Source organism: Phoenix dactylifera, chromosome 8 (genome assembly GCF_051530095.1).
Source record: "Phoenix dactylifera cultivar Ajwa chromosome 8, Ajwa_hap1_PhDact_Kaust_v1.1, whole genome shotgun sequence".
Classification (NCBI taxonomy): domain Eukaryota; kingdom Viridiplantae; phylum Streptophyta; class Magnoliopsida; order Arecales; family Arecaceae; genus Phoenix; species Phoenix dactylifera.
In genome coordinates, this window is record NC_143197.1 from 967893 (window position 1) to 1104938 (window position 137046).

Sequence of the window (137046 nt, forward strand, 5' to 3'; positions counted from 1 at the left end):
TTTGTATGGTTCTCAAGTTAGGGCTATGGGTGGCCTCGAGACCATGTAGCCCTCGGTTGTTTATACATCTCGCCATTAGGCTTCTTTTGGGAAGCCGAAAACTTTTAGGCATTTAGGTTTTTTTTTTTTTTTTTTTTTTTTTTTTTTTTTTTTTGCTAAAAGCGGGTTTTCATACAAGACGTGTACGAATACACCCAATAAAGTCAAAAAATACTAACTCACGGAGAGCCAGAGGCAACTCCCCCTCCCCCACCCACAGGGTGTATCCTGAGTGATGAGCCGCGAAGGCAGCCACCCAGTCGGCTGCCCCATTGGCTTCTCGAAATACATGCTTGGCCTGAATGGCCACCCCAACCCCACACATCATCCCAATGTCCCGAACCAAGGGGTGGTCTGAGCCCTCACCCCTCAGCCCCTTCTGAATCCAACTGATGACTGTGGCTGAGTCGCCCTCCAACACAATCGAGCCAGCCTGCAAAGCCTGCCTCGCATATCGAAGGCCGGCCCAGGCAGCTCGTAACTCTGCCCCGGGGACCGACATGCCGAACAGCTGACAGCCCCCTGCAGCCACGACTCTGGAGTGCGGGTCCCGTATCACAAAGCCCGCACCACCTCGCGCGCCTCCATCCAAAACCGATCCATCGAAGTTGACCTTGAGGAAACTCGGGGGTGGGGGTTCCCAGGTGAAGAACACCATCTGAGAAGCTGCCGAAGCAGAAAGAGAACCCCAGGTGTCCCGAGCTATCAGAGGTCCATCTGAAGAGGATCTGATCTCCAATGCCTGTACGCGCGCTAGCTCCACCACGAACCTCGGTGACACCCTGCGCTCACCGAGGGTACGAGCGTTCCTTGCCAGCCAGATCTGATGTGCTGTGCAAGTCGCTCGAATAGCCTCCACACATGTCCGAGGGCGGACCAACCACTGCTGCATCATCTGTAAAAACTGAGGCCTCCCATACCAGACCTCCTGCGGGAACCCTGCCCACTGCCATGCCGACCTCGCCCACGTACACTGGAAAAGCACGTGGTCGACCGACTCCTCCACACTGCATGTCCCGCACTCCGCAGGGATCCCACATCCTCGCCTACTCAGCGCTGCTCTCGTCGGGAGGCGGTCCCACGCCACCTTCCATAGGAAGAGTGCAGCCCTCGGGTGGAGCCCTGACCTCCAGATCCAAGTATAGTCCGGCCCTGGCTCATGCTCCTGCTGGATAACACCGGCGAGATCTCCCAATCGGACCCTGGATCGGCAAGAAGTGCCCCAAACCCTAACATTAGGCCCCCCATAGCCTGGCACCGGAAGAGACTGGATCCTCTCAGCTAGATGTCCCCCAAACAGCTGACGTAACCTGGCATCATCCCATGCTGACTCTCCTGGGGCCAGAAGATCAGAAACCCGCAGTCCCTCCGCCGCCGCAGCATCAATCATGGTCGGCCAGCACCTCAGTGGGACAGTGTCCACCCATGGGTCCGCAGTCACATCAATACTCCGTCCATCGCCTACTATCCACCTGGTATTGGCCGACACCGTCGGCACATACCTCCCAATCTCACGCCACATGAAGGAGACTCGCCGCCCACTCCATGCCACCTCAGAGCCGTCACGTCCATATCTGGCAGCCATCACCTGACTCCACAGCCCGTGTGGCTCTAGCAGAAACCGAGCTGCATGCCGAGCAATGAAGGCCTCGCGACGCTCCAGCAGGGACTGCACCCCGAGACCGCCCTCGCTGGTAGGCCGGCATACGTGCTCCCAGGCTACCAGATGCACCCCACGGCCTCCGCCATGTGACCCCCACAGGAAGCACCGCAACAGTCGCTCAATCCTCAGTAAGGTCGTCTTCGGAACCACAGTGTTGGCCATGAGATAAACTGGCATGGACCCCAACACTGATCTGATCAAGGTCAGTCTCCCCATCATAGATAGGGAGACTGCTCTCCATCCCTCCAACCTGCTCTCCACCCGCTGCACCAGGCTGGAACACTCTGCCACTCGTAATCTGCGGCCTGTGATGGGGACTCCCAGGTAGGTCAATGTCTCCTCCTGCTCAGGAATCTGCAAAATCCCACAAATCTCCTGTCTGACCCTGCTCTCCGTACTCGGGCTGAAGCGGACAACTGACTTCTGGAAATTGACTCTCTGGCCCGACGCCATACAGTAATCTGCTACCACCCTGCGAAGGACCCGTGCATCAGAAACCCGCGCCCTGGCCAAAAGAAGACAATCGTCAGCGAAGAGTAAGTGGGAAAGAGGACTAGCCCCTGGGGCGGGAACATAGGCCTCCAGCTCCCTACGGGCACACACCCTCTGCAAATCACGAGACAAAATATCAGCACAAAGAATAAACTGGTAAGGAGATAAAGGGCATCCCTGACGCAGCCCCATAGTAGACTCAAAGAAAGGAGAAGGTGTGCCGTTGACCAAAATCGAAAACTTTGGCCCCCTGACACACCCCAGCACCCAGTCGATCCACTGCCTATGGAATCCGTACGCCTCCAGTGTCTGCTGAAGAAATCCCCATCTGATCCTGTCATAAGCTCTCTCCATATCCAGTTTAATAGCCATCAGGCTATGTCGCTTCGATGCTCGCTGAAGGTCCCACATCATCTCCTGAGCCAGCAGAACATTATGGGAAATGTTTCTGCCAGCTATAAACGCCCCCTGCTCCTGACTAATGATGCCAGGCAGAAGGGGCTTCATCCTCCGAACCATAATTCTGGCCACTACCTTATACAAGGTAGTGCACAAGCTAATGGGTCTGAAGTGGCAGGGCTCGGCCGCCTCCTGACGCTTCGGAATGAGCGTGATGAAGGTAGCCTTCCAATCCCCTGGCATCACCGCCTGGGAGAAGAAGCACTGAATGGCCTCAACCACCGCTATCTGAATAATACCCAAATATCGTCGAAAGAAGAACGGGGGAAACCCATCTGGTCCCGGAGCCTTGTCTGGAGCCAAAGCCCAGACTGCCTCCTGTACCTCCTGGGCCGACACCGGTCGGACCAGGGCTGCGTTCTCATCATCCTCGATCCTCACATCCATCCGCGGAGGGATGGGATTGCTGTCGTCGGACTCCTCCTCCTCCGTCCATCTGGTGCGGAAGAAATCCAACAAGATCTGACGAATGGAGGGCTCACCTTCCACCCGATGTCCCGACCTATCTCGCAGCGAGTGAATCGAGCTCCGCTGCCTCCGAATAATCGTAGTCCGGTGGAAGAAACTAGTATCGCGGTCACCCTCACGCACCCACTGGACTCGAGATTTCTGACGCCAGAAGATCTCGTGCTGTCGTAGAAGGGAGTGGTGAGTCGCTAGAAGCCCCCGAAGGTCGCCCATATCGCTCGTCGAAAGCGTGCCTTCCAAATCTTCTTTCGACTGCAAGTCGGAGATCGCGGCCTCAACCCCTTCCACTCTCCGAAAGATATCGCCCACAACCTCGCGGTTCCATCGCCGGAGACGCCTCTTGGCCAACTCTAGTTTGCGCGACACCCGGTGCATAGCGTCTCCACGCACCGGGAGGCGCCATGCATCACGTACAATATCCCAGGACTGGGGGTACGATAGCCAAACCTTCTCAAAGCGGAAGGGGCTATGATGCCTGGGTCCCAGTGATGTAGAAATCAGCAGGGGCAGTGGTCCGAGGCGATCCGAGGTAAGTGAGTAACCCTGCAGGTAGGAAAGAGAAGAAACCAATCTGGGGACGCAAAGGCCCTGTCCAGACGCTCCCAAACCCTAGCACTGCCAAGCTGATTATTGCACCAAGTAAACTGAGGTCCTGAGTAACCTAAGTCCACCAGGCCAGTGCGCGACACAAAATCACGGAACTCCCTCCTGTCCACTCTATCCGTGAAGGCTGCCCCTCCCCTCTTGTCACCGGAACTCAGGATGCAATTGAAGTCACCAACAACAACTGTCGGGACACCCTGGGCAGTGAGACTAGCAATCTCCTGCCAGAGGACTCTCCTGACCCTGTGATTAGTGCTTGCATACACCCCACACAAAACCCACGGAGGAGCATCAGGTGCCGATACAACCATAACTACCTGTTGAGAGCAGTTATGGAAGACATCAAAGGTCGCCACCCCACGCCTCCACAGGAGCAAGATACCTCCCGACAACCCCTGGGACTCGACTGCGTATGTCTCCCAGTCCCTCCCCAGACGTCGTCTCAGACTTGCAAGCCCCTCACCAGATAGCCGGGTCTCACTAAGGACACAGATCTCTGGGCACTGAATTTGCACTAACCGTTTGAAAGAAGACATGAAGGACGGCTTGGCTGCCCCCCTACAATTCCAAGCTAGGATTCTCATGGATCACAGTCCACAAAGTCGGCCTCAGACCCATCCTCCCCCTGGTACGCGGGGCCGGCCTCAGGTACGATGCCTGGGCCCATCCCCTGCTCGTCAGGAGTGGACTGCATGACTGCCGCCCTGATGCGCTGCACAGTAAGCATGTGGTCCGTACCCTCTCCTGGTCTCGGTGGCGCGGCCTGACCCCCCTCCGGAGAAGGCCGGAGGTGATCCCTGGCCCTACTCCCACTAGAGGAGGCTTCCCCCTGCTCACCCGCAACCAGGGGCAGAGGGCCAAACCGGAAGACTCCAGCGGGGCCAATACCACCCTGCGCATCCCATGGCTGTACCTCACTCAGGGGGGCATGGCCACCGTGCGAGTCGGCCCGGCCCAACAGCTCCCGGGCCCGCTCTCCCGCCGCTGGGGAGGCCCGCAGGCCCGGGGCTGATCGAGCACGCAGCGTGCCCCGCGCTGCAGACGCATCCCGAGTCGCACCCGGCAGCCCACGGCCCCGACGTCCCCTCCCCTGGGCCCGGCCGCGGGCCAACAACGCGTCAGCCCGCTGACCCACCGCAGGAAGCGCACGTAGGTGATCCCCCCTGCCTGGGCCACCGTGCGGGCCCGGGTCCACCGGTGGCCTGGGCCTCTTCTGAACTTGGGCCCGGGCCACATCTGGCCCACCAGACCCGATCTCAGCCTGCATCAGGACATCCTGACTCGGCCCTGGGTCCGCTCGCATGGGAGTGGTCCCCCCGCGTCGGTCCTGCTCGGCTGGCTCGACCTCGTCGTCCCCGAGCAAGTCGTCATCGGCCAGGTCCACCTGAAACGGGCCGAGAGGAGGGGCTAGCTGGATCCCTTCCCCCTCCGCTACCGACGGCGATCGACGCCGAGCAACCTTAGCCGGCTTCTGCCAGCCGGCCGTGTCTGCCGGAGAGACCGTTGCAGGCGATGATGACGCCACCACCGGACCCCCCGGCCGACCCGCAGACGACCCAGCCTCATGATCGGGCCCGGGAGGATCCTTCGGCCGCGGTGGCAGGTCCCCCCGAGGGATCTTCCGCCGTGTTGCCACCATCCAGGGGCCGTAGACTGGCCCCTGGACGTCCACCCCACCACCGACGGTCGGCAAATCCGGGTTGTCCCCCGCCTCCATTGCCGCCGGATGCACCTCCCTGTGTGCACCCGCTACCATCCGGAGACGGCATGTCACCTCCGTATGCCCCATTCGCCCGCAACTAGGGCAGAGAACAGGGACATTCTCGAAGACGAAGGGCTGCCACCGCACCTTCGTCTTCCCCTGTATTAGCACCCCCGGCCGCAGCGGTTCAGTGGGATCAATCGCCACTTTAACCCGGGCGAACCCCATCGCCACCTGCTGCTCGGTAACTTCATCCACCGCCACCGGCTGGCCGGCGCGAGCCGCGATGTGGAGGATGGTCGACGTCGACCAGTACTCCGGCGGTAGTCGCGGCAGCCGGAGCCATACCAACGCCCTGTTCACCGTGCCATCCCCCGGCTCGAAGTCCGGCACCCACGGGCTCATGGCGAGCAGTTGCCCCGCCACCACCCACGGCCCTCCCCTGAGAGCCCGATCCCGGTCCTCCGTCGACCGGAATCGCAGGGCGATGTAATCGTCCGCTAACGGGACAGCCACCACTCCTTCAAGCTTCGCGCGGGAGGCCACATCCTTGGCCACCCATTCCGCCGGAATCCGGCGGCTAAAACTCCTGACAATCGCCGCCCGCCCTTCCCACACCTGCCGGGCCGCCTCTATCGGCTCTTCCGGCGGCCGCAGCACCTCTGGGAAGCGGCGGCTCAGGCGGTCCACCTCCTCGGCCGTGGGCCAGTGGGTAATCCACGGCCCCGGCTTCGACCAGGCATTAGGGCGCACCCCACGACCGGTCGGCTTCGATCTGGTAGCAGTGGACTCACCATTGCCTCTCGCCATTTCCTCCGACGCCTTCGCCGCCGTCTGCTTCCCCTTGCGATCCATGCCGCTACTGCCCACCTGAAGACACAACAAACAGGTCAGGGGGACAGAGTGTACCAGTATACACCCCCCTTCCGGTGTGGTCCGCCCGGCGCCGACGTTCTTCCTCGGGTTTCCTCCTCGGTTGCCAGACCCCTGCCGCTCGCCCGCTTACAGCCACCCCAGGCTCTCGACGATCAACCGAGGACTCCCCAAGATCCCCGCCGGCCAGCCGACCCACACCGCCCACCGGAGCACCAAGTTCCCCGGTCAATCAGCTCGCGAGCGCCGCCGACCAGATAGCCGTTGGGAGCTCTCTCTCTCTACGCCAGAGTTTCTCTCTCAAGAAGACCGTTATTTCCTTTGGCTCATTTAGGTTTTTTTGCTTTTGAAATTTTTTAAGTAGAAAATCTAGTAAACTAGAATTTGTAAAATGCACACTAAAATTGTACCAAGCCAGCAAATTTGACGAGCATTGTAGATGTTACATACCCTCATATTCGCCATGTTATGAGCATAGTTTATTAAAATGTTAACCCAAAATACTATAAAATAGAATTATATTAATAGCGATTAATTGTTTATTCAACATATGAGAAGTGCATATCTATGAATACGGGTTAACTTTAAACTTTAACAATGTTATAGAAGGGGAAAAAAAAGAAGGCATGCTTTGCATTTATTTTTGCTACTTAGCTAGAACTGAGCTTTTTTGGTCTATCAAGAAAAAAGATGCAGAATTGGTATTTTTCATTTATGGCCCTTTGCATCTTATATATTATTTCCATTTAATTGATTTTTCTCATGTACATTTGCAACATTATTTTGAAAAAAAATAATAAGTTTATCGGAATATTTTTGGTACACAAATGCGAACTTGCGGTGGCAAAATAATATACTACTTGTAAATGATGGTCTCGTAATCATACATCAACATATAAGACAATATTAATGATCGATTCAATTTTTAAGCTCTTTGCAAGAGTATCTTATATGACCTTTGATGATGTTATCATTAATCTTAAATAAGTTCCTTTTTCGACATACATACATATATATATATATATATATATATATATATATATATATATATATATATATATATATATTATGGATACAAGTCAAGTATACCTCAAAATCGGGCTCCATTAGGCTTATCTTTTCATGCATGTTGTGGACTTGGATAGCCGCTACATCATTCATATTAGAGACGACGGAATGATCCAAATCCGGTCGGTTATCTTTAGAATTAAAAAGAAAAAAAAAGTGCTCGCAATATTTTAGCTTTCCAAATGGTACCTGTTGTGGGGAGGGGAGGGGGCCTTGAATTTAGTCCCACATCGGCTAGTAGTGGAAAGGTTCCATGCCTTAAATGGGGGGTGGAAATTCTTTCCTCTCGAGGCGCCTTTTGAAGGGCAAACCCGTGAGGGCACTAGTCTCCCCCCGTCAGCGCTGGACGCGCTGGCCGGAGCGCCCAAAGCGGACAATACCTCGGGAGGAACGTTGGGCTATGCTGTTGCGCGAGGCTCCGGCCAAAGCGCCGTCCCCGCAACAGTACCTATAAGTACGACAACCTACTTCTCACTAGTGACATCGCTGTACCATCAAGAAATTGCTATTCTGGAGTGAGATGAAGCCTGCCCTCTCCTCTTCCTTCTCCTCATCTTTGCCGAATCCCTCTCTCCGACAGTGATGCTTGCTACTTGATTCGTCGTGTAGGCGCTCGTAAGCATCATCGAGAGCGAAGAGACAGGAGAAGAGAGGGCGGACTTCGCCTCTCATTTCAGGATAGTGATTTTTTTTTTTTTTTGTAGATGTGACTGATCAAATGCGGGCTGTCATAATTATAGGGAGAGCTAAACTGTAGTAAGTTGCTGTCATTTTTTGTCAAAAAAAAAAAGCCCATTTATTCAAGGGACTACCAATTGAGTTGGGACCAGGTGTTTATCTTCAAAATGAATGAAGTGGCTACTATCCAGAGATATAAAGCTTTCTACGACGCGAAACAAGTACCGCAGGGATCTAGACTCAACCAGTCTACTCCTGTTACTGTGAATGCGGGACACGAGCAGGGTACATCCACCTTCCCTAGGCGGCTGCACTCGCCCTAGGCGGCGAGAGTAACCTTTTTGTTCCCTCGTCAAAAATGGCGAGAGAAACCTTTTTCGCATAAGAAATTTTTCTCCAGGCTTTTTTTTTTCACCGCTCAGAAATAGTAGGGGGAAGAAAAAATCTCACCCGCGTAGCAGCCCCCACCGAACCCCCTTCCATCAGAGAATGTTCGATGCAGGTAGATGGGATGACCATCCTTACTCGTACCCTCTCCGACCCATGGGTTATCCTACGTGTGAGTATGTCATCTAGTGCCATCTCAGTACCGGCGGACCAGATGGCGACTCCACCGAGCAAACCAAGCGAGGGACATCCGGTCCTCACATTCAATTGACATCTATGCGTTTCGAATCTGAGTCACTCCAGAAATCTTAGCCCGGTTCCAATGGTGTTACCACTTTGGTGGCAAGCAATGGTCTAGTTGCCGAGCCAGCTTTATGCGCGCCAAAGGGAACTTTTTGGATGCCCCCGTACATGCCTGGTTAATATTTTCTCTCTATCTTGGGGAAAAAACACTAACTAAGTGACTTCATAGAGATGCGTTTCCCGAGCGCTTCCATCTTATTAACCTTTTAAGCCTCGAGGTTTTTACGAAGAAAGAGGAGAGGGCTAGACTTGTTCACTCCTGCTGGACCAATTCGGACCAAAGTTTAAGGCTTGCTGGCCCGGGAGGAGCCTACAACATAAGCCGTTTAATATCGAGCTGGGCCCGAGCGTGCCAATTAAAGCACAGACCGACCTTATTTTATTTTATTTTTCTTATGTTATTTGTTTATATTTGGTGTATTTGTAGATTTAATCAATAAATTATTGGAATATGAACTTAATGAGATAATAGATACGTTTTAGATTGTTAAAATATTTTTAAATTAGTTTTTTAGTTGAAAAACTTAATATGCTCATAAAGTCCAAAGCCCGAGCAAGAGCAAGACCAAGATATGAGCAAAGCCTGCCGAGGTCGGCCCGGCTCGGACCGGCCCATGAACAGGTCTAGTTAGGGGATTAGGGTTTGTGAGAAAGGAGGGAAATAGGTTTGGGGCGCCAGACGAAAGCCCTAACCAAATCGCCATGAAAGGGAAGCACGAGACTGAGAGCAAGAAGAAGGCGGACGACAAAGGCGGCTCCGATGCGGGAGTCTTCGCTTCTTGCTCCTTCGCCGATCTCGGGCTCCATTCCACCTTATGCCAGCACCTCCAAGGTTCTAATTCTCCCTCTACATCTTTCCCGAATGTACTCAGCTACTTTCGTTTATCATGACATGATTAAATCAGATGATCGAGTAATTATTTCGCGTAAAAATTGTTTCTTGATAGAGAAGATGGGGTTCCAAGTCCCCACACAGATCCAGGCGCAAGCAATTCCAGTCGTGATCGCCGGACGGCATGTGTATCCTTGTAGATATTCTTGATTTTATTTATGTCCACGCGAGAATTGGTGGTATTTGAGTAGATTGCTTTGATCTTTTTTTTTTCTTGACCGGAGATTATCTAGGCTTGTTAATGCTGCCACTGGCACGGGCAAGACAATTGTGTACCTTGCACCGATTGTCCACCTTCTCCAGAAGCACGAGCCTCGCATCCAACGGTCCGAGGGAACCTTTGGTAAGTTCACATGTCTACACCAGGACATGCTGAATATTTCTTCATAACTTAGTCCATACACTAGATCTGGCATTCCTTCTTTTTTCTTGTAAAAACTGTAATTTTCTTCCCTGGTTACCAGTGACAACTAGATCAGGACCAAGTGTTATAAAACATTAGATGAAATTTCGAGTTTTTTTTTCCATCTTTGTGATGTAGCAATCTCCATTTTCCACAAGTAGGTCAGTTTGCTGATTGCAATCATATAATTATCAGCATTATTAAATGAAATCTTGACCTTAACTATTGTAGGATGTGTTCTCGTATGCTTTGAGCTGTAGAAAAATTTCAACTAAAAGTGATATTTAACCAAAGTAGGCCACCTGTTATTGTATATGCATGAAGAGTTGGGTATATGTAGTACCATGTGCAATGCTATATCTTTACTGAGATTAGCAGGAGTGATGAAGTTCAAACACAACATTCGTAACCTTTGCCTCATTTTTCTTTCTTTCTACTGTGGTTTTATAGTTTTAGATATTTCTTTTTAAAAAAAAGGAAGTTCACAAAATTTATGCCTTATGATTTGAGGTTTAAGCTTTTCTTCAGTGAGAGTTTGAATGCAACTTTTACATTATTTTGATGGATTATCAATATTCAAGCATTCCATATCATTTTGATGGATCATCAATATTCACCAGCCAAAGCAATCTTTGTCATGTAGGATTATATTTGTTATCGAATTATATTGACATGGATGATAATAGCGTTGGTGCTTGTGCCAACGCGAGAATTATGCATGCAGGTTTATGGAATTTGCGAGAAATTGTTGCATCGTTTTCACTGGATAGTTCCTGGGTACATCATGGGTGGTGAAAACAGGGCAAAGGAAAAGGCCAGGCTGCGCAAAGGTCTGCACTTTTACGAAATGTTATCCAATTATTGTTTGCGGATCATGTGATGGTTTTGTATGCTTCTTGAAGAGTTGTAGCATTGTGTTTGGAATTTATTCTTGGATTTTTTTATACATGCATCATCATCTGATGACTTGAACTTGATTACAAGTTCTTATTCGAACTTCACTTATGGAGATTTATAGCTAACCCAAGGTTTTGTGGTGGCAAGTGCATTAGAATAATTATTATGAGATGAGGAATTAGGTGGACTATAAGGATTGTTGTTCTATTGGCCTGCAACTCCCAATGGCTTGCCTAGGGATCAAGTGATTCTTGCATGAGTGATCGTGCTGTTACTTCTGCCTTAAATTATTTGTGTTAGTTTCTTACTTTAAAATACATTCCTATGAGGTCATGTCTACGATGACTGAAAAGTCAGAACAACCATGCTTCTCAAAACATACTAACAGTGTCGACAGTAAAATGGTGAGAACTGTTAATCAAGAATGATATGGTGTAGTTATTGATGTAATTTTCTCTGCTCGCTATTTTAAGCACAATCACTCCAGTGCATCTGATTTAATAATAATTATTTCTAGGAATATCAATTCTAATAGCGACTCCGGGGCGTCTTTTGGATCACTTAAAGCATACTCAATCATTCATGTATACAAATTTGCGCTGGATAGTCTTCGATGAAGCTGACAGGTTTGTCTTGCTGCAGATCTTTTATTGAAATCTAATTGTTTATCCCATGCATTTTTATTTTCACTTACCTTTTTCTTTTTTTTGCGAAAAAATACATGCGTTCAGTTTATCATTTAAGACACACCTATTTCATGTTATGTTTCATAAAATGTATACCTGAATATTTTGTTCTTTAATTATTAACAGGATTCTTGAACTGGGGTTTGGTAAAGCAGTAGAAGAAATACTTGATTTTTTGGGTTCAAGGCAGAACAATTCTGTTTGCAAAGAGGGTAAAGGAGGGAGGACTGAAAAATTTTCAAGGCAAAACATACTTCTGTCGGCAACATTAAATGAAAAGGTTAACCAGTTAGCTAACATCAGCTTGGAGGATCCAGTTGTGATTGGTATAGATGACAAGAATAATTCTTCTGTGGTACCAAATTCATCAATCAGTAATTTTGCATCTTTAAGATCTGGTATGGATGGAGATTTACAACATTGTGACACATTACCTAGTAATTCACGGGACAGTTATAATCTTCCATCTCAGCTAATACAAAGATATGTTAAAGGTAGCTGCCTGTTCATGCAAATATAATCTTAGCTGTGTTAATTATTGCCATTCTTGCTGTTGCTTGCATGTTGTAGTAACATTTGACTCGTTATATGCAGTGTCTTGTGGTTCACGGCTTGTTGTTCTTCTCTCTATTCTCAAAAGCCTCTTTGAAAGAGAAATTTCCCAGAAGGTGAGGTCAAGGTTTCCAATCACCGTGCAGTTACAGTTTTTAGTTTTCTCTGGTAATATGATTAATTGTGAAAAAGGTGATGTCTAAATAATACATATGGACATCTTGTCCTTTTTGACCTGTCTTTTCTTGGTCAGTTTTTTAAGTTCTTTGACAGGAAAATTTTCTTGTCAGATGCTTTAATTTAAGTATTCAAGTTTGCTTACAGGTTCATTCTGCAGATTGTGGTTTTCTTCTCAACATGTGATGCAGTAGATTTCCACTATTCACTTATAAGCGTGTTTCAGTGGTCTCCTGATTTGCAAGCGGAGAGAAATCAGAAACAACCATTTGTCAGATGCAAGATATTCCGTTTACATGGTAACATGGAGCATGATGATCGGAGAAAAGTATTTCAAAGCTTTAGCTCTGAAAAATCAGCCCTACTTTTATGTACGGATGTTGCTGCAAGAGGGTTGGATTTTCCAAAAGTAAAGTGTATCATTCAGTATGATTCTCCAGGCGAGGCTTCCGAGTATGTTCACAGGTATTTTACGCATCTGAAACTCAAAATCATAATATTTCTCTAATCTATTTGTTTTTGTTTTCCATTTCTTAATGTTTTCTCCTAACAATTCCTCATAGCATTAACTAGGACTGAATTTGGCATGGTAAAGGAAGGGATTCACTCTAATGATATTACAGCTAGTTTAGACCCCAAAAGGAAAAATTCCTGAAGTGACTAGCTGTACAAAGGATCCCAATATCTACATCACTTTTAAAAGTTGACAGATCAAATCAGATTGTGGAACTTAAAATTCTTGACTATTCTTTTTAAACGACTATGAAACAGACCATACACAGGTGTAGCTTATATATTAATAAATGAAAAACAAAAATCATCTAGTAAACATATGTTTAGTTCCACAACCATAAGCATTTATGCAACATGTTCGGAGATAGAACATTCGTAAATAGAGTGCATATCTCTGATAATTCTGGTCGATGAAGTATGTTATCCAATCGGCTTTTTGTTGAATGCTAGTAGAGTTTCATGAAACATCAGCACCTTTCCTTCGAGGCCTCTAGCATTGCAAACTTGCATTGTAAAGAAAGTGATGATTTTTTCTGCTTCTACAGCGAGATCAATTGACTTCCCCCCACCCACCCTCCCCAAAGAAAAAAATCTTCCTTATATTTTAACCTTCATGCTGTTTGCCTTCGAACCTTTCTTTTCTCTTTTCCAATCATATCACTTGTCCACTTTATTGGTCATTTGGTTGAAAATGCTGGTTTGTGAGGTGTAATGGATTTACTTTTAGAATGCAATCTAAATCTATCTTTCTTATTTTTTTCATGCCTTGTCTTTTTAGGACTGTGCTTATAATTAGTAAAAAGGTTTACATTCTTGGATTCGTAGGGTTGGAAGAACAGCACGATTAGGTGAGAAAGGGGAAGCATTATTATTCCTTCAACCTGTTGAAGTTGATTATCTGCACGATTTGCAGCTACATGGTGTCTCATTGAAAGAATATCCCCTTCAGAAGGTCTTAGACAGTTTTCTTTCGCATGGCCAGAAGCTCAATAGCAAAAAGTTGTTATCTTTAGATACACATCCTTGGGTATTATTTCTGCAGAAGACACTTGAAAACTTTATCGGAAACGAGGTAATGGCTTTTTGATCTTGTTGATTCATAGTCTCTGGTAGAGCAATTTGTTTACTTTTAAGGTAGTCCTACTCTCTAGTCTTCAAGTTGGTATATATCATGGTGAAGAATGTCCACCACCATTTCTTAAATCCTATTTGCATCATGTCACATTTAAATTGTGACATTTTATACTTATTTCCAATGATTGAGAAGGATTCTGCTGAGATAAATCAGCCAGCTGTCAGATGAGCATTCACCTTCTTAATTTCTTGATGCTTGATTAGCATAGAGGCATGTAGTCTGCTTGATCAATCTTGTACTTGGACGAGGTAAATTATTGCTTGTAGAAAATCTGTTATTTACTACTGTCCAGCTCCCTCCAGTTAGAAATTTTGAATTTTGTTCCCCAATGCTTGCACCTGCTTCTGTTTTTCACAAAATTTCCAAGTATTGCTATTCATTTCCTGTTACTATAGATTCAGTAGATTCAAGAAATTGGTATGCACTGATGAACCCCATTGCATTTTAATTTGAACTACTATGGAAAGTTTTCCTTTCTGGATCCTCCTGAGTTCTGTATTCCATTTTGAGTTCTTTAACTTAAACGATTTTTGTTCTAAAATGTTCCTTGTATGTGGTTCAGTCCAAGACGAAGAAGCTAGCTAGGGATGCTTTCTGCTCCTGGGTTCGTGCATATACTGCCCATCGAGGTGAGCTGAAGAGGATTTTCATGGTAAAGAAACTTCATCTGGGGCATGTGGCAAGAAGCTTCGGGTTGAAAGAGCAACCTTCCTTGGTTGGAAGATCACACCAGATACAAGCACAGAAGAGGAAGAGGAATCAGATGCAAGGCAGGTCATCTAAAAGGCAACGGGGGCTTTCTACAAAAGGTGCTTCGCATTAATCCTTAACACTCCTCCCCACCTCTTTTCGTTTGTGAACTATAATAGGAAATTGCTGAATCCACTCCTTCCTTTAGGTAAGCGATTGTTGAAGCAGCTTGAATCCAACGTTGCTGGATCATAGGGGAAGTTGGAGCTGGAACCCATACTAGCCGTAAAATGGAATCATAAAATTTCTATTAGAGGGCAGCGACCACAGCCAAATACAAGAGGAGAACTCATATATATTTTGACACAAAATAGTAGGCATTTACAGCTGAAGTCTGCAATGATGTTGAATATATGGAGTTGCCATGATTTCTAGTTGGAACTTCCAGCCACATGATTCTACTTGATATTCTGATAACTTAGTTATGAATGAATCTGTAGAGATTTTTGTGCATTCTCTCAGATTAATACCAAATCAAAATGTAGTATTTCTGATGTCTGAAGTTGCGTAATCTCTGTTGGCCCTCTAACTCTGTTAGGTTATTTATTTATTTAATATTTAATAAATTTATGAAAATAAAAAAAATATATTCAACAAGAATAAAAATTTTATAATAAGCAAAAGTATAAAAAAAAATATATTCAACAAGAGTAAAAAAAACTATATAATAAGCAAAAGTAAAAAAATCTTGACCCAAAATTTTAGTGATGAAGTTCCCTTAGAAAAAAAAAATAAAAACTATATTGGAAAATAACAAAAATTCTAGAATCATTGTTCATGCAATAAATTATTTCTTGTTATGAAAGAAAATATTATTTTACTATTTTATAAAAAAAATATGTTTACAGAAATGAGTAAATGATAATTGTTATTCAAATTCTAGCTTTTTATATCTACTTTATTAGTGGTAATATGTGAAACACATCATATTTTCTTCCTTTGCAAATCGCGGATCAGTAAAATATAATATGAAGAGGTTAAAATCTAAACAACCGATATTCCAGAGTTATTTTCAATATTATTCTAACCTTCAAGATCCATAGGTCAGGTTGGATCAGAATAGCATGGTACAAACAAAAGTTAATGGCCATTTTAATGATTTGAAAGATTTTTCATTATATAAATATATTAGAATTTTAAATTATCTCTATTTTACTATCACAAAAATAGTTTATTGCTAAAACTAACTTACTAATTTTTTAATATCTTATGATTGTGGCTAATAAGGATTATTATTTTTATTATATTGATAAATACTACTCTTAGAAAGCGTCCTGTCGTAAAAAAATACAAATAGCCTTTTCTTTTCTATATTGTTATACTTACATTATTATATGGTAAAATATATGTTTTCACAGCATAAAAAAGAGTAAAAAAGAAAGACTGAATAGCTTTTTCTTTACTATATTATTATACATACATTGTTATATGGTAAAATATATGCTTTTACGGGGTAAAGAAAATAAAAAAAAAAGGATTCTACTAAAGAAAAGAACAACTCAATATTATATATTTTTAAATATTAATAATATAAATTATATTCTTAATTAACAGAGTAATAAATTTATGTGGACAATCCAAAAGTCTAACAACAATAAAATATTCAAAACTACATAGAAATAAAATACTGAATTAGAACAAAATATTAAAAAAATAAAATATATAAAAGTAAAATACTTAAATGCTCAAAAAATTTAATTCCAAAATCTATATAAAAATATATTTTTTAAATTTTTAAATAAAATATATTTTTTAAAATTCTATATTCACTCGCACGCGCAAGTATCCGCAGGACTCCTCGCGATATCAGGGCTTGTTGGAGACGTAAGTGGAGCCCTACATTTGCGCGCCCTTCCCTTGTACGGCCCCCGGAGGGACTCAAAATCCCGACTCTACCCTTCGGCGAGCCCGTAAACCCTATTCTCGTATCTTTATTTCACGCGATTTCTTCTCCGATGTTAGAATTCCAACTGCGGAAACCCTAAACACTGGAATTCTGGTTCTTCTTTCGTATTCGTAGATGGCGGGTTCTGTAGAACAGATTAAGCTAGGCCTCCGTTCCCTAGTGCCGGAATCGAAGACGGATTCGAGCTCTTTCCACTCCTCCGGGGTTTCTTCTGGTCAGGCCGGCGTTATTATTCAAAGAGCTCCCGGGTACTCCGACTACTCTTCCTCCATATTACTTAGATTGCTTCTTTGGTTTCCTCTTCCATCTTTTATCTGTTTTGACGAACGAAAGTTGTTGTTTTTCTTCATCTTTTGATTCCTTCGGTGTTGAAAAATAGTGGGACTCTTGAAAATTCATCAGAAAATATAGATATGTTTGGGATTTCTAGGTTTCCGGTTCAAAGATCGAGGATTTGGCGATTGGAGACTAGCTGAGTGGGTAACAGTAAAGAAATAAAAATTAAGTTGAATGTATGACTCCCAATAAATTAGTGGAAAACAATATCATTAACATCATTTATTAAAAAAATTATTTTTAAAAAATATTTGTGAAGGCGTGGATGAGATGAAAATTCACTCATTCAAACAGGGATGGAGGAGTCTATTTCATGTTATTAATGTAACCAGAATGTAGCTTTCATGGGGTTTGTGTGGAAGAACTTCTGATAGCCTGGACCCTTGTGCTTGCTAATGCAAATTTTCTTGGAGTAACAGATGTCTTTCTCTTGCTGCTGGTGCCAAGTTAGCTTCTCAATTAAACTTTGTGGAGCTTGTTGGTGGGAAGGAATGTGATGGGGAATTAATGTTACGGTGTTGGAGTTAAGAGGGGTTAGTTGGAATGTTCTGTGGGATAAGAGGCCTTGGTGAGTGAGTTCCTTGATATTAGTTGGAGGTTGTTTCATCGGCATATGAAGGACAGGATTTATGGTTCAGATTTATCTAGGGACTTTCATGGGTTGGAGCATTTGACGTGTGCAAGGGTAAGAGGAAAATTGTGAAGCTTGTGCCTTATGAGAACTTCCAATTTGTATATCATGTCCATGTTAGGTAGTTCATTGTTTCCTGCATTGTAGAGCATGTGGTGTGGTGGTGGTGTTGTGGGATGTGATAGGTTGTTCCTTAATTTTGGAAGATAGCATGTTGAATGGGCTTTTAAGTAATTGTAATGAGAAAAAGAATTTTTAAAAAGGAAATGAAAAGAAAGGAGAATCCTAGGAATAAGACACTTGTCAAGACCCTAGTGTGTTGAAGAGTAAGATTCAAATGGTTGGAAATTGACATTATGCAAAACTTAGAAACAAAGGATGATTTTCTGATATATTTGGGTCGCGTTTAACTTTTAAAAGTTATGTCCAAAGTTCTTGGGCTGGTGGAGATAGGATTGAACAAAAAGGAGTTTGTTGGGGACCTCATTTAAAGTTTTAGCCACATTGGCCTATGTACAGGAGATGAAGGTAACAACCCATTCTGGATGCTGTTTAAAGTTACATGGGCAGTGGTGGGATGGGTGATGTAGCAAGTCTATTTTTTGTTGCGGGACTTGGAGGAACCAAATTCTTTTTTAAGCCATGATGATTGGGAATTTGTGGAGTATTATGTGGAGTTCTGTTAATGTGTATATTCCTAATGATCCTTCTGCTGCAGATTATCTATGGATTGATATGTATGGCTGAAAATCGAAGCAGGTGATGTTGTATCATGGGTACTTTATGTCAACCTCATGCACATAAGCTGCCATAGCGAACTAAATGTTTTGCTTGTATTGTGACATTAGAGGTGCCAAGTAGTGTTGTACTCAATTGTAGTTTTCATGCAGCATGAAGTTGCTTAAGAGTGTTGGAGTTATATTTTATAGTTGAGTTGCTTATTGACTCTTAAAGGTGCCATGAGTGTAAAATGATGATGATGGGGACTAAGTGAGCAGTGTGGGAGTGCCTTCTTTTGTTAATCTATAGTTTCCATTATTGTCTATAACCATGGAACTTATGCACCTTTATTGGGTAAAGGATGCAGTGTAAAACTGACCTATTGTTGTTGGTACTTAATGATGTTGCATGGGAAACACAAAGCAATAAAATGTACCTTATGATAGATTGGAATTTAGAATTAGCCATTGGAAACGTGGCATGTTAGTATTGGTAATGATGACATTGGCAGTGACAATTAGATGATTTGATGGATGCGACAAAGTTGAAAGCAAAATGAGAGATCCTTGAAAGGATGATGATTGGAATAATGCTTTAGAATTTAACTATAAAGAGCTAAAACTTTACATGGTAGATAAAAAAAAAATTTGTGTGGTACTTGTACATTATGATTAGTACTTTTAGAAGGAGGCAGGGCTGTTAGTTTGGGGAGCAAATGTATTAATTCTTTTCAAATCCATGCTATAAGATAATTAGTATGTCACGTCCAATGGTAAAATGTGCAGCATGATTTAATTATCAGCTCATATTTATGTAGGTAAGATGAATCGAGTATTAGACTATAGTGTCTGAGTAAAATGCATGAGTTTATTCTGAGGATATCCTGACCAGTATTCCCCAGGTTCCACACTTTACTATGCACATTTCTTTAGGTAAGATGAGTTGAGAATTGAAGTGAGTAGAAGGAAATACCACCATTCCCTACATTTCATACTTTATTAATCTGCAATGTGCTTAAAACAACAAGAACCAAATGGTCGAGAATGTGGTCTGTTTGGCTGAGCAGAAGCCCACTTTGCTGAAGTGGCCTCAGCTCACCCTGGCCTACAGTCACTTTGAGACAATCTTTCCTTTTGTGAGCAACAATTGGCATCAAACGTTTTCTAGCTGGAACTGTGAATACCTGCTAACTGCCTAATTGAGTTTCTCAAAGTCAAACTTCCCAAAGTAATACGTGGTAGATACTCATTAGCTTGAATTTCAATTAATGTGGGAGGGGCATGTAAGTAACACATTTATGAATGAATTAGTATTTATATATTCTACCTAACTTTGGTTGGATATACGTGATCCGAAGTTTGTTTTTGTTGACTGAAGAATTTATGGATGCTAGATTATTTGAGGTACTACTCTAATTTTTATTATTACCTTTTCTGTAATTTGAGTGTTAAAAAGGATCCCTTTTATTTGCTTAATAGAACTTCTGACATACGGGCATCATAACTTTAGTACTGATAATTATGGAACAACGATGTATGTGTGGCAGTCCACCTTAACTATAGAAGGCTAGAATATTAATTCTAACTTGTTTGTGCTGTAAAAAAACAAGAATTATGAAAGATAACATATAGCGCAACAATATCAATCAATGTGTCATCTATGGAATAGACCCAGGGCTAATGTGGACTAAAGCTGGTACAACCTGAGATCACGTGAAATCATGTCGTGGCATGTACTTGCTTGGATCTGTATGTTTAAGGTGATGGTGTTGTATCTGATCTGCAACCTTAATCAAGGGTCCAATGACATTGTTTTCCAGTCATGGATTATTTAGACACGAGAAATTTTCTTTTGTTCTGACTATTTTAATTATTATGTTTTCAATTAAGATAAACACAAATAAAATTAAACTCCTTTGGAGTCTTTACATGAATTTGTGATGTGCCTTATTTAATACATTTAGGTGCAAATGGGCAATTGGTGGCAATGTACCATCTAACTGGCACTCATTGAGAACTAGGTTGGGAGGAACCTGGCCAAGATCAGGGTGGGGACAGGAACCTCCATTTTTTTTCCCTAAAGAAAATTATGATCGGGTTTTGTGATCACTTTTCATAATAGACAACGCCAAAAATGAATACTAATGTGAGCAGAGATCAGATTTTTCCTTGTAATTACTTGACATTTTGACAACAACATATCCTTTTTGGTTGGTTATTTGCAACTTATAACTGGATGCTATATTTGCAGGCGAGTTGTTTCTTTATCAACATGTAGCAAGATGTGTGCGGTCAGCTTGATGGTTGGTGTGTTCATTGGTTTCACGCTAAAGAGGCGGTTGAGGCAATGGGCGGGTAAACTGCTCAAGCGATTGAAGGATGATTAAAATGCTCTTTTGAATTTACCGGGGAGATTTTTTCTATATCCGAGTTGCTGAATTGTTATATGTGGATGCTTGTTTTTGTCTCTTGAATCTATTGTTATATGTGGAAATCTTGCTGAGTCACCCAAGAGACTTTGACTGGTAACCCCCCCTCTCCTGCAATTTGGTCATCCATTGTTATTTTGTATAGCTCAGTTATCTCACCTCCAAATGGGATCTCATATGAACAGTTTATTTTGCCTCTTTTCTTATCATAATGATCCATGCAAGACATTGCCACCACATATCCATTCTCTCTAACAATTGCTAAATCAATCAAGGACTGACTGACTCTATTCTCATCGACGTATGGATTATATTACGCATGCAACGTAATAAAATTTGGATTGATTATAGTGTGAGTTTTTTTTTTATAATTCCAATTTTCTTTATTTTTTCTAGCTTGTTTTTTTAGTGCAGACTTTTGCTAGATAAATAGAGAGGACAAAAGGTCTGAAAGAGCTGTTGGATTGTTTTATCTTGTAGTTAATGGATATGATGGAGCCACATTAGATTTATCATTTCTCAGAGGCATTGGTCCTGAAGCATTGGATAATCACATTGCACAACAAGTGTTAAAGCTAACAAGCCTTAAGGAATTTTCGACATGTTTTTTTGTACAAATATGTTAATTTTGGTAATTATATGTCTAACCCTCCCCCGAGGTTTAGTTCCTGGCTCTACCCTTGTTGGTCAAGCAAGGAGAATTTGGTTCCTTGGCAACAGAAAACGTTCAGAGTCTGAACCCAAGAGTAAATGGACATTAACCAACGAAAAGGTGGGTCATTGTTCCAACTGCTAAGGCCCTGTTTGGGGGAGCTGTTGGAAGTAGAGCTGTTATAAAAAGCTGTTTGCTGTTTGGTAACTATATTCGTAAAGTGCTGTGGTACTTTGTTTTGTGTTTGGTAAACAAACTGAGAAAGTACTTTTGTATGACAAAATACCATAAAGGACATTGCATAGTATTATACAACAGAACATAATAAAACATAACATAAATTAATACATAAATATACGATATAGTATAATACTATTGTAATATAAAATAATATTATGTTAATATAGCATAATAGTAATATAATTATTAGAGTAAATTAATATTTGGTAATATAACATAATATTAAATTATTTAACATAACATATTAATGTATTATGATATGATGTAATATATATTATATTTATAGTATAATACAATAATAAAAGTATAAAATATTATAATTATTAGTATAAATTAATTTCTCCTAATATAACATAATATTAAATTATTTAAAATAACATATTAATGTATTATAATGTAATGTAATATAATATAATATTTATAGTATAATACCATAATAAAGGTATAAAATATTATAATTATTATTATAAATTAATTTTCCATAATATAACATAATATTAAATTATTTAAAATAACATATTAATGTATTATAATGTAATGTAATATAATATAATATTTATAGTATAATACAATAATAAAGGTATAAAATATTATAATTATTAGTGTAAATTAATTTTTCATAATATAACATAATATTAAATTATTTAACATAACATATTAATGTATTATGATATAATATAATATGATATTATATTTATAGTATAATACAAAAATAAAGGTATAAAATATTATAATTATTAGTATAAATTAATTTTCCATAATATAACATAATATTAAATTATTTAACATAACATATTAATGTATTATGATATAATATAATATGATATTATATTTATAGTATAATACAAAAATAAAGGTATAAAATATTATAATTATTAGTATAAAATAATTTTCCATAATAATTTCCCATAATTTTTCATAAAATAATTTTCCGCGGTCCAGGGGCTCTTCTTCGTGGTCCACGTTCGAGAAGGACCTCAGCGTGGGCCGCGAGGTTGATGATAAAAAAAAAAAAACAATAGAATGATTTTGGAAGGTATGGAGAAGGATTAAAAATTTTTTCTTCTAAAATGTGGTTCAAGAGATGCATACAAAAATTGAAAAGAAAAATATCTTTTCTTACGGAAGGGAGTCTGACGGCTAGGGTTCTTGGCTCCAACAGATTTTTAGGTTTATAAAGGGACAAACTATATAATTATGTTATTTTAATATGGGCATTTTTGTCAAAAATACTTCCAAAAAAGCTGAAACAGCTTCCTCCCAAAAGCTCCAAATTGGAGCTTCCTCCCAAAAGCTGTTTTCAGCTTCCCGCAAAAGCTGTTTTCAGCTTCCCGCAAAAGCTGAAACAGCTTTTTGAAAAATTTACGAAACACAGTTTTTCATCTAAAAGTACTTTTGGAGGGCCAGAAAGTACTTTCTGGCCCTCCAAAAGCTCCCCCAAACAGGGCCTAAGTCAGCTGATCCGACAGGAAACAATTCTTAAAAATGAATAAAACAATTAAATAATACAAGAAACATTTGAACAATTCTTTATCCTGCTAAAGGTTGGATTCAGCATTGGAGCAGCGTTTTGAAAGAGACCTCCAATGCTGAATCCAATTTGAAACAACAAGGATAAAGAAATTAGCCTGTCGAAGTATATCGAGTAGAGGATACTTCGATGTCTAAAGTCAAATTCAACTCTCGAGGAGTAGAAGGAGGCTCGAGAGAGACAGAGTGGCAGTATAGGAGAGTCGAAAGAGAATTTAACTGAAGGGCCCAACAATGCTATATATATATATATATATATATATATATATATATATATATATATATATATATATATATATATATATATATATATATAGGTGAAGACTGGAGCCCACCGGCGAGTAATTTTGATGTGGGGCAGGCCATTATGGTAACGGCCTATATATTTCGTTCGTGAATCATACCCGTGCTTCTCGAACATGCTGATTATCGATGCATCGCAGCTAAGGGGAGAGTTTAGAATGCAAAGGACTCTCCCAGGTCTTTTGAATTGACCATGTGGTGATTCGCCATATTCGCTAAATTTGAAGATATATCAGAACTCATCTTTGTTGGCTTGCTATATAGCAAACCAAGCAATAACTAAAGCTAAAGCCTGCACATCCGTCTTAAGATGTTTGGTTAGGTCACCTACTTCTGTATCGAATGTGTGGACAAAAGCGGAATGCACGTTCCAGGCGATTTCCCGACGTACAACGCCAGCTTAAAAGAGACAGATGCTATTCCCAATTCGCCAGTTCAGAATACGAGCTTAAAACGCTAGGTAATTTTATACAGCAACAATCTCGTCTGGGAGTCCATCGATTGATTCATCGGACGGTCTAGCTTACGCGTCCGCGCGGAATCATCGATTGGTTAACTCGGCCGATTCGCCGTTTTCTTTCGCCTCTTAAACTCGCCGGTCCACGTTTGCGGACAGGGGTTGTATCTTTCGCGCGAAAGATCGATTCGCCTTCCTTCGCGAGAATCACCATTGGATCGCACAATGGCTGCTTCGGGTTCTGTGCGGACGGATAAAAGAAACCGTTCGATTGCTTTAAAAGCTGTGCGGGGTGAGATCAAACGGTCGACGTCGGGAAAGAAGACCAATCATTCTTCGCGCGAAAGATTTCCACCTCCGCTTTTTTTTTTTTTTTTTTTCCCCGCATGTAAACCTTGCCACTCTCCTCTTCTTCTTTCATCGATCGACTCTACTCGAGGGAAGGGATTGGGCGATCAGATCTCCGCTATTGGAGATCCGTTCGCCGTGGATGACTGATCGTTTTCGAGCATCTCTTCTTGGATTCTCTTGGTTTCTGGCCTTTGAATCAGGGTCTCGGAGATGGGTTCTAGGGATGAGAAACCGTCGAGCAGTGGATTCTTCTCTGCGATCAGGAACTGGGGCAGTGCGGTGCATAAATCGGTGAATGGGTACGAGGACTCGTTAGATCCCTTGTTTTTATTCCTTCGTTTTGGAAACATCTTTAATTGAGTTGTTGTTGACTGGATGCGAGGGGTATGGGGTTTAAAGCTCTATTAAAGAAACCCTAATTTTTGTTCTGATATGACACGATTCGCTTATTTTACAAGCTTTCGTAGGATTCCTGACAATATAGTTCGATATTTCATGGTTAATAAGTGCTTATTATTTTTAGTTTATGGGATTTATGTTTTCTTTATCTTGAAATCGTTTCAGAAAGTTTTTTTTTTATTGCTTAAGAAGGAAGTACTAATCTCTCTGATTATATGTATTAGCTTGTCTTTGTTGACAATATAATTCCATGGATTATGGACTTTTCTGATATTCATAACTATTCTTTCATTCTAGTTATCAATGCTAGTGCTGCAATATTATAATTTATAAATGAGGAAGATGCTTAATAGTACAATTTGCAGACAGACCTTGAAAACTCTAAAAATTGCAGGCCTTCAGTATATAATGAAGCCCAAGTCTTCCGAAGTAGAATGTGCCTTCAAACCATTTTTTGCTATTCCCACCCATTACTTCCTTGATTTTCTCTCCTCTTATTTAACTTATTAACCTTTAGTGCAATCTCCAGATTCACCTTTATTTGGATAGATGCCTTCAAAGACCATTTACCTTTTTAATTGTACAAAAACATTTAGGGCAATGATTTTAGTATTTTACTTCTGTTAGAGTCTTATTGGATAAGTTAATGAATATGCTATTGCCATCTCAATTATACAGATAATTTCCATTTTTGTGTTTCCGTTTACATGTCCTTTATACACTTTGACATTGCAAAATTACATATGCATATGGTTTATCTTTTTTTTTTTTTTTTTTTTGATAAACTCCTTGTTTACATGCCCTTTTTGTGTTTCATAAATATCTTCTCCTTTATTCCTTTCTCTCACAATCCTTCCTTACCATTTTTAGCTAAAATAAAATCATTACTACAGGACCTTAATATGATTTGTGCCCCTTAGTTCCTCTGCTGGTTTATTCGTAATTGCTAGATTTTCATCGCACTTTCTACGTCCTTTCAAATACAGCATCATAAATTAGCCAATGGATACAACAGCAGATCTATCTCTTCTTGAAATTAATAACTGCTTCAATATTGACTTTCTAGTTATACATAGTTATTAAAGATTTTTTTATAATTATATTATTCTTATTTTTTTTATTTTTTTATTTTTTGCAGCGTCTTTTGCTGTTGCCATTTACTATATGAAATATTTTCCTAGTTGTACTAACTTTGTATGGTGCATGCCCTATCTATTGTTTATGGGGTTGAAGGTATTATACCATGTTCCACAACCAAAGGTCAGCCTTCTGTGAATGATAAATTCCTACCGAGCAATTTGAGGTAGGAGAAGGAGTTGTTAAAATGCTAGCTGGATGGAATACCAACTTTAATAGTAATGTAATTGATGTTCATGCTATGAAAAAGTAGCCATCTAATAGTGATTGAGAAATACTTGTAGTCTAGGTGAAGAGAGAATATGACAAGTACAGGACTATTTTTAGCAATTTGTTCTCTTTTACAAAGTTAAACTCTAGAGTCTTGCTGTTGCACAACGAGCCTCGTGACTTATCACCACAATTATGACAAATTTCCAAATCTGTGATATCTGCAGTTGCAGGTTTAATTTCTGCTAAAACTTCTATAACAGCTTCTGGCTATGTTTTTCAAATGCTTTTTGAATGATTTGACATAGTTTCTTGTGGAAGATAACTTTCCAACATTCCTTTTGCATATACCAACATTCCTTTTGTATATATAATTAAACATAGAGGAATTCCTTATATTTGTGACCCTTCTCTTCATGTATAGTATGCTTAGAATATGTTTGGCATGGTTCTCTTTTGCAATCTGTGCTTTTCACGTTGTTTTTATTTTGAAAAGCACCAACTTTGACTTCTCTCTACTTTAACAAGGATGTTTGTGTTGCTGACAAGTACCAAATGCATGTTGGTCATTGCAAAATACTAAAGTAGCTGGTATCTTTTCCGTTCAGGTTATTGGGTTATGAAGGACTTGAAGTAATCAATCCTGAAGGAGGCACAGAAGATGCAGAAGCTGAAGCTCAAAGAGGAAGATGGAAGCAGGAGGTTTTGTTTTCTTTCACTGCTGTGATATTTCTGCTGTTGCATTTTTGTTCAGTTATTTCAGATGATCTATTGCTTAATTTGATAAAGCTTATATTTGCGCGAATGAACTTTAAGTATGGTGGGATAACGTTAGCTTATGCTTATGTTCTCTGCATTCAATGATTTAATGCAACAGGTTGCATATGATAATGTTGGGATCAAAATTCAGCATCTCAGTACCGGACCTCGTACCAGTATATTCTATTACAATATTGATATGTAGTTCGATACGGTACAACACGGCGTATCGAGTGCTGGTACAATATGGTACGGTATATACTGGTTCAGTACCAGTATGGTACAGTACGCTCGGTACGATACAGTACCAACCGGTACGTTAAATCTTGGTGAGAATAGATGTTGAGAGTGCTCTATTATGGGAATAAACGTAGGAGGTACCGTGATCATCATCTCAAACTCATCAAGTAGATCGTGCTTACCAAAAAACAAATACTTTCGGCTTGATGATTGTTAATAGGCCTCCAGTCATTTGTAGAACCAGAAAAGTATCTAATTGACATATGAACAGACTTAATCTGAGAAGCTATAGAGCAAGAAGATACTTATCTGTTGTAAGCAGTCTACATTTCTTCACATTGTCAGTAATTCATTGATGCTAGACATAAACCTAGAAGGAGTTAGATTTTTGTCTATGATCAGCATGAGGGTCAAACTACTTGCATTTATGCCTTTTTAATGGGGTTATTATTATCGAATCATATTTTTCAGTATGCCTTTCACTTTGGAATTTGATTTTTGATGGATGCAACAAGTTTGGCATGCTTGGAATTCTTGTATCCTGGTGTTTGAGGAACATTATCTTTTATTGTATTAGTGTATATGTCAAAGACCATTTCAAAATGGTGGCCGAGGCTTGTTGGTGATCAGCTGAATTTAGAGATTTAAGAACCCACTATATATGGCAGACCTTTTCTTATTTTAAATAAACAACTAATTGCTGGAGTAACACCAGGGGAAAAAAATGGCCTATCTATAAATATAATTATCAGGCATGGATTTGACAAACTTCTTGTCGGGAACTATTGCCGCATGGCTGTTTAATGCATGGATTTTCCTGATACAAATGTTTAACATGAAGAGAGATTTTTCTAAGAACTAAATTCTTAGATATAAATATATTAGTCAACTCATGTATTATATTGTAGTTATTGAACTTAATCATGCCAATGATGTCAATTTTTCTTTTTAATCTGTGTTTTTGCTTTTGCAGAACATATCATGTTTGTTAATGCTTCTTATTTTTGTGTTTGTGAGCTATCGTATTTCCCTGCAGGATCGAGATAGCTATTGGAAGATGATGCACAAATATGTAGGATCAGATGTCACTTCACTGGTGACACTTCCAGTTATTATTTTTGAACCAATGACAATGCTTCAGAAAATGGCAGAGGTTGGTGTTATTCATACCTAAAGTTGATGTTTATTAGGAACCTTATCTAGTTTTGCAGGGTATGCCTTCTACTTTCAAACAAGGAAATAGAAATAAAAATACATTACTTTTTCCCCAGGAGGTTTTTATTATGTATTTTGAGAATGAAGTTGAAAACAAGGGTAGCAGAGCAGTGAAAGAAAGTCCGTACTGGGATGTTTTTCATATGTAATCTTAATATTTAGAAAATCCAAAGAGTTGCCAAGGATCCAATTCTTAATAAACGTCTAACACTTTAGTACAGCAAGCTTATTGGAATAGCATGTGCCTTGTAACTTGTGTAAATGGAACAAAAAAGAATCTCTCTCTAATATAAAATGGTAAGATTTAATAGAATGCTCTTGTACAATAACATTTCTAATCAAATATAGCTATGATATTCTGCAATGTTGTCTCAAGTGTATCTCTGGACTATTTGATGCTGCTAATGATGTATGTAATTTAATACATGCAATGGTTGTCACAGTTAATGGAGTACTGTCACCTATTAGACCTGGCAGATGAATGTGAGGATCCTTATATGCGGTTGGTGTATGCGTGTAAGTGTCTCTCTGCATTTGTGCATATCTTACATGCTTTGGTCATATTGTGTAAATGATGTCCATTCGCAGCTTCATGGGCAATATCCGTCTACTTTGCCTACCAGCGAACTTGGAAGCCTTTCAATCCCATCCTAGGAGAGACTTATGAAATGGTCAATCATGGTGGTATTACGTTCATTGCAGAGCAGGTCAGTAATATAGTATGGTACTGTTGCTGTATAGTACCGGTTGCTCTTTGTCAGGCTATCCCCTCAATAATGTAATCATCATACTTGTTTTCTTTCCAGGTCAGTCACCATCCTCCAATGAGTGCAGCACACGCTGAGAATGAACATTTTATTTATGACATCACTTCTAAATTGAAAACTAAGTTTTTAGGAAATTCACTGGAAGTCTATCCAGTTGGAAGGTGAGCTGCTTATGTAGAACTAAAGTGTGAAGGCCATCTGTAGCATTCCTTGGTTTTGTTGGCATTAGTTATCCAGTATAATTGACTTGACTGATGAATCTCTTATTCCACCTAAAGGTGTCGACATCAATTACATCTTTAAGATCATAGCATCTCTGTGGCTTTACGTACCTTTTTTTTAAAAATGAAATAGTTAAATAACTTTGCTTGCTGATGCAGGACAAGGGTGACTCTGAAGAAAGCTGGTGTTGTCCTGGATTTGGTGCCCCCTCCTACAAAGGTTAATAATCTTATATTTGGACGTACATGGGTTGATTCACCTGGGGAGATGGTTATGACAAATTTGACTACAGGGGATAAAGTTGTTCTTTATTTTCAACCTTGTGGCTGGTTTGGGTATGGCCTCGTATCACAATTTAACCTGATATTTTGAGGTTTTTATGAGATCTGTGGCATTTGGATGATTAAGACTGCAAACTCTGGTGCAGCAATGAAAGGCAGAGTAATGGAAAGCTGATATGCGATTTAGAATATGCATGAAGCTGTATATGACACTGTTTCTTGGCCTCTCTGATGTGACATGTCATTTATGCATATTATTTTTGTTGACATCAGAACTCGTATTGAATTTGAATTGTCTGCTTCAATATAGTGGTGTTTAGATGTATCTCTTGCAATGTATTTGCAACCCTATATGCGTCATATCTTGTCTCTCATTGGATTCTGCCAATGGTGGCAGGGCTGGCCGATATGAAGTGGATGGATATGTATATGATGCAGAAGAAGAACCCAAGATATTAATGACTGGGAAATGGAATGAGTCAATGAGTTGTCAGCCTTGTGATCTTGAAGGGGAGCCCTTGCCAGGCACTGAATTGAAAGAGGTTCGTTTCACATATTACCATTTCGTTTTATTGTTTACTGTTACGATGCTTGTGTCTATCCATTCTATTCCTTTGATGTTGTTTGCTCTAGCTATTTGCATATGCACCCTACATCAATAATTTCTACATCAAGGTCAAGGGAGGTGTTAGTACAACGCTTACACACTTCATATAGGTATTTAATGAATCAAAACCTGACAATGCATCTTATCATATAAATAAGCTTGCTAAGGACAAGAAATTCTAGAATCATACTGAAATTTCTAGTCATTATTTGACTCTTGGACCGCCATGTCATGGAGGTTTTACCTGTGTCTGGCGTAGCATTTGTGGAACTTGAAGGTTTCTTTCTGATGAGAGAATAAAAGCTGCAAGATCCGATTTGAGGTGGTTGGAAATTCCATCCAAGGGCCTGCTAGAGCATCATGGATGTGCTAGTTCTCGTTCCACATAGCGTCATTATAACTTGAGCATATCCACGAAGTCTGTATAACATTTCTGAATCTTGAGTTTGAAGGGTTTGCTGCAAAATTCACTGACAATCTTTTGTCAAATATACTCTGATGTTCAATAAATTTGGTTTCTGATTTACTATGATAGTGATACATAGCATTATCATTGCTATAGGAACTATAATGTTTCTTCCTCAGATTCTCATATTCTCATATTCTTTTTATAAATATTGCATCTTGTTGTGCTGGTATATGAACTGGCTGGAGCCGTTAAGGAAATCTCTTGATATTTGATTTGACTAGGTCTGGAGAGTTGCTGCGACACCAGAGAATGATAAATATCAGTACACATATTTTGCTCACAAAATAAACAGCTTTGACACAGCACCTGAAAAATTATTGGCATCAGACTCCCGGTTGCGGCCTGATAGATACGCTCTTGAGAAAGGTGACATGTCTAAAGCTGGTGCAGAGAAGAGCAGGTGAGTTTGTATGCAGCAATTATGTTGATAGCGGAATTAAACCATTTTGCATATGCAAGTCAAATCAATATATCTATCCAGGAGCTATGGTTCTTGACATGGTTGATGCCTTGTTCCCTGAAAAAAGAGACAAGTGTTTGTACCTTGTGAACAAATTTTGTCAATCAAATTCCAAGGTTTTATATCTCGTCGGATGGGGGCCCAAAATGGGCCAAAATGGGACACCGCACTTTCACAGCCCCGTCCCTGCAGCCATCCCTGTCAAAGACTTCCGTATCTCTCCCCTTGTTCTTTCATTATTTCTTTATTTCTTTGTTTCTTTTTCTTCCTTATTTTCATTCTTTCTTTTTTTCTTTTTATCTTCCTCCCTTTATTTCCTTCCTTCTTTTTTCTTCTTAGTTCTCTCATTTCTTCTTTCCTTTGTTTTCTTTTTTTTTTTCTTTCCTTTCCCTTTTTTTCTTTTCTTTTATTTCTTGTTTCCTTTCTTCCTTCTTTCTTCTCTTTCTTCTTTTTTCTCTACCTTTCTTTCTTCTTTCTTTTTCTTGTTCTTTCCTTCTTCTTTTTTATATCTTCTTCTTCATTCCTTCCTTCCATTCTTTCCTATTTTTTCTTCTTTCCCTGCATAAATGTTCTTCAAATCCCCGCCCCTAACCCCGGCCCCGTTTTCTCACGGGAACTGGCCAGGACGACCCTCGTGCCGCCAGGTTTGAACCATTGATCAATTCAACATGAATTTTTCAGCTTGAATACCACAATATTAAAAATAAATTTGTTTACATTATCTATATCTCAACCTTTTCATATTCAACTAATGTTGTTAATTTTTGTACTTCCCAGTCTGGAGGAGCGGCAGAGAGCAGAAAAAAGATGTCGAGAGGCCAAGGGGCACCAATTTACTCCAAGATGGTTCAACATGACTGGTGAAATCACTCCCACTCCCTGGGGCGAGCTGGAGGTATACGAGTACAATGGAAAATATACAGAACACAGGCTTAAAATCAACTGTTCAGATTCCATTGAGAAAGTCGGCATCGCCTCCACCGAGTTCAACCCGTGGCAGTATGGTAATCTGTCTGCCGAATGAGGTACTCGGCTTACACGTAAGCCCTCCTTTCCTCCAAATGTATCTGGGCCCGTAGTTTTAATGTTGTGTGGGGCAGTGTTTTGTCAGTGCTTTCATGTATCTGTAGTGTAGTTAATAACTGTTGGCTTAGGGGGTAGTTTCGATGGCATTATTCCAAATATATGTGTGTTTGTTTTTCCTAGCCTTTGTAGCAGCAATTCGAGATGTTTGCCCTGCAATCCCTTTGTTTTGTTGTCGTTATAGTTTTCACTCAAAAAAATCCGTTCACGCCATGTGAACTTATGGTGGCCTGGAGGTAGGGGTACTGTAGTTGTGATAATTGAATTCTTACATCAATGTTTTTTATTACTTGATTTCTTTTTTACTTGCAGTCATAACGTAGTTCTCGGTTTTACTGCTGTAAGGATCCAGATTATGCCTTGTGTAACAAATTATAACGTACTGTTAAAGGTGGTGGGGCTTGGCCCAGGCTTGTGACTCCGACAGTGCTACTGTTGGGCGGCCAAGCTAAGGAGCCGCCTCGTATAATTTGTGGACCAAAATGGATCTTGTTGGAAGGCTGAAACATTATTCAACTTCAACATGGCCGAGTGTCATGTAGAATTAGATGTTCGTCATTATTAATTCGGGGGACCGGAGCCGAAACATTTAATAGACGGCCTCAATTGAATACTAGCAGGTGAAGAGAGGATCTCTACTGATTTAAGAGCAGTAACTGAGTTATCTACCATCGAGAGGAATTATTGGCAGGCCTTTACATGGAAAACTCATCGTTAAGCTTGTTTGAACCAGTTACGTCTTCCTTTCGGAGATGGATGATTTCGCCTGCCGGTTGTGTGGTTGTTTATCGGGTGGTCTGTTGGTGGTGCTCTCTGTTTATTGATACGGTTCAAAGCATTCTCTCTCAAAGGGTATTTCTGAGAGTTACATGTGGATTTTATCCATCGCGAGCTTCGCACGTACGGAGTGTACTGGTAAAAAGGGTCTAACCTTCTATTGCAGTAATGGGCCCCTATAAACAAAGGCATATAATTTTATTCATGAGGCGACTGATATGGATAGGAAAACTTATCATTTACATTCAAAAAAAGTCCCATTTCACCTGTTGAGCGGAAATGATCCAAAGGATGGTAATACGTGGGCATCGACCTTTGGATGTTGGGACTAAACTCAGCTATCTACTTTTGTTGGTATCGTGATTGTTCATTTCTGGGAAGAAAACTTGCAGGCAGGACCATTTCTGAAGAGGTCTGCAGGATATTGCTCGGTCAAGGTAAAGGACCAAAAGGTTCGAAGAGACGTAGAAGAATGAAGAAGCTGGACACATCGCATTCGTGCCAGTCCATGGATCCGTCCTACAATCCATTAAATTCTGAAACAAAGCGAGAATTACCCTTCAATAGATTTCTATACGTCGGAGAGCTTGGGACGAGTTGGCCCCATCCTCCCACCTGTCCTTCCTTTATTCGGCAACTTTGACCCATAGGAAAGTTTTTAGCGTCCAAACAGGCCCTGCAGATGTGAAGGTCTATCGTAGGTTTCTTTTTGGGGGTAATTGAAGTCCATCAAGACTGTGTTCAGAAGCCACCAAGGTAGTAGCCTGGTGGTAAGGGGGCGATAATTCCGCCCAAGTTGCCCGGGTTCGAAACGCGCGGGCGTCGATTAAATTAGGGGACCGGATGCCCCACGCCCGGCTGGCTTGTTGGCGGTTATGCTTTCCTTCCACTTGTACCAAGGTGGCGCTGGGGTGACGTACCCACACGTGAGGCGGTGAACCCAGTGGGGTGAGCCCACGGGTCGGGGAAGGCACGCGAAAACCTGCAACCTGTATCAAACATTCCCTGGTGGAAGGGGGGCCCAGTAATGGGGCTGCTACGCGGGTGGGCTGGTCCCTCCCCCTCCCCTCCTTTGTTGTACCAAAAAAAAAAAGACTGTGTTCAGAAGAACAACTGGCGCCTCTTGCATGTTGCGTTGTGGTTGGATTGGTTCACCAACTTAATGGTGGATCTAGTTCAACTAAAAATTATATATTTTGACTGCAGATGGGGAGCAAACAAGAAGAATATGAAAGTTGGAAGCCAATTTGGGCATTCTTATCTTGCTCGATAACCATGCTCTTAATTAAACACTCACGAGACCGGGACCACCTTTTTCTCTGTATAAATCATTATAGTAATTACCCACATATTGCAAGGCGGCGTTGGCTCCCTGTTCTACCAAGCCATCTCTAGTGCTTACTAATTATTATAAGCAACGGAACCAGTTGTGGGAGGACCCTCAAAAAAAATAGAACACCCTTCTCTCCGGATAAGATCTACCAGCCTACATAAAATATTCAAGAAAGCATGTGGACGGTTGATTCACGTGACACCTTTTCTTATCAAATGGCTGAAGATTTAGTTAGTATATACTCTCAACGTGGCAGTGGGTCCGCCGTCCACCACCCTGTTTAGCTGGATTATGCGCTGGCACTTCATCCCGGCCACGCTATGGTGACATCATTTGATCAGACGGCGAATGACGATGGCCTACGGCTGGGCCCGCTTAGATAATTTATTAGACCTGGCTTCAGATTTAGATCCGTAGTGTATATTTTACGCGTGTTGTACCAGTAAACAGATTAAAAGGGTAAAATACAAATAAAAATACTTGATGAGTAAGAAATCAGTGATAAGGCTCGGGTGATTTTGGTTATAGTTACAGTTTGATCTTAGAAGTGAGATACTGGAGATCTAGCTGCCCCATTTGGTTGCAACTTGCCCACGACAAGTACAACCTGTGGTTGGTTGGACTGCTGGATTTAGTACTTAGGCCAACGATATTAATATCTAAAGTTGGAAACTGTTGGTGGGAAGGAGGCGTAACGGAGGGAATGGTGAGGCATCACGTTCGCCGTCAATCGGACGGCTGAGAGGGAAGGACCACACATCCGCGTAAGATTCCCTGAGATTGCCGTTCCTACACTCATGTGCCACCATGAGATCTCTACCTATGCTGCTATTAACCTATACGCTCACCACGTGATTGGCTACATAAGTTATACCTCCCATGTGAACATGTTCAGTCTCCCCTAAGTCCTTAATTAGCGATGCAATCGCACAAATCCCTGATTCTTTCCTTAAATGTGATCCTTTTAACACCATATCATCCATGTTGGAGATGAACAGCCCCTGCAATGCCTCGTACATCAAATTGAAATCAGAACGTGTCCATCTCTGAGATAGATGATGCGGGTACACACAGTAGTACTGCATCTCTTACTTGCGCCCTGTCTCAAATCACCGGGTATTTTAATGATTGCTTAATTAAAATACAGAAAGAAGAAAAAAGAAATGGAGTGCATGGTATCTTGCAGCAGGCTGACGGGAAGCAACAATTCTCACCGTCCATTTGGTGGGTCTATCCATGTTTCGAGCATCCAACGGATGAGATCTAATGCAAATCCCATGCATGCTGGTATCCAAGTTGGCACAGCTCGAGGAGAAGGAGCTGCATCCCCCAAGCCCGATGCCCATTTGACTGTTCCCCTGCTACCTTGTACGTCAAGAAAACTTCATTATTTTGGGAACTCAGAAAGAGCTTGGAATCTCCGGATCCCTCCCCACCACGCTTTCCCCCTGACCATCTCCCACCCCCGGCCAGCTGCATTGTTAAAGTTTCATCCAAACTTCCTACTTCGCGAGGAAACGGGCAGAAGTAAAAGTCTCCGGCTTCTGCTCCTTTTTCTCTCTCTCTCTCTCCCACCTCATCCACTCCACCGTCAGATGGCGAACCAATTAACTTTACTAACCAAACCCACAAGTCAAAAGATTCCAATGGGCCGCCAACCTTGCCCCATTCCCAATCCACCCATGAGGTTAAAAATAACGACTGCCATACCGGTTTTGGTCTTCACAAAGGTATCAAGTTAAGGCGAACTAAGTACCAATGGCTTCCATATACGTAATGACAGTGTACAACTAGTTTGGCGAGGAGAGGAGAGAACCTTGCCTTCGCTGCATCAGAGGGCTGTTATGCTGTGGTCCCTCGGAATCAGGTGTGCCACCGGCATCCAAACGATGTAACTGCTGTACCGGGAAACTAGTCGATTTGCCTGTAGCAGTCCACCGGACACGTGTCGATGGAGGGATTGGTTGACGGGAGAAACTAGGCAGGCCGCCCATTTCGCGCGATAACGGTAAGCCTCCGATCGTGGCGTCGTGCTTCCCGTCCCAACTTTCGACACCATCGACCAAACCCGGTGCCACCACACAACCTCCGGCCTTATCCCCGCTTCTAACGCCGTCAAATCTCCTGGCTGTCCCGCCCGCCACGTCACCCCCCGCAGTCGTCAAGATTAACGAAAATGACGCCCGAGCCAACCCCCTCATCCGCCCCTCCGAACGCCCTCCATCTCAAAAATTAAGAAATTATTGTTATTTTTAAGATTTAATAATCACCGGATAATGGCCGAGAAAAAGAACCCAATCGGGCTCTGCGTTTCTTCTCCACGTGGCGTCCGCTTTTTTCACACGTGGCAAGCGTTTCAAACCGATGGCCGGGAGGTAGCTCGCTTCCTCTTCGAAATGACGAAAAAGACCCTATGATTTAAGGCAAATCACAGGGAATTGGATAGGAATGCCCTTGTAAGGTAACTGTTTTTGACAAGGAAACCCAGATTGACTGGGAATTTAATAGGGATTAGCCAAGCCAAACCAATACTTATACTGTCATTTATTGAATAGATTAGCTTTAATTATGTGGACACGGTTGTAGAAATATATGCTTTCCCAGGTCGAAATTGTATATTTCTCCAATGGAACTGCCAGGTGAGCGGAATCTTCGCATTCTTTCAGCATCCTCCCGTATATTCCCGTCCACAAACATTTCGTATTTATAAAAACCAGAAATAGAAATTTATCCTGAATTTTCCTACGCCCGCTTATGATTTATATTTAAGAAGCTCTCCAGTTTACCCTCGGAAGAATGACTAGTCTCCATGGCCCAACGGAACGAGATCAAACGGTCGGAGAATTTACTGTAATTGTCGAGCCACCGTTCATGACTGTCGGATGGCAGTTTGACGCCTATGATCTCGGTCATCGAATTGCTCTCTAGTGATGCCACCTTTTACTTTAAAAGGCGGAAAGTAAAAGGCGGAAATTTTCTGGAAATTTGAAGCCGGTGTCCGATCGCGTCCTCTACCCGAACTGTTAAAAAATTCGAAAAATTCTGACTCAGTAGAACAAGGCCGTACATCAGGTGGATGGACACGTGGCCGGAATCGAAGGGACCAGGAACAGGGAATGGATCACGCTGAGGGAGGAAATGGTCTTGGTAGTTTGGGGGAACCGGCGATAGGCGGAGCGGAGAGGTTTTACCGGACGATCCGGTGACGGGGGTCCATGATATAAGGGCTGGGGTTTAAGCAAATGGGGTGGTTTTCAGGGTTTTGGCGATGTCAAGACGTGGAGAGAGAGAGAGAGAGAAATAGAATATAAAAAAAGGGGAGGTTTTCGTTTAAAAGAGCGAATTTTTGGGAAAAATAAGGCGTTCGTGGAGAGGGTTTTGAATTCCGAATTCTGATCGAGATCTGGAATTCGGTACTCTCTAGTAATTCCTCGTATGATCGGTACTTTCGTAGGAATTCTTGCGGATTTTGGCGGTAATTCCAACGTTTTTTTTTCTGACGATCTGACGGGAATCACGAGCGCGAGGTTTCATCAGATCGTTGTTTTAGAGGTGAGAACGGCGAATTCCGGTCGGGAGGGTTTGAAGCTAGGATCCCGATTCGTTTTTCCTGGTTTTTTGTGGAGGTTTTCTGAATTTTTTATGGATATCTTTTGATCGCTTTGATCATTTTTCTCTGTGTTTGGTCGAACTTTTGAATTTGGCTTCGATTTTCCTTTGATTGTGTCAGGTTGGATGTCCAAGATTCCGTTCCATTTCCAGCCAAATTTTTAAGATGCGTATTGCAGATTTAATTTCGATCTATTGTTCCCTGATTTTGGTGACATTTTGGAAGTCTCCTTGGATTTCTTCCCAACTGTGGAATTGGATTTTTTTTTTCATTGATTTTTCGTGGTTTCTTAGGATCTGTCTTCTTGGAGAAGCAATTTGGATCAAATATCTATGATATTTTTGGATTTTTTTTCCTTTCAAATTTGGTGAATTCGATCGAGATCCGATCTACCTTTAAGCAATTCATGTCTATATTCGGAATTCATGTGGATCGTGTCATGTTTCCTTGGGTTCTGTTTCTGGAACCTAAATTCCTTAAGCCTTACGGATCCCTGTGCATGTGATATCTGTCTTGATCCCTTCGTTACAGCTTTCCTGACGACGGAAAAAAATGTTTATTTTTCTCTCTTCTTGCAGGAAGTCTAAGGAGATGCCTCAGATTCTCCAACCGAGGTTGAAGTTTTCGGGACATTAGTTAATAGTAGATACCTCCAGGGTTTTATGGTAAGATCTTCGATCTGTTTCTGCCATAAATTTTTAATCTTTGTTTTAGATCCTATGGTTTTTCGGAGGTTCTGGGTTTAGCAAAATAGTGAATTTAACCTCTCTCCCTCTATGCATCGCTGCGATCTCCTTATTAATCTAACCTCCTTTCTTTTTTTCCCCTTTAACATTCTCCTGCCAAAGTTTCTACGTCTCTGTCTTTTTTCGCCCAAGGTTGTAGGAATTCATATTAGATAGCAGGGATGTAAAATAAATTTCCAAAGGCGCCACTTTTACAAAAATTGATTTTTCGGAAAAGGGCATTTCGTCGTACAGTTTCTTGCTGGATCGGAGATCTCTTGGTTCTAATATACTGACATTCGGGCTTTTATTCGGCTATTATTGGGCCAGAGAGAAAGCTTTTGATGTTTTGAGTTTTAGCTTTTACCTTGGATACCTTAGTATGCTTGTAATATGACTTTCTAAATATCAACCTTAGAGGTTAATTTATGTGCATTTTTTTTTAAAGAAAATTGAAAGTGCCTGAACTTTGGAATTTTTTTTGGCTGTGCTCCATCATATGTTCTGCGTAGCAAGGTACTTTTGCTGCTATATTCATTTGATTCGAGGGGTGGACCCTGCTTGATTTGGTTTTGAGGACAAATTATGAATGCGGAGGTGCTGCTTACTAGAAATTGCTGAGTTTCTTGTAGTTGTGAGTCTTTGAGATATGGTGTTGCAGAAGAGGTTGGATTATGGATCTAGTGGCTACCAGGTTCCTGCAATGCCACATGTTCCAAGATCAGCTAGGGTACATATATTATCCCAACCTGCTTCATTGTTTTTTTCTGGTTTGTCAACTCTGTATAACTCATTGCAGTTCATCTACAGGGTAAGCGTTCTGTTAGAAAGAAGGTCGAGGACAATCGGATGTGTGCATTTGATTTGCTTGCCACTGTAGCAGGAAGGTTGTTATCAGAGAGACAGAACTCTCCGACTCCATGTAACATAACTGGAACTTCTAACCCTACTGCTGGAAAGGATATTATTAAACAGGAACAATTTGAAAATGAGAAGCCATTGAAAGCTGAAGCTTTTGATCAAGGAAGCTGTGATGAGAGTGCTTTGGGTTCTGAGATAGTCTTTCAGAGACAGAGCGGCTATGCCTCAAAAGAGCATCCGCAAATTCCATTTGCAACAGCTTCATCACCTGCTTCTGCCTTTGTAAAGTCTGACAACAGGGATTCTTTTGCTGGGGAGTCAATTATTAGTAGCACACGGGCCAAACGTGGATATTCTCTTGGTACCACTACCATCCCCAAAAAATGCGGCACTCAGAGATGCATTCCTGGTTCTATGGAATCATATGAGTATGAAGGAGATGGAATTAACACTCCACGCCAAGCTGAATGGCAAATTTCTGGAAAAGTCATAGAGAGGAATGCTCCAGATATGAACATTCCAGAGGATCCAATGGATTTGGATGCCAAACCTCCTGCTGTGGTTAGTTCAGACAGCAGTGCGGAAGTGCCTTCTTGCAGAGATCGTGTTCCTCGTGACAGTTCTGTTCCCAAGTGTGGGGATGGAGTGGAATTTTCTGTATATAGAGATGATGATGAAAATTCCTCTGGGTGTACTTATCCTAGCCCTGTTACTACTCATGCCTGTAGGGCACAACGTATAGGAGACCGTAGGATAAGGAAGCTCTTGACATCTAAGTACTGGAAAGTTGATCCAACTATGTCAAAGGATGGGGAGCTTGCCAACACTGGTACAAATTCTGCAGTATTGATAACATCTTAATTAATGATTTTATGTCGATGTTTATAATTATAGTCTTTTTTGTCTTTGTGATCGACTTGCCTGATTGACCGGACATTCTATCCTTTTCTCTTTTCAGATGTAGAAATGAAGTCCGTGTTCCACAGCAGGAGAATGCCTTGCACACGTCAAAGAACTCAAAGGAGTTCATTCAAGAGGAGAAAGTTGTTTGAGCGCTGCTCAATATCAGCATCTGATGGAGGGATATTTCGCGATGGTATATCTAATCCACCTGGAAAGGGCGGCATCAAGTTAGAAGCAAGTGATTCACCGGCAACTTTGCATGGAGGTTGGTATCGTTTAAGCTATTTACACTTGCTAACCACCTTACGATCTTTTTGGTACTTTCAATTTTGAAACAATCACATTGCTTGTGCAGCGAATGGTGCATCATCCTCTACAACTGGTCAAAAATCATCATATGAATCGGGAGATTACCATGGTATATAGTAGGCTACATGAAACAATGATGACTTGCTAATCTATGACTTTAGTTAATTTTGTTTTGACCCCGATCATGAGGTTCTGAGGTGTACCGTCTTTTTCTCTCAGTGAAACTTAGTATCAAGTCTTTCAAGGTGCCAGAACTTTTTATTGAGATTCCTGAAAATGCTACTGTTGGTTCCTTGAAGGTACATGATTCTCTAATATCCTTTTATTTCCTATTCTGCTTTGCAACTAGAATTATGCATATTCATTATTTTATCTGTTCCATTTAGTGCGGATCAAAGCCTTGTCACCTCATATTTTATTATTTTAATTGTATCTAGTCGGCCTGTATTAATGTGATAGAAAGTGATGATTCAGTTATCTTATAATTGTTCCTGATATGTAATTGAAGATCTTCAATTTAATTATCAGACCATTAAAGGAACAGAACTTATACTTCGTAGTAAATAGTATTATTTGTAGGGACTGCAGACCCAATATATTATATTAGCTTTTCAATGCGACTTCTAGCTTATGCACCTGTAGCTTTGCCATATATTGGAGCTATAATTATCGGCACAGCCAACATGTCTTATCAGGCTGATGGATAAGAAATTTCTATATTTGAATTTGAACGATGTCGAACTTAGTGGAGTTCTTCCAAAATTAGTATGTTGATCTTCTTATATTTACCACATCAGATAGGCAGATATTCTATTGGTAGAGAGTTATGTTTTCTGAATTTATTAGGTTTACAGCTGTATTTTCTTTTGCAGAGGACAGTTCTGGAGGCTGTGACTGCTATTCTTGGAGGTGGACTGCGTGTTGGTATTCTTCTCCAAGGAAAGAAGGTTAGAGATGACTGCAAAACCCTGCGCCAGGCTGGTATTTCTCATGCTGAGAAGCTGGACAATTTGGGCTTCACGTTGGAGCCAAATCCCAGACAAGCTCCAGCACCCCTGACCAGCTCCAAGGATCCCCATCTTCTTCACTCTGGTGATGCTACTGAACCATTAGCAAGGTAAAGAGATGACACTGAACCACTGCTGCTTGATAGATAGTTTGATCGAAGTTACTTGGATACATATTTTTGCACCACAATATTAGCAACCAAATGTATTATTCATCATGAATGTCCTTCAAGTAGCCTTTGCATCTCCGAATGAGCTGTTGCCATGCATTACCGGTTGGGTCTCCCTCTTGGCCAAAAAAAAAAGAAGGGGTATCTGCATTTGTCGGAAATATGCTGCATCATGTTTGGAATTCCTGGTTGCACCAATTGACTGGTGCGCTTGAATTCAACCTTGTTGTGAATCGATTCAATTGTGTTAGCATTATGTTGCTTTGATCTTAGTAAAGCTAATACGGTTGTTTCGATAAGGCAATTGAACTGCTTGCTCCATTTAATATTTATTTGAGGTTACTTATCTGATCATTTATTGGATGTCTGATACCATTCCTATTTTTGTAGGATCGCACCTGCAAAACCTGCAGCATACCAAGGGGCATCTGATGCGAACCCACAGCCTGTACTGACCTCTGCAGCAAACTGCCCTGAGAGTGATCGCGATTCGGTTCAGTCACCTGCTGATGCACCTTCTCTGGATAAAACCACAGCAAATTCCCGAGCTTTAGTTCCAGTGCCGCAGATGAATGCTGAGGCATTGTCTGTGGTTCCACTTTGCAAGTCGAGGCGCTCTGAGATGGTCCAACGCCGCATCAGGAGACCCTTCTCGGTCGCTGAAGTAGAAGCACTTGTCCAGGCTGTTGAAAAGCTCGGGACGGGAAGGTCTGTGCCGATCACTTCTCTTGTAGTAGACTCGGTCTGCTGGAGAAATTATACCCTGCACAGGCCAATCACCTCGTCTCCTTCCTATGGGCTCTACGATGGTGATTGACCAACGGGAAGAAGCCAAGCTGATTGGTGTGGTGCATATGGTGTGGGATATAATTTGCCATTTTCTTACTCTTAACTCTTTTTATCCAGATGGCGAGATGTCAAGCTTCGGGCCTTCGACAATGCAAAGCACCGGACGTACGTTGATCTTAAGGTAATTCATGTTGTAGTGTCCGTCAAATCTCGTTGGTGTTTGGTAGAGACCCATCTTTTTGAAATTTCCAATCATGCCATGTGGAAGGGTAGTCATCTTTGTCCAATTCCGGGAAAGCATCGTGATCTTAATATGGTTGGTTGGTGCTATCCATACGCCATCTATTTGTTTGCTTTTCCTCGTTCAAGGTCAGAGGTGCATCCGTGTCTGGACGCTTATCCGTATACGACGGTGGACCCTTTCAGCCTGGATCCTTATCGAGCTTTATTTAGGATTATTTTGTTAAGCATCTTTTATTCTGATAGCCCGTTGTTTATTCTATACCTGGAGGAAGCTTCTGGTCTCTTCCATAAGCTATCCATTCAAACAAGTTACCGTATTTGACCACATGCTAAACGCGGTGAGATGTTTGTGGTCGCAGGACAAGTGGAAGACGCTGGTACACACGGCCAGGATTTCCCCTCAGCAGAGGAGGGGGGAGCCGGTCCCCCAGGAATTGTTGGACCGGGTTCTCTCTGCCCACGCCTATTGGTCTCAGCAGCAAGCCAGGCTCCAGGTCAAACCGCCGCCGGCCCAAACTTGTCTGCTACTCTAATTTGCACCCTACGACCCTTCTCAGAAGCTAGGACGACCATCCGATCCATGTACAAATTAACACCCCCCCAAAGCCCCCAGCGCCCTCACCAAATTAAAAAAAAAAAAAAAAGGGAAAAAACACACAAAAGGTACAAAAAGTTTACAAATTTGTGTAATATTTACTCACCATTATTTTTTAAGCCAGGGTTCTTCTCTTCTTGTGAATTACCGAAGGAAGGGGCTTTCTTTGGCGGTTGTACATGACCGGTGATCCAGGAAAAAAACAATGGAATAAGCCAACTGGCACCAACGGGAGCCGTGTCTGTAGACACGTTCCGATGCTGATTTTTTTTTTTAAAAAAAAAATTCCTCACTCATTCAATTTAGCTCGTTGTTCTTGGGAAAGGAGGCTGTTATTGGGAAACGATAAAGATAGCAAGGATTCATGAATTTTTTTATTTGAAGTTATAGGATCTCGTGGCTGGCAATCTCTTTGACAATGTAATTTTTAATAAATGTTGTACTTTTTGTAACAGCTTGTTCAGTGTAGGGGAATGATCCCATGGATCTATGCGATCGTTTGATATTAATTGTATCTAATGTGACTTTCCCTGGTCGTTATGGGTCGTCGGTAGCCTAGTTCGAGGCCACAGGCTACGGCCTGGCCTGTATTTTAATTATTTCTGACCAAAATATCGGGCCGGGCTTAGGAGCTTGGGTCGGCCAGATGACATACCCAGTTGATCGAAATACCTGGCGACTGGATGCGACGACGGCAATTCATCTCACGGCGGCAACTACCTGACAACTGTTGAAAGTGGACTAATAACCTAACAGAACATTAAAGGACTAATACTCAAGCAAAGAAACCAGATTGCACCGATCTGAAGAGAAGGCATAGTAACAGTTAATCAAATTGCGATTTAGGTATCATGCGTATCACGGATATTCGCTTGTCTAAACAGGAAAGATGTTATGGATAGCAATGCAATTAGCCTTTCCATGAGCTATACCCTGCCTCTTTACGCTACAATAAACAAATTTTCTTATCTTGTTTTGAACATTTCCTGGTTGCTTTGTAATGCATGCACCAAAAGCACTAGATGCAACGTTGCAGTTCGTTTTTCTTCTTTTCTTTTTTGGGGCTGACCATTCCAGGGGAAACCATCGTAGTCAGAACAGCTGACTTTGTCAGGGCTGTGCAGCCACCTACCAGCTTCAAGGAGATTTCTTGGCCTGCAAAGACACCAACTCTTTCGACGATCACAAATGCAAAGAACCCCTCAATACCATGCAGTAATTGTTTAAGGGCATAAATTTGGATTTAACTTATTAAGGAACCTTACATAAGGGATCAAGGTCAGAAAAATACCAATTAAAATCTAGATATTAGAAAATAAACTATTTTAATATCTTAAACTAAAATATATCAAAAAGAAAGTGCCAAAAGCAGTGACACCTGTCGGTGATTGGCTGCCTTCCGGTGTACCGCGCCCCAATCCTTGACTGCCACATCACTCCAGGTGATCTATGGAAGGACTCTTGACACAAACAATGACAGTATTTATTTTTTGGGTACCTAGGACATTGCTTATATATACTTTTTTGTTTTTTTACAAGTCAAACAACTCACACAACTATCGTATGAACACATTCAGTAAAATACCTACCTCTAGCATTATCAACCTCAGCCTTTGCCACAAAGGGCAAGGCCAATACCATCCAAGCAAAGATTCCAGCGCTGTAACTTTTGACACTAATTTGGAAGCTCTGAAGAATTGGCAGATGGGTTTGGAGTTGCAACAGTAAAAATCCAACAGAAAATCCTTTAATATTATTGTTTGAACTTGTACAATCATGATATAAACCAATGTGACCTGAGTCGCACTTTCAAGATTAGTCATTAAAAAAAAAAAAGAACTCTAGTAGTACAAACTAGAATTTAACTTTTCCACAGAAAGGTTTAAAATGAAAATCAGGAGTTTATGATTCAAACATGGAGATGGTCAGCCAAGCTTAAACCATATTGAACCCAAGGAACAGTCCAACATAATCATCAATTGCATGCCTTACCAGCATCATCCAGTGTTATCCAATGAAAGCAACCTCAATGAGTGTCTGAATTCCTTGCACCGCATATGAAAAAAAAGAAAAAGAACAAAAACAAAAAACAAACCAAAAACACAAGAACAGCAACTACTTTAGGTAGTAATTAAAGTTCTTCAGAAGAGTCTAAAACATTCCTTTCATAAAATGAGAGCTAAAGTCAGCATTGGAAGCCTAACAAACATCTTTGCCACAAGACCTTGTACGCCCTCTTCAGTCTTGACGAACTGCAGCTTCTTAAGAAATCAAAACAGGAATCTGTGATGCATTTTCCTGAAGTTTATCAAATCAAAGTAAAGAATGGATCTGTACATGGCTAAATATAAAGTTACATCTCAAGAACAATCCAGGACGACAGTAGTATTATAGTCTATGCTCGCCTTCGATCATTAGCAAAGGTCTGTGGAACCAGGTAAACACGACCATAAACCCAATGCCTGCCAGATCCTGAGATGGATTGCTGTATCAAAAGGGCAAAACTTGTCAAGAATTTACGATGATCATCTCCCAATGGTTCTTGGAGGAGGAAAAAAAGGAAAACCATCATAACCTATACTCCTTCAGCAATTCTTTTCTACCTTTCTTTATTTTCATTTTCCCTTTTCTCTGTGGCTTTTTGTTTGTGTGTGTCTGTGTGCGTGCACAGGTAAGGGGCAGAGAGTATATTTTGATCACATTTGAAACTTGTATTCAGGATAACAATAGGTTCTGGATAGCCACAACTTTGTGATGACAATATAATAGTGAACACAAGTGTATATGCTTACACTGCATGAGTTTTATAGGAAAATAAACGAAAAACTTACCTCCACCTTAGTGCGAAACACCAAGGCTGACTCACATACATGACATTCTGCACGGTGTGGTTGTTGTTTGGATTTTTCAGCCCTTACAAACGCAAAGACCTGCAAGATAATAATTTCTGATTATTTCTTAGCATGAATTTTCAGATTAGTCATTCAATTTCAAATAACTATAAACTGCAGGGTCCATAGCCAACAGTAATCAACCTCCTCGCCGCAGTTTGGACAAGAGCCTTTTAGTGCAACTAAGTCATTTCTCCATAAGCCTTGCAGAGCTTGGACTGAAACCAAAAATGATGTTGGCTAGTGGTACTTTAAATGCAAAAAATAGATGCAAATTAGAGCTATGAACAGCTATATAAGCAGACTTTATGAACTCAAGCAAGTGTACCGGCATATTGAAACACGTTGACAGAGAAGAATGCATGCTTGTAGAATGACAAATTTATCGGAAAACATGCCTAGCCAAAACCAATGCTCTAAATAGCTAGGGAGGTGTTCTTCAAAATACAACCAGATACCTTTATCATATCATACTGTACATCCAAGCTAGAAATCACAAGAATTATTTCGGTTTCCCATTACCTAGCCTTGATAGTTTCTTAATTACAAGACTAGTATCGCTGTGTGTGGAATGCAGATTAAATTGAATCAATAGAGAGGGTGACTGGTTTGTTGAAGTTTTCACTCTTGATGATCATTTAAAATAAATGCAGTCACTTGGAACTCCATTACCCGTTACTCAATAAAACCAAGGATAGAAGAATCATCCTCTTTTTCATTATAAAGTGGCATGTTTTGTTTAGAAGCGAGTGAAATTATAGACATTTTCATGAATTTTCCATCATCAGCTTTTAAATGTCTATGGTAATTGAGTATTGATAGATCTAGGGAGGTAGGAAGAAAGTATGCATGCATGTTCAAGAATCATAAAGTAAGGCAGCTTGAAGAGAAAAGAGAAAAGGATGGCCTAGCGCACGAGGCACCCACCACTGCAGCATTTTAAGGAGGCTAAGATGTATACAGCCTTACCCCCACATGCGGAGAGGCTTTTTTCAAGTTTTTAACATATGATCTCTAAGTCACAATGAAGCAATTTTATCGTTGCACCAAAGTTCACCCTCCGAAGGAGCAAAGAAAAACTTATGATTTGAATGAAAATCTTGTTGATAGAGATGGTTTTGAAAAAGAGTATCTTGTGGGTTCTACCATATTTCAAAGAGGCAAGCTCATTCATGTGGATCAATCCACATAGTGGCAAGAGATGCTTATGCACCATGCACCGACTCTAGGCATACCACTTAAGCCAACTAGACTCCAGGATTACAACCAAATCTCAAATTGAATTTTGATAGCAAACCATGAGCTAAAATTGATGATCTTGACATTATGCTGGTCGAAACTGTAATCCTTGGTTGAATCTAACACTATCGGTGACAAGAGTTAAAGCTGAAACTAATAGGACTTATGGATTATGCTAGAACTTGTGGATAACTTCTACAAGACTTACAGGTGTGAGTTTCTTACAACACGAAAGATTTTCCTAAAATATTAGAATGATGTGGTAGATAATGACTTATAGCTTTAACAAGCAGGAATCTTGTTCATACATAAAGATACACAAAATGAAGCAGTAAATTGTTAGTGGGTGGGTAGGTGGCGACGTTGGCACTTGTGGACATCATAGGGCTACATTGATTTAGTTAGTGTCACTAGTGAAAGTAAAGGTGGGACAGTTATCCAAAAATTCATCGGATTTCTAACCAAATTTAAGAGGAATCAGTGCAGCAAATGTATTCTACGAAAAGCCTTCATCCCCATCATAAAGCAGCTTAAGTTACTTCATCATCACCATCGTGTGTCCACATGCCAAAAAGATTACTCAAAAACCTTCATCCTTCCAAATATCTTACACATTTTTTAACCTGATGTTTAGTTATTTAAGAGCCAGAATTCATAGAAATTGTAATCATAGCAAGGGCCCTATTGCTGACAGATTTGGGGAATTAACATCATCATGAAATACCTCAGAAATATGTCAAAATTACCTTCACAAACCTATGCCCAAACAATCTACCATATCACAATAGATCTCACATGTTTCCCAAACAATCTATCGTATCACAATAGACCTCACATGTTTCCCAGGAATTTTATAGCCCTTTGGAACACGATATTTATAGTAGACATTAGCTTTTCCATGCTAATTGGTAGTCATAGTAAGTTACTAAATAACATTAATTGGTTGAAATGAAAGTAATTCAGACCCAAGTTAATCATTCATCATCTATACTTTCCGCTCCATACTTGGTAGCAGACTTCTGCTCAGCTTATCAAAAGCAAGTGTTCGGAAAAACATGTTAGCCTCCTTTCTAGCCATTCATTTTAAGAATTTGATATTAAAGAATAATAATTACGGTACATTGGTATAGCCATAATCAAGGTAAAACGAACCGGTACCGGTAGGCGTACCGATGGCCTACCGGACCAGTTCGGCTTGTTCGGAACCGAAACCGATACCAGGCATGCACCGAAACGGACCCACCCGAAGCCGGAGAAGACAAAGGCCTAGAGACAGCGAGCGGGGGAGGGAGGGAGGGAGGAGAGGCCTCCGCCTCTTGCCGAGGGCCGCGGGGGGGCAGTTGCAGAAAAAAATTTGGAGTTTTTTGCGAAGTCGGGAAATCGCTTGCCGACTTCACTTAAAAATTTTCAATTTTTTTTCGAAATAGGGGATGCGGCCGCGGCCTCGGGCTCGGCCGCACCCCTGCGGCCTCCTCCGGCCCCCCACGGTCCTCCGCCAGCAACGGAGGCCTCTCCTTCTCCCTTCCTCCCCCGCTCGCTCTCTCCTTCTCTTCTTCCTCTCCGGCTCCAGCTGGATTTGGCCGGTACGGGCCCTGTACCGTTTTCCACAGCTGAACTGTACTGGTTGGCGCCGGTACCGATACGGTACGTGCTGAACCGGCCGGTATAGTCCATCAGATGATGCAACATCCTCTTAAGTAATTCATGTTACCTAAGAAATCAAATACATAGTTTTTTTTTTCCTTTTTCAATTTATCTTGGTTTATTTTTTGTAAGAATTGGAATACTAATCCCCTTTTTAGGGAGAAATGTCCATTTCAGCTATTTAAGTCAAATGCTCTTATGAACTTTCTAATTTAATTGAGACGAAGATCATATTCCGGTTTTGTCTGAGGCTACCACAATTCTTAGAATAGGTGGGATATCCTCTGCTCTCCCTAGATATAGGTCAGCCTTAGAAAGATCTACTTTCATGAAGAACTTCTATACTCTGTTGAATTAATAGAGCTGCTGCTTAAAAAACTCTCTTATCTACGCATATCTGCAGGTACAAAAAATAAAGCATGGTATAGCATACAATTCTTAGAATTCCCCAATCCTGTCTAAAACACTCATATCCATAACCTTAACCATCAAGAGTTGTCCCAACTATTTGGGTCTGCCAAAACTCATGAAATCACCAACACTGTGTGGACGATTCATTTTTTGACAATTTCAAAGTGTTCATGCTTTTGGAAATTTCACAAAATTCCATGGATCTCTACAATTGCAGTGTGTTGCTTAAGTTAGCAAAAAGTACAGGCACTTGGCATTTCTAGAGGTTCTAACAAAAAGATGCTTTAATGCAAATAATGACACTTTAACTTTCAACAATTTTGAGTTAAATATTATTAAGTATTATTTGCTCAAAAAATAACAATAAATAATTTGCCATATGACTATGAAGATTGCAGTAATCAGTTACACATAACACTTGATACACCAACTTCGTACCATCCCAAAATTTTATGCTGAACTTTCTCGAGTTGAAGCCGATACCTCACTAAACCTGATTAGAATACAATCCAGCATAATAGAGTCTGGATATTATATGTAATGTACTGATGCATATGTCGCAAACTTCTTATTATAAAATAATGAATCCCCCGTTCTTTGAAGAAAAAGGGACATAAAGATGTTAGCAGACATAAGCACCTACAAATTAGCCATATGCCAGTGCATATCAGAATTGCAGTAATTTGCCATTCAAAAGAATGCAGCATTATTTATGCATGATAGAAGACTGATTTTCGAATTTAGATCACCATGCAGGATATATAAATCTTACCAGAAGCAGATGCAACAGGATAACCAATCAAATAACCCAGTCCAATGAAGAGAATGGCGTTTAACATTGTTAGCGATTCAAATGGTGATCTTCCATTGTATAGGAAATCTCTGGAGTTGGAAGCATCTTTTAGAGCGAGATTGATGGTATAGATGGTAGGCACAAGGAAGGCAGAAGCCCCAAACACTAGTAGAAGGATCCATACACTTGCTAAGGCAAAAACCTGTGAAGGGTCTTCCTGCCCTACACCCAAGTCATATCAAAAACTCAATCAAGTAAAATGACAGCGTCCGGAAACCGTTCGCAAGCAACCTAATCAGTGTCCTCCAAAATCAAACAAACAGCAGCCACAACAATTGAATATGTGCTCTGAAAGGAAGTTACCTCAGCATCTGCATATGTAGATTGTCGTCTGAGGCTGCACCGAGGATACTTTACAACAGATTTTGATCCATACACCCGCAGCTTCAACTATTATAACAACTTGTAAGGAGCACAAACTGAAATGCACAAACTGAAATGCCAGTATAAATGGTAAAATAGAGAACAGAAGTTGCTTGAACTTACCTCGACTTTATCAAACATGTCATCAACGATCAAGGGGCTACCACTGTAGTAGGAATCCCGAGCCTGCAAGGATTAAAAAAAAGAAAGAAAAAAAAGAGAAGAAATATTAATAACAATGATCGACAGCAACTATGCTATTTTACTGGTTGGATGCCCTTCGGTTAGGATGGCAAATTTCTGGAGCGAATCAAGAACTAAATCAACATTCTTCTTCACTTATTCCTACCTTTCCAATCCTCATCACCAGTTAGAAGTTAGACCTAAAACTAATTCATAAATCGAAATAAGGGGGACATTCAGTTCCCGTAACAATCAAATCAAACAAAATTCTACGATGGGAAGGGACCTGCAACTAATACTCAAAAAAAAATTACATATAAAGTTGAATTTGCGTAGCTGGAGGGATTTTACCTGCTGATAGAGGGCTTCGAGCATCTCCTTGCTTGCGGTCTCGATGGGGCCCACGAAGAGGCAGGACGGCCCCTCCGCGGCGAGGGTAGTCCCCGGAGCGGAAGCCCTCAGTTCGCTGCGAGCTCGGCGTTGCTGCAGTCTGTCGCGCGAGGCGGAGAACGGAGAGTGGCGGACATGAAGCACCGCGGCCGACGAGGGCATGGGGCGGCCGTGTGGGGTGGCCGCTTTAACTGGAGCCACACACGGAACTCGGGGCTTTTATATTGGCTTGGGTTTCATCCGTGTCCAGTAGATGACTCATGCGCGCCGACGAACCCATGGATGTGGCCATCCGTGCCCCCTAAAACAGAAATTATGTACCTCTAGACTCCAGTGTATAATTTTGGCGCATAGCTAAATTGAGGGATCAATCCAACGGCAAAACAATATGCGCGGTATGCGGCCAATTACTTTGGGATGTTCTATAAATTAAAAAAAAAAATCTCTAAAGCGCTTCAAAATTTATTTTTTTTGATTTTTTCAAATATATATAGTACGATTGTATGAATCATTTATTTAAAAAAAATAATATATATGCAAATATAGATTAAGCTTATTTTTTTTGAATTTATTCATCCTCATGCATGCGGCTTCGTGGTTGAATTAATTGATCAGCTGAACTATGGACCTGTCCAAAAAATAATCACTCTCTTAGTACCACATGTACCTAGTTGCATGCCTAAGAACCATTAAAATTATTCAAACAGATAAAAGATAAAAGAAAATAAAAAAAAGAAAAACTTATATTCAAGCCTCCTTTCTACTTCCAAGAACACGTCATCCATTAGATTGATATGCAATGAATCTTGTGGGATAAGGCTGACAATTTTTTTTTTTTTTTTTTTGCTATGCACGTATGAAATAATCTGATATCCATTTCGCACCACCACCTAATCCATCGGTTGCTTATGACATCATACGTTTTGTCCTCTGTGCAACAGGTTACTTAACTGATATGGCATGCGTGTGGCTGAAGATTCACTCCATGCCACAGGTTACTTACATGACATGCATGTGGCTGAAGATTTATTTTAAAACAAGTCGACCAATCTCACCCGAAAAAAATAAAAAAAGTGGACGATGGTTCGCTAATTTCATGAAATTTCTAAACCAGAGCTTGCAGAATATTTGAGAAGCATTAACTTGGACCGGCACAAAATAAGATAGCACTGGAGCAGAGAAGTAGAATATGAACCAAACAAAGACATACATTATTTTGGATTTCATGTAAGATAATAAGATATGTCATTAGAGCAAATATTGAGACAATACTTGTACGCACATACGCTTGTGAACACATGTACATGTAAACTTTGATCGTTGTTGAGTGTAAGTGGTTCTGATAACACTTTTCACAGGATAAATCTCAATCCATTTTTCGCATGTTTTGCATCATTACATCCTTCAATTACTAGTTAATACGCAGATTAAGGTTTTTTAGTACTTCAGCTATCAAAATATTCTTAGCTTTGCACCATTTTATTTACACATTAGTTTCCTTACATGCAACTAAAGCATATTTCTATTTGCATAATAATTATCATGAACAAGCAACTAAATATAAACTTGTCATGGTCAAAGCTCTCATTTCTGTTAATTCAATCTTTTAATCCTTCCAAAACTCGTAACCTTCATGCTAAATGCTGATTGTTATATAATAGTGAATCAGCTGGTGATAACTAGAGCATTTTAATGAACATAAAAAAAAATGGATGGATGTTAGGAATGATCGGATAAGTAGTATAGACAAATTTCAAGCTCACAACTTTATATTTTAATTTATAAAACATCTCAAATTAGATGAGAAGAAGTCTTGGGCATGCAAAGTCATATATTGTACTATCTTTTTTTGGTAAATCAGATAAATCATACTGATCTAATATGAATGTATCCGGAAAGAAGAAGATGATGAGGGGGAGGAGAGAAAGAGGTCTCATAGTTATCCCATATGATACTACTGAAGTATTGGGCTATATATGAGGCAACCCAATCAATTGCCCTATTAGCCTCCCGGTATACATGGGTAACCCAGGAGGCAACAAAATTCCTTAACAACATGCGGATATCCTACAGCAACTGGCGCCTATCGCCTGTCGTAAACTAGCTCTGAATCTACTCGATCACCGTAGCCGCGTCCCTTTCAATATGAATACGATCCGCCGTTAGGGTGAGCCTCGCATAGATGATGTCCTCCCAGGCAGCCTTTAGCTCAACTACAGGGGTAAAAGTGTCGTACATTCGACTACACCCTGTAGCAACAAGTCTGGAGGCAGGGTTCCTGATCACAAAACCAACACCACCCTTTCCTCCATCATCAAAAACACTACATTGAAGTTCACCTCGAGAAAGCTCGGGAATGGGTCTTCTAAGAGATAAAAATCGTCTGAGTCATTGCAAGAGCCAAATGGGAGACTCAGATGTCCCTTACAATTCTACATTCTCCAATGGTCCGAGTCTAAGTGATCACGGTAGCATGGAGAAGCGCCCTGACAACAACAAGCCTCGAATGTCTTCTATCCTCGAAAATCATGACATTCCTATCCAGCCATATATGGTAAGCAATATAGGAGGACCTGACACCCCAGGCTATTGTAGTAGGTCTTCTCAAGATATTCTTCATGTATGGAAAACTTCAATAGGGGTTGTTGACTATAGGAAATGCCAGTCAACTTTGGCCACTTGCCACATCTAGGCCGCCCTCGGGCATCCGAACAAAACATGCATAATGGACTCCACCTCGTTCAGGCATCCATCGCAAGCAAGGTGAAGCCTCATTCCCCTTCTGCATAGTATACCTTTGGTCGGAAGACAACCCCACTCTATCTTTCACAAGAACAAGGCTACACAAGGGTCAGTGCAGAGCTTCCATATCCAACCACCATCCATTGTCCGAGAGACCTCGACTCTGTATAGATCATTAAGGTCAGTGGCTCTTACCTTGGACTTGTAGGTCAAATTCCAGGTCTTTTTATCGGAGCCCCCCACTTAGAACCGGCATAGCAAAGATCTTCTCCACCAATTGATCTCTAAAGTTGCGTTGAATCGTTTACATCCCATCTCCTCTCCCCTGGCCTGAAGAGGTCGCACACCTTGAAGCCCTCCGAGCTCTCCACATCAATCGTAGTAGGTCACAGCCATAGTGGTAGGTCAAAACTCTAGGTATCGTTCATCATATTAGTTGACTGGTCGTTGCCGGCCAACTATCTGATTCTAGAGAGCACCATCGAAGTGCGGAAACACATCTCCCGCCAAATAAATGAGCAACGTCGATCATCTTGGAAGTCAGACGTCGAGGTCCGAATATCATACTTGGCCCTCATCAAGGTACTCCACAAGCCCTCCAACTCAAGCAAATCCTTGGACACATGCCTGGAGGCTAGTGCCTCTCCTCATCAACAAAAAGTGGATGCCCAGACCCCCCCACTGTGTAGGGGATGATAGACAACCACCAAAGCTACGAGATGTACACCTCCCCTACCATCCTCCATGCCCCAAAGGAAGTTTTTGAACATTTGCTCTAATGTCACTAGCGGGGCTTTAGGAAGAATGGTATCAGACAACATGTTAAATAGGAACAAAGCCGAGGACAAATCTCACTAAAGTAACTCTACATATCATACAGAGGGCTCTTGACTGCCATCTCGCCAGTCTCTGCCTAATGCTATGCTTAATATCTCTACACTCCACCTTCCATAACTATCTCCCCATAATGGGTACACCCAAATACTTCCAGTAGCCAACCTACTCTCCTACCCCAAGATCTCCTTGATGTTGACCTTGAGTTGAGGCTTAATTTTGGATTGAAGTGGACTGCTAATTTGGCTAGGTTGAGTTTCTGACTTGATGGGTGCAATAGTCTTCCAGGATCCTTCTGATCGTCAGAGCATTTTGCCTTATAGCCCGAGCAAAGAGCACATAGTCATCCGCAAAGAGGTATGAGATTGGGGTAGCAATGCAGAGTAGGCCTATATGCCTCAATGACCTATGCCAAAGAAGTAGCCTAAAGGGCTGTAGACAAGATATTAGCACAAATAATGAGCAAGTAGGGGGGAGAGGGCAACCTTGTCAAAAACCAATAGTGGAGTCGAAGTAGGGCATAGGTATGCCATTCACCAAGATAAGAAAGATCGAGGCTTGAACACAGCCCATAATTCAGCAGATCCAAACCTCGTGGGACCGAAAACTCTCTAGAGAATAGGAGAGAAAGCACCAGCTCATTCAGTCATATGCTTTCTCCATATCAAGCTTTTCAGCCATCACACTCCATCAACATAAGGCCCACTGAAGATCATGCATGACTCCTAGGAGATAAGGATATTGTCAGGTTGCAGCCACCTACAAAGGCCCCCTGTTTGGGGCTAACAAGTCTGGGAAGAATCCCCCTCAGTCTCGATACCAAATCTTCGTAGTAGCCCTGTAAAGTGTGGAACAAAGGCTAATGGGCCTGCAATAACATGGCTCAATGGCGTCTTGCCTCTTGAGGATTAGAGTGATGAAGGTCCTCTTTCATTCTCTAGGCATTGAGGCTGTATCAAAGAACTGCTAGATAGAAGCTACCACCTCATAGTGGATGATGACTAGTACCTTCTAAAGAAGAAAGGAAAAAACCATCCGGGTTGGGCGCCTTGTCCTCCACCAAGGATCAGATAGCATCTTAGACCTCTCTAGTCATGATCAGACTGAAATAAGGGCAGTGTTTTCTAACTCTAAGACTCTCTCCTCATGCGCTAGTCCGAAGATAAAACTATCAGGCTGGGCTGCCCATTTTAGTATGAAAAACTACTTGAGCTCCTAGGTGATAATCTCTGGCCATCCTCCATACTTATACTATTTGGTAATCCTTAAAATCGTAGAAAATGGTTTAGACGAGCAGATGGATTTATATTCGGGTAACGTAATGTAAGAAAATAGCAAGAACTAATAGTGGAAAGAGTGAACCATACTCAACCAAAGAGAACTTTATGGACCAATATTGCGCCAACAAAAAAAAAAAATCCCCCCAAAAAAATCCAAAGTTACGCCAAAGTCGGCAAATTCGGACAACTTTATGTTGCTGTAGTTTTCCTGCCTCTGTGACTGTGTGTTCCAAAACAAGCCAAGGTATCCCCAAACCCGTCCACCATGACTCCATGAATCCATAGTAGGAGTCTCTCTCTCCATCGCTGGAGATGTCTTCCTTTAGCGTCTTACCTTCATCCGTATAGCCGTCGCCCTCTTCCCGTCTCGCGGCCATGGGTTACGAAAACGATCCGTGAGCTCTTCGATCAAACCCTAACCCCCTTCTTCCTTTCTTTCTCTATTCGCACTTCTTCTCCTCTATTCCAAATTTAGGGTTCTTTCCTTCATTTTAGGTACATGGACGAAGATGGCGAGCCTCTGATGGACCCCGACATGCCTTCCGATCGGGAACCCTCGCCGGAGCCCGGGTACCCGGTCGACGACTACGAGGAGGAAGACTGGCGGCGGGAGCGGTCCCCGACGCCGGTGCTGGACTCGGCGGTGGACGAGGACAAGGTCGGCAAGCCCAGGAAGAGGCTGGTGAAGAAAGGCGCCAAGGAGAGCTCCCAGGATCACAGCGGGAGCCCGCTGGCGGCGCTCGCCGAGGAAGGTTTGGATGACTGGGAGGAGGAGGAGGAGGAGGCGTCTTCCTCTAAGAAGAGGAAGGCCTTGTATCTGCTGAAAGTCGGAAAGGAGGGGAGTGGGAAGAAGGAGAAGAGGAAGTCGTCGTCGTCAAAGATGGAACGGTCGGCAGGTAAGGTGTCCCAGGCTGGATCGAAGGGCTATGAAGGGTCTAGGGATCAGGGCGGTGATCCAGAGATTAAAGAACTATGGGACACCATTGCCGGGGGAGATTCAGAGGTTTGATCGAATCTGTCCTGTTGTCAATTTCTATCTGCGCTATCCTCTTTCACTTCTTTTGCTTGATTATAGAATTATGCAGTAGAAATTGACTTATATTTTGAAAGCATTATGTGATAGAAATTGACTTATATTTTGAAAGTCGAATTTCTGTCCCCGTATGTATTTTGTCTGAATTGTATGATTATCCAGAATTCATCTTATTTTAGTTCTCCTGCTGATCAAATTTAAGTGCATCACAATTTTTGGTAAGGAAAATTGTAGTAAGGGGAGGGGATTGTGCTGCATCCTTGGAAATAATGTGTCCTTCTATATATATGTAACAACCTAGAACCTCACCCATGGCTAACCAGAAGGTATTATTTAGGCTCCTTGATCATGTATAAGTATCCAAGATTTATCCAGCGAATAACCGATGTGAGACTAAATACATGCCCGTATGGATCCTTACATATTTTCTTCGTTTAAATCCTAACGTCCTCGTTAGGCTAAGTATTCAAATCTAATTACAAGCACCACGATCGGCCCGTGATTAGCCCTAATAGATCCGTGCTGCAGTGTTCTCTAGTCCACATAGGTTATGGGCCATATCTGCTTTGATACTATTTTATTATGCTCTAGATCCGGAGTATGACATGGCCATGCTATTGAGCAATAGGTTTGATCATGGGTTAAGCTTAAAAGTCTAATAATGGGTAGAACTTAAGCTTAGTGTTATGATTCGTAGGGTTTGGCATAGAACGAGTATAGAAGAGTTGGTTTTGATCAGAGTTGCGCAGCGGAAGTACGGTGGAGTAGAAGAAGACTTAGTATCCTTGATGAAAATAGCTTTGTTATGAAATACGAATCCGATCATGCCATTTAGTATTTTTCATCTATTTATGTGTGTGTTTTAAGACAACAATATAAGTTTTCTAATGACTCTTAGATTGCTATGACCGTCTCTAGAAATGGGAACAAATTGACACTTTGGAGTCAGCATCCAACGAAAACGGCCATTTACCAACGGTTAAAGTTGGTAACAAATATGAACTAGGATATCTTGTCGATTATGAAGATAGCCCTATCACGGGTTATAGTGACTGTAGCGCAAAATCTATGAGCACTATTTTTAATTGAAAGTATGGATAAATGGCAAATATTTGAAGATTATGAATTTTAAATTGTACTTTTAGCTTTACGAACTTGTATGATTTGTGTATGCATGATTGGTTTGCAATGACACAGTTTGTTATTATATTTATGAAATGTTTATTTTATAGTATAAATTTACTTTTCAAATTATGCATTATATCATGTAAAAATTTTTGCTTGATCCGATAAGATAATAAAAAGTTTACTTACTGAGTTGTGTCGCTTATATATCTCTATTTTTATTTTTCTCTCTCTTGACGAATAAAGTCAATAGGAATGAAGGAGGGTTTAGGCTTGGAGTCCGCGCTAGCAAGCGTGATGATTTTATAGAAGATTTTAGTATTTTAAATTGACTATAAATTTGTAGTTAATGATTTTTTGAATATTAGGGATTATGGATTTGGTATTTATATTTGAATTTAAACGCTCTAAACCAGTATTGGTTGCATTTATTGGATAATGAAATTAGACTTATATTTATTATATTTTGTTTGAGATGAATTTGGAAGTTAAATAAAATGTTTAGTTTCGTGTTATCATGGGTTATACCCCTTGGTAGCATAGCCGTGTTATGTTCCGAATTTGGGGCATGACATTTTAGTATCAACGTTCTTATCAGGCAATCCATTTGTTCTGAAGCGTTAATTCTTAAGAAGCAGAGAACCACAAGCTACTCCAAGTATCTTCTTAAGAAGCGTTAATTCTTAAGAAGCGTTAATTCTTAGCATACCCAACTATCTTCCATACAGTTCAGAGCAGAGGATGAACAATAGTGGGTGCGTTAGCTTTGGTTGAAGGGCAGATTCTTTCCTTCGACCTTTGTCGCTGGTGGAGCGCTGACCTCATGTTAGATTGACATGATTTTTGCAGAGTTTATATGATTTGTGTTGGGGTTGGGGGTTTTTGTGTTGGAGGGGGTTCTTCAATAGTGGCCTGACATAGGCATTCAAGGTAGAGAACAGGGAGTGTGAAATGAAAAAGGGAATGGGCAGGTTCGCAAGTGGGTGAGCTTCCATTTAGCATATTGAGTATTCAGTCCCTCAGAAAAAGCTGCACAACATATATATATTTACAAAATGGGCTGCTGGTGGGTTCAGCTACCTTAGGCTTTGCATGTATGCTATAGATGTAGCATTTATATTCAGTCATTGGATTGTAGGTAAGGAATTTGATGAATGATGGACCATGCTATTTTTCCTTGTCAAGTGGGAGATTGCAAAATGTTTTGGTGAACATGTGATATTGTTTTGTAGGATTACATTGTATACTCATAGTGCAATTACTGCCTTAGTTTGCTCACTCTTGATTTTGTTACTTTCAGAATCATGCTACTAAGAATGTGACTGTGGCTTTGCACATAATTCCCACTTGTTTTACTACTGGCTAACTTCAGTTTCGATTTAAACACATAGGATGACTATTAGCATCTTTTGATCAAGTCAATTCTATGTGCCATTTTGGGACTGTTAATTGGTTGTTCACCCAACTAATGTTATAATTAGCAATGTATTTCCTAGTCTATCTGAAGTAACAAACCTAGAATGGGGAAGCCCTACTCTGAATGGTGGACTTGATAAAACTTGCATATGATTCAAAATTATCTGAATCCTCTTGCCCCCAATTCCTGGATGTCCCCGTACAAACTCTCTGCTAAACTCTCTGCTACTGGTGGCGTGATCCTGTTGCCTTTAGGTGAAACATTTCTTTCCTGAAGTACTTGATGTTTTGATATCGAGTGCTGTGATCTTCTAGCAATGTCACTGGATATGTAACCTCAGGATTGGATTTCTCATGTGAACATTGACATGTGTATGCTGCCCATGTTATATTTCTTATGTAGACACTTGTTAGGGGCTTGTCTTTTGGTTTGACCTTTTCTTGCAGAAAATTTGATTCGACTTTTTGGTTTATAATTTGCCTCCCAGAGAAATGCTGTTTTTCCTTTCATAGTTTACCTTCTTCTTTCTTTTGTCTGCACTTTTCTCAAGTTTGGAAGAGCTTTGGACGGTTGCTTCTTGGTTGGATTAGTTTATACTTCATAACCAACTGGCCCCTTATATTTCGTTCTAGGTTATACTATTGCAAAACACAAAGTATGCCTTGGTTGGGAATGTGGCTGTACTAGTAGAATTTGTCATCAGATTTAGCTGGTTCTGAAGCATTCTGAAATAGCTGATCATCCTTGATCCATCAAATCATCACAATATAAATGAGAGAGAGGTTCTTTTTTAAGGTTATGGTATGTTGCCATTTGTTAAGTGTTATTGCTTGCTAAAAATCATGGAAATTAATTTTCATTCTGTTTATTATGGAAATGACATTTTTAATAAAACCAATCTATATATGTCTTCTCCATGTTAAATGTGGTTTCACCTTTAGATATTTGGAGGCTTAGGTCCTTATGTGTACCAATCATTAATGCAGATAACTTGATCATTTTTCTTTCCTGACTAGCTAGATATCTGGAGGTTGTGATGAATGTTTAGTTGATCATGATGGATGCAAATCTTATTTTATTTACTTGCAGATTTTGAAGAGCTGGACATTTTGAACAAATGGAGCCATGCAATTCTTATTGAAGTCATAATTAAATAATAGGGCACCGCCTTAATGTTAAGCCTTGTTAATTAAATTTCTTCTATGTCAATTGAATAGGATGACCAAGAGGGCATGAGAACCGTGGATGATGATAACTTCATTGATGATAGTGGTGTTGATCCAGCTGATCGCTTTGGAAGTGACAATGAAGCTAGTTCTCCAAGGAATGCTCCTCAGGTTGGTAGTTTCTTCTCATTTCTAAAGTTACAGTTCCAGCGTTAGTGTTGGTTAAGATATGTAGCTGTCATCATGATTTTCCGGCTAGCTATCATGACTTTATTTGAGTTACATAACCACTTGCAATGGGTTTGCAACTGTTGTACCTTAATGGAGCATTTAACCTAAAAGGGCAATAGACAATGATTTATGATTGCATCTGCCTGAACTGTTTTGTGCTCTTTAATACACTATCCAAGTGTGCCTTTAGCTTTTCACAGGCTTAATGTTTTGGTGTGTATGCCTTGTTTTATTTTACTCATTCTGTGTAAGAAAAAAAAGTCCTCACATTTTTTTTCATACAGGCAGAGGAGGGTGAGGAAGATGATGAAATTAATCGACTCTTGAAAGGGGGTAAGAAAAAAAAGAAGAATGAGAAATCACCTGCTGAACTGGCTTTGATAGTTGAACATCTCATGGCTGAGCTTGAAGTCACAGCTGAGGAAGATGCTGAACTAAATAGGCAAAATAAACCAGCCATTAATAAACTCAAGAAGCTCCCTTTGCTTATAGAGGTTCTTTCAAAGTAAGTTTGTCAGATCACCTGTACCATAACCATTTTTAGCCTTTTCTCAACTATTTGGGGATGGCTGGTCAGATCCCTGTGCATTAGAATATTTTGTTTTGAATTATCTCATTTGGTTGTTAACTAATTGAATCAAAATTATGTTTATCAAATAGTATTTATCCTTAGTGCGATATTATTTTGTAGTTGCTGACTTCTTATTTGACAAACCTTTTTGCAGGAAAAAGCTTCAGCAAGAATTTTTAGATCATGGAGTACTAACTCTTCTGAAGAATTGGCTCGAACCTCTGCCCGATGGAAGTTTGCCTAATATGAATATTCGAACTGCCATACTAAAGTTATTGACTGATGTATGTAGTACCTTTTCCTTTCTAGGTCACTATTCCTTTAATTTTTTTAATCTGGATGCTTAATGAATTCCTTTATACCACAGATTGATGTATACTGTGGATATGCTTGGTTTGAGTCATATTTTGAGAACCAACTTTTCCTTTGATACCATGTGCTCATTTTTATACAAGTTGTCTTATAATGCAGTTTCCTATTGATTTAGAGCAATATGACAGGAGAGAACAGCTCAAAAAGAGTGGCCTTGGGAAGGTTCGACTGACTATAGTTGCCTACTAACAAGTTCTTTTGAAAATTTTAGCCTACAAATAACCAGTCTTAACTTATTCTTCTTTCCTGCAGGTCATTATGTTTTTATCTAAATCCGATGAGGAGACTACATCCAACAGAAAACTAGCGAAAGAATTGGTTGATAAATGGGTAATATTATGAACTATGAATTCTGTATAGGTGCCGGGTGGAATATATGTTCTAGAGTATATTTGCTTAGATTGTTTTTTGGTATTTATACACAATGGCTTATGTGGAGGGTCTGATGCATTGAGATATGTGTCCTCATCATCGTGTTACTATAAATAAATTCTTCAGAGTCGGCCGATATTTAACAAGAGCACTAGATTTGAGGATATGAGGAGTTTCGATGACGGGAGAGTTCCCTATAGAAGGCAAACTATGAAGAAGTAACTACTGCCTTTACCACTTACTGTTAATTTAAAAAATTGACAGCTTTGGTAATTTCTGTTTATGCTAAAAATTTAGGATAGTATATCATATGACCTGCATTCTTTGATTTCTGAACTTTGTTGCTGCTTCTGGATTTTATCCTTAAGACCTGCAGCTAGAGCTGCTGGAGTGGAATCTAGAGACGACGATCTTGATTTGGCTGAGTTCTCACAGTAAGATTATATTTCGACTCTAAGTTTCTTACCATTGATCTGAATATACATGTGTTCATATTATATTTTTATAAAACTGAAGGGTTGAATTTTGGTATCTATAGCGATCGCAAGTCTGGACAAGCAGCTTCCAGGCAACATGCTTCGAGGCCAGAAGCATTGCCCTTGGATTTTGTTGTGCGTCCTCAATCGAAGGTAGACCCAGAACTGATCAGGGAACGAGCTAAGCAAGTCATGCACGATCAGCGTCGGCTGAAGGTTGGTTCTTCATCTTCATTGACTTCAATCTTCATCGTCTGTATGGTGAAATATCATATATTTATACTTGGCAGAAAACTTGATGTGTTGATATATGAATCATTTTATGGAAATTTTGCAAAAACTTAGATGATGCTGAATGGACTTGGAATTGAAGTCTAATTGCATAGATGGTGGAGGTAGAAGGAACTAAAATGTCAATTGGGGATAGTATAATGGAATGACCTGCTATTTTATTTGATATATTTTGGCTGTAGTACTTAGGCTTTACTGGCTATCCAAGTTGCTGAACGGTTGATATTTTACTTGTTCGATTGGAAATGCAGATGAACAAGAAATTGCAGCAGTTGAAAGCACCCAAAAAGAAGCAGCTGCAGGCATCAAAACTTAGCGTTGAGGGTCGTGGAATGGTGAAGTACTTGTAATCAGCTACAGGTGATTAAGCATGAGCAGTAAACTGTCAACTATATCAGGATCAACTACCATACAATAGCCATGGCATATTCTCTCGGTGGCTTGTTACTTTTCATGAATTGAATGTTAATATTTTTATATATTGCGGCATATCTACAATCACTAATGCCCAGATCTGTTTCCGCCTTTTGTTGGGGACAGTAACAGAGGATGGGATAAAAACTATCTTGGCCTCCTCTGGTCGAGAAAGGAGATTATCTTGGGGAGGGAAGTTCTTAATGTCCGAGGAATTGGAGACAATTACTACAGTCTCATTGTATAAAGTGGCTGGTACACCAATATTTTGTCTATAATGCTGCAGTACTTGATGTGACATTGGTTTTGGGCCTATGCATCCTTGGGTTTTGAGGACATTAATGATTCTGCACTAGTTGGAAATCAGCATTGAGGTGGGCAAAGGCTCGCCGGAGTTGTCTCGATTCTTTCAGAACCTTCTTATAGAAATATCCAAACATATGCCTAAAAAGTGTTGGGCAAGCTTGAGCTCGCCTGATCGGTTAGCTAGAGATGCCAGCGGTAACGGCTCAGCCCCATCTCAAGACTGGGACTCATCGGGTGAGAGCAAAGCAATTGCCCGAGTAGGTCCGGGGAAGCATGCCTCAGCACCACCGGGCCTTCAGCAGGGGGTGTCGCAGAGTTTTCAGGCTTGGCTCCGGTGCAGGACATTGCCCACGCCACTTCCCACCGATCGTGTGGACGATGGGCTGTGTTATGTGCCCCAAAACGGGATCCTCTTTGGTGCAATTTTTGAAGGGAAAAGTGTGGTACTATCGTAAATAACCATCACATTATCCATCTTGGAGATGTGCGGAGACATGGATCTGAAAAGTATGTCTGACAGCAATGGTATAAGATTCTGGTGCAAAAGTTGCACCTCAGAGGATCCCATATGCCTTCTGCAGTCTCCCGTTGTCTGAGTTGCTCGTGTATGTCAAGGAGCTACGCCTTGAGTGTATCAACCTGTTTGTCTGAGTTGCTCGTGTATGTCAAGGGGCTATTGGAAGTTTCTGGGTTATCAAACTACCTCCCAAGCATTTGGTTTTAATTGCCTGGTAATACAAAGACTATTTTCAATGAAATTGATGGAAAAAAAATATATAATCGACAGAATTTATAGCTTCGGGTTATCATCAAAAAAAAAATGAAAAGAAAAAAAAATGAATTGTTAGCAACGGTTTATATTCCGAGCAATTTTTGCTGTATCCACCCTTCTGAGTACGTAATTCCTGTTCATGAACGTTTCTTTTCAAAAAAGAAATGATCCCACTCGTGCTTACGTTCGCTCCCCACCAAAAAATACTTCCAGCTGTTGGACTCTTGCAATGGCGACGAAAACCCCTCCAACTCCAACATCTCCCTTCTCAGCTTCTCCGCCCTCTCAATCACTCCCTCCACAGCCACGTCAAAGGCATCTCCCGAATTCTCCAACCTAGACCTAGGATCCGCGTATATTAACCTTGGGATCAGCCTAATAACCTCATCCCTCATAGCTCTCACCTGCTCTTCGGTGAACCTACTCAGCGCCTCCTCTATGCTCACCTTCCCCTCCCTCACCTCGTCCTCTGATATGAACACGGAGTACCTGGTATAGTTCCGCGGGAGATGCCACAAGTACTGCACGTATGCTGACCCCGGGTGGAAAAATACCGGCACGCACCCGGCGACCATCGAGTCGAACGCCGACCGCCTCGTGTATGAGTCTCCTGGGGGCTGCAAGCAGAACACTGAGCTCTGGAACGTCTTCATGATGCTGCTCGGCGAGTGGCACTTGCTCGCGTTCAAGTCACAGTTCAGCAGCTTGCACCGGTGAGACTCACGACACTGACCGATTAGTTGGCTGCGGATCGAACCGGTCTGGTTCGGGCGTTGGGCACCGGCGAAAGAGAATAACCAAGGCCTCTCCAGCTGCTTCATCCTGTCTTGCCATGCAAAGACCTCGCTATCTTTGGAAGGGTGGAAATAGGTGGGATACGGTATCGCAAAATCATTACTGTGCCAGGGACTGGATTCGATCACCAGCACGGTCATGTTCTTAGCCTCCGGAAGGACCAATAACTTGCCACCCCAAGAATTTTCCTCCTCTCCGGGCCTTCTGAAGTCCCATGCAATCCTCCCAGCCACAAGAAAGTGGTCTTTCCCTCCCATGGCCGTCCATTCCGGCTGCGACTTGAGCCACCGGACGAGGTCCAGCGACAGCGAGTCTCGAACCGATGTGTTGTAGCTCCAGAGGTATCGGGCGACGTCGAGCCCTGCGTAAAACGGAACAAAGATGGCGGAGGCCCGGGAGGAGTTAGTTGTCAGGCACTCGTACCGCTTCATCCGGTTGTGGAAGATGACTTCGAGGGCGAACTGATTGGTGGCGTACCACCCGGCATCGAAGAAGATGCCCTCGGAGTTGCCGAGCGGGGGGCCGAGGCCGGCGTTGGAGGTGAAGAGGCACATGTCGGTCCATTGGCTGATGGAACGGCAGTCGCGAAGCAGGTCCTTGTTGAATCGGCTCGGCAGGTCGTGGACGTAGATGTAACGGCCGGAGCACCGGTCTCTTGGCGGTGGCTGCGTAAGTGGCGGATTTTGGGCGCTGCTCGCGGCGATCGATACCGATATTTTGGAGGGACGGCCGTAGAACAAAATGAGACATAAGCCGATGGCAAATGGGATGATGTACCGCGACTGCACGAGTTTTCTTTGAAGCTTGCTGTAACATCGATCCATGCATGCATGCGTTGAGAGAGAGAGAGAGAGAGAGAGAGGGAGAGAAGGGAAGGAAGGATGGGGGCTCAGAATAGTTCGGTGGGATGGGAGATCGTTTGGTGGCCTCCAGGGCTTGGAGAATTTTGGAAGAGCGAGGTTGAAAAAAAATGGGAAGCGTACGAGGTCTCGTTTTCTTAAATTCTAGACGAAATAAAAACACGAGAGTTAATTGGGTTCTAAACCCGGTTGATGCTTCGTATATATCCCGATATCCTAATTTACACCGCACGTTCAATGTACAAGTCTAATATATATACGGGTTTGCGGTTCGTGGAAACTAGACGTCCTTTTTTGTGGTGAGAAGTTTTTTAGACAATAAGCATGCAGTAGATCATATAGTTATGTTATGCATCGAGGGGTCAAATCTTTGATATTTAAAGATTCCAATCCATGGACGCAAAGAAAAACCTTGACTTGCCTGCTGATCGTTTGGGGTTCTAACAGTCATCTCCCGCTCCATTGACGCTGCGATCGGGGACATGAAAGCTTCAATTTATTTATTTATTTTTTAACGTCTCCTTCCTTTATGCATGCATCTACTGTTAGCCGGTTACAACGCCGATCGATGCCATTGTGCCACCGCATGGTGTTTTGTAAATAATAGAGCTTCTTCTTGTTCAGATCCATCCCTTCCAGTTTTAGAAGATGTTGGGTAAATAGAGAAGCAATAGGTGCAATCAATGAAATAAATAACTGCCTATATTATATTAGATCATCTTTAAATTTCCTCATTCGAATAAATTTCTCGAGTTAGGATAAATTTCTGAATCCGGATTTCCCAAAAAAAAAAATCATCACAGAAAATTTCTTTCCTATATTTCTAACATATTTAGATATACATGGCTTCCTAAAATATTATTTTTCTTGAGCAAATAATAATCCCTCTTCTTTAGTTTGGTCGAAAGAGATTCTGCTTCCCAAAATATTTCTTTTCTATGTATGGTGATTTCTGTCATATTTAGATATAAATGGCATCCTAAAATATTTTCTTCCTAAAATATTTTTCCCTTAATAAATTTTATTTTAAAAAAATTATGGATATTTTAGACGATTTTTGTACGATTTTCTTTTTGAATTTTTTAGAGGATTCAATATGCTTTCTTTTTTCCATTTAATAGGTATATTAACATATTAAAAACGAATGTTTCAAATGACTTTCTATGATTTTCTTTCTCATTTTCTTGAATTTTGGAGAGAAGTTTAATTTTCTATCTCCTTTCTATTAATTTGTAGCTAGGCATGGAAGTTAGGCATTAGATCATTACCGTTTTTGCCAAATATAATATTGGAAGGATGAAGATGGGCTCCAGAATGATTTGGACACCATTTAAATTTAGATACTATAAATAAATTAGACCCAACCTGTAAAATTTCATGGTATCTATTTAAATTTGTTATTCCTAAATTGAATTATGAGACATGGTAGATCATATATTGACAAGAAAGAACTGCACAATTAACCGGATAAAGTAAAAATCACCCTTCCTTGATTTGATATAGAGAGATATTGCTTTCTGAAATATTTCTTTCCTATATACAGTAATTTTTAATATATTTAGATATGTGCAGCTTCCTAAAATATTATCTTTCCTTAGCAAATAAAGACCCTCTTTCTTAATTTGTTAGAGAGAGAGAGTCGCTTCCTAAAATATTGCTTTCCTATGTATTATGATTTTTAATATATTTAGATATACATGACTTTATAAAATATTCATTTTTCTCAGCAAATAAAGATCCCTCTTTCTTAATTTGATAGAGAAATTAAAATATTTTTTTACGAAACATGATGATTTTTAATATATTTAGATATACAAGGCTTCCTAAAATATGTTTTTTCTAGATAACTTATAACAAGTTCTATACCATTTTCTCTCTGATTTTTCTAAATTCTGAAGAGAGATTTAGTTTATAAAAAAAAAAAAATATTTGGCGATGCGATGGAAGAAAAATATAAACATAAAAGTTATTGAAGAAAATTAAGCATCAAAGATGCGAGGTTTAGTTTTTAAATTTTTAAATTTATTTATTGAATACAATAATATCTTTAATTTAGTAAATTTTAAAAAGAAATAATTTATATTGTATATTATAATAAATATTATTCCAAGTGGTTGGAGGAAGGGAAGGCACCGCAGCGAGGCGGGGAGAAGTTGATGAGGTGTGGGTTACTGCAGTCAAGAGTCTTCCCCAGTCCTCGACATTCCGTGCGATCATTTGGGGATTCGATACGCACGTGGCAACGGTATGCGTAAAAATGAAGGAACGGGAATTTGCTGCCTGACCGAGATGATATCACCCTGGTTTTATCTTCAGAGGTAACAAAATTTTTATTGCTAAGGCGACCCTTTGAATTACAAGCTGCTAGTTTTTTTGTCTTTTTTGATCTGAGTGAATATATGTAGAAGAAATTAACACATCGGCACTTTGCAATTGAATGGGGATGGCAGCAACATATTCACTCATAGATAACATTATTTCAGGTAGGTTTCCTGCATGCCTTGTCCATGAAATATGTGCTAAATCAACTAAAGCCCAAGTCAACTGAGCTGTGTCTATTGGAGATAAGAGGCTAGACCGAAGTAAAACTATTTTAAGTTTGAAGCTGGTCAAATCTATGGAAGTGCCCAGAGTTCCGGCTTAAGAAAGAGCTTATCCCACTTATGTTCGCCTTCTCTCCCCGCCAGAGCAATCTTCCAGCCATTGGACCCTTGAAATGGCGATGGAACTCCTTCCCTCATCTCCCTCCTCAGCCGCCTAATCCTCTCAATCACAGCCTCCACAGCCACATCAAACGCATCCTTCAAACTTTCCACACCCCTCGGATATCCGTATAGAAGCCTTGGAATCAACCTGATAACCTCCTCCCTCATAGACCTGATATCTTCTTCACGGAACCTACTCAGGACTTCCTCTATGCTCGTTTTCCCCTGCCTCACCTCGTCGGCCGGAATGAACACCGAGTACCTGGTGTGGTTCCCCGGTAGATGCCACAAGTACTGCACGTAGGCCGACCCCGGGTGGAAGAGCACCGGCACGCACCCGGCCAGCATCGCGTCGAACATGGACCTCCTCGTGAATGTATCCCCTGGAGGCTGCAAGCAGAACGCCGAGCTCCGGAACGCCCTCATGACGCTGCTTGTCGAGCGGCACTCGGTCGCGCCGAGTCTGCATTCCAGCAAGTTGCACCGGCGAGACCGGCGGCACTGATCCATGACACGGTCGCGGATCGCGGTGGCCTGGCCCCGGCGCCGCGCACCTGCGAAAGAGAATAGCCAGGGCCTCTCCACCTTCCTCATCCTATCTTGCCATGCAAGGACCTGGCTAGCTTTTGAAGGGTGGAAATAGCTTGGATAGGGGATCCCGATCTCGTTGCTCCTCCAGGGACTGGATTCGATTATCAGGACCGTCATGTTCCTGGCCTCCGGGAGGAGCAAGAACTTGTTGACCCAATCACGCGGTTCATCGCTTCGCCTTTTGAGGTCCCGGTCGACCCTTCCAACCACAAGAAAGTGGTCTTTTCCCCCCATGGCTGCCCACTCAGGCCTCGACCTCAGCCACCTGACGAGGTCCAGCGATACCGAGTCCCGAAGCGATAGGCTGCGGTTCCATAAGTGGCGGTAGACTTCGAGGCCGGCGTAGAATGGAACGTAGATGGCGGAGGCCCGGGACGAGTCGGTGGTCAGGCACTCGTATTGCTTCATCCGATTATGGAAGATGACTTCCAGGGCGAACTGGTTGGTGTTGTGCCAGCCAGCCTCGGAAGAGATGCCGTCGGAGTCGTCGAGCGGTGGGCCGAGGCCAGTGTTGGAGAGGGCGAGGCACATGTCGTTAAAGATGCTCAGATTCCGGCAGTCACGCAAAATATCGGCGTTGAATCGGCTCGGAAGGGCATGAGCAAAGATGTACCGGCCGGCACACCGGTCGGTCCGTGCCGGCCCTGCGATAAAACGGTCGGTGCTGGCGACGGAGAAAATATTGGATTGATGACAAATAAGGAGGATGAACAATAAGGTGGCGACGGTCGGGATCATGTACCAGAAGTGGCGAAGTTCTCCGGCATGCCTGCCGTCGAATCGATCCATGGCCATAGACAGGGGGCCCCAGCGCTCACAGGAGTTTCTACATCCTCCTCCATTAATTGAACGCTAGCCTTTCCTTTTGCTCGCTTCGATCATTGGACGCTAGCCTTTTTTTTGCTCTCTCTCTCTCTCTCTTTGGTAAGCATTGAACGCTATCCTTTGGAATTTAAAGCCAAGGGACGCTAATGGTGAAAAATTTAGTTTCCATTCTGTTGCCTCGAATGATGCTTTCTACTGAGATTTCCCGTATCTACTAAGAAGCTGACAACGCAGCTGATTGAATGGCATCTAATATAGCCGATTGTACCTGATCTATATTGTGGACTTCTGCAATAAATCTTTCTTGCCCATAGTTTAATATTTTATTTGCTAATTCTCGTAGGTGTACTAGTATGTTCGCATGGTTTAATTTATTTATTTTACCAAAAAATCAAAGATGCTGCGAACTTGTGGATTAAAATTTTATAAATATTTCAAAAAAATGATTTGAGGCACCCGCGTATATCCTGCGAATTGCTTGAGAAGAACAATCTCGTTCTTCTTCGGTCCCAATTTGTGCTTATCTTTGAAACACGACTATCCGTCATTGGTATCACCATCGTAATTGAATGGATATGAATCCTTAGCGCCAATCTCTCTTGTCACATGGCAAAAGATTATATAGGAGCGCATTAAGTAGTTTGGCAAGAATAGAAACTTTTAATTATTCAATTTAATAAATCAAGCCAGTTAATGATTTAATAATTAAATGGGTTGGCGAGAAACGAAACTACCTGTCTAAATTGAATATTTTTATTTTAAATTAAAATTTGCTTGATTAAATGTCGTTAAATATGTAGATACACAAGGAAACCAAAAAAACAAAAAGGTGAATTGAATGATGTTAAATATATAGATACACAACAGCCTACCAATATCATTAATTATTATTTTAACATTAACATTAAATATTAATAATATTTTAATATTGAATTGAATATTGAATAATTAATTGTTTAATCGGATTATATCTCTATTTTAATATTAAATGAGGTGAATTTTAAAATATGAGTTTAATCAAATATCGAATAATTAAATCTTTTAATAAGCCGAGCATCATATGATATGTAAATTAATTTCTATAGCATGACAACTATATTGTTTTACATACTAAACCAGTAAAAATTAAACTTGCAGAAATCATAAATTCTATAAGCATTACGACTGTAAATATAAAATATGATTTATATTTATCGAAAAAAATTTATATTTATGAATTTATATAAAAATATTATTAAGATAATAGGTTATTAATAAATATTAATGTTAATTAATAATAATTAATACTGAATATAATTAATAGATATTAAATTTATATTAAGCTTATTTATTAAATAAGTATTAAAAAAATATTTAACTTCTATATTAAATGCCAATATAAGGTTTTCATACTAATATTAAATTTGATTAATAGTGAAAATTAATATTTATTAAATAATGATATTTTGTTAAATATTTAACATTATATTAAATATCTAATAATGAAGTCCCAACCCGAATTTTCCCCAATTTTGGACCAAAATTGTTCTGGGCCCAACATGAGGTGTTCCACTCGCTTTATGTTTATATTCTTCGGATTAAACAGCAGTTAATCTTATGTGCAATGATTACAGGGAATCAGAAGAGATGATAGGAAAGCCAGCTTGGTATAATAAATAGTTTGTTAGGTTTTGACTGCATTTGAGCCTGTTTGGTGTTGTTTTTGTTCTCAAGAATTCAAAAAAAAAAATGGCTGAACATAAAAGTGTATTTATGTGGGTGTGAATATATGTACATATATAAACTCTTTAATTTTTAAATTATCTGTAAAACTTTTTGTGCTTTTCGCAGGAAAAGATAATTGCTTTCTAAAAACTGATATAACACATTGCAAATAAAGTCTGCCTCCAACATCAATGTCCAAGCAGTAATTCATTCTGTTATATATATATATATATAAAAAAAACATAAAAGCAATAATGATACTTGAACAAATCTTTCTGTTTTCACTTATATAACTGTTTTGCAATTAAAAATTATCATGATGACTATGATAAGAGAAGGGGGGAAAGAACGATCAAGAAAAAAGAATGGGATATTTGATTGGAGTTTTTTAAAAAAAAGGAATGACAAAGTAGATTTTTTATGAAAATAAAATTCTTATATTTTGTGAGAAAGAAAAATTCATATAGAACATAGAAAAATTCAATTTCCACCGGCTAGAATTAAAGTTTTTTTTTTTGGTGAAAGAGTATTTTTTTTCAAAAATATACTAAAGCTTTAAGATTAAATGGGATAAGATTTTTTTTATTAAAAGTATAACAGTTATTTTATACAACTTTTTTAAAAAAGTAAACGTTCAATCAAACATAGGCGATTTTCAAATATGCCATTTTTCTATAATCTACCAAATATGTAAAAACTACTTTTTTTTTTAAATATCATATATTCAAGCATTAAATTTTTTTAAAAAAAATATTTTAATAAAATAAAATTTTTTCGAAGAACCAAACTAGTTCTAACCAGAACAAATGTGTCGTAGTAAATAGGCCCGAGAGAGTGGGGTCCTACAGGTATAATTCTATCGGGTTATGACATTTGACTTTGGATGTGTTCTAGTGGTGCAATCAATCTATCTAATTTTGGGCTTACCCCGTCCGCCGGCATCAGTGGAAGTCTTTTCTCTGAAACGAATGCGATATCTTCCAGGCGTGGCAATGGCGATCCAACGCAGCCCACGAGGCGAACGATGGCAGGTTCATGTGGAGCGTACTCGCTGAGAAGTGGACTTATTCAGCCGAGATCCACCGGCGCTGAAAAGATCCAACGGTCATTTCAGTTACATCAAATGAAGGAGTTCTGTCCCATGGCGAGCCGTGACGCCACAGCATCCAATCATTCTTCTTGCCCTCGGGAAAATTAGCACAGGTATATGTTATTTCTAGCGTGGGACCAAATACACTCCAACCATTGCGTGTTTGTGGGAAAAGAGCTGTCCTAAACTAAAATTAGGTGGCCCTTACCACCTAATGTCTATCAATTCTAGGTAAAGGGGCTCACTAAATTCAGCCTCTAGTGAAAGACAAAAGTTAAGGGCGGAGCGCATTATCCTCGAAAAAAATTCAGCCATGATGATCGACTGGATGCGAGAAGAGGGACGTCCTCTATTGGACGACATTCGGCGGATGGTGAGATATTGCAGTGCCTTTCAAACAGTGCACGTGTATCGAGAGGCAAACAGGACCGCCGACTATGCAGCACAACACTCTGATGAAGTCTTCTGGACACACCAGGGATTCCTCTTTCACAGTTATGCTGGATTATAGCTCTTGATTCTGCTCGCTGTATCTATACTAGAGTAGAATGAGCAGCCGTTATAACCAAAAAAAAAAAAAAAAGTAGAGTAAAGGTGCGGTCACAGAATCATCTAGCTATCATTATATTAGCATTATTCACTAACATGTGCTTTGAAAATTTATAGAATCAATTGAAGAATTCCCTCTTTAGTTATCTAAGGCAACCAAATTATGCGTAGATTCGATCAGCTTTGATTTTTTTTTTTTTTTCCGAGAGAGATGGGGGAGATAATTAACAAAGAACAAATCTTAGATGCAAGTTATATAGTAGATTTGCTATGCATCCTTCAACTAGTATATGGAAGCTCATGCAATCAAATCCTAGTCTAAGAGGGAAGAAATTCAAGCATTTGTGAATGACAAAAGGCAATCCAAGGTAGATAATTTCACCTTAATCATATAACTTTTTCTTGATTATATAAAGAAAAAAATCAGCTTTTATTTTTTGATACAATATGGAGCTGCATAGTTGAGACTTTCAAGAGTATAACAAACCAACTGTAAGACATAGATACTTTACAGTCCACTCTGAATTCCCTAGTGAGGTAAGATGGGATAAGATGGTAAATGAGAATAGACCCTGGTAGTTTTGACAAGCCTCCGGTTACAGCCAACATAATCAAAAGCAAAAGCATGGCAAAGCAGTGGGAAATGATCTTCTGGTCTGTTTAGAGAATCTCTTCAGAATGCTGGACAGCATAGGCGGATTTTGTACGTCTTTAGATACATGTCCTGTCAATGTTCAGCAATTCATCAACTCTCGGATAAGATTGATTGAACGGTGACCCAATTCTCTTCGTTTTCCGATACATGTTCTGTCAATGTTCAGCAATCATCAACTCTCGGATAAGGTTGATTGAACCGAGTGGCGGTGATCGGATGCGTTTGTCGCTGTCGGAGGCACAACCACCCTTGACCTGTTATTAGTCTTTGGCGAGGCGAACCGCCGCTCAACCCCCTACCATCTAAACAACCATACCCACGTCTAAGCAAAGCGCGATAAAACCTTATGTTCTCTCTCTCCCAACTCTTCTCCTTCTATTTTTAGTGATTCCTCCCCTTCACGTTTCAAGCTACTCCGCTCTCCCTTCCCTCCCTCCCCGCCAATCCCTAGTTTCTATTCTTTTTTTCTTTATTTATTTATAATCCTTCTCTATTTCCCATTTTTATCCTTTTATCGTTTCAATTCCTACCCTTCCCCTCCCTTCCAATTAAAAAGGAAGAGATCCCTCATTATCAAAAATTTCCCCTTTCTCGGGGGAAATTTGATTCCACGGGGCATTTTTTTTTTTTTTTGGATTTTAGATCTTTTACGAGTTGCCTTCCACATAATCGTGATTTTTTTTTTTTTAATCCCTTGATCAAATAATTTTCTTTTTTTAAATTCCGGGGGATGGGAAGGGGGACCTCGTCGGAGGGCGATGTGAGGAGCAATGGGAGGCGAGGGGACAACGCCATCTATCCGCTCGAGATGAACCCCACGGAGGCGGTGCCGCCGCGGCGCGGCGGCGGCGACGACTTCCGGCCGTTCCGGAAATGGTTCCCGTGGCTGGTGCCGCTGTTCGTCGTGGCGAACGTTGTCGTCTTCGTGGTCTCCATGTACATAAACGACTGCCCGAAGAAATCCACCAGCTGCGTCCTCGACTTCCTCGGGAGGTTCTCGTTCCAGCCCCTCAAGGAGAATCCCCTCTTCGGGCCCTCGTCCGTCACGTGAGCATCTTCTCTAATCTAATTGAAAAAAGAATGAATTTTTATAAGAAATTTATGATATGCTAATAGTTAGATTAGATGATAATCTTGGATTCTGATGGTGGGTTTTTGTGCATTTTAATGGGGAAAAAAGTTTTTTGTTTTTCCAATCTGAAAAATGTATCACAAGGTCAAAAAAGCATATGATGTGTTTGTTTGTAGTGTCTGCACTGGCAATTGGAACCATAAAATGTTTCGTATTCAAAAAATATAAGTATCAAATGTGTGTTTTTTTTGTGTTAATAATCTAAGTAACTGATGTTTGCTCGAGGATTTGTAGATGCTTCGCAATTTGTTATTTGTACTTTTCTCTTGGGATTATTAATTTCTGATGCAACAGAGTTTTGTGCGCAGTAGATGCCAAGTTCTTGTTCTGGATGTTTTAGGTAGCAGAGATATTTTATTATGTCGATATTGGCGAGGTTTGCCCAAGTCAAAGTTCAAAGAGTTACTCTGAAGGCCATGTTACTTTGTACCTTACAATCCGGGCTTTGATGTTGCTAATTAGTTGCTTTATCACTCTCTCTTCATATAAGTTTGCGCATTTTCCTTCTTGAATAATAGAAGATTTGAGTGACATTTATTTCTATCAGGTTACTGAAGATGGGGGCTCTAGACGTGAAAAAAGTGGTTCATGGGAACCAAGGATGGCGCCTCGTCACATGCATGTGGCTACATGCTGGAGTTATCCATATACTTGCCAATATGTTGAGTCTCCTATTTATTGGCATTCGACTTGAGCGAGAATTTGGATTTGGTATGCAGCAAATTAACAATGGTTTGACATCATTTATTAAGATCACCACCTACTTCACTCAAAAACCAAACTTATAGATAGCTATGTATCAATAATGTATATATGTTGCGAATGCCTACATAAATATTAATACAAGCGCACCTGCATGTTAGGTTCTATATCTGTCTGCTTTCATGTCCATTTAGATTTGCAGGGTATGAAGCAAATAATGCTAACTAGAAGTGACATTCTAAAATGTTTGACATATGATATTTGCAAGTCTTATACTCTTATATTTGATTTTGGCACGAAGCTGCATTTGTGAAACCGGGAGCAAGCTTAGGTTTCATATTTCAGCCAGGTTCAGTGCTGGAAACTAAGCTTCTAGGATTCCCCTAATTTGAACACTTTTGTAAGCTAAGCTTATCAAGTTCGCATCAGTTCGGCACTGACAATACATTTGTGGGCTTGGAGTCAGATAATTTGTGATCCCCCTTTAGTAGGGGCAAATGGTGAAGAAGAATGCAGAGATTCAAACCCTTATAGGTAGGATAAGTCAGCTATGATCATCAGTTTGGCCCTTTCCTTCAAGCAGTTGTCAACCTGAAGTTTGCCCATTATGCATTTTTATTTCCATTTCTTTTTCAGTCTTCTGGACCTCTAATTGACAGTCAATAATGCCTAGCCATAAACATCAAGCCTTTTCCTATCTTATCTAGGATCAGCTTTAGCATATCAATTGTGCATTAAATTCAAGAGTTTAAGTTTTATTATTACCATGTTGGGGGTGACATTGTTTATAAGGTTATTTTAGTGAAATATTTCCTAGTAATGATTATACTTATCTACTAACAGCCGAGATCTTTTGCATAATACATTAATAAGGTAAGAAGTGTTGAGCTAGATGGTTCCATGCTTCCTTGAAAAGGCTCTTCTGACTTCCTTGCTGTGATATATCTCAATTAATAGCAGTCAACATTTGAATCACAGTTCTCTCTTTTTTTTCCTCTTTCTTTTAATAGTTTGCAACAGTACTCCGCATGAAATTTGGCCTTTTGCCAGCTACTAGTTTCTCAAAGTGGAATTAAATTGAGCGTGTTTATGATTCTAGTTTTGTTCATAGAAAATCAAAATATTTGTGCATAATGTACGATTAACCTAAACAGTGTTCCTCTGGCCTTCTGAGTATACGTAATTGTATATCGGTTGAATCTGTCTGCTTTTCCTTGTCTCTGTATTGGCCTTTTATTGTGGCTTGAGTAAATGAAGATGCATCTTCTGACAACCTAAGCCTTCCCTTTTCTTTTGCAGTGAGAATTGGCCCATTATATGTCATCGCTGGCTTAGGTGGGAGCTTGCTGTCTGCTCTATTTATCCAAGCAAGTATCTCTGTTGGAGCTTCTGGTGCTCTGTTTGGATTACTAGGAGCAATGCTTTCCGAACTTATAACAAACTGGACCATTTATGCAAATAAGGTTTGCTGAGAATGCCAATAATCTTATCGGAGTCGTATGGTTGATGGGATGTCAGTTCCTTGCTTTTATGCCCATTTATCTAATACTTCTTTTCAATGCCAGTTTGCAGCATTATTGACCCTTGTCGTCATCATTGCAATTAACCTAGCTGTCGGAATCCTTCCACATGTCGACAACTTTGCTCATATTGGAGGATTTATTACAGGTTTTTTTCTTGGTTTTGTGATTCTAATTCGCCCGCAGTTTGGGTATATCAGCCAAAAGAATGCTCCTCTTGGATATCATAGTCGTTCAATTAAACGCAAACACAAGACATACCAGTATGTATTATGGATCATTTCGGCTATTGCACTAGTTGTAGGGTAAGTCAACAAACACACTTTCTATCTTTAAATACATGTTTTCTTTTCTTTAATGTCTACATTGCAATATTTTATATTTTTCATGATTTGCCTTGCATTACACCTTAACTTTGGAATTTTACTGTTCTATGGCCTGACCACTACATCTTCTAATGCACAATAACTTGTATAATATTCCAGCATTTATTATTTTTCTATATTGCAAATTTTATGGTGCTGATAAAACACTTCTAACAGATGAGAGCACAGTGCATGGCCACTTATTTAGCATTTTTGGTTCCTAATGTAGGAACAATTTACAAAACTTGGAGGCACTCTGTAAGGCCTGTCAACAAAAAGTTATCTTATGCCTATTATATGCCTGTACATGGCAACCTCTTGTGCGGTCATGATCATGCTTGCTATATGTGAATCTATGATGATGAGGATGCATCATACCTAAGAAGTAAAGTAAATACTGTAGCAGCAAACCAAATTGTCTTTATTTGCTCTCTCTTGCATGTCAAGTTAATAGGAGGCTGTCATGTCATGAACACTATTTTTGATGGTTAGAAATGGTGAAGAGAGAGGATTGAAAATGCATATGTCATTTGCACATCCTCGTTTTGCTTTGGTGGTGGGCGGGGACTCCCTCATTCACATATTATGCTTTGTTGATAAAAATCCTAATAGAAGTTCAAAATCCTGCAGGTTCATTGTTGGCCTAGTTTTGCTATTCAGAGGGGTCAATGCAAATGACCATTGCTCATGGTGCCATTATCTGAGCTGTGTCCCCACTTCAAGATGGAGCTGTGAGTCACAATCTAAGTCCTGCTTGGTAAGCTGCTTGGTCTTTTCTCTTGAATCTGTATCAAGAGGTCATTTGTTTTTGATAGAAAGGTTTTTTGGTTTCTTTGCTCCAAAAAGAAGTTGCTACTTGTTTCGGAGCAATCTTGGGTACATGTCCTCAGTTTTTCTCTTGAAAATATGATAACTCCTTCACTTGACCATTTTGATGTTAAAGACTAAAAACAACACCTATGTCTCACTACCAATTCGAAATGCCTCTAGTAAAGCATATTTGATAGTAATACTCTCCACGTATTTTAAATTAAGTACTACCAATATACTGTTATTGAATTATAAATTATACTACTGAAGTTGAAAGTTTGTAAGTGAACATTTTTTTCAGCATTTCTATGGTTTCATGTTAATTGTCTATCGTTCTTTTTTTTTTTTCTAGCTAGCTTATTGGCCTAGGGGGTAACCTCCAGCCACTGATACGGCTCAAAAGTCAAGTAGGATAAATGGATAAATAATATTTAAACATGCTCAGTGACTCTCTCTAACACTGTATCTTCCTGCCTCAGACCTCCCAAAGTGGGCATCGGTTGAATTTGACATGCGAAGATAGTGGGAAAACCAAAGCATATGACTTATCTGGCATGACTGATGCTGCATCTCAGATTTATGAGCTTTGTGTCGAGCTTTGCGGTTGACAAGAGAGGGATATTTCAGTGTTGTGCATTTCCTGATCTATAATATATGCAGAAAAGGCATGCATTGGACCTTATGTAGTTTGTAAGTGTGTAATGATCTGTAATGCAATTTGTTCTGTTCTGTAATATCATTTCATTGTAGGCCTGTAGGGAAATATAATATTGCTTGTATTTTCTCACAGCATAAAAGAAATTGCCAGTCAGTTTTCTTTCCTTAGACATGGGCTCTGATAGTCGTTTCGATCTAGTCTTGCTGCGAATTTTGAGAAGGGTCAGAAGCTCGTCATCAGAGCATGCTGGAATCATCAAACTTGAGTTTGTTATATCTTGGAAAGTCAATATTTACACCAGATCAAGCCACCTTGACGACAAGATAACTGTCGTGCAGCCAAGATGGGCACATAAATTTGCACTTTTATAATTGATCTTGAAACAAAAATGCCAACAAAAAAGCTTGCTATTGAAGCTACCTGTTGCAGCTCCAAAGGCACTAATGCTACTGTAAACAGGCTATCGGTTTCTCCTTGAATAGTGTGTTTAATGCACAGGACTGTTATAGCCGTTATTATGATGTCTAAAGGCTAAACATTAATTTCATACACAGTAAGGCGTTGTCGAGAAGGCATTAATTAATATCGTTAAGCTGAAATCTCCATCTCCATTTATACATACATCCTGAACCTGAAACAATGCAGTGCGCCAAACCTTTCCATTCAAGCAATTCTAACATTTGGGTTGTTATCGAAGGGTGCAAGTGTAGAGAGGAATACTAACATCTTATACTACTTGTGATGGCTCATATGGTCATATAACGTAGAGGTTCGTAAAACTAAATCCTTAGATGAGCCCGTTTGCTTCTTCTTCTTTCTTTTTTTTTTTTTTTTTTTTTTTTTTTTTTTTTTTTTTTGATGAAACGGGTATTTCATACAACACGGGTACGAATACACCCAATAGAGTCAGAAAACAAAAGGCTCCGAAGAGCTCCGGGCAACTCACACTCGCCTGACCATAGGGTACCTCCTGAGTGGCTCGCAACATATGCCGCCACCCAATCGGCCGCCCTATTGGCCTCGCGATATACATGCATGGCCTGGAACCTAATCTCCCTCGCCATATCCCAAATGTCACGGATCAGAGGGTGAACTCCCCCATAGCTGCACGAGCCCTTTCGGACCCAACTAATCACAGTAGCAGAATCACCCTCTAACAGGACTGAAGTCGCCTGAAGCACACGCCGCACGTAGCACATACCCATCCAGGCTGCCCGCAGCTCTGCCCCAGGGACCGAAGTGTCAAAAATCTGACATCCCCCTGCCACCACCACACCAGAGCTCGGCCCCCTGATAACAAAACCAGCCCCTCCTCTCCTACCTCCATCCAAGACTGAGCCATCAAAATTGACCTTGAGGAAACTCGGGGGTGGGGGCTCCCAGGTAAAAAATACCCTATGTGAAGCTGCCGAAGCAGAATGGGGGCCCCAGATATCCCGAGCTATCAAAGGTCTATGGCCTAAGTCTATATGTATAATCTCTGCTGCCTGAGCACTGGCCCGCTCCATCACAAAACGCGGTGACGGCCTACCCTCGCCAGAAGCACGGGCATTCCTGGCCAGCCATATCTGATAAGCTGTACAGGCTGCCCGAATAGCCATGCTGCGCATCGGAGGGGCGCCCGCCCATCTCTGAACCCTCTCCAAAAAACAGTCCCTCCGACTCCACGCATCCTCCGGAGTCCCAGTCAGCCTCCAAACATCCCGCGCCCGATCGCACTGGAAAAGGGCATGATCCACTGACTCATCCTCCCCACAATCCGGACATAGAGGAGAGAGGCTCACTCCTCGTCTACTCAGCACTGAACACGTCGGCAAACACTCCCAAGCCACCTTCCAGAGGAAAAGAGCAGCCCTCTGGTGTAGCCCAACCCTCCACACCCAGCCACAATCTAGGCCTGGCACTGACTCCCGCTGAATAACTCGGGAAACATCACCAACCCCGACACTCGCTCTGCAAGTAGTGCTCCGGACCCTGACATCCGGACCTGCAGAAACCGGAATGGGAAGCGCCCGAACCCGCTCTGCCAAATGCTCTCCAAACAGCTGGTCAAGCCTATCACCATCCCACTCTGCTGCCCCCGGCCTGAGAAGGTCGGAAACCCGGAGTCCCTCTGCCTCCGATCCACTAAACATCGTCGGCCATAATCTCAAAGGGAGCGCATCCACCCACGAGTCCTCAGTCACGTCAATACTCCGTCCGTCGCCAATCAACCATCTAGTATGAGCCGCCCGTTTGCTTTGGTGGCCAAAATTAAAGCTTGTTTGGTAAAAAAGAATAACAATGTACTATCCCTGAACTCCTAGTGGAACCTATTGGGACTCGGTCTCAACTTTTGTCGGCAGGCAGCGACCTACAAAGCGTCGGTTGCCGGAGACTGGAAGAAAATAACCTGGAGACATGCTCAAGTTGCGACGGTAATTGTGGATTTTTCCTGGGGGTGTCTGCCATCTTATAACCTGCCCCTATCTTGACTATGTTGCTGTAAAAAAACTTTGGCAAGGGTATCAAGGTCGGCAGCTTAGGCCCTAGCTATTTTGGTAACGTAGGGCCCTAACTATTTAATAAAACCGTTTCATGAGAAAAGACATAAATACAAAAGAGAGTATCAGAAAGAAAGAAAGAAAGAAAGAAATTTATGAAAAAACAGCAGGTTCCGAAGCTCTTTATTAGTGTATTCCTCTCATGCAACTGGCCGTAAAGTTTCTTATCTAAGAGAGTATCAGAACTGTCATCTGGATTTTCCCCTTTTTTTTGGACCCTAGAAGTCATCTCTCCCTCAACGGAAAGATTTCTAGCTGCCGGTGGCTTGCATTCACTGAACGACAGCCAGAAGCGAGCACATTATGATGGTATATATATGATGATGATGATGATGATGATGATGTCTCTCATATCGAGCATTTGTGTCATCATGTTGCTTGCTATGAGGCCCTCCAGCGGTCATGGTCGTGAAACTAGAGCTGGAATGTCGGTGTATGCATATAGAAACTAGCGCGCATGCTGATGTCGTACCCAGCTAGCCATAATGTCCTGCCACATCATCAGGTAAAACGACATGCCTGGATGGGCATGGCATCGCTCTACATGGGGGTCGAGTCTGGTGCTCATCACATCAGAGAGAAAAAGAAAAATGGGACTCGATGCACCGAGTGGGTGCATGGTTTGCACAATATACACCTGTTCAAGAACTAAATCCTGGTGCCATTGAAGCTGAAAGGGTGACAACTACCCTATGATTAAGTGGAATCATTTGCTCCGATATCTACGTAGAGCAATCAACGCACGTACGTATTGGCGAAAAAGCCGGGAACCAGGGACCATGAAACATGCGTGTTCTCAAACCCATGATGTTCGAAGCCCCCAAAGCTCGGTGCGTCGTAAGAGCGAATTCGATTGCGTGGGAAAGAGGCACCGGGCGACAATTTGGGGAGAGAGATGGCTCAGATGGGCCCCGGGTTGCACGTTCCCTTGTGTTGGGGTCTATGGGACATCGCTAATGGACTAGTGCTCAACGCCATGTCTATGAGTTGTATCCCATCACATTGCACTGCACTTCCATGCGAGTCGTCTTTATAGCATTCGCGGCCGGTGAAGTTGACATTGGTGTCTTGTGGATCTTGGGATTACGTGGTGGTGTCACTTTAATTAGTCAAGGAAATGATGCTGGAAATGGAAAAGAGAAAGGGAGGGCTAATCTGACCCTGGACTAGAGAGGGCCTAAGAGAGGTGTGTAAAAGCTACATCTACATCTTTGGGTGCGGCGGACAGATGTTCGTCTTAGAGAGAGCATTCATGCAGGCTGCTGAGATCACTTTTTCTTCCTTGGTCGGAGAGATTGGGATAGCTCAAAACATTTAGGATTCTCTTTTTGCTCATGTAGCTACCGGTTGGTTTATATTATCTGGGAGGTCCTACCTTCGAGTTTTTTTAAGATCAACTAGGACGGCAGTGTAATGGGTAACACAGTAGAGGCAGAGTGGGATTCGTGATCTGAGACTTAGATTCTTCCTAATCATAGCTAGCAACACGCCGATTTTTGATGTCTCGGTTCCGAGAGTGAAGCTAAGGGTAGTTTGGGCACGTATCATCCGTGCGAGGCAAGTTTTGAAGGCCGATCTCATTGTAATTGAGAGTAACTCGACGATGATGATCGGGTGAATCCAAAATCAAGCTGGATCCGGAGTCGCTCATATGCTCCTGCATGATATCTGAAGGCGCTCGAGAAAGTATGTATCTCTGGTGGGCCAGGCATATTTACCGTGAGATAAAGAGTGTTGCGAACTATGTTGCCTCATTTGTAGTAAAGCATTCTGAAGAGGTATATTGGACTGACCTGTTAGCTGTTCTGACCGTGTTCCTTGATATTTTATTTTCTGACTTTATTAAATATATTTATGCTAGGCATATACACGATTCGTTTATTTTACCAAAAGAAGAAAAGAAGAAGAAAAAGAAAACTATGCGCACTGAGAAAACATTCCTATTGTGTGATTAGATGGAGAGTACGATAGAACATCAAGGGATGAAACAACTAGATGTGACAAAACAAGCCATGTTCGGGGTCATCTCCAGTTGGACAGAAGGTATATATACGCCTGTTGTCCAAATAGATGGAAAGGAATCTTCCAGAAAAAGGGTGAGCCCGAACATTACAAGGGGAAACTATCGTCAACTATCATTCATGAACTTTAGATGACGCCGAAAGCAATGCACATACATTGCGATTTGGTGTTTAGTAGCTTGATTAAGTCCATCTTGATTGTGAGATGGTTGACATGCATGAAAGATTTCATTTGTCCACACACAGAGAGAGAGAGAGAGAGAGAGAGAGAGAGAGAGAGAGAGAGAGGCAAAAGGATAAACTCATTATTCCCAGACAACAAATGTAGGCGAGGTTCAAACCTAGATCACCAGATGTTACCGTCTGATTATTTTACCAACCGTGCTAGTTTGCACCCAGTAAAGCTAAAAATCAATTAAAAAGCAGTTTTCAATGTTTTAAAAATCACAAAATTGTAGTCACGATATTTCATATTCGCAATTAATCCAACACTTGGCATGCATCAGATTCATACTGATGGTCATCTTTTCTGCATAATTTTTATAAAAAAAGTTTATTGGCAACATGATTTAAGCTAAATTATAACTAGACCAAGTAAAACAACAAAATAAGAGAGAGGAAAAAAAAAAAATCTTTCCCTGCAAATGGTGGAACGATTCAATTACCAGTTATCTCCCATTAAGCCAAAGTTGAACCGACAAGCAATAGATGAAGGATCGAAAATGGCACAAATTTTTGCGTAGCCCTAGGAAAGAAGATGGAGAAGTAGGTAACTTTAAACTTAGGAACAATGATGAGGCGAAAGAAGACAGGAGACGGAGATGGGGGGCGGGGTAGGTAATAGCTAGCAAGCGGAAGCACATGGGGTTGGCTTGGACGCGGCGGGGCAACCCTAATCCCACCAATAATTCCCCTCACATGGCCGCGCCCCCACCTCTCGCTTTTATCTGACCGGCTCTCTCGAACCTGCCACGTGTTGCGGAATCTGACTTCGCAGACGCGAATCGCGCCGGTCTTTTCAGAAGATCATCGTCACTCCTGATCGCCGCACCCAGAACCGCACCCTCTTGCAGCCAAATCGAGTCCGATGCTAAAAGCGCAAAAAAAATTCCAGACATGCGGAGTCCTCGATGACTGGGGACCGTGTGGTCAGGATAAGGGTGCCGTCTGGGTGCCGCGGCCAGTGGTGTGCTGCGAGCGTCAGAACTCCATGGCAGCCACCACCTAGCTGCCTTCGTAGCAAAGCCTTCCAAATTAAATATATATATATATATTTTGCAACTTGTGACACTACAGTCCCTTCCGGCCTCGCCTCCTAAACAAAAAAAAAAAAAAAAATCTCTTAGTGATACTACTATCTTGCCCTCTAAGCAGCGATAGAGGTTTGATTAATTTTACTGATGGTTTAAGGTCAGATCAATATAATATCATATATTGTGAAGATCGTGCGGATGTGTATTTAGTTCCACATCGATTATTTACTGAGTAAATCTTAAGTACTTATGCAGAATTAAAGAACTCAAATAATATTGACTAGTCTTTTTGATAAAGTCCTAGATTATGACAAATAGTATTAGAATGGACCCAACTCATAATCTGTATAGACTAGAAGATACTGCAGTATGGATCCATCGGGCCTGATCACGGATCGATCGTGGTGCTTCTTATCTTGACAAGAATGTTAGAGCTTAAATGGAAGGAATATGTGAGGATCCGTGCGGATGTGTGTTTAATTCCATATCGATTATTCGTTAGATAGATCTTGGGAGGTTCTGAGTTGTGACATATATAAAATATATAGCAGCGATAATTTAGAATTTTCACAAACAATTTAGTGTTATATCTGAAATATTATACAATGGTTTCGTAACTATATAGAGATGGAAAGACCTTGGAAATCACTCTAGAATATTGTCTAGCTGTAGTTTATAAGCTTTCTTATATGCATGGAGATGTAACAAAGATAGCATTACGGATATCTATCTTAGATCAATTGAAATCACTCTATAGACTGATATATAGCATCATGATAGGTTCCTTCCCCAACTATGGAATGAAGCATATATCTTGCAAAGTGTCATAATTAAAGTCTGCTTATCAGTAGAACTCTTCTTTAAGTAATACTTCACACGAGTTTTGACATCCACAAATCTTGATCACGCTACCGCAAATCTCGCAGAACTCGAGGCCAAACCTGCTTTCCACCACATGTATGAGAGACGATATTAGAATTCCTTTTGAACTATAAAATATAAACCGCACAAACATGGTATTTTTCTAGGACCACATATTTTCAGATTGCAATAAATAAAGAACATGGAACATGGTTGGATATTGGGGCGATATCTCGGAACATGGGACATGGACCACAACCAATATTATTTTATTAAATTTTATCTTCCATGCAAGGCTATCTTTTGCATCGCCTCTTCACGCAAATAGATTTCCTACAACCAATTATAGATTCATGAGGAAACACATATTCCGTACTTTGTCGACTGATTTATAGGAATGACAGTCTTTTCCATCGCACATCTAATCTAAGTTTATGATCTCTGTGATGATCAAACTCTGTAGAGATTATTGCTTACACCTTGCAATAGTCTTCTGTCTTTTTATGACAGAATCAAACAAAAGGACGAGAGAACTTAATAAGGTTTTCTTTTATTGCAATGGTTGAGAAAAATGAGTTTCTAGCGATCTAACACTAAATACTCAATCCAAGAAACCAAGCCCGAATTTTAACAGAAACGACATGGCGAATCCGAAGAGCAACCCAAGTCACTGTTTGGTAGACATTCAGGATCTTTTGTCGTATTTTTATGCGATCTATGATAGATTTTGAGACTCATGTGCTGCATTCAGGATCTCGGGATTACCGCCAAGTTCTAATGCAAGCGGATTTTAAAGACTGCTATACATTGCAAGTGGGTCATCAATAAACATGAAGACGGTAAGGGAGCAGACACCACCATACTTGGTTAGGTAAGTGCGACTCGGGGGCGACAGTGGGCTCGAGGTGGGACCACTTGTCCAATTAAATGCCAACATGTGGACGCCGATGGCGCTTTTTGTCCCTCTCCTTCTCTCCGGCTGGAAAAATTATTGGTTAGACCGGGTCCACCACAACGGCTGTGGACCAATCCAACCAGAATCCAAAACGAGTAAAGGAAAACAGTCGAGGGAAGAGGGCTCCGGTTCCGGCCTTTCAAACCCGTTCTCCGTCCGTCTCCCTAGCGCTCGAAATCCGTTCGATATCCGTTCTCCGGCTCCCCCTTTCTCCTCCATCCCTAGCGAGAGACCCTAGCACGGAGAGAAGGGGCCACCCGAGCCCGTGCCGTCGGCTAAAGTCTCCGTTCTCGGGATAATTTTCCCTACTGCACGGGCTACCAATGGATGGAGTACTCCCGGCCTCAATGCCCTCCACACCCTATCCCCACTCTTTATCCTCCCCTTGGCCTAGAAATAAGCCAACTCGTAGAACACCAAGCTGCTCGACGTGTTCCCGAACCGGTGCAAGCACATCCGAGCAACCAGGCGGCGGGGGCGATGGACATGGTGTCGGCGCTGCAGCCCATGCCGGCGAGGCTGAAGGTCTTCACGGGGCGGGCCAGCTGGAAGCGGTGGACGATGAGGGAGGAGAGGGAGGGGGACGGGGCGAACATGCTGCAGCCGATGACGAGGACGGTGATGCGGGAGGGAGACGACGCGACGGCGGTCTTGGTGTGAGGAGAACGGGAGAGGGCGGAGCGCTCCTTCCGTTTTTTTTTTTTTCCTTAACCGGAGCTCATTCGACGTGGATCCCCGTGGACAACGAGTGTACGTGTTGGACACTGGTTGGACTGGTCCACAGATGATGTGGTGGACGTGGTCCGCCCAATAATTTTCCCCCCACCACCTATCATGACTGGGCAATAAGCCGATAACAAAACACGAAAGAATAAAATCACCGGTCCATAGACCGTGCTACATTACAAGCATCTGTGAAGTCTATCCATCCCATCGTAGCCGTTGCTTAGGAATCAGTTGGTTATTAGCACGAGAAGAATTATTAAAAACGGCATTTTAGTAAGGGACCAGATCGAGCCCAACACCGAGTCCCCTTTCCTCCTTTTATTTTTGTTTCCAATATTTAAGAAAAAAATATCCCCCAACCCCCCAACTCGCTCCATAAGTAGCCCTCCCTCCACCCGCTCTCAACCCCAATCTCTCTCCCTCTTTCTCCCACGCCCATTCACACTGTTCCCTCTCATTCTATTCTCTCTCCAAGGGTTCCAAATGGCCTTCTTCCACGGCGCCGCAACCATCGCCGTATCTCTGCTCGCATTCTTGACGCTGGCCGACGCCCGGATCCCCGGCGTCTACGCCGGCGGACCCTGGCAGACGGCCCACGCCACCTTCTACGGCGGCAGCGACGCCTCCGGCACCATGGGTACCCCCCACATTTCCCTTTTACGGCTAGCTAAGCTAGCTCGTTTGTCCTAAGATTAGTTCGGCATCGTTTGATTAGTTTTCCTTTCTTTGCTTTCGTTTGGTGTTTGGTCTAAACTATTATATGTTAGGAGGTGCGTGTGGGTATGGGAATCTGTACAGCCAGGGGTACGGGGTGGAGACGGCGGCCCTGAGCACGGCGCTGTTCAACGACGGGCTGAGCTGCGGGGCGTGCTTCGAGATCAAGTGCGGGGAGGAGCCCAGGTGGTGCCACCCGGGGAGCCCCTCCATCCTCATCACCGCCACCAACTTCTGCCCCCCCAACTACGCCCTTCCCTCCGACAATGGCGGCTGGTGCAACCCTCCCCGGCCCCACTTCGACCTCGCCATGCCCATGTTCCTCAAGATCGCCCAGTACCGCGCCGGCATCGTCCCCGTCTCTTACCGCAGGTACATACATATCTATTACCGCCCCACCCCACCGCCCCTTGCTTTCTTCTTCTTTTTTCTCTTCATCCTCCACCGTAGATCTTCTAATACTACCTAGTTCCACCGGCTGTGATGCGATCGCTCGACACTCGCTCACTAGGGTCACCTTTTTTTGCCCTTTCCCCCCGTTTTTTTTTTTTTGCCCTTTACCCTTTACCCTTTACCCTTTACCGTCCGTCAGCGTCTTTGACCTCGGTCGTTAGTCGCGACTGACCGTAATAATGTCGACGTAATTATTGAAATCATTAAGTGCCCCGCTTTAACGTCCTCCATCCGTTTTCTTGCAGTATTCGTTTCGCCATTTACTTACGCCTCACCCTTATTATTATGATGTAAACTTGTATTATGAGATGATGTAAAATTAATTATGAGATAAAGTACTTATTACCAAAATAAAGTACTAAATTACTACGAAGAAGGGAAGGACCGCACCTGATATTAAACGCTTCTTTCTCCAACCAAAGTGACCAAACCCCCCTCCTGACCCTTCTCCCCGGTCGATTCGGTTTTCACTCTTTGCCACTTTAATGTCCCATCCCATCACACGTCTCGAGACCAAAACCGCGTGAATCTTGGGAGACCGAGGCACGTGCCCCCACGCGCCTGCCCGGGCCCATCCCTTTCCCTCAGCTTTTGTATTATGTTTAGTTTGATTACTTTTGGACAGGGTGCCGTGCCGGAAGGCGGGAGGGATCCGGTTCACCATCAACGGGTTCGAGTACTTCAACCTGGTGCTGATCACGAACGTGGCCGGCGCCGGCGACATCGTCCGGGTGAGCGTGAAGGGGTCGCGGACGGGGTGGATGCCGATGTCCCGGAACTGGGGCCAGAACTGGCAGTCCAACGCCGTGCTGGTGGGCCAGTCCCTCTCCTTCCGCGTCACCGCCAGCGACCGCCGCACCTCCACCTCCTGGAACATCGTCCCCGCCAACTGGCAGTTCGGCCAGACCTTCGCCGGCAAGAATTTCCGGGTCTAATTCACAATTGCAGAGATGGCGCTGGAAAACCGAGATTTCAAATCTCCCGCCATGCCATGCTGTGGTGTCTTTCTTTTTCTAGGCGCCAGCTTTTTAGGCTGCTTGTTTTAGTAGTGCTTTCCGGATTCTGGATGGGAGTCGTGAAGCAAAGGAAAGGGTGAGAATTTTATATTTTGATCGACCGTTAGCTTGTGATGTTATTGGGAGTAGTGGGTTTAGAGCGAGTGTAGGGCGTAGTAGCGGCTGAAGCGGCTGCAGACCAAAAGTATGAGTGCTGGCAGCCCGCAGTTGCTTATATGTAATATCTGAGACTCTTGAGTATAGTATGATGGTAATTTATATATTGATCGTGATGTAGTTTGATATACAAAAGAGTTTTGAGTAATGTCTCAGGGCAAGGGTTAGATTCGCTTCGTTTATTAGAATGTGATTTGAAGGCATTTTAGCCTTCAAAATGAGAAGCTACTACGTTGAAGCATTCATATTCCGTAAGGTCTTGCGACGTTTAGGTGGAGACTGGTTTAGTTTGCATCATGAGGGACTCAACTTGTATTACCGAACCATGGAATTTGAAGCCTCCTGCATCGTCTGTAACTACAGAAATTACGCCGCTCGAGTTATAATTTGCTTTGTACCAGCCCTCAGGGCCTCTCCTTGTGGTGCCCATGTCACCTCCAAAATAGTTCATCATGAAGCCTTTTCATGCAAGTATGTGACTAAGATCTAGGCTGGAACGAGATCTAAAAGAAGAAGACAAAAGAGAGAGAGAAAAATCTTCGTCTCCGTGAAAACTATGACATGCAATCTTGGTGGACCATGGCTACTGCCTCCTAGTTTAATTATTGTGTCCAACGGACAGATCCGTGTTAAAAGTACACATACTGGCATTCACTACTACAGCTATGCAACGGCTCTTTGAACAGCCGTCTCTATGCGCTTCAACAACCGTTGCTGAACTCAAAAGAAAGGGTTGCACTCTTGGGGCAAGCGACCACGGGCATTCCAATTCATTGGACCAGCAAGTAAGCCTTTGGAACCTAGCTCTTGTTTAGAACACACGGAACGGGCTATTAGAATCCTTTAGCAATTAAGCCACACCTTTTGTTCTCCAATTCCTTCAAACTTTAATGTTCCTCCAAATGATTTCCACTAGCTCTCACAAAATTCTCCAACCTACATAGTTCGCTTCATATCTTATCCAAAGCAATAATACTAGCTCTTGTGTGTGTTTGGTCTCCGTTTTCTCACCCTACTATTTTGTATATTTAACATCACATACAACCATTGAGCACTAAAGCAATAATACCTGCCATGACTCCACGGCATGGTAAGTGAATAAAAAGTAGCCACCACAAAGTCCACACCACGTTGTAGCAGGACCGATCTAGATCCAACTATGACACAGCTGAAGTCATACTAAGTTATGTGTAGTATAAGAAATGAATAAGTTTCATATCGTTAAAATGTGAGCTGATGTCCATCCCACCCCGCCTCCTTCGTTTTCTCTGTTTTTTTAACCCTTTGACTGGATGTTTGCCGGTAATTCTGAAGAAGGGCTAAAATTGAGGATGAAAAAACCCAAAGTAGACAATCTCATTTGATAAGCCAACATACATTGATAAACCAAAGTAGGATGCAAATGGAATTTAAGCGGAACCCAGTTTTTTTTTTTTTTTTCCCCTCTGTTTTTAAACAGCCGACCACGTATTAACAAGACCTGATAACCAACGTAAATTGGGCCCTGACTTAGGCTCCTCTCTGGATGAGGGCCCATAGACCTAGGTTAAAGCTCGTAGGTTGCTTATGGGCTCGGCCCATAGATCACCTTGGTCCATCGATGGTTCGACCTGGCCCAATTGTGTCCGGACTCGTGTTTTTATCAGCCCCATCGTCCAGACGAAGGCAAGCAAGCAGGATTGAAAGGAACCCTCGAAAGTGGGACGCGAACCGTGTCTAGGAAAGCAGAAGATCGAAATTAGCGAGGAAGATTTTGATCGCAGGTCATAGGACTTAAAAAGGATGGTAGGAGACCAAAAACAAAAAAAACAAAAACAAATGGAGACTGCCGACGAATGACAGGAACTACAACTATTTGTTCAAAAAAAAAAAAAAAAAAAGGCTACAAGTGACAACCGACTCACCATCGTGGTGTTGTCCAAGGGCCCCTACACTAACCATCCATTCGTTTTCCATGGATCAAACAAAAAAGAAGAGATTAAAAAAAAAAAAAAAACTATGACGACGGATGCAAATAACCATCTATATATAATTTGAAAGCAAAAAAAAAAAAAAAAACACTAAACCTGTAGGAGGACGGAGATCGTGATGGACAGTTTCCTAGAAGAAGATGCTTATCAAGTGAGAAACCCGTCATCGTGGAAGAAACCCAAGCGATCTATTTGCGGCGACACAGGGAAGAAATTTTGTGGAGAGAGAAGACACCGCGCCAAAAGAGCGGCACCTTCCCTCCCTTCCGTCTTCTACCGCAGCAAATGAAAGCCATAGGGTTTCCAGAACCCCACTCGAGCCATCTCCAAGGCCCGCCTCAAATCCTGCGCGACATACAAAGGATAAATAAAATAGCAGCATACATTGCAACATAAGCTAAGAATACCGATAAATTCCAATTCCAGAACAGGGGGAAAAGGCACAGAAATCAGCCGTAATGGAGCAACTTCGCTAGTCACAGAAAAGGAATGAGATCGAATGAAAAATAATAATGCGACAAAAAAGATTACCAGATCTCAAATTGTTCGTCACAAATTAACTCCTGCAAATTTTATGCCATCTGCAATTGTGCTTTGAGCGATAAAGGAGCGTTTGTTGAGCATTTAAAATGACTACATAGTTAGCCAATTTAGTAATTACCTCTCTACGAGATGCAATGATTCATCAATCTGGAAACAGAAGAAGTAACATCTCATAAGGAATGATAGCAATTTTTTTTCCCATTCTTAATAGTGCATGCTGATAGCCACCTCCCACTACAACTACAAAGAAAATAAAACAAGGGTGAACAACTTATTGTCTTCAATAAAATGCCCGTTCTGTATTCAAATAACACCAAATGTGCGATATAAAGGAAGATGGCTCCACTATGCTGGACAATTCTTCAGTTCGAGAATTTAACATACAGCCAAAAGCATTTTATTATTCATGCAAATTTATCATTCTATCATCCATTTCTCCTAGTAACATCAAGCAATCAAAATCCATGTGAAACAACTCTACCATGTAACTTATCAAATAAACAAAAAAAAAAAGGAACAAAATTCACGCACATTATGACATGGAGAAAAATTCTCTTTGGTATCTTTTTTTCCACTTAGTTAACTTGGCTTTCTATCCATTCCCAAGTTTATGTTTCCAACATAGAATGGGCGTGAGGAGTCACGTATTACTTTTTTTTTATTCTTTTTTTTGAAAGTTTGGTATTTTCTGAGTTTTGAAAAAACAACTTGAGAAGTACTAACCAACAATTTTGATAACGTGTAATAATACATATACTCCTCACTCTAAATAATAAACTATAATAAAAATCAGCTTACTGTTACTAAAATTCTAGTAGGTATTTTATAAAGTTTTGTTTTTATAAATAAATAAACTGAAAAGGCCAAAGATAAAGAAATACTATCTTTATATTTTAGTTTTCATAAAAAAAAATCCAACCATGTTTTAGTTTGAAATAAAATATTATGCCTTGATGGTAAAACATTATAGCTCGTGACGTGGCAGTGAAAATCATGCTGGCCAGCCTGTTTGAATGGCAGACCCTTGTTGGGAAAATAGCAGCAGTTCTGGGAGCATTTCCCGTCGCAAAAATATTAATGGTTAGAAAACCAAGGCAATTGCTAGGTTACAGGCTCAGGAGGACCAGAGGGGAGATCTAGCAGATGGGGAGATGGGGGAGCTCAGATCACTATTGACACTGCATGATGGCCTTCTTAGACAGCAGGAGATATTTTGGAGACAGAAATCGAGGGTACAGTGGATTGTGGAGGGCGACAGAAACACTAGATTTTTCCACCAAGCGACAGTTATCAGAAGGCATCAGAACAGAATCAGAGTTATCAGGGATGAGAGGGGGCAGGTGTCAGAGGATCCGGAGAGGATTCAGAGGGTTATGGAGTATTTTTTCAGGGCTAGGTGGACAGAGCAGCCTACAGGTGGGAGCATAGTGGATATCTACTCGCCTGAGGTTGGGGTGTCAGAGGGGGAGACAGCTGCACTGACCAGACCAGTTTCGGAGGAGGAGATCAGAGAGGCAGTGAGGTCCCTCGCGGGGGATAAGGCCCCAGGGCCGGATGGTTTCCCACCCTTATTTTTTCAGAGATATTGGATGATAGTGGGTCGAGATGTGATGGCGGCTATACAGCAGTTTTTCAGTACAGCAGTGATGGCGGCAGATTGGCAGAGGACTTTTATCACCTTGATACCGAAGCGGCAGGATGCCACGGAGCCGAGTCATTTTCGGCCGATTAGCCTTTGTACGACCCTGTACAAGGTGACGGCGAAGATTCTCGCCATCCGTTTGCGGTGTGTCCTTCCTAGGCTTATTAGCCTAGAGCAGGGAGCTTTCTTGGAGGGGCGGAGTATATCTAATAATGTACTTATTGCCTAGGAGTTTATGTTTGATCTCGGCAGGGCCCCGGTGAGGAGGAGCTTGATGGGGATCAAGCTAGATATGGAGAGGGCCTATGATAGGGTGAGATGGGACTTCTTGCAGCAGTCTTTGCAGGGGTTTGGATTTCCTGAGACTTGGATCAGATGGGTGATGGGCTGTGTACGTGCCCCTTCCTTTGCTATCTTGATGAACGGGACGCCATCCCGTTTCTTTGTGTCGACAGGGGGGTTGCGTCAGGGGTGCCCCCTTTCTCCCCTATTATTCATTATGTGCTCAGATGCATTGTCTAGAGCTCTACGACGAGCAGTGGCCTCTCAGGAGCTGGAGGTTTATAGACCGGTGGTGAGGGCTCCTCCGATTTCCCACTTGTTGTTTGCTGATGACTGTCTGCTCTTGGCCAGGTCGTCGGTGCAGTCGGCTCGGATCATCTGTGGGATTATTCGGGACTACTGTGCAGCATCAGGACAGCGGGTCAATCAGTCCAAGTCATCTATTATTTTCAGCCCAAAGACCAAAGTAGCTGTGAGGCGTTCGATAGTGGAGATCCTGGGGGTGGGAGAGCAGGAGGGCATGATGACATATCTAGGGGTCCCACTCTCCGGTCAGCGGTTGCGGCGGAGGGATTGTGCAGCTCTGGAGTTCAGTATCAGACGGAGACTCGAGGGGTGGCAGATGCATACACTTTCGATGATGGGTAGGATCACTTTGGTTCGCTCAGTTCTTACCTCGATCCCTATCTATCTACTTTCCAATACTATCATTCCAGTTACAGTCCTGAGATCCCTTGAGCAGCTGTTTAGGGACTTTATTTGGGGGAGGTGCAGTGGCAGAGGGGGAGTCCACTTGGTGGCTTGGGATGTTGTGTGCCAGCCGGCTAGATATGGAGGATTGGGGGTGCAGTCTTTGGTGGCCACGCGGGAGGCACTAGTTGCTAGACATGCAGTTAGATTTTTGCTTGAGCCCGAGGGTATGTGGTCTTCACTGATGAGGGCTAAATATGGTGCCTTGGTTCCTGGGGTGCGAGCTGGCCGTCACCATTCTCCGATTTGGAGGGAGATTTGCACTAGAGCTGGGGTGGTGCTTCCAGAGATTAGATGGATCATAGGCGATGGACGGTCTATTGATGTGCTGGAGGACAGTTGGGTGACCGAGATACCGATCTGCCGTATGCCGACCACGGTTGATGTGACGAGATTAGCTGGCTGCAGGGTTAGTGAGCTGCTGACACTAGAGGGGGCTCGATGGAGGGAGGAGATGGTTCGGGAGGTCTTTGGAGAGCGATTGGCGGAGTCGGTTCTGTCTATTCCGATTCCCACTGGTGGGGGGGGGGGGCGACAGGCTAGTATGGGTTCCGACGGGACGGACGCGGGTACGGGTCAGAGATCTCCGTGCATTGATTGGTAGGGAGCCAGCTCGTCAGATTGAGGGTGGCTGGATATGGAGGTTGCGGATTCATCCGCGAGTGGCTTTATTCATCTGAAAGGTGGCCTGGGGCTGCCTTCCTACGAGGAGCTTGTTAGCCCGGCGTGGCATGGCGGTCTCTCAGTGCTGTGAGGAGTGTGCAGATAGTGAGGAGACGATCGAGCATGTCCTCCTGCAGTGCCCCAGAGCCAGAGAGATATGGAGGAGATCACCGGTCCTACTACCCGACTCGATAGTCTCTGCACAGGATATGATTCAGATGTTGAGAGCCTCCACGCTGAGTCCCCGATCTGTGGAGGTAGGGATTCTGGTGGCATACCTGTCCTATCACATCTGGTTGGATAGGAATGCCGGCCTGTTTGAGGGGAGGAGGTCGCCCCCGAGGAGGGTGGTGGATAGAGCGACGCTATCTGCGAGGGAGGTTCTTGCGGCTACCATGCGATTTTCTTCTAGGATAGCCAGGGACATCTGGGGTACTCTCCACGCTGCTTCAGCGCCCTGGTTTGCCCTTGTTTCTTGGGTACCCCCACCCCTTGGCTATCTTAAAGTAAATTTCGATGGCAGTCGGTCAGTGGATGGTGTGGTTGGAGGGGTTGGATTTGTGGTTAGGGACCACCATGGCAGGTTGATAGCGGCAGGAGGGCGGCGTACGCCTGGACTCTCTGTGGTCGGAGCAGAGCTGCGGGCGGCTTGGGAGGGTATATCCTACGTGTGGCAGGTTCTTGGTGTGGAACGGGTCTGCCTTGAGGGGGATTCATCTGTGGTTGTCGAGTGGCTTCGAGGGGCGGATCGGTTTGGGGATGGCCATCCCCTCATTAGAGAGGTACGTAGGATGGTATGGCTGATGGGCGACGTTCAGATAGGACATGTGTTCAGAGAGGCGAACAGGGCTGCAGACTGGGTCGCCTCTCATGCTGCCCGGCATTCCGGAGATTTTACTTGGACGTCTGATGATGATGTTCATCCTTACTTGTATCTTTTACTTTCCCGCGATTTAGCAGGTTGTACTCACGTTAGAGTTATATGAAATGAGTAGCCGTTTTACCAAAAAAAAAAAAAAAAAAAAAAAAAAAAAAAAAAAAAAAAAAAAAAAAAAAAAAAAAAAAAAAAAAAAAAAAAAAAAAAAAAGGTAGGGGAGTCGGGACACGTGCTGCACCAGTGAGAAGCAGGCAGCAGCCTTCAGTCGTTCCGAGGGCGGCCAAATGCTTCATCACTTTGTGCATCTGTCGCAGCGAAGTGCGCCTTCCCACACCCTGCACACACAGATTTGTCACCTCATATAGAAAGAGACATCTTATAATAGTATCTTTAAGGACGGCTCAGTCGTACCATAATAGAGATATAGTGGCTGTTATAATAATATATATAATGGCTCTTCAATTATTTGGCCATCATAATATGTATATATGCACAAGATTCTGAAACCGGTAATTGAAAATCCTGGTCTAACCCATACCACTGTAACAACTGAATGTATCCCAGAAAGCATTATTCTGCTGCAGGAGAGCACCTATGTTAGAACAATGCTATGGAATTATTAAAACCTTACTAGGATTGCTGCCGCATAAGCAACAATGTCCATGTCCAACACAACTGCCTTCACAAGATGATAAGCAGTGTTGTCACACTCCTTTGTACAAATCTAGCAACTGGCACTTGAATTCTAGGAGGACTTTGTTCGATTGTTCTACATCTTACCAACCATTTGGAACATAGTCGTTCCCTGGAAACCTGGTTCGCATAAAACACTGAAGCCTCAGTCCAAGAAAAAACCTTTTTCTTTCAAAAACCTAGTCATTGAGCCTCAAAACTGCAATTGAACCACATTGGAGACGAATGAAAGCTGCAACTCAGAAACCAGCTTACGCCCTGCATGTATCACAGAGCCAAATAACAGGACAGGTGAGTCCTGTTAATGAAATTTGGGTAATAGCTACATCTTGGAACACATCAATAAAACCTGGAATGCCACCACAAGGAAGTCATGATCACTATCATATGGAGGTATGGTGAAAGTGATCGTAGAGAATCTACGATAGATAATGTATATTAGCAATACTCCTGGTACATCTAATAGCATCCACCAAATTGACGTCTTTATGTTTCTCTCGTTTAGCATTACAACACCATGGAACAAAAAAGGTCTACCTGAATAACTTCCCCAGATATTCGAAGTTGGAACAGCTTCCAAAACCTCACCATTGTTGTGTCTCTGGCACCGCTGATATGGTTCAGTCGATGAACAAAAAGCTTTCCCCGCTTCACATCCTCGATGGTCTCCTGCACCAATCAGAGCTTCATCACTGATATGTATCAATTTAAGGAAGAATGCTTGAGGAAATGCTCGTCTTATAGAAATAATAGTCTAGGAGAACAAAATTGACTCTGGAATCCCAAAAGCTCCATGTCTTTCACCGGACGGGTAGCAGTATTTACAGATATTTTAAGTACCTTAATAGTCATGGGAACCACAACTTTGCCAATAGTTTTTAGAACAATTCTTTACAGAATATTCACACCAAATGTAACAATAGCTTGCTAAAGAAACCTACATGTTATGTAACAAGTATCTCTCATTCCCACTACAACTTTAGCAAGATATTTGCTATCACAGGCACTGTTCTCTAAAATGGAATCGAACCAAGTAGGAGCCAACCTTTTATATCTCATCTTTTGCGCTTATTATTCTTCCACTGCTTAAATATGTACTGGATGACCTCCTTCATTGTAGCTTTGCGCCCTTCCTTAAAATTCCAAAGCTCTGGTATTACATACCTTCCACTGGGATTGTAATCATTTATCTCCATTAAAGCTATTTTCACAGCATTGTACACATCATCCCCTAGCTCAATCCATAGATTTTTCAACTTTTCATCATCCTCATCTATAATTTCCTGTACAATCAAAAGTTCGAGTTGTTATAAAATGTAAGTTAGCATGCATGATTGCAAAGAAATTAAGGTTGAATCACAAAGGACATTTGCGTGTGTGTGTGTGTGAGAGAGAGAGAGAGAGGGAAAAAGAAGAGAGAGAGCATTGATTTGCTCGGAGACATGCAAAATCAACATTCATAAGCATTTACTGAGAAACATCAATAGTTATAAGCACCAATCATGGTAACAAAAATTTGAAAGACAAAAGCAGAGATCAAGATGATTTTCAGAGATAGTAAGCTTAAGTAGAACCCCACACCTCCCCCCCCCCCCCTGCGACATACATAAACACATGCATGCATATAGACATACATATAGTATAGCATTTAAAACTTCCCCTTGACTGCAAACAATTCTCATAACATGAGAACACACACAATACAAACTTACGTACAGAATAGCATTTAAAACCTCCCCTTGCCTGCAAACATTTCACATATACATAACTAATGCTTTATCATGTAAAGAGATTCATCTTAATATGAGAAACATTTGAATTCAAATTTTGTACCCGAGCCCCTTCATCATCATTAACAATCTTATACGGATGCCATGATGGTATCTTTAGCTCCTCTTGCCAGCTACTACACAATTCTGCGGCTTTGGTATCTGCATCTTCAGCTTTATATCTTTTCCTGCAAGCATTTTGGAAAGGCTTTTCATCGAGTTCACCCATTCTTTTGATTCCAATCAGTGCACGAGCGCTCAACAAATCATCCAAACCCTATATCACATAAACAAATTTTTAAAGAAGAAATGTTTTATGTGCTTTAAAGGGAATATAGTTATTGTGGAAAAGATAGACTCAAGTGCATAACTATCTAAACAAAAAGGTGTCCCAATGCACGAGACTCCCTCCACCGCCGGCTAGGCGGGTTCAATTGTAAGCAGCCTTACCCTCATATGTGGAGAGATTGTTTCCAGGTTTCACACCCATAGCACCCATAACACCCCAGGTCATGATAAAGCAACCTTACCGTTGTGCCAAGGCCCATCCTCTAGAAAAAAGAATTTTTTTTTTGCATAACTATAATAGGAAAAAGATCCTCACCATAATCAATTCTTTACGTGCTTCTTGCAACTCATCGTTGCTCTTGCGCTCCTTGCTTATAAGAGTTGCATTTAAGGATTCTAGAATACTCCTTTCTTCTTCCAGTTTTTCCGTCAACTCTTCCATCTTCTTCTCCATATCTGTATCATCCTCTCCTTTCAAATGTTCCATCACACGTAAGGTCCCTTTCAGCTGTTCTATTTCCAGCTGCAGTTTTTGCTTTTGGTCTAGTTGCTTCTCTAACTGAAGTATTTTAGCAAGAGCTGCCTCCTTTTCCCTCTGAACAAATTTCCATGCTCATCAAAAGATAAGCATGTGCAATCAATTGACAGATGTTAGTAGGTCTGGCAAGATAACTAATGACAAACACTATAAGTAAATACTGTTAATAACCTTCTGATCTTCGACCAGTCTCAAAACATCCTCATCGGCTTTCTTTTGCTCAATAGATGCCAATTCTAGCGAGCTATTTTCCAGTGCAGTCTGAGCAAATTGCAATAGCATTAATAAAGTGTAAAGCATCCTACAGAAAAATTTTATATGTAAATTAAAAAGCTATGGTAAGCAAGATAATGCTATCATACAACTGGTTAGTTTGTTAGTTGTTAACCATAAAAACAAGTTATTTACTTATTTATGCCTAGCTATCTCCTGCCAATAGCACTCGTGCCTTTCAATCCAAAAATTATTTGATAATTTATCATTGACATGCCTCATAAACATACTTGACAGTTTTCAACAAAAAGTAATCATGGAGGATGAGTTTATGGCTTAGATTGCAAAAGAGTAGTAGACCAAGCAATCTTTATACCGCATCTGTGGTGACAATCTTGCAAAACAGAAATTCTTTATTCAACACTTCAGAACCCACGAAAAGGTGGAGTTGATTGTTTTTTAAAAAAGAGCAATCATAGAATAACCTGATGGTTCTTTAATAAAACAACCAATGCAGTATAGTAAGCAGATCACTTGATAAAGCAATTAATATTTCATTCTTTAAACGAGAGACTCTATCTCACACGATTTACATTGCGTACAGAATAGATGTACCAGAATAAAATACCTTTTGCTTCTCGTTATCAAGTTTCTTTTTCTCGCTGTCATTCTGGACCTCCAACTTATCAAGTTCTTTGCATCGCAAATCAAGTTCTTTCCTCTTCATGTCCAATTCTGACCTCAATTTTTGATTCTCCTCAAAAATCCTGTGAGCATTCTCACGTGCCATACGCTGCATATTCCTCATTTCTGACAAAAATGTATCATGAGAGAAAGTTGCATCCTCAGATTATTGATACATAGAAAAGAAAAAGGCAATTGCATAATTGCACTTTAGGTTGTACACAGACATCTATACAAATATTCAAAAAAAACAAAAGAAGAAGGAAATGGGAGGGGAAAATCACATTGTCGTCTTTGTATTCCTACAAGACATCTGGTGCTTGGATAAGCTGATTAAGTCATCAGCAACCGAAAAATGCCGTTTAGCATTGCATATGTGGATGTTACCCAAACATAGGCAAGAAGATATATGAAAACAAGCTTGCAATTACAAATGCCCTCTAAAGTTATGTCGGTTACATGCAATTGGTGTTCTTACAAATGATTCAGCTTCTGCCATCATAGAGCCACCTATCCACAAAATAATTATATGTGCACTTTATGTATCTCATAAGTAAGCTTTGTTCATGAATTAGCAAAGAAAATCCACACCAGGTGCCAATTAATACGGAGAACCACAAAGATATGCATAAATTATGTGCTTTAAAGTTCATGGATAGTGCCAAATGTTACTTCAATGGAAGGGGTCTAAAAGCTTTACTTCTAGGGAGGGAAAAATAGTACAGGATCAGCTCCTCCCTCAAAAGAAAAACAAGGAAGAAACACATAGCCTTGGTACTGATGTCATGCCTGAGCTAGAAAGAGAACTGGAAAGATTGGCTGCATAAGCTGACAAGAGATGTCTTTCCAGCAGAGGCCACTAACTGATGATGCTTTCCTAGAAAATAAGCCTAACACCAGTTTGCCAACAAAAAATCAGCGGGACCGTCCACATCAGGTTTTTCTATCCATTTGTTTTTAGCTGAAATTCAGGAACAAAAGGAGAACCAATGGTGAGAACCCAAAAGTTGGCCTCAATCAACAGGATGAAATGGTTGTCTATGAATGAAGGCGGAAAATCATAAACAGTATTAGTTTGTTTAACAATAGTTGTCATCATTGAACTTGCACATATCTTGAACCACGAGCTCACAAACCATTGACAGTTAATTACTTATAAGAGTACTAAGATATCCACCATGTACAATTAATTAAGCATAACTTTTATCACCCCGTGCTCATTATGGCGCCTAGCAAACAAAGGCTGCTTAGATACACAAGATTTCAGAATCTTAGCACCTTCTTGAAGTTAAAATCCTATGACTGTTTAATCAATGTTTCAAGGAAAAAAAAAAGAACTGTTCAATATGACCAGTATTCCCCTTGTTGCTATCATATAAGGCCCAAGACTTAATGTTTCTCTGCCAAAGTATTTTCTCTATGCTCAGATAACCGTGCCAAAGTTGCGCTTTGCAGATAGTTATATGGGAGGAAATAAGCATTGACACTTGCAGGTCACTAAGATCTACAAGTTTAGGCTTGCTATAGTAAATATACTTCTTGGAAAGAAAACTTACGTAACCAATTCTTGCTATTTTGTTATGTAAAGAATGACAGGGCTCAGGGGAAGATGGAATGACAACTTCTCAAGCAGAAACCAGTTCAAATCTTCAAGTAGCAGATTCATATGAATACTTGTCAAACACACAGCTACCATCGTAACCCTGATTTAGATAAGCATTTCTGATGCATATATATATATATATATATATATATATATATATATATATATCAAGACATGTAGACTGAAACATCAACCCAACATTCAAACAGTCAACAGGAGCCTTCTTCAATCTAATAGTGGGTCCTGATAAAATTGTAAATTCTATCAAATTCTTAAACTAATAGAAGCTTCAAATGCAAGCAAATTGAAGCACTGTACATTGTGAGATATTTTTAAAATATCTAACAAGATACTGACAAGTTATAAATTACGCCTGCTATCCTTGTTGTGAAAAAAAGAATAGATTACGGAGCTTGGTAGACATACCTTCATTGTAGGCCTGGTGAAGCTTATCTTTCTCCTCCATTATTCGATTTAGTGACAGAGCGGTCACATTGTACCGAAACTCCAAGTCCTGCAAGTATTTGTTTTTGACCTCAATTTGATTGGCAAGAATCGCCACAATCTTGCCAGTCTCCTTGGACTCCTCCTTAGCAACATCCGAAATTGTCCTCAGTTCCCCATGCCTCTGAAGATGATGCCCGACAATGTCCTTGGAGTTATAGTCATCATCCCGCGCAATCCACCCATAAAACATCCCAGAGCCATCTCCAACGCTCTCATTCCAATCCTTCTTTCCACGATGATTTGCTTTGAAGTGGTTCTCGAAAGCCATGGCATCCTTGAACCCACTCCAATCCTTGTTAAACCTCACAACCGCAGCTCCCCTCTCACTCTGGCAGATCCCCTCCCCTAAAGGAATGACATCAACGGGATTAAAATCTGAGATCTTTTCTCCGAGCTTAAACCCACCTTCTTCCACGGGGACATTGATGAGAAGCCCCATCCAAGGCCAGACGAACAATTCATCATCGCATGGCTTGGGAGCGTGCTGTTCTTGCTCAACAGGCGATAGCTGGGAGGACCCCGCGGCGTCGGCGAGGTCAGTCTTGAGGAATCTAGCGAAGGCCCGGTGGGTGGCCTTCTCCTTTGCTCGCCGGCTGTTAGAGGCGCCAACTCCAGTGGCGTGCTGGAGGAGGTCCTTGTAGAGGTACTCCTGCTTCTTCTTCCCGGCACAGAAGGGGCACCGGAAGGTGCCATCAGGATTCTTTACCCTGTGGTTGCCGGTCTTCAATACTATGTAATAATCCTCCTCGTATTCATCGAGCTCGGAGTCACTGATCTCCGAGGCTTCCTCCGACGATGTACTCATATATCACAAGATTCCACGAAATCTACTATAAAAGGAAACAGAGAATGATTTGAACAAAATAAAGGGAGAACCAGAATAGAAAGAACCCCATAGAGACGGTAGGAAAGAAATGGCTACCTTCCTGCTTGAATTCGGGTGGGATTCTTCGGATTCCTCAGGAGAAAGCAGCCAACAAAAGAGAGAAGGAAGAGAAGAGGGATGGAGGAGAAGCTGTATCGCAGAAGCCGAGGTCGGAGAGTGCGGGTGGGCTCTCGGTCTAGGGGCGTTTTGGAAGTGGTGAATGGGGGAAAAGAAAAATAATAAAAAAGGAAGGTTGGCTATGGTCACCGGTGGTGACGATGAATGAGACTTCACCCGTTAAAAAGTAAAGGATTCCGATATGGGTGCTGGGGGGTGGGGAGTGGTGAATAAAATGTCACGAAGTACATTAGTAGGATATCTTCTGAGTGGCTCGCTACATATGCCGCCACCTAATCCACCGTACCATTAGTCTCGCGATATATATGCATAGCCTGAAATGTAATATCCTCTCTCACCATCAACCAAATATCGAGGAGCAAAAGATAAACTCTTCCATCAATGTTCGGGCCCCTTCTGACCCAGCTGATCACCGTGGCCGTATCATCCTCCAAGAGGATGGAGTTCGCCTGAAGCACATGCCGCGCATAATGCAATCCCATCCAAGTCGCCTGTAATTCTGCCCCGAAACGAATGTATCGAAGATCTGACACCCTATGCTGCCCCCATATTAAAACTCAACCCCTGATAATAAAACCGATCCCTCCCCTCCTGCCTCCATCTAGGATTAAGTCGTTAAAATTAATCTTAAGAAAGTTCAAGGATGGGGACTCCCAGGTAAAAAAAATCATGTGAGAAGTTCTAAAATAATGTGAGGGCTCTAGATGTTCCAAGCTGTCAAAGAACTCTGAAAACTTGTATAGAGAATCACTGCTGCCTATGCTTGAGCCGCTCCATCGCAAAATGGGGGGACGGGTTGAGCTGCAAGCAGGCTTTCACGGTGCTGCACGGGAGTTACCGTCCGCAAATTGTGGGCCCACCCGGTATTTTTCAAGCTGCCAGCTCATCTAGGGTACCCTGAGAGATACGCGAAGCAGTACTCAGACCTGCATGTCTGCAATGCAATCTACGCCGTTGACCGCCTGATGTTCCAAACTTGATGCTGAGCAACACCAGCAAGTCCCTGGATTCTGCTACCACCGTCATATAATTTCATACCATACGAAAATATACTTATTTTTAATATGTACATTGCATAATAAAATATTGAAAATTACTACCATTTATAATATAATATGCTTTAATGATAATAATAATTATGTTAAGGTAATGAAATAATAAGTAAATTTGTAGAATAACAATATTAGTAGATAGTTTATTATTAACATAACCATATTTCTTCAAAGACCCATCAATCAAAGGTAAAAACTATGCTTGCATGTTACAGTTATCAATTGCAAGCATTGAAACAGAAATCAATATTCCCACAACTACAGTTACGAACAAACCAAATAAAATAACTATTGCAGTATTTTAGTTGCCATTGTAACTTAAATGTTGCATGATGAAGCAATCCCTTCTATAATGCATTGTACCAATATATACATATATATGGTGTAAACTATTAATTTGAGAGCAATGTTATATGCAATGTACGTTGTTGATTTGAATGAAAAGAGAACTATGTTGATAGCTATTATGACTTAATCAAGTAGGAGACAGGAGTTTTTGTTTGGAGGTTGTGATATAGTAAATGAAGAAGGATTTGGAATTGGATCGTCTGTCTTCAAAATTTTTGTCGCACTGATTGATAAATTCATTTTTTTGGTAGTTCCGTAAAATGCGTTCATCGATATGAGCTTCAGATCATGCAAGCTATGGGTGTGGAATAACTTCTCCGGAACCTGGTTACCGTCCTATATGTTTATCGATTTCTTCCACCTCACTAAATTCATTTTTTTTAAAAATAATTTCTTTGATAGATTAGACTGATGGACAATATTTTGTCTTATATAGTGTTTTCTCCTTGTGATGATAAATTACCCTCCCCAAGCTACTGGAAAATTTGTTTATATACTAGTTTGTGCATGCATTAAGAGATAACTTAGTAGCGGATCATATACTTGCATTAAGCTCTCCGTGTACGTATCTACAATATAGTGCATCCGTAGATCACACGTCCAAGTCTCTAGCGCCTTAAAGGTTGGTGTAAGAACCTAAAACATGCGTAGTAGAGATTGCTAGAAGTTTTAATTTGGAGCCTGAGCATGATGGAAAGTCAATAGTTAAAATTAGTATAAGAAAGCAAACATTGTCCATTTATATCCATTGCTGCTAGATTTCGAGCTAGGGCCAGATGTCACCCAAGGATAATAGAGGTTGGCCAGAACCAAGAAGAAAAGCAGGTCGGCCGAGAGATCGACCTGAAAGAAAGTCTACTTACCGGAAGGTTTCTGGTGGGAAACCCTCCGATGCTTAAGTTAGTGGAATTCTAGAGCAACATTAAAAGAATGAGAGAGAATGAGAGTGGAAGAGTATTCAGACATGCTTACCTTAGGATTCTCTGATCACCCGTATGTATAGGATGGGGTAAGAATCTGTTATTTTAATCGTCGAGAGGCATGATAACTGCATAGTGAAAACTAGCCTCTTAGTATGTTCGAGATGCTAATTGCGCTGATTGTGTATTTATGATTGTGGAGCGACCACTATCTAAACTGTAACTGCAACTCCTTTAATGATCTTTTGGTATTACTCCATGGCTGGATTGACCAGTATAATACATTGGTCAAGGCCGAGGTTATTCACCTCGAGCAGGGCCGAGGTCGGAGAGATCTGAACAATTCGAGGTAGGATGACCAATATTCTCCATATCAAAACCAACAACATAAGAAGAATTGATTGAGAAGTATAGTTGACTGCTAATGCTTTTTCTCTCATCCTTTTCACATGATCTAGCAAAATAATCCATCCAAGTCTATTTTGCTATCTTGGAATTTATTGTGAAATAAATTTTCACACTTCAATAAAATTCAAGTAGAATTCCATGATACAATATATATTAGTATATTACCTTTAAGGTATATGCATGAAAATTACTTTGTAGTTTGCATCATGATTCTATAGCACATAAGAGAATATAGTAAATAAGTTATTTTGGAAAATAACAAGATGGATAGTTCCACACCAGCATTAAGTTAATAACGGTGGACATACGGATAGCTTTTATCAAGAAATCGAGAATAACTACAAATTTCGCCTATATAGAAATGCTTCTAGCAGATGAATATGTCCACGTCCTCTAACAATTTGCCATGTCAAGCATTTCATTTCACCCCCATATACAAGCGGCCGTATACGGTGATCCTTATCTTATGTCGCACGGGTTAATCAATCAGTGAATGGGTTGTGGGTTGCGGGCTGCAGGCTTAAACGGGTAATCCAGATCCGAATCGGGTCAGATCGGATTGTTGGATAAACGATCCAAATTGACCCAAAAAAAAAAATAAATTGGGTTAGGTCCGAAGCGGGTTGAGATTGGGTTGATCCAGATCCCACCTGAAAAATAGGACGGTTCAATTTTTAACCGCAAGTCCTCTAAAACGGGTCGGGCCGGGGTTTAACCGAGTCGGGTCGGGTCGGGTCACGGGTCGACCCGACCCATTTGCAGCCTTAGATGTAATATTACCCGGTCCGTGGGAGTGGAACCGCCGGCAAGCCTATAAAATGAGTGACCGGGCGACGATCTCCAAGAACACGGTCTCTCTCTTCCCCCCACCTCGCCGGAGACCGAGAAGCCGGTCGGACGCGGTAAAGTGGTAGGCCTAGGGCGGCGATATTCCCCCAAATCGGGGGGACAGCGGAGATCCTGAGCAAGGCGTCATCGCTGGTGCTTTGGATCGGCACCGACGCCCACTTCTACGATGATCCCGACGACGTGAACATCGCCCTCCTCCTCGGTAGCCGGTTCGACTCGGAGAAGTCCGAGGCTCTCAAGCGCCTCCTCGCCCTCATCGCCTAGGACGTCGACGTCTCCCACTTCTTCCCCCAGGTTTCCGCTCATCTTCCCCAAGGTTTGAGCATTTCTTGGAGCGGTATTGGATCTCTTTCCCTTTTTGATCGATTCGCATACCTACAGCTATCTGATCTCGTTTCTTTCTTTCTTTTCTTATGGGCCTTCAGGTCGTGAAGAATGTAGCGTCGCAGTCGCTGGAAATCAAGAAACTAGTATACCTCTACTTGCTTCATTATGCTGAGAAGTATGATTTTTATAACCCTCTACCTACTTCGTCATGCCAAAGACTATGATCTTCATATCTTGCTTCAAGTTTGAACCTTGAGACGCATGATATGAATCTACCCTTATCTGTTGTAGGCTTATAGCTGATTTTTATCTATGCTTGTTTTCTTGTGTTGTGATTTATGATTGGTTTTTAATTTTTTTTATAAACAAGCATGGACTAGAATTATGCGTGGAACTGGCTTATTGGATCGGTGGTAAAAGAGTCCACCGCACTTTATTTTCCTGGGCGTTTGATGATTAGAACCAAAAAAGCACTGTCTTAATCATAGCTAATCACTCGATCAAACTCTAGACTAACATTTAGCCCTCTTCAAACTGTTAATTCCTAGCTTAGCAGTGTTTTAGCATCTTGTAATTTCTTGAACATGATGGTTTTGCCATGATTAATCTTCTTTGGTATTCCAAAATGGTTATTGTTACATGGGAGCAGCTGATGAGTGAATATTCATGAGTATAATCCAAGCATTTGTTTGCATCACTAAGTATTTCTGAATTTTTAACTGATAAAGAATGAAGATATAGGGATAAACTTACATGTAACACAATACTGAAATCATTTGCAACAAACATATCTTCAAGGACCACATCTAGAGATCGACCACAAGAAGGGACAAAGATAATTGCACACCGATAAAATTCTTTTAGTCTCATGGAGTCTAGCATCATAAGTGCCCAGCGATGCTAATATTCACCCTGTATTCGTGGATACTTCAGTTTCTTTCAATGCTGATGATGCATCAGGTTTGCGCTTGTGATTCTGTGATGAAATATTAAACAGCTCGAAACCATGTCTGATTTCTATTACTGCTGAAGGTAAACTTTCTGAACCATTAAACATCACGGTGAAAGCCAATTGTAAAGATACCATATTTGGCCTTAATTTGTTAAATAGAGCAGTGGCATTTCTACTCTGAATGTTCCTAAATTTTTCCCTTTCTGATTCAGGGGTCCAACTAGTTCTGTGTTAAAAGGTGTAAAGTGCTGTAGCTTGCTACTATGGTCATGACAGCATGATATTTATGAGAGGAATTTCTACTTTGGCTTGTCAATGTAAGGATTATTAATAATTTGGTTGGCCTTAAAGAATTACCTTTTAACTCTGAGGGTATTTTGGTCGAGTCTTATAGTTGGAATCTTGGTGCAATTCAGATAGTTTGCCCTTTCACGATTCAACTAGGTATTGCCTGTAGGATACTGCTTTACTCAGACAAAGGAGCCAATTCTTGCAGTACCAACAACCAGATTATGTCAAGCTAGTTTTCTGATATGCAATCATACGCCCTCCATGTTGTCAATTTTCTAAATATTAATAGTGTGACTTGTACTTTAAAATTATACATGTTCTCCAAAACTTACTAGAATAAGTATCATTTCTCAGATTATCATGGGCATGCTGTTCTCCTTTTGTACAGCATATGTTTACTTTTGAATGAAAAGGACTTCTTGTACAATGCTATTTTGTTTAGGGTGAACGTCCGAATTGTGTCAAAATTCATGTTCCAAATTCTAGCTTTTGAAACAATGATATGAACTTGCACATCAAAAAATAAACAAAGACATGAAATTATAACGAAAAGATTCTTAAAAAGGCAACAAATAACAGAATTCTGCTTCATAAGGCTCAATTTCCACCATTTTTATTAAGGGTATCTTGGTGTCTCCATTCAAGCATTCCTTGATCATTCTCTTTAGTGGTCTGGACCTTGGCAGTTGGCTGTAGATCCACTCTAGGAGTGATTCAACATCATCTGCAAAATCTCGCATGTGCCAATGCAGAAGTCTGGGCAAGATGATTTTCTTCTTGCTGGTAATATTCACCGATGCTTCCAGGTACTCCACTTTTGCTCTTTCCAGTTCATTCACCACATTCTCTGCAGTGTAGACTCTCAACTGCAAGCATTCGCCATGTAATTGGATAGAAATTTAGTACGTACAAGTCCTATTGAACTTAACTAAGCAAATTTATAGCCCAACTGCCTCAGAGGAAGTGATTGAGACTTTGGTGGCATTTTTTCTTTTTTCTTTTGAATTGGAAGTGAGAGACCCTTTCTTATGTATAATAAAACATAATCAAATCTGCAGTGAATTCTCAAGCTCTTAGAGAGAGCATTTTGCTGTACAAACGAGCAGAACATGACGAACAATTAAATACCACTTGAAAGGACTGCAAGACTAACAGAAGTACAAAACTACACTTCACCTTTCAAAATAAACCAGACATCCTGTAATTTAAAATTCTGAATATCAAGCAGAATATTTAAATTTCCACATAAAGGCGTTATATGTGCTGGCAGTTTAGTACATCTGAAAAAAGCCAATTAAATAAATATGTAGACAGTAGTTTGAGATGGATCTGGATAGCAGATGAGAGAGAGATCTACTTACCGCTGGTGAAGACATGGTACCTCTGCAAAGTGCAAACGTGACATTTGGTTCTGAGTACCCAAGGCCATAAGCATGTCGCAGAAGTGCTTCTTTCTCGTCCATGACTCCCTTATAGATTGACAAGGCAATTTATTTATAAGGGATTGTTATTGGGTGGAGGATTAGCACATGATAAATATCAAAAATAACACATTGGCCTCTACATGGTTCACTTACACTTTTAGTATCTGATGAGTGCCTGAGAATGAAATGTTCAATAGCTAGAGCATTCAGTACGATACCACCAACATTCGCTGCAGCCTAAATCACAATTTAGTTCCTCAGTGTGCTATTAGACAATAGCAGGGACCCATAATTCGACAACTAAAAGAAGTATATGGACTTTTTGATTGATGTAAGTCAACTCCCAAACCAACTTTTAGATTGGATCTTAAGCATAGAAACTTGCTGGATCAGATAAATATTAAAGTCATGCCATTTATCATAAATTTTCACTAAAAGCCCTTGATAGCTGACCAAGTATTAAACATCCACAAACCGTTGAGGAAATAGGATGCTTCTGACTTCTGAGTTGATTACAAAGTCTCACATGAAATGTAGTTATGGTGGATTGATTCATGACAAAAATGCATAGCCATGAACTACATGGCATGGCTCCACTTGAGTAATTTGGGGCTAAGGTAGGTGTTGTTTAATTATAATGTGATACACAAGAATGTATATAGAAAGCAATATCATGAAAGTAAGTTTTACAGATTTAATTTCACATAATGGGAGAACGCGATATAATTGATTGGGAAATTGTATTCTTTCATGGATAACTATATACATGTATATGCTTGTGTATGCAAGCTTGCTTTTGCATGCATGCATGTGATATAATTGCGATGTCTAAATATATACCTTTGATGTATCTTTTGCTTGATTAGTACTTTATGATTCAAGTTATGTTTAGGAAATATTAAGATTTTAACAAGTTGATCTATATGGGATCCTTGTCAGTTTAGATTGATGACGGCTATTATGATGTTCTTCAAAAACGACTACTGTATGACGATATTGACTTTTTCAGTGAATCCTAATTTGTTGTTTGTTCTACTTTACCTTCCTTTCTTTATTGTATGTTTAGCAAATCTTGGTCACAAGAGCGTTGCTGGTTTTTCCCCTTTTCTTTTTTTCTTTCTTTCCTCCCTTCCTTTTCTTCACCCTTCCTTTCTTTCTTTCCTTTTTCTTCTTGTTTCTTTCCTTTCTTCCCTTTCTTTATTTTTCTTCTCCCTTCCTTTCTTTCTTTCCTTTTTCTTCTTCTATTCTTCCTTTCTTTCATTTTTTTCTTCTTTTTTCCTTTCTTTCTTCATTTTCTTCTTTCCTTCATTTCTTACTTTCTGTCTTCTTCATCTTTCCCTGCGTGGATGGGTACTTTATACACTAAATAAAATGCCATAATACTATTCAAAAAGGCTGCAGTATCCAATATTAATTATACATGGAATCAGTGCATGTTAAAGAGTATTAGCAATAGCAGAAACAACTTCTAGCATGGCATCTTCATCTACTCTTAATTCCAAATTTACATATATTCATTTGTGTCTAAATGTTATTAAGACCTTATAGGTGTTGACGGAGGGACAAGCAGGGAGAGGCACCATTGGATATAGGAGAATATATTTGCAATAGCAAAATAAGCTTCCAGCATAACATCTTCATCTAACTTTTAATTCCAAATTTACAATCCACTGTCTTTCACGTCCTCTGTTATATCCAATAGTATCTGTCCCTACTTGCCCCTTTGTCAACACTTGTAAGATCTTAATAATATTTAGACACAGATGAATATATGTAAGGTATGTTCTTATATGGAGATGAATATTTAGACACAGATGAATAATTATGCACCATTTCACTCTCAATAGAGGAGTCCATTAGTGAACAACCTTGGGCGAGAATAGACCAGAAAAATAACTCTTAGTAACAATGTTATGTTACTTATGTCATAAAACAAGATACGTAATTTTGGTTCAATAAAGAAAAATGTCATGCATGAACATCAAATCCTAGAAAAAAAACACACATAGGCCTACATCAAACTGCTTCATTCAAAAAGGAGAGCAAGGACAAAATCAGCGAAAGATATTTAAATATGTTGATAATGGATCTAAGATGGCAATTTAGTTCACTCTCATAAAGAAATGAAACCCCGTGGATGGACTGACTTCAAGTTGATCATTTGATTTTTAAAAACAATGAGCAACTATAGAGACTTTGCTATAATACGTTCATGAGTCTGTAGAAATTGAAATCTTAATAATGAAACATGCTTTTATTATGCAAACTTTGTTTAATACTTCAACTTATTAAATATTGCAACTATCAGTGAAATAATTCTTGAAATAACAAACAATATATTTTGAACCGCTCAATATGATTCTAGGCAAATACCCATGAACAAATGTTCCTAACTAGATAAATATCTGCATGCCATAGGTTGAATAAAAACCGAACAAATAGTGTTATCATATAATTTTTAACATCCATAAACCTTATATTTGGGTACTTTGAACAGTAAATGGGGCTTAATTGGGTACTCTAAAAGTACATTATAATTTTGTAAACATCCATAAATCTTAAAAATAATTTTCAAAAATAAAAAAAATAAAGAAAACAAAAAAAGCCATAAAATGTTGTATTGGTATTGAACTAGTACGCATTTGGGTACCAAATGTCAGTACGGTATAATCTGTCACTGTACCATGTCGGTCAGGTAGTGGCATGGAACCCGGTACCAAAAGTGTGGACCTTGCATGTGACCTTCTGATAAACTCCTATAGAAGAGTTGCTATTGGAGCAAAGGATTGTTTGATCTTTGTCTATGTCTACAAGAAGTAGAAAATACCATGCAAAGATGGTTTTTCACAAACTAATATGATATAATAACCTAGGATTAATTGTAATTTATGGGATCTTTTATAAAGCTTGTCATTGAGAACTGAGATATGAAAATTGGGACAAATGTGAATGTTCTGCTGAAAATTTGAGAAGAATGATGCAGAATTTGAGCTTTTAGATTAGGAATAGGTATAAGATTACAAGGAATTAGTCTTCAGGATGTCTGGGAATGTAAAATCTTATTCAGAACTCCGGTTCAACTTCTTTGTGCATCTACTGTGAGGTGGGATCCGTATATTCACAAAATATTGATGTAGTTTGGCAGAAATAGGGTTGACGCAGAAGGGAAAAGGAAGAACAGAAAGCTTTGCTGGACTATTGTTTTTGTTGATGAATAATGGAGAACAACAAGTGTTCTGATTACATTCAGTTCCCATGGAGCCCATTATATATGAAGACATCTAAACCACTGTTAAATGTAATCAAAACAAAACTAGGACCTCTTAGTCCAAGAAATAATTGCACAAATGCATCTTAAAACTATTTCTGTTCAAATTAGGATTCGAGAGAATAGCTGAAACAATTACGAGATGCTTCAAATATCAGCTTGCCACAATGTTCCTCTATATAAACTACAGTTCAACACTTCAACTTGAACTCCAATGACAACCTTCAAGGTGTGCCTATTTCTCTAGATAGCAGAAAAATCACAGACAAGCCAGTAGTAATTGGATCACTTATTGAACTAAATAGAGACACCTGCTTGACTTAAAAATCTGATCAAAATCTTCCAAAATTGAAAGAAAGATTCTAGAGATGCCTTATTCCGAAAATATCCTAGTTTTGACTAAGTTCCGATCAAAAAGCAAATCCCTGTGCTATATTAAATTCATCTAGTGGGGCCATACATGTCATACACAGCTTCCAACCCTTTATTTGGTAAAAGACGATGAATCAGTTTTTTGTTGAGAAGTCCAAAGGTCTTCTTATTGATATGGAAGTCTTGTTATGACTAAGAAGCTTTATTCTTTGCTTGTTAATATACCTCTTTTTGGGTCTGTGATGCAGTTCTATGAGTTATGAGCAAACTTATATTAAAGTTTACCACTTTAGCTGTGGATTCCACTCTTTGTTTCTTTCAATAATTATCTATCTTCTTCCCCATCTCTACTCTTCCTCAACCCAGCTATTTAGCCAAGGAGCAAGTTGGCTCATTCCTCTTAGCAAAATTCCTTAGAAATTTGGTTTTATCAATCTAGATGAGTTAAAATAAAATAAGAAGATGTATGCAGTGAGACCTTATGGGAAAAGGCCGAGGCGAAATCTACGGGTAACTGGATTTATGTGGTTCAATGCAGTTTGAAAGTAATTGCAACTTGTGAACTGGATGTCCCAGTTTCAATAAAAAATGCTTCCAGACTAATGCAACTGCGGATAAATAACTTGTTCACAACAAAGAGCAATTTAAAAATTTATCTTCTGCCTTGGAGTCAACTTATATCAGAATAAACAGTCAAAGATATTTCTGGCATGCTGGAGATACATATGCATTAACATTTTCCTGTTTAGATCTATTTTTTGCTTGGAAGCATGCTTTGCAAATATCTGTGTGAATTTTCCTAATTGTTTGAAATCGAGTTCTTAGGATCATGAAACTACAATGACCAGTTTAGTTTAAACTGGGTTCCACTGTGCTACAAAATGAATTTACCTTGTTCAGTAGTGCAAGCAGTTTGTCTGGAGAGGGTGGCAGACCATGCTGTAGAAATGCCTGAAATCATTGAGAAAATTTTTTCAAGCGATTTTTCTGTATTAATTTTTTAGACATTGCGTTCAGAGGCTGCTCACATACATGCATTATGCAGGCATTGTAGATGTTGATCCAGAAAGCTAGCTTCTGCTTGTTAGTCAGAGAACTTAGCTTCACATTGCAAAGCTTCTGCATCAGGACCCTGAAACAAATCAAATGTTGTCAGGGTCCATAACACTATGTAGGGAACTAATAGTAGCTGTGAGAAAGAATTGATCAGGTTGTTTAATGGACAACATGTTGCACCTAGTTCTCTAGATTTTTTTGGGAAGTATGACTGGAAGTGGTGATAGATAGCAGGAGGTATTGCTTACTTGCAAAGATATTGATGCATCCATCAGGGTACAAGGTTGGTCATCAGGGTACAAGGTTATTCATGTCTAAGCAGGAGAAATCTTGTAAGCGGTACAGTTGCTTCAAAATATCTTCAGACATGGTGCATGTCCATTTGCTTTTTATAGACATTGTTGATTCCTTAGACAGTGCCTATTAAAACTGAAGTGTCTAAAATAAAAGAATATATGCATTTAAATGCTGCACCAATTAACTACATATGCCTTAGTTAGCCATGTTGCAGGAAGGTATGTATGAGAATTTTTTTGATGTTGGTACCTTCTTCAAACTGTAATGAGATCAGTCACTTAAGCATATTCTATTTACAGGACATCTTTTAAGTTATTTGGTGTCATCCCTTGATGCAATATGTAAATACTGTATGAAACTTGGTGTCTGAGACTTACCTCAGTCTTCCAATGGCTGAGAGGCACAAGCTGATACGGCTCATATCTAATGAACTTTGCGTGAAGTGTATAACTTTCTTGTACAATCCGATGTCCCGCGCTGTTCCATCGACATCTGGCAATACACCATAAGGATCTAACATATTTGCTGTGTCCTTTAAAGAGTGCATAGGTGTCTTACAGTTGAATGTAGTTTTGGAAACAAAGCTTCTTGAGCTCATGCAAGAGATATTAAGCTTTGGAACAGCGGTCAGTTCACTGTCGATCTGAGTTGATGTCTGGTTCAGTTTATGGAATATGCTGATCAAAATTTTGATTAATTCTTCTGAGAGTTTGTTTGGTGATTCATTACTAGTTTCTGCATTGAGAAAGCTCAAGGTGCGGTTTGGTCCATTGCATCTTCTTGGTCTCTCAGCTTCCTCATCTGTTCGAATTCAAACACAAACACAAACTTTTCTTGTCAGGAGGAAATAACACATCTTTCCAAACCCCATGTATAGTGTGGGATCCAGTTAGCTCATTCTGTAATCCAAATCAAAATTCGTCGAATCATCAGGTTAACTAAGCTTGTAGCAAATTTGAAGCAAATTTATTGAATTCCTTGAATAGTTAAGTTGGTATCTTACCATTTGTCTTTGTGCAAGACGTGCTTTTAACATCGGAGGCTGATTCCACAGGAAGATGTCTTTCTTGTGCCAGACTTTGACTTCTTTCAGTATTTGGCAAATGTGTCGACTGTTCAACCTCTTGGATTCCTTTCTGGTTACCTGACCCACATAGGAAGTGCCTCTGTTGTCTTTGCCACTCCTGCTGCTGTTGCTGAACGTTCCATTCTTGCTTTTGTTCCCGCTCTTCATAGAGACACAATTTCAGGTCTTCCACCTTTCTTTCTAGGTAGATTATCTCCTCTTCTACCATTGATAATTCCGCAAGAAGTACATGTACCTGCGCCAATTCGAGCACATTCTAGCAGTAAAGGTTTTCCCCTATATAACGGATCGTGTATCTTCTTATTTTTGACTATTTGGATTGCATTATCTAGCTGAAACTGTGCCCGAGCTGTTGCAGGTGACAACCTCGTGCAACAGCCATTTAGATTGTTTACAAAACGCATGCTAATGGCAGCAGTTTTCATGTCAAAATGGTGCTATAAATATGACGGTTTTACCACCATAGTTATGTTGTAGAGTTTTATGATTATTTTGGAATAATTGTTATGAGAATAAATTCTTGCTGCAAATATGATTTCATCAAAAAGAAAATAAAGTTGCCTATAGGCCAATCCAATAAGTTTTTTGGTCAATGGGAAAGTGTCGCAATATTTGAAATCAATTGTTCCTGAACTGTTTTTGCTCCAAAAAAGGGTTCTTATCTTGGTTTGTGAGATTAATGTCCGCTTCAGAAAGGTGAATGGTAGAAAAGATTTCTGAGCGAGATCTTGAACAAGTACCTGGAGAGGAAGTGATGAAGAACGACATGAACCGCAAACAGGTGGCCACCGCAGTGCACAACTCCAAATCTGATTCAGTCGCTGTTCCTCCTCAAGTACCGTTTGTAACTCGGCCACCTACGACACAACTGCCCGTTGAATAGCTTGTTTGTTTGTGCTATCTCAGAAAGAAGGAAACCCAAGACAAAATTATGGGCCATCAACTCCTACCTCTTTCTCAAGGTCCAGTCTCTTCTGATGATTGCTGTATCTCTCCATCAAGAACTCTTCAAATTTCATTACGAAATGCTGGAACGCAGAGCTCAAGGTTTGATCTCCGAGCGTTCTAATGGGAAGGGGTGCCGGCAAAAGCCAGAGGTGAGTTCATTCAAGGCCTTCGGTGCTGATATTAATGCTTTGGAGTTAGCTGGCGTCGTCAGAGACTCGGAAATGAACGGTGGAGGAAGGTTGCCATGGGGAGTTGCCTGCTCCGTGTTCTTCCCATGCACCACCTTTGCAGGTAGAGCTTCTAACATGGAATGCATGACCGGCTTTAAATCTAAAGCGGTTGGGGCTTGGCATCAAGGCAATGGGGCATTAAAGTCTCTCTTTTTTCCATTCTCCTCTTTATACGGAGATGACAGGTCGGTAATTACGAATTCTTTGATAAATTGCTGGGGAACGCCTTCAGAGCTATATAACAATGGTAACCATAAACAGGCTATGAACAATGACATGGCCCAGAATCTCCATCACTCATCATGATATTATAGTAAACCTTTGTATATTTCACTCGTCACAAGAAGTCTTGATGGATTTTGTTGTTGTCTACTAGAACCATAATTAAGTGTGATAAGGAACTTCTTTCTTCGCGCATCTGTGATTATCCTGAGAGGAAGCTTGATGGTGTGATAACGTTTTTTGGTTCTAAATATGTGATGCTTCCAGCTTCCTTCATGTCGTAATACATTTTGATGGAAAAATTAATTTTTTTGGCTGCATTTAGAAGCGGAATAAGTTAGACAAAGTAAATGAATTAACTTTTTTTTCAAATTTAGGATAACTCGGATTATGCGAGATAAAGAGATAAGGTAAAACATACCTTTTAGAAAAATCTATTTTACCCTTATGAAAAAGTGAGTCGATCCGAGCACTTCAATGAATATTTAACTGAAAAAGGATAGAAAATTGGTAATTAACTTTTACTTTCTTTTGTTTCACCATTAGAGGCAGTGCAGCACCTCAATTGCCATGAATGGAGTTTTTTTTTCTTTTCTTTTTATAAGTTAAAAAAAAAAAGGTTGGCAAAAAAAAGTTGACCTCCACTGATGCAGGGTTTCAGCAAAAAAGTAATTGTTTGTACATGCGCTGCAAATGGTCGATTCAATATGATGGATTCTGGTGGATTTAGAGCTTGTGGCCATTCTAGATTCTGGTGATTTTTTTTTTTAAATCTCATTCGGATGTAGGAAGGATTGAGATCAGCAAAACAAAGCTTTTCTTATTCAAAAGAGGCTGGTATAGCAGAAAAGTATTGGCCTAGGAATCTTTATGAAATCGTTTGAAACTTTGAAACAATAAATGCTCTTGCTTATTGGTCTGGATGAGGTTCATTCCTCCACTGCTTTTTCTTACGAGCATCAACATTTTCTGTTCTAATCATCAGATACTTAGTTTGGAGCCATTTAGCTTCTTTTTCTCGCATATATTTCTTTCCTTTTTTGATAATGTAACTCATCTCTGCCATTCATTTTTGTTGTAAATATGATTAATCTTTAACAAAAGTCGGGATAGCGGATTTTTTTTTTTTTTTGGATGGTTAGTAAGAATGGATTTTTCATCTTTTCCATATTTTCCATCCTTTTCCATATTTATTGTATCTTTCATGCAAAATGATCACTTTGAGACCTATATAGCTTGGTAAATACGGAAATTTAAAGTACATGGAGATCTGTGCAAAGCGTGATCCAACAGTTGGCATGGTGAAAGAAAGAGGATCAGCTATGCTTTCGCGCCAAAGATACAACCCGAACCCGTTATACGAGCTCTTATGGAACGGTCTGCGTCCTTAAGAAGACCACCTCGTTCCTTCCTTCCTTCCTTCCAGGTGCGAACTCCGATCGAACAGGTACTGAGGACTCTGTTGGGGTTTTTAAATCTGCTATCTTCGTTCTCGTTCACTGATTCACAAGATATTCGTATCCGGCGCTTAATAGGGCTCGTTAATCGTTAGATATTGTTTCTTGATCTATTTTTATGACAATCTCGGTCATTCCATTGTTCTTGAATGCTTGTATTGTTTCTTATTCGTTTGATTCGTACTTCAAAGTTTGCTTTTGTCCGAGGGACCGTGATGTCTACTGGCCGGAGTCTATATTTGATCTGTTCTTGCTTTCTGTGTTCTGTAAACAAGTCGTCATAATTATTTACGGTTCTCTTTATCTGATTTCCAAAATCCCAAAATCCCTGCAGGTTTTTTCTATCAATCTTCATCTATTTTTTTCTTGATCCATAATTTTGGGAATCTTGATCGTTAGTTCTTTTTTCTTGGAATGCTCGTTCTGTTTTCTGTTTCTTTATTCTCTCTGTTTGTGGACCCGAATCTTATCAAGCTGTGAAATGTGGACATTCATGTTAATGATTACTGTTGCTGGAAATTGGATCCGGGGGTGGCCGTCGGCTGAGGAGGAGGAGCTCCGGCGCGAAAATGGCGGGTGGTGGTCCATCGGCGGGCGGCGTCCTCCGGGGGACCTGCAAGAAGCCGATGGCCGGGGTTTCCGGCGCCGGCCCTCTGATGCTTAAGTCAGAGGGGAGCTTAATTTTGAAGAATGAGATGGACTGTATGTAGAAGTCCCAAGCCCTCCCTTGGAAGGAAGAAGCTCCTTTTTTAGAGGGAGAAGCTCCCCTTTTATAGGGGGAGTGCCAGGATTACCTGTGATGCGACTGGGCGAATTAATGAGTTACCGTCACGATTCGATGTGGGCGTGGAAGTAATGAGTTGCCGTGGATAGCCCGTTTCCATCATGAGAGGAGATGGCGTGTAGCCAGAGCTTGCTTGTAGCGCGCAGTGCAGTACATTCTTGGGAATAGTGAGACGTTGACAGTCGTAGCAGGGTATGGTCCCTGGTTGATATGTCGTGGCGTGGCCGGCAAGTAAAGCACGGTACGGTGAGACTGCTACAAGGCATGGCCGCAGCATGTGGACGACGAGATCGGCCTTCTGAGGTCAGCTCGACCTTCTGTGCTTGGCCATCTGAGCTTGGCAGCCTGCATGAGCTCGGCAGCCTTCTGTGCTCGGCCTTCTGAGCTAGGCAGCCTTCTGTGCTCGGCCTTCTAAGCTCGGCAACCTGCATGAGCTCGGCAGCCTTCTGAGCTCGGCCTGAATGAGCTCGGCGCCTTCTGTGCTCGGCCTTCTGAGCTAGGCAGCCTTCTGAGCTCGGCAGCCTGCATGAGCTCGGCAGCTTGCATGAGCTCGGCAGCCTTCTGTGCTCGGCCTTCTGAGCTAGGCAGCCTTCTGTGCTCGGCCTTCTAGGCTCGACAGCCTTCTGTGCCCGGCCTTCTGAGCTCGGCAGCCTTCTGTGCTCGGCCTTCTGAGCTCGACAGACTTGTGAGCAGCCTTCTGAGCTCGGCCTGAATGAGCTCGGCAGCCTTCTAGGCTCGGCCTTCTGAGCTAAGCAGCCTTCTGTGCTCGGCCTTCTGTGCTCGACCTTTTGAGCTCGGTAGCCTGCATGAGCTCGGCAGCTTGCATGAGCTCGGCCTTCTGAGCTCGGCAGCCTTCTGTGCTCGGCCTTCTGAGCTAGGCAGCCTTCTGTGCTCAGCCTTCTGGGCTCGACATCCTTCCGTGCTCGGCCTTCTGAGCTCGGCAGCCTGCATGAGCTCGGTCTTGCTGTCGGATTTGGGTGCTTTAATTGTATTTGTGGGGTGGTCCATTTTTCCCCCCAACACTACCCCCCGACTTCCGAGTTCGAGCTGCTTTTTAGCTCGGACGAAGGAAGCAGTCCAGTCGTCGATCATCCTGTAATATAGCCAAATATATATGGAGATGTGCGTGCCAAGTAGGGTGTATCTCTCATGCAGTTGGAGTTAAGTGCTTCAGGTCGACTCAGCAGCCTTCTTTGGCTTGTGGTCGACTCAGCAGGGTGCTCCCACTCAGATCGGGGCGTGTTGTCGTAGGAAGCGTCGAATGGCGTTGAAGGGCGTCGAACGGCGTTGACATGGCGTCGAATGTCGTCGAGTGGCATCGAATGTCGTCGAATGACTTCGAATGGTGTCGAATGGCGTACAGTTGGCGCTAGAGGAAGGGCCCGAGTTGCGGCCATCTGTTGCGGGGACGGCTTTTGGCCGGAGCCTCACACAACAGCATAGCCCACATTAAGCTAGCAGAGAAAGAGGACTGCGTTCCTCCCGAGGTATTGTCCGCTTTGGGCGCTCTGGCCCGCGCGTCCAGCGCAGACGGGGGGAGACCACTGCCCTCTGGGCGCTCCGGCCCGCGTGTCCAGCGCAGATGGGGGGAGACCACTGCCCTCACGGTTTTGCCCTTCAAAAGGCGCCTCGAGAGGAAAGGATTTCCATCCCCCATTTAAGGCATAGAACCTTCTTGCTACTAGCCGATGTGGGACTAAATTCAAGGCTCCCTCCCTCCCCCCCCCCCCCCAACATAGCCCCCCAGCGGGAAGGTTCTTGAGCCTCCACAGTCCTGAGGGGTAGTCAACGGTTGGAGGAGGCGCCTTTTGAAGGGCAAAACCGTGAGGGCAGTGGTCTCTCCCCATTTGCGCTGGACACGCGGGCCGGAGCGCCCAGAGGGCAATAGTCTCCCCCCGTCTGCGCTGGACGCGTAGGCCGGAGCGCCCAAAGCGGACAATACCTCGGGAGGAACGCAGTTCTCTTTCTCTGCTAGCTTAATGTGGGCTATGCAGTTGTGTGAGGCTCCGGCCAAAGGCCGTCCCCGCAATAGATGGCGCGCCAGGTAGGGGGCGCCTCCTCCCACCGTTGACTACCCCTCAGGACTGTGGAGGCTCAAGAACCTTCCCGTTGGGGGGGGGGCTATGTTGCGGGGGGGGAGAGGGCCTTGAATTTAGTCCCACATCGGCTAGTAGCGGAAAGGTTCTGTGCCTTAAATGGGGGATGTAAATTCTTTCCTCTCGAGGCGCCTTTTGAATGGCAAAACCGTGAGGGCAGTGGTCCCCCCCCCGTCTGCGCTGGATGCGCAGGCCGGAGCGCCCAAAGGGCAGTGGTCTCCCCCCGTCTGCGCTGGACGCGCGGGCCGGAGCGCCCAAAGCGGACAATACCTCGGAAGGAACGCAGTCCTCTTTCTCTGCTAGCTTAATGTGGGCTATGCTGTTGTGTGAGGCTTCAGCCAAAGGCCGTCCCCGCAACAGATGGCGCGCCAGGTAGGGGGCGCCTCCTCCCACCGTTGACTACCCCTCAAGACTGTGGAGGCTCAAGAACCTTTCCGCTGGGGGGGCTATGTTGCGGGGGGAGGGGGCCTTGAATTTAGTCCCACATCGGCTAGTAGCGGAAAGGTTCTGTGCCTTAAATGGGAGATGGAAATCCTTTTCTCTCGAGGCGCCTTTTGAAGGGCAAAACCGTGAGAGCAGTGGTCTCCCCCCATCTGCGCTGGACGTGCGGGCTGGAGCGCCCAGAAGGCAGTAGTCTCCCCCCGTCTGCACTGGACGCGCGGGCCGGAGCGTCCAAAGCGGACAATACCTCGGAAGAAACGCAGTCATCTTTCTCTGCTAGCTTAATGTGGGCTATGCTGTTGTGTGAGGCTCCGGCCAAAGGCCGTCCCCGCAACAATTACTATTTTAAAGAACTAGAATTAATCCACTTTCTTTACGGGGAAAAGAAAAGGTGGAATTAGACAGCAAGCAGGCAATATATTGTGATCTTTGTCCACTCCCTCTGCTGTTATATTTGTGAAAGTTTGGTGAAAACCATAATTGCAACGTCTCTTTGATCTGTTCTTGCTATCTGTGTTCTTGGAATGGGTTTGCAGATATATTTCCCATTCTATGATTCCTAAAATATTTATGATTGCTTTCTTTTTTATTATTGCGTGAAACCTCCCTATATGAACAAGTAAGGGACCATATAAGCTGGGATCTCATCATCAGCTCGGTGATCATTGGCTGCTACATAATTTGGAAATTATTTTTTAATATAAAACTGCGTAAATGAAAGAGCGATACGAATATTCATTATATAATTTCTTGGCTCCTCCACTTCTTTTTAGTAAATTCCAGTTGCTATATTTGGCTCGGATGAATAATACAAACCTTAGTAAATTCTAAATGGTATGTTTGGATTGGATTCATGATATGAAACTTGATCAACTTTCTTGCTTGGACTTACAAACCTAAAAGCTTATTCTGTCGCCATCTTCAGTGGGGTGGCTCTAGCTTCATTCAAATATGAATTATATTGGTAATTTCAACCTCTCCAAGATTAGAAGGGACGTTGAGAGTGACTATAGGGGATGTCCGTTGCTTTGGATAGTTAATTTAATCCTGCCATTGATCATGTCAAGCAAAGTCCTAAATGGTTGGTGGTTGACTCTGATTTCTATCTTTGAACCTAAATTAAGTGACCATTTAAGTTGGACTACTAAAGTTGATTTATGCTTCATCATAGCTTTACAATGAGGAGGTACAGATCACCTTACTGTAGTCTACCAAGGCGTTATGGTGATACAGGAAGAAGACTAACTAGGAGGAGACATGATGGAAGCCACAAACAGAATAATTGGACTCTTTTGATCCAGAACTTTCACCATCGTTTCAGGTAAAAAAATCATTCCTTTCTGCTTTGTTTTGATGATGTACAAAAAAAATTCCTTTCTTCTTTGTTTTGATGGTTACCGGGGTTGTCTGTTAAATTTAAAGGAATCTGCTCTTATACTTTTATTAATTGTTTATGAAGGCAGTTTAATAGCATCCCGATTCTTTCTTTTTTCTCCCTTCCCATGCAGACCTAAAGACCTTAAAGTTCCATTTGAAACTTTTGGGAAAGTACAGGATCTCTCTTTGCCAAAAAAATTATACCGTGGGTGAGCTGTTCTGGCTTCATGTATTCTTCTCGCTAGTGTTTAGACGTTTGTTTCTGTTTCTTTGCATTTGATCTTGTCTCCTGACTGCGTGTGCATGGTCTTTTCTCTTTGCCTTATCGTACAACCTTGTAGTAATTCTTGGTGAATGATATATGCTTAAGAATTGGAAAAACAGTTTCTTTTATGAATTGTTGCTTCAGATTATTAGATAATAGAATGTGAATAACACTTACCTAGTGTCATTGTTTTGAAAACCATATTTGAGGCCTGAGGCCTGGCACTCAAAAAATTGGCCTTGATTATCATCTGTGAGTAGTATGGGTTACAGTGCATTTTTGTGGGTTTAAATCTGTATAGGAACCAAGTTTACTTCCCTTGAACGTTCTTGATATTTCCTTGGTTGTTGTACAGTTATTATGTAGTAAATGATGGTCTTTTAAATTTTTCTAGTTGCATTAACATATAAACCATCTCTTGTTAATCATTTGTTCATTGGAATTTGTACAAAATGACATTTTGAAGCATGCATTAGGAATTTTCAACACTTCTCATTTGTTTAAATTTTAGCAACACTTCTCTCTAGGTTATTTTGATTTAGTAAAATACTTGAGATTCTTAAAGGGAGAATTAGGAATTTGGCCCTCTCCTATTCGACTTCAGGTGGGGCTCTTCTGAATGTTCGACAATGTACACCACTTAGCAATCAGATACATTTTTCTAAGTTCCTGCTACCAACATTCTGTAGTTGCACCAAAAAATAAAAAAGAAAAGGATAATGAAAAGAACCACCCAAGCAAGCAAGTAATTCTGTACTTCATCTGAGCAAGGTTGACAGATAGCTCAGCTGTAGGAGGGATCAAGCAGTTAATTTTAGTTAAAGTAATACCAAATAGATAAATTTTTTTTTTGTTTTGTTTTTTTTGATGAAGCCATCCGGCCTTTATTCAAGAAGTGGAGTTTATAGGAACTATTTATAAAAGATTTGTAAGAAGAAATATTTTATGAAAATAATTCAGAATCTTATTCAGGCACCCATATGCTGCTTCCAAAACCGACTTCAGGTTCAACATTGGTTCCCCCAAGCCCTTGAGCACAAAATTTGTCATCCTACATCTGAGGAGAGCACCTCTATAGCCAATACCTATATTCGCAAATCACAAAACGCAGGCACAAGCAACTGGAAATTATTAAAAGAGTCGGTTCAGACTAAACAGGGAGGCGTATACCACAGTCCGGCCATTTGATTGGTAGTATGGTTGGGCCCAGATGGTAGGATTGGCTTATTTCTCAGTTTCATGGGCGATGGGTTTATCTTATTCTTATTAGCGTCAGAATTCTCTCTCGTCCAATATCTATGGTTTTTAAAATGGCTTCAAGAGGTGCATCCATTTGATTTTAGCATTATTGGCGCGACGCAGAGCTTTTGAAGAGCCAAAAGCACTTTTAAATAGAATAGGAGTGTTTGGTAAAAAAAATCGAAAAATTGTTTTAATTTTGCCAGAAAGCTAAAACAACTTTTTTGAGAAAAGCTCGAATCCAAAAATTCCTTTTTAGGCTCCATCGAAAAACTATTTTGAATTATAATTTTTTTTCATGAACCCAAAAAACTATAATAAAATATAATAATTACCAAAAATAATAAATTAATATATAATAATTATAATTATATCTTTATTATTATATTATACTATAAATATAATATTATATTACATTATATTATGTTATGTTATATAATATTAAATTATATTATATTATTATGTCAATATATCATATTATATTACTATATTATAATAATATTATATTATATTATAGTAATATTATACTATTATATATTTATATATTAATATATATTGTATTTTATTATATAATATTATGGAATATCTTTTATGGTCATACTGTTATAAGAGCTATAAGCTACACCGGCTCTGCTACTCTGTTATAGGATATGAATGCTTTTGACGTCCAAGTTAATTTTAAGGGGAAAGGCGCTAATTGGGAAAAATAGACTCCGACCATTGCCTCTTCCAAACTCCAGTAAAAAAGAAGCTACAACAAGCCAACCACGAATCTTCAAATTCTGGTTTAAAAAGCACTCATCCATGCCTATGGGAAAGGCCATAATCCATACAGTAAAAAAACAAAAAAAAAAAACAAAAAAAAGATGAGCAAAAACAAAGAAAAGCTGTACAGAAACAAAAGGTGATACAGAGAGCATGTTAGGTACAAGATCAAGCTCTTCCCTGAAAATTAAGTTGCAGGTGTCCCCTCAGCTTGGGCCACTAAGCATAAAGAGGGGAAGCTGAGGGCCTGGGATAAGCACCCTTTCTGCTACCAGCTGCTTCCGAGCCTCTTCGGTCACGCCTCTGAACGTTGCTGCCAACGATTTGGCTGCTCGCTTTCCGTTCAGTCTGAGCATTTCTCCCAGTGTCTTTGGCGTCCTGGAGCAGTTCTAATGCTGATACCACTTCATCCATGTTTGGCCTGTACTTAGCTTCTGCGGATAAGCACCGAACTGCAATAGCAGCAGCCTTCTGGGCTCCTCCCAGCGAGTACTGCCCTCCCAACCGGGTGTCCAAGATGCGGAAGATCTTTCTCTTGTTTGAGAGATAAGGCCTTGCCCACTCCACCAGATTGTGCTCCCCGGGCGGGCGGTTCTTGTCCACAGCCCTCCGTCCAGATAACATTTCTAGAAGAACGACCCCAAAGCTATACACATCGCTCTTGGGAGTCAAATGACCTTTAAAAATGCAACAGTGTTAAAAATATAGACTCATATAACACCCTCATGCTTCAATGCCGTACAAAATGCATTCACACTTATGTAATATAATTAGCAACTTGTATATTTAGAAGGCACCAATGCATATGAGTAAGAAATGGATATCTACATCAACCCAGCCTGTTCACATGGACTCGCCGGCAACCCAGAGATACCATATAATAACTACAGAACTTCACTTACCCCATTGACTTCATTACCAGATATTTTTTAAGAAAACAAATCTATATTTCTATATATCTGATTCTGTACTATTTAATGTTTTCCATCAATGAGCAATCCCGACATCTGAAATTTGTCACATATAGCTTGTAGAAAATTATGCTAGTTACAGCTTGCACAGTACTATCCTTTACAGCTTGCACAATGGTATCCTCTCATCAGGCCAAGCCACTAACTAAATTGAGCCGAATCAACCTAACAGACTCATATATTTTTCTTTTCAAAGGTATCCCAAATCTATACTCGCTGTTCCACATTGTTTGGCTGACACAGAAACTTAACAACTAAAAACCAAAGGGGCCCCAGCATCTGCATCTATACAAGTAGAAAGTCACAGGATTGGAGTTCGGAAGTAATTCAGCGAGGGGAAACATTCAAGTTCAGGGAAAACATGAAAATTTTCAGCAAAAGTTTGGCATAATTTTGGTATACATAGTATTCCTGAAAGATTTAAATGCAATACTATAAGTGAATCTTCAATAAAAGCCGGGTGGCTATCTCTGCGTCCTTTTCATTCAAATAAGAAAACAAAAAAGCAATACTACAAGCGAATCCACATACAACTGGATGTACTAAGATCGAACAAAGAGAGTAATTTGTTGGGGAGGGGCAAGGGAAACTGACACAAGGAACAGCAGCAGCAACAAATAAAGTCCTCAATAACTTGACAATATTTTCGCAAATTAGCTGCCAGAAATTTATAAATCCACGATCTAAATAATTCATTTCTACAAGTATGATTTGGTCAATGAAAAGTTGTTAAATAATTGATCGATTTCAATAATCTGGAGAACTGAAAATTTCCACAATAAACATCGCAAAAATGCAGATATCTATATAAGTCAACTGCAAGAGCAAATTCCCCGAAGCATCAGATAGAAACAGCTTGAGGGCACTTAAATAACCATGTACAAGAAATATACCTGTCGCAAGATATTCAGGAGCAGCATATCCATACGTTCCCATGACCCTGGTAGAAACATGACTTTTATCACCAGTTGGACCATCTTTTGCCAATCCAAAATCAGAAAGCTTTGCATTGTATTTCTGTACATACACCAAATAGATTAATTTTGAGTGTGAATATTAATGCTGAATTTGAAAGAAAATAAATGGCCAGATCATTATGTACCGAATCAAGAAGGACATTAGATGTTTTAAAATCGCGATAAATAACTTTTGCCTTGTCACTGTGGAGAAAAGCAAGCCCTTTTGCAGCTCCAAGGGCAAGCTTCATCCGGAGGTTCCAAGAGAGAGGTTGAAAGTGTGAACCCCCTGCATCCCCGGAAAATAGAATAATTAGGATTTATAAATCGCATTAACAATATATTGACAAACCACACATTCCTCAAAAAAGAGAACGATGTAGCATTTAGTAAAACATGAAGCTTCATACATCCATTATTAAAGCATATCAAAAGGCCAGCACATAGTTCAGAAAGAACTTACTCCTAAAAAGATGATTTTCCAAGCTCCCCCGAGGCATAAACTCATAGACAAGAAGTCGTTGCTCATCCTCTAAGCAGTACCCTATAAGCTTTACAAGATTAGGATGAGACAACTGGCCCAAGTAGTTAACTTCTGCCTGCAATATTCCAAAAAGAATTGTCTGTCAGAGTTAACAGGAACTGGAGGGGGGAAAAAACTAATTTGCCATAGAATACACACTTGTCAATCCATGAGAACAAGTATACCGCATTTCAGCAGACATGCATGAAAATAAATAAAGCAAGTCATCAAGCTTAAACAAATGTCTTCTAAAGAATAGTTCTAAAATGGATTAAATTATCAAGAAGAGGATACTCACCAACCATTCTCTGTGACCCTGAAAGCCTTCCTGGTTAAGCTTCTTCACAGCAATAACAATTCCAGTCCCAGGCTTGGTCGCTGCAAAAGTGTGCTCGTCAATCCATCCCTTAAAGACTGAACCAAATCCTCCCTCTCCAAGCACACTGTCTGGTCGGAAATTCCTGGTGGCATTTCTCAGTTCGTTGAACGTAAAGCTCTTCACATTTGATGACTGCAAGATCTCACCCTCACTACGAGGGGTTGGAGGAACAGATGCTGCGGAAACCCGGCTGCTAGAACCACTTCCCTTTCCATCTCCACTACTGCATTTAGAGTTCATGCCTAGGCATCCAAACATGATATCTACTAGTAATTCAGTTCCAAGGAAAAAATATATTTTAGAAATGTATCGTACTAGCAAAATGATTGATGAACAAATTCCAATAGTCCAGATGAAGTCTCAAATGACCGCTAAAATTTCAGATGCTATTAGCTGGATCAACACATTCAAATCTAAAGCAATTTCAACAAAACTCCAGTTAAAACATTTCCATCTTTCCAAATGTATTTATAATAACATGAGTCTACCAACGACAAACTTTTGAGAGATCATATGTCTCTTGCCAAATGTATTTAGATTGATACGACTCCGACCATGACAGGCTTTTAGTAAATCAAACCCATCTTTTCAAATGTAATTAGACTGACTCACTGAAACAACAACAAACCCTTGGTAAATAAAATCGATCTCTCCAAATGTATTTCGACTGGCACAACTCTGATCACAATAAACTTTCAGCAAATCAAATCCACATTCCTTAAAAAAGGTAAATAAATTCACTTTCCTCGCGTTAAAATAGCCTCAATAAAGTCTTTAAAAATGACAAAAATATCATTTAAATTTCAAAAAGAGGTTGACAATATTGGTATGGATGCGAAGATAGAAATAAAGATGTCTCTGAATCACTCATAACCTATGGGCAACACCACAAATTTCCGCATATAGAAACTCCATCTACCGACTACCGCTGGAGATAGGAGGTACAGGTAGACAGATGTAATCACAACTCAAGCCAGAAGCTCCGAACTGCAATTCACAGCGCGGAAACGAAACAACTATATGATCCTTTTAAAAACTCAAAAAAGGAATTCTTTTTAGCATTAGCCAAATGAGTTCGGAGCGACCATAAAACAATAATTTCAACTTAGCCCACTTAAAACTCAGCATCATAAATTTAAAAAAAGAGCTAAATCAGTACTCCATACAACCCTAAAGAGCCCCAAATTTCAATCAATAACACCCATCTTTTTACCCGATCTCCGACCTCCAATGAAACTAGAACAGAACTGGTAAAATGAATCGACTTTAGCGGTACCTGAAGCAAAGCCGTTGTGGGAGGGGCTCTCCGCCTTGACCCGAGCGCCCCAGCAATTCCCCATCAAGAACAACTGTCAATACCCGATCCCTCCTTGGACGCCCCTAATAAGCCTCCCCCACACCAAGAGGACGAGGAAAACCAGCGGCCGGATCCGTGAGGGAAACCAGCGAATCGGACCAAAAGACGTTCTTTTCACTAGAAAGCGAGGCCAATGAATCCACCAACGCTACCCCTCGAGCGTGCGACGAAGCGAGCCGACCACCGCGCGAAACCCACCTCCCTGGGCGGCTCGGACTCAACACGAGAAAAAAAAAAAAATTGAGACACGAAATGATCGAATCACGAATAGAGAGAAGGATAGCGATGAGAAGTGGAGAGAGAGAAGCCAAAAGGTTGCTCCTTTTCCTCTCCCCCACCCCCACTTTCTCTCGTTTCTTTTTCCCTCCGATGATCTCCTTTTGGACCTTCCCGAAGGTTGACCTGGCTTATTAGAGGAGAGAGCTCTCAGAGGAGAAGGAGAGGGGAGTTGGAGGGTCGGAAGCATTAATGGCCGGTGGTCCCCAGCTCCGGACTGAGCTTATCCCCGCAGCTTATAATACCTGCATACTCTCCCCAGACATCATCCCCAACCTGTTGAAAACCAGTGTATGAGATTCGAATATCCGGTTCGACCGTACGGTAAGTGTTTCTGACCGAAATTTCCAGTTTCACCTAAAACATCGGACCGGATTTTGGACTTTAAGCCGGTTTTACCTCTGTCGGAGATGAAACATGGGGAGAGGTGAACGAGATTGTACGTACTGTTTCTTGGGATTTTCCTTTTTTTCAAAAAAAAGTTCCTCTCTTCGGATTATTGGTCGCGTAAATGGGGCGTTGTCTCTTCATAACTGGGTTTCCGGGAAGTGGGTCGGTGAAGACCGCGCCGTCGGATGGGCATCGGATGGCCAGACACGCCTTGGCTGGCGGCGTCCCGGAAGCCCCGTGGTCTCCGCGCGACCCGGCTTCCGTGCCGCCTCTTGCCTTAATTGCACGAGAATGCTTTCCGTGCGCGATGCACGGGAGGACAATAAAAATAAACAATAAATTTATATAAAAAAATAAATAAATAAAATGTATATAACAATTAATAATTATTTTATGATATCGACTCGCACTTTAATCCTTCCGCTCGTTTCGATTGCAGTAACAACTATTGGAACATAAACAAATTTTTCGCATATAGAACTCAAAAAAATAATAATAAAGAAGAGTTCCTGTATCTTCTAAAATAATTAATAAGAATTTCTATATTTTATAACATAATTAATAAGATTCTTTTTATGTTTCTAAAATAATTAAGAAATTTCTACATAAAAGAAATTATTCTCTAAAGTAATTAAGAAGTTGGCATTTTGAAATAATTTTTTTCCTCTAACAAATTTACAAAGGATAGTTTTAAATGATTCTTTCCTTTTTTCTAAAAACTTGAGAAGAATCTGTTGTGGTGATATTTCTATTGGCTTATGATGTATGGAGACTATAAGTGGACACCTTTCTATTATTATATTTTTTAAAATAATTTTAAATATTTCTAAATATTTTTCTAATATACAGCGACACCAACTAGAGTCTAGAACATAAGTTTTTAGAATTTTTTTCATGTCAAATTTAAATAGAGCTCGGTAAAATAATAATTAAGAAGAGTTTCTATATTTCTTTAAAATAATTAATAAGAGCATTTACATTTCCTAAATAATTAATAAGATTTTCTATATTTGTAAAAATAATTAAACAAATTATATGAAGAAATTATTCTCTAAAGTAATTAAGAAGTAAGCTTTCTTTCTAAAATAATATTTCTTCTAAGAAATTTCTAAACATACAGTTTCAAAAAAAAAAAACCTCACAACTTTTTTCTATAAAAAAGAAAAGTTCTAACAGCTTCTAGAGACTCCGAACATGTAGCTTTAAATATCCCCTAAAATTTCCATATTTGTAAAATTATTTACACATTTCCAAAGATAATTTGTACATGGAGATCATAAACAGATACCTTTTTATTATCATGTTTTTTAAAATAATTTTAAATATTTCTTAGATAATTTTAACATATAGAGATAACTTTTTAGAATTTTTATAGATATTTGACATAATTTTGTAACTTTTTTTTTGGATATTAGAGAGGTGTGGAACTCTCTCTCTCACACACTTTTTTTTCAGTTTAATAAATATATTATATTCTAACCGTCCACGCGAACGTCAGCATTCGTGCTCAAAAACATGCGTTGAAATTCGTGCAGTGCTGACGCAGCGGCCGGATCTATCTAGTCTCCTGTGAGAACAGGGGTTAGTCGGCGATCGCGTCATCAGCCGAGCCGCGAGACGGGCGTGGGAGGGTGGTTGGTGGAAGTACCGGGAGAGAAGGTATGGTTCGGGCTTTGGCTTCTTTTTTTTCCATTTTTTTGGCACGCAGGCTTTGGCTTCTTCACGGGTGCTGCTGTCCGCTAGGAGACAAGGGAGTGGGTTCATATTATTATATATGCGTAGTCCTTTCTGGAAAGGGAAAGCTAAAGTTCGGGGACTACGCCATGGAGTTTTGCCGGTTCACGTTAACCACGAGCGAGGGTCAAAAGAAGGCTGCGACTTGGAGAGGAATCACGGGATTTGGTGTGGACGCACCCACTGTCGTCCAACTTTAGGTGGTGCATGCTACTGGAGGAGGCGCACTCACGGGAAATGCCCTATCCGAGACCCATCTTTGCACCCAGTAGAAGAACACTGAACTGAAGTTTGGCCAAAAATGCGAAGAAAACCCACAACCACAAGGATCACTAAAAGTTGCTAAAGCAAGATAGCTATGCGCATCGATGCTCCCTCGATTGTACTCGACCCACTGAAATGGATGACGTGCTGCAACCATTTGACTCGCGCCTAATAATATTGCATGATGGGATAGTTTCTCGAGCACTAGTTTTTGGTGGAAAAAATATTGGTCATCTCGACTTCGGATTAATCAGATCTTCGGCTTTGACCGAAATGAATGATCTTGATATTGGCCGAAGTGTTTTGCTATGAAGTAACTCTAAGGATCATTAAGGAAGCTGTAATTATGGTCTCGACAATGGTCGATCTGGCTCGACCATAAATACACAATCGATACGGTTAACATCGTGGATGTATCCCGAGAAACTGTTACCATACACTATGCAAATAAGGTCAGCTATCGCTATACAAATTATCGTGCTTCCCAATGAATAAAGTAACAGATACTCATCCCAGTCTATATATACGGATGACCAGGAGACCCTCGAGTAAGCCCTCTCGAGCATTTTTCCGCTCTCTCTCTCTCTTCTATTCTACTCTAGATTTCCACCAACTAAAGCATCGGAGGGTCCTTACTGAAAATCTTTCCGAAAACAGACTTCCTTGCGTGCAGGTTGTGCTCGCCTCTTGGAGCGGCAACGTTGGTTCATCAGCATCTTAAAAGTTACTGTTCAGCTTTTAGCTAATCCACCTTTACCTCGGTACTGACCAACCTCAGCAAAGGTCAGGCAGTGACCGATCTCAACACAGATTCTAGCGGTAACAATTTTCATAAATAATTTTTTGGATATTTATAAGCTACTTGTTGTTTTGTATCATTTTTTTATATAAATAGGCATATCATTGTTAATAGCTAGCAAAGTTGCTATTATGATAATATGGAAAGAACAATTTGGTTTAGCAGTAGTTCACCACCTCAGAGCCTCTATATATACAAAGCTAGACACTTGGTCAATTATACCAATTAGTCAAGAGAGCGAACTATTTATAATTAAGATAAAGCAGGTGCTGATTTACGCTTAAGCAACTGAAATTAGCGTAAAGTTTAATACAACACGGATACTTTTCGGTGGATTATCATTTTCTAGATGTTACCGTACGTACACAAAAATAAATAAAAGAAACAGATACCTCAAAAGATAGAAGAATTAATTGAGGCCGAGACCATTGCTTCAACTAGATGGATGGACACAACACTCGAACTAGAATCATAAAATTAAAAAAATGAGAGAGAGAGAGAGAGAGAGAGAGAGAACTCGAAAATTCGTAATCAAATCATCACATGATTGATTCCAAGTATAAGCAGCCTTTTTTTTTTTTGTTTGTTTTGTTTTTTGGTACACCGGCAGCTCACGCTAGTCTCGCCTAAGCACTGCTTATGCAGTTAAGGAACAAAATACTTCACAGAGGTGGAGGAATAAATACAAAGCGAATCCAAAAATTTCTTCAGAATGATGAGCAACAAAAAAAGCGACTCAATTAGGTTTGTTTCTCGAAATACATACACAAACAAATAATTTTGCATACTGTTCCACCTTATTGGTCGATGCGAACACAAACTACCCACTCGCGCAAAGTGGATCGAATGTCTTAATTGACAGCAGATCCTGGATTTAGTTAGGGCACACCGAAAGAGACCCCCCATGTGGGCTTTGTACGCCAGAGACGTCTTCTAATCTGTGGGGATCGGCGTGTGCTTGTTAACTACTAATACCGTCTTGTGGTCCTCTTCCACAGCCTCGTGGGTGCTGAGCTTTTTCTTTTTCTACTTCTTTTTTTTTTTCCTTTTTCCCTCCCCTCTGCTCTTCATTTATTTATTCCTCCGTTAAAGATTGGGTTGGTGAAGGGGCCTAATCGGAAAGGGAGTATAATAATAGGTTGGACTTCTGTAACAGGCTTGGCATTTTTTCTTCTTTTTTTCCATGGCAGACAACTAAGCCTTTTTCTGCGTCCTCCTGCGGTTAGGCAGAGGCAGGCACCCCAACCTTTGACTCTGGTATCCTTATCGACTTGTCTCTCTCTCTCTCTCTCTCTGTTCTTACTTACCTCCTTCCTTCTATTAGATTGTTTTGTTGGGGAGGTTGGGTTGGAAAAGAGAGGGGAATAGGGATCTAGATGGGTTTGATTCAAGGGACAGTCATCTATGGTGGTTTTATTCTATTAGACACTCGACTCTTTCCTGCTAAAATATTGAGAGTAACATGGCTAAGAAATGGTGATGTATGGAGCAAAGCATACGTCAAACTCTCATTGACCATGCAGAATTGCATTCTAGGATATTGGCCTGCTACATGCATTATAGGTTCTTGCATGTGCTAAGGAACGTTAGAATAATTCGTTCCCCTGATTTGTTGCTATATCTGCTGAAAAGAAGCATCAAACAATAGTACTGGAAAATGATGGAGATGATGAACCAGAGCGCAAAAAATTAGCCACTTGTTTTCAGTCATAATGATGTAATCACATTGTCATTAGGCACTAAAAATTAACATGTTATGACGCCAGATGTTAGTCATATATAGTACTGTTCGTCACCTTTATAAAATTTATGTGTAACTAAAATATAATGTTCTGGCTCTCAATTTTTTTTTAGAACTGTGAATATGAAATGGTTTTATACACCCAACCACATGGCGACTTGGATGGAGCGTGTCGGTCATTCAATATTAAATAGTCGGTCTATTTTTTCGAAGATTACTGATATGAGCATGCTTAGTTTAGTGAATCCCTATCATATAACTTGATTAACAGCTAAGTAATCCTCGTCAAGTTGTGCTCGGTGATGTAGGACTTGATCAGAGTGATTCGATGTTCTTTGCGCCCGAAGCACCGGTTAAATCCTCCAGCTGCAATACGGAGATTTGATTCCAAGATGGATGTCGATGGAGGTAGAGATGTTAAGAACCGATGTCTACATACTTCCTCTGAAAAAAATAAAAACAATTGGTTTGGATCTTCATCAAACTCGTTAGGTGGGATAGTAGGCTAATGTGGAAGCTTGCTCAAAATCGAATGGGATGTCATATGGACTTGCTCTCTTAGCATTATTCTATAAAAAAAAAGAGGCTCGTAATGGTGTTTTAATTAACACTGAGAAGCAGATTTGTGAACAGTTAAAAGGAAGCAATAGCAAGCT

At 41.2% G+C, this 137046-nt stretch overlaps 12 protein-coding genes and 2 long non-coding RNA genes across 30 annotated transcripts; 7 read left to right on the top strand and 7 right to left on the bottom strand.

Annotated features, from left to right (window-relative positions):
* The first annotated feature begins 9302 nt into the window (after positions 1–9302).
* On the top strand, positions 9303–15232 carry LOC103703510 (P-loop containing nucleoside triphosphate hydrolases superfamily protein). Its single transcript, XM_008786383.6, has 11 exons — positions 9303–9567; positions 9683–9755; positions 9861–9970; positions 10717–10860; positions 11445–11553; positions 11740–12107; positions 12208–12281; positions 12503–12807; positions 13681–13927; positions 14553–14799; positions 14889–15232. The coding sequence occupies exons 1-11, from the start codon at positions 9438–9440 to the stop codon at positions 14933–14935; spliced, it is 1854 nt and encodes a 617-aa protein (XP_008784605.4). The 5' UTR covers positions 9303–9437; the 3' UTR covers positions 14936–15232.
* A 9015-nt stretch (positions 15233–24247) lies between these two features.
* ORP3C (OSBP(oxysterol binding protein)-related protein 3C) lies at positions 24248–32448 on the top strand. The gene is made up of 10 exons (XM_008786380.6): positions 24248–24593; positions 26649–26742; positions 28076–28192; positions 28698–28770; positions 28843–28961; positions 29061–29182; positions 29402–29578; positions 29922–30066; positions 30822–31000; positions 31838–32448. The coding sequence occupies exons 1-10, from the start codon at positions 24505–24507 to the stop codon at positions 32082–32084; spliced, it is 1362 nt and encodes a 453-aa protein (XP_008784602.3). The 5' UTR covers positions 24248–24504; the 3' UTR covers positions 32085–32448.
* A 5048-nt stretch (positions 32449–37496) lies between these two features.
* Positions 37497–43984, top strand: LOC103703507 (telomere repeat-binding protein 2). Of its 3 annotated transcripts, none has more exons than XM_088702252.2 (11): positions 37497–37805; positions 38442–38528; positions 39101–39318; positions 39388–40278; positions 40408–40617; positions 40708–40770; positions 40881–40960; positions 41534–41778; positions 42229–42546; positions 42745–42808; positions 43230–43984. In XM_088702252.2, exons 4-11 carry the CDS (start codon positions 39438–39440, stop codon positions 43401–43403), a joined length of 1995 nt encoding a protein of 664 aa, XP_088558378.2. In that variant the 5' UTR covers positions 37497–37805; positions 38442–38528; positions 39101–39318; positions 39388–39437; the 3' UTR covers positions 43404–43984. The 3 variants fall into 3 exon arrangements, with proteins under 3 accessions (XP_088558378.2, XP_008784600.3, XP_088558376.2); XM_008786378.5 differs by having other exon boundaries at positions 39399–40278; XM_088702250.2 differs by having other exon boundaries at positions 39105–39318; positions 39399–40278.
* A 285-nt stretch (positions 43985–44269) lies between these two features.
* LOC149752944 (uncharacterized) lies at positions 44270–45183 on the bottom strand. Its single transcript, XR_016396105.1, has 3 exons — positions 45055–45183; positions 44844–44925; positions 44270–44620 (listed from the first exon to the last, which is right to left on the bottom strand). It is a non-coding gene; the product is annotated as an uncharacterized LOC149752944 (long non-coding RNA).
* Positions 45184–45575: 392 nt separating this feature from the next.
* Positions 45576–51685, bottom strand: LOC103703505 (PGR5-like A protein). Of its 2 annotated transcripts, XM_008786374.6 has the most exons (8): positions 51401–51685; positions 50990–51052; positions 50807–50893; positions 50423–50660; positions 46501–46574; positions 46297–46395; positions 45871–45950; positions 45576–45748 (listed from the first exon to the last, which is right to left on the bottom strand). In XM_008786374.6, the coding sequence occupies exons 1-8, from the start codon at positions 51599–51601 to the stop codon at positions 45736–45738; spliced, it is 855 nt and encodes a 284-aa protein (XP_008784596.1). In that variant the 5' UTR covers positions 51602–51685; the 3' UTR covers positions 45576–45735. The 2 variants fall into 2 exon arrangements, with proteins under 2 accessions (XP_008784596.1, XP_008784599.1); XM_008786377.6 differs by lacking the exon at positions 45871–45950.
* Positions 51686–56320: 4635 nt separating this feature from the next.
* Positions 56321–64061, top strand: LOC103703504 (protein IWS1 homolog 1-like). 4 transcript variants are annotated; one of them, XM_039124166.3, is made up of 12 exons: positions 56347–56690; positions 56791–57298; positions 61088–61207; positions 61552–61772; positions 61993–62122; positions 62310–62372; positions 62463–62540; positions 62709–62800; positions 62951–63016; positions 63121–63274; positions 63404–63453; positions 63601–63838. In XM_039124166.3, exons 1-11 carry the CDS (start codon positions 56671–56673, stop codon positions 63434–63436), a joined length of 1485 nt encoding a protein of 494 aa, XP_038980094.2. In that variant the 5' UTR covers positions 56347–56670; the 3' UTR covers positions 63437–63453; positions 63601–63838. The 4 variants fall into 4 exon arrangements, 3 of the variants coding, with proteins under 3 accessions (XP_026658929.3, XP_038980094.2, XP_038980093.2); XM_026803128.4 differs by lacking the exon at positions 63404–63453 and having other exon boundaries at positions 56321–56690; positions 63601–64061; XR_016396106.1 differs by lacking the exon at positions 63404–63453 and having other exon boundaries at positions 56385–56690; positions 63099–63274; positions 63601–64061.
* A 917-nt stretch (positions 64062–64978) lies between these two features.
* LOC103703594 (xyloglucan galactosyltransferase KATAMARI1 homolog) lies at positions 64979–66460 on the bottom strand. Its single transcript, XM_008786502.5, has one exon. The coding sequence runs from the start codon at positions 66458–66460 to the stop codon at positions 64979–64981; it is 1482 nt and encodes a 493-aa protein (XP_008784724.3).
* A 2340-nt stretch (positions 66461–68800) lies between these two features.
* On the bottom strand, positions 68801–70581 carry LOC103703593 (xyloglucan galactosyltransferase KATAMARI1 homolog). Its single transcript, XM_089924614.1, has one exon. The coding sequence runs from the start codon at positions 70579–70581 to the stop codon at positions 69112–69114; it is 1470 nt and encodes a 489-aa protein (XP_089780740.1). The 3' UTR covers positions 68801–69111.
* Positions 70582–74884: 4303 nt separating this feature from the next.
* On the top strand, positions 74885–79969 carry LOC103703503 (RHOMBOID-like protein 2). Its single transcript, XM_008786373.6, has 6 exons — positions 74885–75662; positions 76295–76458; positions 77749–77912; positions 78015–78274; positions 78965–79091; positions 79624–79969. Exons 1-6 carry the CDS (start codon positions 75346–75348, stop codon positions 79750–79752), a joined length of 1161 nt encoding a protein of 386 aa, XP_008784595.2. The 5' UTR covers positions 74885–75345; the 3' UTR covers positions 79753–79969.
* Positions 79970–88546: 8577 nt separating this feature from the next.
* LOC103703502 (expansin-A4-like) lies at positions 88547–90635 on the top strand. Its single transcript, XM_008786372.5, has 3 exons — positions 88547–88798; positions 88929–89247; positions 89954–90635. Exons 1-3 carry the CDS (start codon positions 88645–88647, stop codon positions 90261–90263), a joined length of 783 nt encoding a protein of 260 aa, XP_008784594.1. The 5' UTR covers positions 88547–88644; the 3' UTR covers positions 90264–90635.
* A 7681-nt stretch (positions 90636–98316) lies between these two features.
* Positions 98317–104602, bottom strand: LOC103703501 (factor of DNA methylation 1). Of its 2 annotated transcripts, none has more exons than XM_008786371.5 (8): positions 104445–104602; positions 103442–104349; positions 101357–101538; positions 100687–100776; positions 100294–100572; positions 99754–99966; positions 98966–99203; positions 98317–98589 (listed from the first exon to the last, which is right to left on the bottom strand). In XM_008786371.5, exons 2-7 carry the CDS (start codon positions 104325–104327, stop codon positions 98976–98978), a joined length of 1878 nt encoding a protein of 625 aa, XP_008784593.4. In that variant the 5' UTR covers positions 104328–104349; positions 104445–104602; the 3' UTR covers positions 98317–98589; positions 98966–98975. The 2 variants fall into 2 exon arrangements, with proteins under 2 accessions (XP_008784593.4, XP_008784591.4); XM_008786369.6 differs by having other exon boundaries at positions 103442–104352.
* A 3455-nt stretch (positions 104603–108057) lies between these two features.
* LOC120110151 (uncharacterized) lies at positions 108058–118771 on the top strand. Of its 5 annotated transcripts, none has more exons than XR_015967708.2 (3): positions 108058–108418; positions 108528–118415; positions 118540–118771. It is a non-coding gene; the product is annotated as an uncharacterized LOC120110151 (long non-coding RNA). The 5 variants fall into 5 exon arrangements; XR_005510900.3 differs by having other exon boundaries at positions 108528–118138; positions 118216–118771; XR_015967710.2 differs by having other exon boundaries at positions 108528–110478; positions 115782–118771.
* On the bottom strand, positions 110230–118419 carry LOC103703500 (ternary complex factor MIP1 leucine-zipper protein (Protein of unknown function, DUF547)). Its single transcript, XM_088702256.1, has 9 exons — positions 118127–118419; positions 117917–118033; positions 117093–117411; positions 116467–116890; positions 115769–115868; positions 115628–115687; positions 111250–111333; positions 111034–111141; positions 110230–110538 (listed from the first exon to the last, which is right to left on the bottom strand). The coding sequence occupies exons 1-9, from the start codon at positions 118193–118195 to the stop codon at positions 110230–110232; spliced, it is 1590 nt and encodes a 529-aa protein (XP_088558382.1). The 5' UTR covers positions 118196–118419.
* An 8216-nt stretch (positions 118772–126987) lies between the features above and the next one.
* Positions 126988–132165, bottom strand: LOC103703499 (receptor-like cytoplasmic kinase 176). 6 transcript variants are annotated; one of them, XM_088702258.2, is made up of 7 exons: positions 131910–132165; positions 131106–131738; positions 129749–130092; positions 129391–129526; positions 129074–129216; positions 128865–128988; positions 126988–127677 (listed from the first exon to the last, which is right to left on the bottom strand). In XM_088702258.2, the coding sequence occupies exons 2-7, from the start codon at positions 131167–131169 to the stop codon at positions 127220–127222; spliced, it is 1269 nt and encodes a 422-aa protein (XP_088558384.2). In that variant the 5' UTR covers positions 131170–131738; positions 131910–132165; the 3' UTR covers positions 126988–127219. The 6 variants fall into 6 exon arrangements, with proteins under 6 accessions (XP_088558384.2, XP_088558387.2, XP_088558385.2 ...); XM_088702261.2 differs by having other exon boundaries at positions 129749–130071; positions 131910–132152; XM_088702259.2 differs by having other exon boundaries at positions 129749–130071; positions 131820–132152.
* Between the last annotated feature and the right edge of the window lie 4881 nt (positions 132166–137046).

What these genes read in the sequence shown, in the direction of transcription:
- LOC103703502 (XM_008786372.5), top strand. Translation starts at nt 88,645, where the DNA reads ATGGCCTTCTTCCACGGCGCCGCAACCATCGCCGTATCTCTGCTCGCA. An exon ending in CGACGCCTCCGGCACCATGG is followed by an intron (nt 88,799 to 88,928) that starts GTACCCCCCACA and finishes ATTATATGTTAG; the next exon opens with GAGGTGCGTGTGGGTATGGG. An exon ending in GTCCCCGTCTCTTACCGCAG is followed by an intron (nt 89,248 to 89,953) that starts GTACATACATAT and finishes ACTTTTGGACAG; the next exon opens with GGTGCCGTGCCGGAAGGCGG.
- LOC103703594 (XM_008786502.5), bottom strand. Translation starts at nt 66,460, where the DNA reads ATGGATCGATGTTACAGCAAGCTTCAAAGAAAACTCGTGCAGTCGCGG.
- LOC103703507 (XM_008786378.5), top strand. Translation starts at nt 39,238, where the DNA reads ATGGTGTTGCAGAAGAGGTTGGATTATGGATCTAGTGGCTACCAGGTT. An exon ending in ACCGGCAACTTTGCATGGAG is followed by an intron (nt 40,618 to 40,707) that starts GTTGGTATCGTT and finishes TTGCTTGTGCAG; the next exon opens with CGAATGGTGCATCATCCTCT. An exon ending in GCTACTGAACCATTAGCAAG is followed by an intron (nt 41,779 to 42,228) that starts GTAAAGAGATGA and finishes CTATTTTTGTAG; the next exon opens with GATCGCACCTGCAAAACCTG.
- LOC103703593 (XM_089924614.1), bottom strand. Translation starts at nt 70,581, where the DNA reads ATGGATCGATTCGACGGCAGGCATGCCGGAGAACTTCGCCACTTCTGG.
- LOC103703505 (XM_008786374.6), bottom strand. Translation starts at nt 51,601, where the DNA reads ATGCCCTCGTCGGCCGCGGTGCTTCATGTCCGCCACTCTCCGTTCTCC. An exon ending in TCGAAGCCCTCTATCAGCAG is followed by an intron (nt 51,053 to 51,400) that starts GTAAAATCCCTC and finishes TAATCCTTGCAG; the next exon opens with GCTCGGGATTCCTACTACAG. An exon ending in GTCCAAACTGCGGCGAGGAG is followed by an intron (nt 46,396 to 46,500) that starts GTTGATTACTGT and finishes ATTATCTTGCAG; the next exon opens with GTCTTTGCGTTTGTAAGGGC.
- LOC103703501 (XM_008786371.5), bottom strand. Translation starts at nt 104,327, where the DNA reads ATGAGTACATCGTCGGAGGAAGCCTCGGAGATCAGTGACTCCGAGCTC. An exon ending in TCACCAGGCCTACAATGAAG is followed by an intron (nt 101,539 to 103,441) that starts GTATGTCTACCA and finishes CATTTTTGTCAG; the next exon opens with AAATGAGGAATATGCAGCGT. An exon ending in ATGATGATGAAGGGGCTCGG is followed by an intron (nt 99,204 to 99,753) that starts GTACAAAATTTG and finishes TTGATTGTACAG; the next exon opens with GAAATTATAGATGAGGATGA.
- LOC103703500 (XM_088702256.1), bottom strand. Translation starts at nt 118,195, where the DNA reads ATGAAATTTGAAGAGTTCTTGATGGAGAGATACAGCAATCATCAGAAG. An exon ending in CTTCATCACTTCCTCTCCAG is followed by an intron (nt 117,412 to 117,916) that starts GTACTTGTTCAA and finishes GAATTGGCGCAG; the next exon opens with GTACATGTACTTCTTGCGGA. An exon ending in TGCTTGCACTACTGAACAAG is followed by an intron (nt 111,334 to 115,627) that starts GTAAATTCATTT and finishes ATTGTGATTTAG; the next exon opens with GCTGCAGCGAATGTTGGTGG.
- ORP3C (XM_008786380.6), top strand. Translation starts at nt 24,505, where the DNA reads ATGGGTTCTAGGGATGAGAAACCGTCGAGCAGTGGATTCTTCTCTGCG. An exon ending in GAGGAAGATGGAAGCAGGAG is followed by an intron (nt 26,743 to 28,075) that starts GTTTTGTTTTCT and finishes ATTTCCCTGCAG; the next exon opens with GATCGAGATAGCTATTGGAA. An exon ending in TGCTTCAGAAAATGGCAGAG is followed by an intron (nt 28,193 to 28,697) that starts GTTGGTGTTATT and finishes TGGTTGTCACAG; the next exon opens with TTAATGGAGTACTGTCACCT.
- LOC103703510 (XM_008786383.6), top strand. Translation starts at nt 9,438, where the DNA reads ATGAAAGGGAAGCACGAGACTGAGAGCAAGAAGAAGGCGGACGACAAA. An exon ending in ACGGTCCGAGGGAACCTTTG is followed by an intron (nt 9,971 to 10,716) that starts GTAAGTTCACAT and finishes GGATGATAATAG; the next exon opens with CGTTGGTGCTTGTGCCAACG. An exon ending in AAAACTTTATCGGAAACGAG is followed by an intron (nt 13,928 to 14,552) that starts GTAATGGCTTTT and finishes TATGTGGTTCAG; the next exon opens with TCCAAGACGAAGAAGCTAGC.
- LOC103703504 (XM_026803128.4), top strand. Translation starts at nt 56,671, where the DNA reads ATGGGTTACGAAAACGATCC. An exon ending in ATGGGTTACGAAAACGATCC is followed by an intron (nt 56,691 to 56,790) that starts GTGAGCTCTTCG and finishes CCTTCATTTTAG; the next exon opens with GTACATGGACGAAGATGGCG. An exon ending in TACTAAAGTTATTGACTGAT is followed by an intron (nt 62,123 to 62,309) that starts GTATGTAGTACC and finishes CTTATAATGCAG; the next exon opens with TTTCCTATTGATTTAGAGCA.
- LOC103703499 (XM_088702258.2), bottom strand. Translation starts at nt 131,169, where the DNA reads ATGGGGAATTGCTGGGGCGCTCGGGTCAAGGCGGAGAGCCCCTCCCAC. An exon ending in AGGGTCACAGAGAATGGTTG is followed by an intron (nt 129,527 to 129,748) that starts GTGAGTATCCTC and finishes GGAATATTGCAG; the next exon opens with GCAGAAGTTAACTACTTGGG. An exon ending in GGAAAATCATCTTTTTAGGA is followed by an intron (nt 129,217 to 129,390) that starts GTAAGTTCTTTC and finishes CCGGGGATGCAG; the next exon opens with GGGGTTCACACTTTCAACCT.
- LOC103703503 (XM_008786373.6), top strand. Translation starts at nt 75,346, where the DNA reads ATGGGAAGGGGGACCTCGTCGGAGGGCGATGTGAGGAGCAATGGGAGG. An exon ending in GGACCATTTATGCAAATAAG is followed by an intron (nt 77,913 to 78,014) that starts GTTTGCTGAGAA and finishes TTTCAATGCCAG; the next exon opens with TTTGCAGCATTATTGACCCT. An exon ending in GCTATTGCACTAGTTGTAGG is followed by an intron (nt 78,275 to 78,964) that starts GTAAGTCAACAA and finishes AAAATCCTGCAG; the next exon opens with GTTCATTGTTGGCCTAGTTT.